Source organism: Myxocyprinus asiaticus, chromosome 14 (assembly GCF_019703515.2).
Source record: "Myxocyprinus asiaticus isolate MX2 ecotype Aquarium Trade chromosome 14, UBuf_Myxa_2, whole genome shotgun sequence".
NCBI lineage: Eukaryota > Metazoa > Chordata > Actinopteri > Cypriniformes > Catostomidae > Myxocyprinus > Myxocyprinus asiaticus.
Window position 1 is genome coordinate 3740504 of NC_059357.1, and position 144179 is coordinate 3884682.

General features: G+C 39.0%; 3 protein-coding genes and 1 long non-coding RNA gene across 6 annotated transcripts; all 4 read right to left on the reverse strand.

Annotated features, from left to right (window-relative positions):
- Positions 1-11960: 11960 nt before the first annotated feature.
- On the reverse strand, positions 11961-18476 carry LOC127451990 (cytochrome P450 2K1-like). 2 transcript variants are annotated; one of them, XM_051717097.1, is made up of 9 exons: positions 18218-18476; positions 17964-18126; positions 17679-17828; positions 17433-17593; positions 16078-16257; positions 15642-15783; positions 15350-15534; positions 15130-15271; positions 11961-14657 (listed from the first exon to the last, which is right to left on the reverse strand). In XM_051717097.1, exons 1-9 carry the CDS (start codon positions 18419-18421, stop codon positions 14470-14472), a joined length of 1515 nt encoding a protein of 504 aa, XP_051573057.1. In that variant the 5' UTR covers positions 18422-18476; the 3' UTR covers positions 11961-14469. The 2 variants fall into 2 exon arrangements, with proteins under 2 accessions (XP_051573057.1, XP_051573058.1); XM_051717098.1 differs by lacking the exon at positions 16078-16257.
- Positions 18477-25559: 7083 nt separating this feature from the next.
- Positions 25560-92596, reverse strand: LOC127451970 (phospholipid-transporting ATPase ABCA3-like). 2 transcript variants are annotated; one of them, XM_051717069.1, is made up of 31 exons: positions 92384-92596; positions 89954-90031; positions 86121-86382; positions 77658-77785; positions 75029-75194; positions 65435-65694; positions 62533-62649; positions 62331-62451; positions 58646-58819; positions 58375-58556; positions 51647-51793; positions 51359-51488; positions 48851-49005; positions 48501-48656; positions 46689-46899; positions 46243-46393; positions 44767-44865; positions 44151-44349; positions 40423-40732; positions 39996-40269; positions 36489-36693; positions 35562-35781; positions 35110-35268; positions 33952-34112; positions 33727-33861; positions 33201-33395; positions 32825-33012; positions 31231-31401; positions 30930-31126; positions 28528-28601; positions 25560-28095 (listed from the first exon to the last, which is right to left on the reverse strand). In XM_051717069.1, the coding sequence occupies exons 2-31, from the start codon at positions 90005-90007 to the stop codon at positions 27964-27966; spliced, it is 5133 nt and encodes a 1710-aa protein (XP_051573029.1). In that variant the 5' UTR covers positions 90008-90031; positions 92384-92596; the 3' UTR covers positions 25560-27963. The 2 variants fall into 2 exon arrangements, with proteins under 2 accessions (XP_051573029.1, XP_051573030.1); XM_051717070.1 differs by lacking the exons at positions 75029-75194; positions 77658-77785; positions 86121-86382; positions 89954-90031; positions 92384-92596 and adding an exon at positions 73132-73160.
- A 2994-nt stretch (positions 92597-95590) lies between these two features.
- LOC127451977 (cyclin-F-like) lies at positions 95591-115899 on the reverse strand. The gene is made up of 17 exons (XM_051717080.1): positions 115698-115899; positions 113295-113449; positions 112552-112658; positions 111038-111105; positions 110708-110904; positions 109535-109588; positions 108217-108321; positions 108034-108111; positions 107298-107446; positions 105366-105530; positions 105148-105271; positions 103342-103522; positions 103147-103234; positions 100002-100101; positions 99786-99919; positions 98805-98977; positions 95591-97450 (listed from the first exon to the last, which is right to left on the reverse strand). The coding sequence occupies exons 1-17, from the start codon at positions 115708-115710 to the stop codon at positions 96960-96962; spliced, it is 2382 nt and encodes a 793-aa protein (XP_051573040.1). The 5' UTR covers positions 115711-115899; the 3' UTR covers positions 95591-96959.
- Positions 115900-121621: 5722 nt separating this feature from the next.
- Positions 121622-128394, reverse strand: LOC127452027 (uncharacterized). Its single transcript, XR_007899188.1, has 3 exons — positions 125972-128394; positions 125358-125528; positions 121622-125181 (listed from the first exon to the last, which is right to left on the reverse strand). It is a non-coding gene; the product is annotated as an uncharacterized LOC127452027 (long non-coding RNA).
- Between the last annotated feature and the right edge of the window lie 15785 nt (positions 128395-144179).

The following is a 144179-nucleotide window of genomic DNA, read 5'->3' on the forward strand; positions in this document are numbered from 1 at the left end:
TGTTAATGTCGAGAGCACAACATGCATATCATGCGAGAGCACATCCATGTACCGGTTTTGCCAGCGAGAATATCTCCGCTTGGAAGTGGGCAACTCAAAACTGGGCGTTCGCTCTAAAATAAACTATGCTGCTCTACATTCGCAAATCTATTATAAAGCCACACAGCTCTGCCTCTGTTCATTCATATTCTGCTTCTGCAGACGTGTTACATCAAGGTAGAAACGATACCGGAGTTTGAGTAATCAACTCATCATTTGGCCGGTAACTATTTATTTTTTTAGAAAATGCAGCATAATATGGTTAAATTCGTATTGTAAGAATGATATTCTGATGCTCGCTGACGATGTATTGTAAGTGATGTGAGCAAATAAAACCATCAATTTAACATCTGTTGCCACTGACATCTTCTGTAACCTCAGTGGAAAACAGCTGCACGAGTTAATCTAGGGCGTAGAAAATCTGAAAATAAGCGGAACAAAATCACTTGTGTCCATTATTACGAGTTCTTTATATCGGGTCGATGTGTCTTCATGTGTTTGTGACAAGTGCAGTTTCACATAGAGACGGAGACTGGCTCATGTGCTGCGAGTTTATCACAGATATAGGCTAAAAACAGTTAGGCTTAGTAATCCCACTGTCATGAGGACAAACAGGTATTTTTCATATTATTGAAGCTGCACTAAATAACAAATTGCCATTATTGATTGAGTACATCAACAATCAGTGTTCAACACAATGTCCTGATTCACTACTGTAAGCCTATAAAAATGATTCGTATTTTGAGCTGTCGGGTTCAATTTAGCGTGAAAATCGCTGGTTTATGACGTTCATCCTTGCATCATTATGTCATGTTCGCACACACAGGAAAGAAGTGCCGGCTGTCTCATGTTCCAGCTGGAGAAACTAACTAGGCTGTTCAGCTGAGTTCAGTAACACTCACACAGTTCAGCACAGCATTGTTGCAGTCTAGATGGATGTTTATCTGTTATTAGTTTGGCAAAGTTGTTTACCTGCTATAATGCTTGGATATGTTGTCTGGTAGGGTTGTTGAAGCTTATATTGCTTGTCATGCTTTTATGAATCGAACATTACTTGTGTGTTAACCGATCGTGATGCATCTACGTTGTCCGGTTAAGTTACTGTGACATGTTTAATATGTATGACTTCTGAAATTGACTTCTTGTAATTGTTATATTGCATATTTAAGCATATTATTTTCATATTTAATAAAGTTAATTTTATCCCCATCATTTTTGAATCCTGGTTTTATGATTTTAGCTTAGAGTGTTATTGTAGTAACCGAGGCTGGACAATATAGTGTTGTGACGAGGAGGAGGGCGGGGCTGGGCCGTGAAGACACACGGCCAGCCCTGAATCGGGCTAATTAGCCGGGAGGGGAATAAAGATGAGCCGGAGGCGCCAGTTTGAGAGAGAGAGACGCACGTAGCACGGCCGCGCTGCACATTTGTTTCTGTTAGTTTTAAGTTTACCATTAAACTTTATGTTTACTGTTCACCCGGTTCCCGCCTCCTCCTTGCCCGTCCTTTATATTGTTACAGTGGTGCCGAAACCCAGGAAGGAGGATGGATGCGCTGTCGCGGAGTCCTCGCGCTTCCTTCTGCCAAAGGAGCAGCCGCGGCCGTCTGCCTGGAAACGGAGGGGTTGCTGCCGGCTGCCGAGAGCCGGGGGAGCCGCGGCCGTCCGCCAAAGAAAGGGAGGAGCAGTTCCGTCCACCAGGGGAGGAGCGAGCTGGCGTCCGCCAGAGGGTGGAGGAGCGGTTGAGGACCGGGCGACAGTGCGTCCGGGAGCCGGCGAGCAAGTTTTTCTCTCTCTCCTCTCTCTCACCTTTCCCTCCCCTCCTCTCTCCCAGGACTCCAGAAAGGCAGGGAAGACCTTCAGGCAGGCATGGGCGGGAAAGGCAACGCCCCCCCCCCCCAGGAAGGGAGGGGAGTGCGTCATGCCGGGGGTTTCCCCGACCTGAGTGGGGTGATGGAGGAGTGTGACGAGGATGAGGGTGGGGCCGGGACATGAAGACACACAGCCAGCCATGAATCGGGCTAATCAGCCGGGAGGGGAATAAAGACAAGCCGGAGGCGCCAGTTCGAGTGAGAGAGAGATGCATGTGGTCGCGCTGCACGTTTCTTTCTGTTGGTTTTAAGTTTACCATTAAACTTTATGTTAACTGTTCAGCCGGTTCCCGCCTCCTCCTTGCCCGTCCTTTATATTGTTACATGTATAAAAATAATAAAGTCTTCTACTGAACTTGTATCAGCCATTTCACAAGTTTAACCTCTTAAATTGAAACTGTAGTTCAATTCAAACATTAATAGTAGATAAAACACTTGAATAATCATATTAAGATCTACTGGTGGTGGCTGAGGAGAGTCCCCTGTTCTCTTTTTAAAAGTGCTTTGAGTGTCGTGTCAGAAAAGCGATTTAAGTGTAAAATTCATTCAATTATGTAAATAAGAGTGTTGTTTATCTTCATCAAAGCAAGTAATATTTGCATTTCAAATGTTTAATCCTATAACATAATATCAACATGAAAATAGCATATTATGACTCCGGCCCTAGTCATGATCACACACAGTCGATGTCCAGGTAAGCTCAAATTCGGAGATTCATCCACCAGAAGAGCAGTGCCAGAACATGACTGACGTAATGTATTCTTCCGCAAATTGCTTGCAATTTTTAGTTTCAACCACAGATGTCGCTAGAGAGCACAAACTTACGTAGTGCAGCTTTAATAGAAACATTTATAGCTGTTAATCACTCATCAGTGTATAATGCACTGGCTGAATGAGTCTAAATATTACACTAGGAAAATACCTGATAAAACTTCAAATAAGTGGCCAGAATGTACCTGCTGTCTTTTATTTAGATTTATTTTTTATTTACATTTAGAATAGGCTATCTTATTTATTACTTACTTTGCTATTGTAAAGGCCTATACAACATTATTGTTTGTAAATCTGAAAAATATAATCACCAAAAATTGGGGGGAGGGGAAGGGGGCATGGTTTGTACATTTTTTCCAGAGGGGGGGCTTACTTTCCAAGACTTTGAAAAACCCTGCTCTAAGGGATACTTTAAATTGGGTAGCACCAGTAAATTTGGCTTTTGTATGTAAGAATGAAGCTTTCAACCATCTAGAAACAGGCCGGACAGGCCCATGTTTTCTAGGACACTAAATACCACCAATAAGATTAGTAAAACCAGAACATCGCTTATGCCGATGACACACAGCTCTACTTGTCTTTCCAGCCCAACGACACCACGGTGACTGCTTGAATCTCGGCCTGGATGAAGGAACACCACCTGCAACTTAACCCAATGAAGACTGGGCTCCTCGTCTTTCCAGCCAACACTCCTGTTGAACAAAACATCACTGTTGAGCTGGGTTCAACTACAGTAACGCCTTCCAAACGGTCAGAAATCTAAGGGTAACCATCGATAACCAACTCAATTTCACAGACCACATCTCAAAGACAGCAAGATCATGTAGATTTACACTCTACAATATCAGGAAAATAAGACCCTTCCTCTCTGAACATGCCACACATCTCCTTGTTCAGTCAACTGTCATAACTATACTGGACTACTGTAATGCTCTCATTGCAGGCCTCCCTGCATGCACAATTAGGCTCCTGCAAATGATCCAGAATGCAGCAGCACGTCTGGTCTTTAATGAACCAAAGAAAGCGCATGTTACACCACTCCTTGTCTTTCTCCACTGGCTGCCGGTTGATGCACGTATCAAATTCAAGGCTCTGATGCTGGCATATAGAACAGTCACTGGGTCTGCTCCAGCATACCTAAAATCATTTCTGCAGAGCTACGTTCCCACCAGAAGCCTGCAATCAGCTACTGAGCGGCACCAACACAAAGAGGCATCAAAACACTTTTCCGGACTTTCGGTTTCACTGTACCACATTGGTGGAATGACCTTCCCAACCCCTTCCGTGAAGCAGACTCACTCTCTGCCTTCAAAACACTGCTAAAAACACATCTTTTCCATAAGCACTTCCTCTAATCTGTCTTGGATACATTTACGTTGGCCCATAAACCGGACTTCAAATTTCTCAATGCCGACCCGCTGTTTACAAACACGCAAGCGGAGCCCATTGTCTGGGCAGCATGGCCGCGGAAATGCAAAAGGAAAAGGGGAAACAGAGCCGGCGTTCTCATCAGAGTAAGACGCCGCGCAAATCGACCCCCGCTACCCAGTATTCTACTGGCAAATGTTCAGTCTCTGGATAACAAGCTCTGCGAGCTGAAAGCGCGGATCTCTTTCCAACGAGATACAAGGGACTGCTGCATTATCTGCCTTACGGAAACTTGGATGTCTGCGGAGATTCCAGACTCAGCCATTGAACCCGCGGGGTTCTCCGTGCATCGAGTGGACAGAGCGAAAGACCTCTCAGGTAAAAGCAGAGGAGGTGGTGTATGTTTTATGATCAACAAATCCTGGTGTGATCAGAGGAACGTACATTCTATCAAGTCTTTCTGCTCTCCTGATCTGGAATTTCTTATCCTTCTGTGTCGACCATTCTGGCTACCGAGGGAATTCACAGCGGTCATTATCACTGCTGTGTACTTCCCCCCCCAAGCCAACACAGACCGGGCACTCAAGGAACTGTATGGGAGTATAAGTGAGCAGGAAACCATGCACCCTGAGGCCGTGTTCATTGTGACCGGGGACTTTAATAAAGCCAGTTTAAAATCAGTCGCACCATAATACCACCAGCACATTAGTTTCAACACACGAGGGGACCGGGTTTTGGACCATTGCTACTCTCCCTTCCGGGATGGCTACAAATCCCTCCCCCAGCCCACCATTTGGCAAATCGGACCACTGTTCCATTCTGCTTCTGCCCGCTTAGAGGCAGAAACTGAAACAGGAAGCACCCACCCTCAGAACGATCCAGTGCTGGTCGGACCAATCAGATTCTACGCTACAAGACTGTTTTGATCACACGGACTGGGAGATGTTCCGGTCCGCCTCTGATGATGACATCGAGCTTTACGCTGATAGCGTAATGTGTTTCATCAGAACGTGCGTAGAGGACGTGGTTCTGACCAGAACAATACGGATCTATCCGAATCAGAAACCATGGATAAATAACGATGTTCGCGCGGCACTTAATGTGTGGACCTCCGCTTTTAATTCCGGGAACGCGGAGGAGCATGAACAAGCCAGTTATGCCCTCCGAAAAACTACCAGAACCGCAAAACGCCAGTACAGGAACAAGATTGAAGGACAGTTTGACACCACCAACTCTAGAAGCATGTGGCAGGGAATTAACATCATCACGGACTTTAAAGGGAATAAAAACTCCACCATGAACACCACTGCCTACTTTTTATGCTCGTTTCGAGGGAAATAACACCGACCTCACGGAGAGAGCTCTCGCAGCTGAAGCTACAGAGGTTAGTTCACTCTCCGTCTCTGTAGCGGATGTAACCTGATCCTTCCGACGGGTGAATATCCGCAAAGCCGCGGGCCCAGACGGCATTCCGGGCCACGTCATCAGAGCGTGCGTGAACCAGCTGGCTGGTGTTTTTACGGACATTTTCAACCTTTCCCTCTCTTTGTCTCTAGTCCCCACATGCTTTAAAACATCCACCATTGTGCCTGTTCCAAAACAATCAAAAATAACTTGCTTAAATGACTGGTGTCCTGTTGCTCTGACCCCCATCATCAGCAAATGCTTTGAGAGACTAATCAGAGATTCCATCTGCTCTGTGCTGCCTCTCTCTCTAGACCCACTGCAGTTTGCTTACCGCAACAACTGCTCCACTGATGATGCCATTGCATCTACAATACACACTGCTCTCTCCCACCTGGAAAAAAAGAACACTTACGTGAGAATGCTGTTTGTAGACTACAGCTCAGCATTCAACACCATAGTGCCCTCCAAGCTAGATGAGAAACTCCGGCTCTGTGCTAAAACAGCTCGCTGTGCAGCTGGATCCTGGACTTCCTGTCAAGCAGACGCCAGGTGGTTAGAATAGGCAGCAACATCTCCTCATCACTGACCATCAACACTGGTGCCCCGCAGGGCTGTGTTCTCAGCCCACTACTGTATTCCTTGTACACACATGACTGTGTGGCAACACATAGCTCCAATGCCATCATTAAGTTTGCTGATGACACGACGGTGGTAGGTCTGATCACTGACAATGATGAAACAGCCTACAGAGAGGAGGTGCACACCCTGACACACTGGTGTCAGGAGCACAACCTCTCCCTCAACGTCAGTAAGACAAAGGAGCTTGTGGTGGACTTCAGAAGAAAAGACAGAGAACACAGTCCCATCACCATCAATGGAGCACTGGTGGAGAGAGTCAGCAGCTTCAAGTTCCTGGGTGTCCACATCACTGAGGAACTCACATGGTCCATCCACACTGAAGTCATTGTGAAGAAGGCTCATCAGCGCCTCTTCTTCCTGAGACGGCTGAGGAAGTTTGGAATGAACCGCCACATCCTCACACGGTTCTACACCTGCACTGTAGAGAGCATCCTGACTGGCTGCATCTCCGCCTGGTACGGCAATAGCACCGCCCACAACCGCAAAGCACTGCAAAGGGTGGTGCGAACTGCCAGACACATCATCGGAGGTGAGCTTCCCTCCCTCCAGGAAATATATACAAGGCGGTGTGTGAAAAAAGCTCGGAGGATCATCAGAGACTCCAGCCACCCGAGCCATGGGCTGTTCTCACTGCTACCATCAGGTAGGCGGTATCGCAGCAGCAGGACCCGCACCAGCCGACTTCATGACAGCTTCTTCCCCCAAGCAATCAGACTTCTGAACTCTTGATCTCCCATGATCAAAATACATCAGCACTGCACTTTATTACCTTTACTCTTATATCTCACACCGGACTGTCATAAATTATATTATTATTATATTATATTCTCTCTTAACAACTGACTATCAACCGACAGCCTGAATGTCAATACAGCCTAGAATGTAAATTGGCAGTGGTGGCTCAGCGTTTAAGGCTCTGGGTTACTGATCAGAAGGTTGGGGGTTCAAGCCCCAGCACCGCCAAGATGCCATTGTTGGGCCCTTGAGCAAGGCCCTTGACCCTATCTGCTCCAGGGGTGCTGTATCATGGCTGACCCTGCACTCTGACCCCAGCTTAGCTGGGATATGTGAAAAAAGCAGAATTTCACTGTATACGTGCAAATGTATAATGTGTGATAAATAAATACAATTATAATTGAACTGTGTTTAACTGACATCTTACATGTAAGTAATGATTTAAGAACTTTAACTGTAATGTAATTACAAGAAAGAGTTTGGTTTATCATCAATTAAATTAGTGATAATATTCAAAAATAAATTGACAAATTAATTTATTATCAAAATATTTTTTACAGTGTGTTACATTCAATCATGAATAGTGTTATGGCGCTGACGTATTACCCTTGCATGGGTGTCACTTTTTTTTAAAAGTGGTGGGGACATTTTTTTTAGGTGGCTGTGCTGGTTGTGATGTCAGTAAGTGGCGTACCCAGTGCATATTAAAATATGGTCACATTTACCTTCCCACGGGTTTTATGATTGTGCCATTCTGTTATAACCTACAGTTGAATATGAATCCCATAAGAAACAAAAGAAATGTGTTTTGCCTGCTCACTCATGTTTTCTTTAAAAATGGTACATATATTACCAATTCTCCAAGGGTATGCAAACTTTTGAGCACAACTGTATGTTCATGTATGGAATTGATTCATACAGAATTGAAGTTCTGATATTAAATTTGTACAAATTGGCAAATAACAAAAACATGTGGCTGCATATAGTGCCAATACTTTATAGAGCTGCAATGACCATCTTTTATCAGTGCCTCACCCAAGTGGGTAGATGACATGAAGTGATTGCCCAAGGTTAGATTGATATCATTAACTACTTCGAGTTGTTATGACAGCCAACAACTGCTAAGGTTGAGCCTGAACTCATTTTTACTCTAACTAATATTAAAAATGTTTGTTGTTCTCCCTCTGGATTGCTTGTTTCTGTAACTTTTTACCATATTTTTTATAGAGACATTCCAGCGGCAATCAGACTCATCATGCCCAGTTGTTGATCGGGAAAACTGTGGGTAGGAGCTCAATGAGAACACAATGAACTCAAGGGAGGTGAGAGAGATGCTGGCTGCTTCCGAAAGCTGAAAAATTCTGCCTTCAGAGGCTGTATACCAGTCATACTTAAATGGCGGACCGCGGTCCATGTCCAGACTTGTGCTTAAATGGTGCTTGTTTAACAAACCAGAGCAGATAGTTTTCGTGGTTGTTGTTCTTACGTCATATATGCGGGTCACGAGACAATGCCCACATCCTCGGATGAAGTATGTCCGAAATCTATTCATACTACTCGCATGCATACCTAAAAGAATGTACTCTTTTGCCAACAGATAAGTATGTCCTTCATTAAATACAGTACATACTGTGACAGTACGCAGTTTCGGATGCAGGGAATGTCTCTAGCAGTGGTTAAGAAACACCAGCCCGGGGCCGCATCCTTTCCAATCTTGTGCATTTATGCAAATTAGTCTTGTGACGAGATCTGCATCCTATCCAATCACGTGCATGAATACAAATTAGTCTTGTGAAGAGATCAGCATCTCATCCAATTGCATAAATATATGCAAATATCTTCGACAGTGAAAGATGGTGTTGGGACTGGGAGCAAGCAGCAGGCAGTAGGGGTTTTCGATTTCGAGTTTTTTTGGAGTCGACTCCGATTTCCAGCTGTTGGAGTCGATGGAATCGACTCTTCGACTCCAATTATTTTAAATCAGGATAGTTTTTAAAATTCAGGGCCATCACCAGGGATGGCCAATAGTTGGCAGTGCCTTCCCAAGTGACATATTTTCACCCCCAAAATTACTTGTCAGGCATGAGCGGAAAATCAATGGAATTATAAAAATCATAGTTTAATTTTCACTCGTACATAGCTCACTCAATCCACTGCTTATTGCGTCCGATTGCCGCTCCATGACAAAGTTGAAGTTTTTCTGTAATTGCTGGTCAGTTCCTCCTACCCAAATCCAATCACTAACCTTAGTGGGATGGGAGAAGCTTACTTTAGTCTAGATGGCTTCCATGCCGATGGAAAAACAAATCGCGCATATTTTTTTGCTCGATTCACTTCAGTAACTATTAATAGGCATATTATGGATATGTAATGAAATAAAAAAAAATATTAATTTGGACCATTGTTTTTAAATGGAACGTACAATATAGTACGTGAAATCGCTTTTTTATGGAACGTATGGCGAAAATTTTTAAATGGCTGCTTTTTAAACTCAACAGTCTCGACCACAATGGATTAAATAGCAGTGGGTTTAATTAAGATATACTGGTGTGGTTATTGCTTTGATAAAATATCACTAGCTTACCTGTAAGTTAATAGTGTTTCCTATTCCATATGTTCTGGCAATGGCCCTGTGAAGACTGCAGTCTTTAATCACACACTAAATTTAGTTTTTTATTTTCTCTTATGAGTTTTTAAAATGTGTGACATGAAGACATAAACTCCTGCTATTATAATTAGACACACTGCATAACTTCACCTTAAAATGACTGTAACAATGTAATTCTCTAGTTGTTGCTCATATCCAATTTTAAGAGGGAAAATAACAAGAAACAGGCTGGGTCGGAAATAATTTCATTGTCATATAGAAACTAGACAAATTGGGAGAATCCACTTCTCCTACGACTGTCCCTTGCATTGATGTAATACTACAAAAACTTCTGAAAGTTTTAAAACCTGTCACACCCTCTCCTCAAACGCACATGATGAATGAGATGGTGTCCCACCAAACAACAGGTGTTTGTAGAGGATGTGATTAGTTCTTAAGAATGCCAATTCATTATTTTGAACCAATCACAACGTCCTGTTCATAAAGTTACAGAGTCAAACAAAAGAAGTGAAAAGTGCCAATGTGAAGTGCCACTACGACAAGAAACACAGCCATTTCAAGCAAACATATCCCCAAAAAACAGATCTGAGAACAAGAAAAAGAAATCAGCTCAAAGCCCAATTTGAGAGGTCCACCAAAGTTCTTGTTCATTCCCTGACAGCCCAAGAATGTGCAATGGATTGCTCACTGAGAATAGCTTGGGTTTTGGGAAAATGCAAAAAGCCATTTACTGATGCAGAGATGGTTAAAGAATGCATGAGTGAAGTTGCTGAGACCTTGCTTGATGGTAAACAAAAAGATGAGCTGAAGGAAAAGATAAAACAGATCCCATTGTCAGATGCCACAGTAATGAGAAGAACTGAAATATTAGCTGAAGATGTGATTTCACAACTTGATGAGGCCATTCAGAATGCACCATGCATTTCTTAGCTGTGGATGCATCAACAGATTCCGTCGATAATGCCCAGCTTCTGGTATTTGTGAGATTCTATGAGGACACTTCTGTGAGGACCAGTTGGGTTTAACAACCCTTGAAGCACATACAAGAGGAGAGGACATCCATGAGGCCATCAAAGGGATGCTGACAAAAAGGGGAATATATTGTTCAAGGTTGACTGGACCTTATTCACTGACCTGACCTTGTACAAATAAGTTAAATCATGCAAGGACGTACCTGCAATTTTGCTGCACACTTTAACGATGCCCTTCAATCTATTTTTATTTTTGAGATTGAGTGACCCGTTCCAGCTGATAAAAGAAAACGTAAGAACAGATTCAATAAAACAAGAATAAAACATTTTCATGAAGGTATTGTCAATATTAAAACTTCGAAGCTTACGATAAAAGTACATGCGCTGATGGGCTTTTCTGCCCGTTTGTGCCAGTCTGGGAGAAGTGTATGCTGAGGTCATGACAACAATGATGAAACTGGTAAACTTTTTGAGAGCATCATCATCCCTACAGCACCGTCTGCTAAGAGGCTTCCTGACAGAGGTCAGTGCCAGCTATGATGACTTACTACTGCACAACAATGTCAGATGGCTCAGCAACGGCAGGGTTTTTGAGCACTTTTGGGCCATTCGGGAGGAGATCAAATCTTTCCTATCAGAGCAAAAGAGTGAAAAGGCAACTCAGTTTACAGAGTTGTTGGAAAATGTGGAGAAAATGCAAACAGCTGCATTTTTGGCAGACATTACATCACATTTTAACGAGCTCAGTGTTAAGCTGCAGGGACAGAACAACGCAGTGTGTGATTTGATAACAGCTGTCCAGGCTTTCCAGAGAAAATTGGAGATTTTCAAGACTGATCTCCAGGGATAACTTGTCCACTTCCCCAAACTTTTGGAGCAAACCCAGGGAGAGAAAGATATGCCCCACCATGCTAATTTCATACAGAAGCTAATGGATAACTTCAAGGCTCGCTTTGATGACTTTGTTCTTGGAAGACAACTGCTGCTGATCATACAGAACCCCTTCTTGGTCACAAATGTCACAGAGTTTTCAGAGGAAGCAAAACAGACCTTCAGATGGGTAAATGTTGCATCACTAAAAATGGAGTTTTTTCTCTTTGTCTTTCTGGGGAAAGATGGTACCTGCAGCTGGTTTCCCTATTCTAAACAAACTGGCACTACACATCCTGACCATGTTTGGTTTCACATACTGCTGTGAGTCAGCCTTCTCCACAGTGAACATTATTGAAATCAGATACCGCACCAGGCTCAGCAATGAAAACCTGCACCATTGTCTTAATATTGCACTCCCACCATTTTTGCCAAAGTTCAAAGTCTTGGCAGGAGAACAAAAAGTGTCATTTATCTAATTTATCTCATTATGCAAGGTCCAGAGTGACTGGTGCATGCATGGAACACAGTCTGTGCACTCAGAATTTCTTCTCTATTGGACTCTCCTTTGTTCTCCATAAAATGTGCACTTTAGTTTTATTTATTCAGTTAAGAGAAATGCAAGGCCCATGTACAATGGCTCACAGTGACATTTTTGCATACAGATTACTATGCAACCACTTTTGTTCAGCAATGTTGTCACAAATGTGCAGTTTATTATAGTTTTGTAAAAAGAGAAACCATTCATTTTAAATACTTTTTGTTGAACTCAATTTTTACATTTCTTTGATGCAGCATGACAAATAGTAAAAGCCTACTTACTACTACAGTACAGCCTGTACAATGCACATTTTCACAGTCAAAATAAAAGAAGTTGTTTGTAATTCATTAAAATGTATCTGATTGGTCTCATTTAATGTATTTAATAATAGTCCTGAAAACATTTGATAAAAAAACCATGTATCCCAAATCATAATATGGACAATGGTAAGTTTGGTACTATGCAATACTAGAGCACTGATAAATGACAATATCTATCCGGATTTTTCCCACTTAGGAAATTTGTGAGACTGGACCTTCTCAAATTGTATCTGAATACGGTGGTAGAATGATAATAAGGTGCCTTTCAAACTGTTCTGACAGCAGTTTCCTAAATAGGTACATTCATACAAAACACTGTTGGTTAGATCATTAACTGACTAGGCAGCAAGTTAGATGCCTTAGCTTTTGATTGCAGCTGTTCCTTGCCTACTCATAGAAAGTACCACTGCTCCTACCAGACAAAATGTACTATAAGTAGTAAGTTCCTTAATGGCATAACATTTTGATATGGTGGAACAGGGGCCATGTGCATACAACTTCTTAGAAATGCTTATATGAAAATGGATAAATAATTAAGTCCTTTTTTACTATAAATTCTCCTCCATGCCCAGTAGGTGGCGATATGCACAACGAGTGCAAATCGCCAAAAACAAAAGAAGAAGAGTGTAAAAGTGAAAGTGGAGATTTATAGTAAAAAAAAAGGACTGGATACCATTCACTTGCATTGTGAGGACCAACAGAGCTGAAATATTCTTCTAAAAATATTTGTTTGTGTTCTGCATAACATATCTGGGATGGCATGAGGGTGTGAAAGAGAGAATTTAAATTTTTGGGGCGAACTATCCCTTTAAGAATAGTCCTAAGCTTTGACTTAAGTGTCAAAGAAAGGTGACACTGAAGTATTGTCTACAATAATATCTACCCAAGATGGCCGCCCTCAACCACTGAATCAGCTAATAGACCAATAATCTGGCAATGTCACCCCTACGTCACAGATGGAAGTGGTGGCAAAAAGACCGGCACAAACAGAATAGTATAGATAAGAATATTTCATGATGTCATGATGGCATTGTGTCATACGTTTGTTTAATTAATTATTATAACTAGCTGTGTTACTAGCAATAGCGTATCCAAATCTAGCTAGCTTTGAACCTAAAGGCTATTTTGATTCTAAATTATAATATAAATACAGTATTTGATGGAGCATGAAGCACGTCAACTGGGATCTTAAGCTTTCTGATTAACCTTTGGCTTTAGTTAAGTGTAACAGACTGTAAAGGCTAAAAGAAAGTACTGTTTAGGACAATGTAATATTGATTGACCCATCCAGATAGCACTAGTCATGACCCCTGATTAATGCTAATAATATTCTAGTCAAGTGTAATAGGAAACTATAGAACTAAACAAAACTACTGTTTGGGTAATGGTATGTTGGTCAGCCTTATTTAACTAGTATAAGTCATTTACCTCTGTCTAGAGATACTATAACATTAATTAAGTATATACAGATCTATAGAAACTAAGCAAAACTACTAATTAGAAATAGATAAGCTGTGGTAGTTATCATTTTTAATATTATTAGTCATTTACCTCTGACTAAAGATCAAACGGACAAGTTTGTGACCGTGGAACCCGTGCACGAGGCCCTAAGCAACAGAATTCCGAATGAAGGAGTGCAATTTAAAAGTATAGAATTAACTAGAATAATCAAGTATCCAAATCTAGATAAGATCTCAATTAATGATCAGTAATAATTGGAATCTTGACCTAAATTGAGGTCTAATACAATTGGAGTCAGATTCGGTCTTAACTAAATTAATAGTTATGATGCTACAGCCACACGCGCACAAACAGATGAACACGAGGATACCTTAGCCACTTCGCTGGATTCCATCGTTGGGCCAGCGAGGTGGCAGTTTTACAGGATTCAATATTTAGGCATGTTGCGATTATTACATTGTGTGATACAGAAATCGAATATATGGTGGTATGCCAACATATAAAATTATAGTTCATGTATTTGAGCATTTATGTACATATCCATAAGTATTTGGAAAAATATATGTTACATATATGAAAATGGCAATTTGTAATATTTTGAAATATATGTTGCAAAGAATGGCAGCTCTGCAGTTGGATTGAGTTGTATGTCGCAACTGCTTTAGCCTTTTCAAGCATTTGTTTTGCCGCTATCAAGCATGTAGGGAAGCAATGGGAATACCTCAGATTCGTGATTTATGCAAAAAATTTGTGGAAACCATATACAATTGCAAGCTACCACAAATAATGTGGAGATTGGTTGAATCGCAGATTCATTCCTTTTCTATTTTAAATGAGGTTAAATGTTTCAACCGATGTTTTTTTCTTGCATCAGGACCGTTTGATTGCACACAGCTTGTGTGGGGACGGATTCAATGTGATTCCAACTATTCCTTTGAGATCCAGTTCATCTCCAGACACTCCAGGTGGAGGAGTGAAGCGAAAGTGCTGAAGGAGGGAGGTGAAGAACAGGAAGAGCTCCATTCTGGCCAAACTCTCCCCAGCACACATTCTGCGCCCTAAAAAAGACACAGAATGCATTTTATTCAAATTCGAATGTGTGACATTAGCGCTGTTCCAAACCCTTACTAAGTAGCCTTGCTGTCTACATAGGCTGCTGCCTTCTAAGGCAGCATCCAAACTATCACTGGACCTCAAAAGTGACTGATCTGAAACCCTCTTCATGGGCAGCAAATCTGTATCTGTAACAGTTGATTCCAATAGTCTGACATCAACATGTTGCTAAGCTAACAATGCAATACCCTAATGAGCACAAAAAAAATACATTTGGGATTGCTTAATCCATGAAGGATAAATGTGAAGCTGCTTTATATTTCGGCCAAACTTATGTACCTTAGAAAGCAGCATAATTTTGCTGCTTACTGTTTGGAACAGCCTTCGGGAGTTTGCCTGTGATGACTTAAAATGCATACCAGGAAGGCAGCTCACTAGTTTTTGGAACAGGACTACTGAAAGCTTAAATCACTGTACCTGCAGAAAAGGGCATGAAAGCGTCTTTCTTAACAAACTGGCCCTTCTCATTAAGGAAGTGTTCTGGGTAAAAACTGTGGGGTTTCTCCCATTCACTTTCATCCATTAATACAGATGTCAGAAGAGGAAATACTGTGGTACCCTGGAAAATTGAGAAAAAAGATTCAAATGACATTTTCTCTTGGCCTTATGAATTTCTTTAATTATTTTTTTGACTGACCTTCTTGATGAAGTATCCATTGAAGTGAACATCACAGCTGGTCGTATGGGGTAGATTCATTGGTACTATGTTGGCCAGTCTCTGGGTTTCATGGATCACAGCGTCTGTATATGGTAATTTCTTCCTGTCGTCTACCATTGGTTGACGTCCACCGATCACTCTGTCAATCTCCTCCTGAACCCGATCTGCACACAAATACAGCACATCAGTACTCCAGTGAATTCAGCTGAAGAAAACACCCACAAAAACATTAAAGCATGGAGACAAACTCTAAACAGTACTGTGTTTTTACCCTGTATATGAGGGTATTTGGCCATAATCATCAGACCCCAGCGCAGAGTTGTTCCTGTGGTGTCAGTACCAGCAACAAAGAGATTTGCCACAGTTATTAGAAGATTCTCCTGATGGAAGTATGAGTCCGTCTTGCCAGATTGCTGAAAAATTCAAGCCAGCGAAATAAATATGTATTCTTTTCACCAACCTCATAAGCTTATTCCAATATATGACAAGTGATTAATTCAATATGCTCAACGAAACACAAAACAAACGTAGGCCTTTGCAGATAAAAAATTACAACAACAAGTGCAATTGTGTAATTTAAGCTCTTCATCTTGTACAAACTGTTGATTTTCTGCATCTTCCAGTATTTCCGATAATTACAATAAAAAGCATGATTGGTTCAAATGTTATGGTAATGTTGCAATAATGTGACGTTGTGATTTTCGTACCTCGTCACTTTGTTTGCGGATGAGAAAAGAATCAACAAACCCTCTGCGGTCGTGTGGATTCAGAGTCTCCAGTAACCCAGTGATCAACTGAGTTATTGCCGCCCTGTTTTTCAGAGCATTTCTTATGATAGTCCTTTTGCTGTTTAGCAACGGGCCCAACCACGGAAATGTGTTGTAAAGCTACAAGCACAAAGTCAGCGACAAGACAAAGAGATTCAATGAGAGCTTTTCTCCAGAGATGCCAGCTGCAAGTTAGTAGATTTTGGGAGCATTAAATGCCCCTCATTAACATGCAGAAATATGGACATTAAAGCCCAAAGTATACTTCAGTTTTTACGTATACGGTAGTGCATAGGTACAAGGTGAGTGATGTAAATTTTGTCATCAGCAGGGTACGCAAGCAGCCCGGTTTTTTCTAACCGCACACACGGTGGAATTGTTTGCACTAATAAGTGGGTCCACAAGGTGGCAACACTCACCCTTTTCACAAAGTAGTGCAAGAAGTCGTCGTAAACTCTGATGAGCAACAGGAGATGAAGGTCGAATGTCAAGAGTGCATGTGTGAAGAGGTCAAGAGATACCTGCATTTGTATAACTCCAGTCTGAAAGACTATAAAGATATTTTTATGGGTCTAAACTGCTAAAGAGCACTAGTCCAGTATCACATTGCAGTCCTAGCGCTTATGTGTCGACTGCCTGTGCACACGCACATGATCACTTGGAGTATACTTTGAAAAGGCTAATGCATTCGACGAATGCATACGCTAGCATACGCATATATCTGAAATATACTTTGGGCGTAACAATGGTAATTAATAGTTGATGCCCACATTAGTGGTATTATTATCTAAAAAAAAATAATTATAATAAATCCATGCACATTTTTCGAACCAATTTAAAGGGATAAAAATAATTTGTTTCTTAATGCGTCAACCCTGTTACACTCGTACATATCCTTTACTTAAATTATATACTTTTTCATAAATTAAAGAATCCTGTCAAAATTACATCATCCTTTTAGGGAAAAAAAATATCGTATTTTTTTTATCACTTTATCTTGGTTTTTGTAATATGTTAGTAGGGGACAAGCTTAAAGTGTCAACCCTGTTACCAAGATTTTTTCTGTAAACAATTGATTAATTAAATTGAAAATGGATATTTGTAAAAATCCCCTTATAGGCTGGTAATAAAAGTGTTTTTATGTCATAAGATAGCATTGTGTGTGATCGGCTCTAGTGTTCATTTCTGCAAGAAACTGCTGCAATATGGATGAGCCACGTAAAATAACTATGCAAAAATGTAGGTAAACTAATGCGATTCTATCAGACCAGGTTGGATAAATCATACTTGCATACCCGCATTGAAGCCGATCCACCAACCCGAACGTTCTCGTTTGCTCTGTCGACCATTTCTTTGAATCGAGAATCTGTGTATTCAAATCTGTTGCCATACACAATAGCTGAGATGATGTTTGATACAGCGTAGTTCACAGGCTGTGTTGTGTCAAAGGGTTTCCCTGTAAAGAGTAAAAGACAAATCAACTGTATCTCTCAAAGTGTGAGCATAATTGCAGATGTCCAGGTGTATGCTGCAGGTGGTACCTTCAAACTTCTCAAACTCTTCTTTCAGGTACTGAATTTCCTCTATGATTTTCTCTTCACTTCCTCTCTTGCCCATCCCAAAGTCTCGCAGGTTAGTGAGAGCGAAGCGTCTCATCTCTTTCCAGTTCTCACCATTGGAAAAGATGATCCCTGATCAAAACAGAACCATGTGAGTCAGGTTTCACACAGACAATAACCTTTTGACCTAACAGAATTATGAGCAGAACAGTGAGCTTCTAAATAAGTTCTAAAAATCAGTCTAAATTGTGAATTCAGGGTTCTTACCATGTTCGTCATTTAGTATTCTGAAACTAGGTCCAATATCTCGGTCCCCAAACTCATCTGCATAGTTCACAAGTGCTTCTTTAACTGTTTTGTACCCAGCTAAGACCACAACTTTTTTGGGACCAAAAAACACTTGGAACACATTTCCGTAGGTTTTAGACAGCTGGAGGAAAGAAAAGAGTAAAATATTTGCAAATGTTATATGATCAATAATTCTATATTATTGCTTAAATATGTCTATGTCAATTTCTCACCTCACAAAGTGTGTCAAAGGGTCTCTCAAGGTCAAGTGTCAGCAGGTTTCCCAGCAGTGGCAGTGGTTTGGGTCCTGGTGGGTCTTTACCTTCTTTCTGAGGTTTGGAGCCTGATGAAAGCAGATATACAAACAGAAGCAAAAGCAAAGTGCCCAGTAACGTTCCTGTGCTGGGAAACTGCAGAAGTGCCTCAAAAACAGCCATCTTACAACAAAGCTGAACGGCCAAATGCCGCACAACTCTGCTGTTGTTATATAAGGGTCCCTCCTTCCTCATGTGATTCTAGGGTTTTCTGTCAAAACAAAGCAACCATGAGAACAGAGGGCTAGTACAGTATGATTGCGTCAGACATCAAACCAAAGCAACCTCTTACTTGTACGTTTTTGGGCTTGGCAAATGTTTGAATGAGTATAACTGTTAAGAGCATAATACATAACTCTGATTCAGCACTGTGGACTTAGTTAAATCAAATCAAAGTTCACTTTTCTCTTAGACTTCATTATGAATATCATGATTCATGAATATCAACTTGTCAGTCAGTCAGTCAGCTTTGAATTGTGTCGCTTTGCACAAGGTAATAGAGAAGAAATTGTAACTGAATATTAACTTTACTCGCAGTTACTGTTTATGAAAATGTTAATTTGAACCTAAAGGGTTATAGTACATGGTTGTTGTAAAGCAAAAACTGAAAGAGAGTTTGAACTAACTCTCATTGCAAAAACTGTTGATAGTGGATAGCATTAAAGAGATAGTTCTCCCAAAAATGCCATCCCTATATATGTTTTACTTTCTTTCTTCTACTGAACACAAATGAAGATTTTCAGAAGAATATTAAAGCTCTGTAGGTCCTCATAATGCATGGGTCAGAAACAGATCAATATTCAAGTCCTTTTTTCCTATAAATCTCCACTTTCACATTCTTCTTCTTTTGTTTTTGCAGAATCGCATTCTTCGTGCATATCGCCACCTACTGGGCAGGGAGGAGAATTTACAGTAAAAAAGAACTTTAATATTGATCTGTTTCTCAACTGATCAATAAAAAAAGTAAAAACAATTTTTTAGAAAACTGCCTAAGATAAAAGTAGGTATAATGTTTTTAGCTATTGTTGCTTACAGCAGCAGTGATCGATGCATAAAAGAGACATTTGCATTTGATGTCTTAAAGAAATCATATTTCACTATGAGATACTTTTGAAAATCTTTTGAAATGTGGTATTAGGGCAACAAAATAAACTACACCGTCACATTCCTGAGAATGAGAGCTTTCATTTGATATATGATTTGTCTATTTAAGTGTTATTTGAAAGACTTTTGTATTCATATTCATATTTCTACCACATGACCTGGAGGTGGCGCTGTATTGCAACGCAGATGTTTTCAGGCCTTATTTTGTTATTTTATGTAACATAAATGCAGAAGTGATGGTTGTCTATAAAAAGTTCAGATTCTAAGCTTTCAAATGATACCCCATATGACTGACTTATGTGTTCGTAGACTTGAATATTTTAAATGTAAACATTTCTCGCAACATAGCGCCCCCTTTTAGAGTTAGTTAATGCTCATTCAGAAAGTTTGCTTTGACAAAGCTTTGATTCGATATTTTTTTATATTTTATACTTGACCTATGGTGAACTTTTACTCACTGTATGTTACCCAAATTGTTGTGAAACATATTTAAATGTGAGAACAGACTATAAAAGAAATATTCAGAGTGCTGAGCTATTACCAAATAAGCTTTAATACAGTACCACAAATGAGCTTTACAAAATGCAAAGTGCTAAACTTTGTTTGATACCATGGTACTGAATCTTTACCATAAGCATGTATTGAATTTTGTGTATCATGTCACACTACTAAATGTTATATCTCTTAAATATTTTAGAGTTAACTGCTTTTCTATTCAGTGAATCCCTTCTATGATTTGATCTTGACATGAAACAAGATTTGTTTTAATTATTATTATTAAATTAACCTTGCTTCCAACAGATATTACATTGGGCCACTTTTTGACATTAAAGGAATACTTCACTCAAAAATGAAAATTCTCTCATTATTCACTTCACTATCCCTGATGCCATCCCAGATGTGTATGACTGTCTTTCTTCAGCAGAACACAAATGAAGATTTTTAGAAGATAGTGCTCTGTCAGGTCCTTATAATGGAAGCACACATGTGCCAGCACTTCGACGGTCCAAAAGTCATATTTAGGCAGCATAAAAGTAATCCATGCAACTCCAGTCGATCAATGAATGTCTTCTGAAGTGAATCGATAGGTTTATGTAAGAAACAAGTGGATAACTGAAACGTTTTTAACTTTAAATCGGCGCTTCCATCCAAGGCTCTGATGTGGTTTGAAATGGCCGAACTCTCACGTGACGTTCGTTCTCCTGTTGTAAATAAGCGGCACTTCCGAATTCTCACGTGTACTCGCCGAAGCGCTTACATCACGCTTCGCGTCAGCTGCTGGAAGCACTTTTTAAAAGTTGATAACATTTTAATTATCGATTTATTTACTGCTTCAGAAGACATTAACTGATCGACTGGAGTCGTGTGGATTACTTTTATGCTGCCTAAATATGACTTTTGGACCATCAAAGTGCTGGCACCCCTGCGCTTCAATTATAAGGAACTGTCAGAGCTCTATATTCTAAAAATCTTCATTTGTGTTCTGCTGAAGAAAGACAGTCATACACATCAGGGATGGCATCAGGGTAAGCGAATGAGAGAATTTTCATTTTTGGGTGAACCATTCCTTTAAACTCAATGTCAAAATAGGGTCCCACTTTACCTGTGTGCAATGCTTGAAGTGGGCGGGTACTCAACGGTACGCAGGACCTTCACTTCTCTAATTTTGTCTACAGAGTACCGGCAGTTTTTCTTGCGTACAACCACTTCTCAGAGTCTCCCAGCACGATGTAATGTCTTTATTTAATGTAAGTCAGTGATTTGATGATGCCCGCCAATCACTTTTATCTGACCTTCCAATTGATTTTGATAAAATCGTGGTAAACATCCGAGTGCTCTCTACACAAAACTCAGCGGTGAGTTTAACAGCACTCAACACGTGCAACAGCATCGGTGGTCATCAAGTGATCCGTGGTCCAATTCCGGACAATCAGGAGTGCACGTGTTGAAGCTTGTCTGGGCATAGTTTAGTTACACTCTTCTCCAAAACATGAACCAGCAACTTTTAGGTAAGCGCATTTTATCGTGTCTTATTCAATCAAATGCATTTATGCAAATTGTTTAGCTGCTGGGTGCAATCAAAACTACAGACTTAAAAAGAATGTCAAAGCTGTTACAGAAGTGGTCAGCTTATATGCACTACCTCTTTTCACAAAAGGTAAATCGATGATGAAAATTGAACCTTCAATTAAATGTGAATCACGAAGGTGATCATCCCTATGCCCTACTCACTACGACAGACAGAGCTCTTGATGTGGGCACTCTGAAGGGAGCATGACATCACAGTTGAAATGTAGCCTTCACTAAAAGTCTTGTGAAAGGGCCCTTTGTGAAATAATTAACTTTCTTACTTTTGTTCGGAACAACCATTCGAGTGGCGTTCCCTTCCCGAAGTGCTCTTCAAAGGCGCATAAATGCAGTTTGGAAAACGCCCACAGTAAAATTGACTTTACATTCTCCATTCTTTTCTGTAGTGCTTGTAAAAAGATTATGTGAAGTGTCACTGAACCTGCCTATGTACATATCCTGACAGCGTTCAGTTCTACATTTAGATGTGTCAGCATTCACAATCTGGAACATCATCAAATCAGTTTGTTCTCCGTTTACTGATGATTATCTGCACAAGTATCTGTCTTCTGTGTGCAAATGCATCATATATGCAGGACATGGAAAGGCTAATTGTCCCATCATTGAATGGGAGGCTAATAAAATTTATAACAATTAAAAAACAGACATAATGCTGTTTTAGGCTACATTTAATTTGTGTAAAAAGACAGTTTTACATTAGATTGACATTGTTCTATTATGTGGGTTGATATTGTCAAAGATACAGACTTTAGCAGATCTAAATGTTCTTCTTCAGTTTTCATGAACAATAACTCAACAAAAACAGTATCATTTATTTACCCAAAAAAATCAAGTTTAATACTAACAAGGAGAGTACCTGCACTTTTTTCTTCCACTTCAAGCACTGTCTGTATGCGAGTCAAATTGGGACACAGAAAATCTCTGTGAACATAAAGTTCATGTCATGTCAAGTCATGAACTCCGTCCCAGTGTGTCTGTTACCTCTGTCACACATCAAACCACAGTGACTTCTCACCTGCTTGCCTGCGCTCTCTGACAGGATAATGCTGGCTAATCTTCTTTTGCTAGAGGCAAATCTATCTTTCAATAGACGGTTTAAGATGTAACGTGTAATATGCATTAACTGGTCCAGACAATCAAATACATTCTCATATGTTTTCAAAATATTATTCGAGGTGCCATATGGATATCGGTCTTTCTTGGACAGCCCCAGACTAGTCTTGTTTTCAAAAAAACAGTGAAAGACAGTCCCTAGGTCCATATGCTACAATAAAATATCTTCTTCAAGCTGCACCAGTGTGTGTGTATATACAGTATACACCGATCAGCCACAACATTAAAGCCACCTGCCTAATATTGTGTAGGTCCCCCTCGTGCCTCCAAAACAGCGCCAACCCGCATCTCAGAATAGCATTAGGAGATGATATTCTTCTCACCACAATTGTACAGAGTGGTTATCTGAGTTACGATAGACTTTGTCAGTTCAAACCAGTCTGACCATTCTCTGTTGACCTCTCTCATCAACAAGGTGTTTCCATCCACAGAACTGCCGCTCACTGGATGTTTTTTGTTTTTGGCACCATTCTGAGTAAATTTTAGAGACTGTTGTGTGTGAAAATCCCAGAAATACTCAAACCAGCCCATCTGGCACCAACAATCATCCATGCGATTATCTAATCAGCCAATCATGTGGCAGCAGTGCAGTGCATAAAATCATGCAGATATGGGTCAGGAGCTTCAGTTAATGTTCACATCAACCATCAGAATGGGGAAAGAAAATGTGATCTCAGTGATTTGGACCATGGCATGATTGTTGGTGCCAGATGGGCTGGTTTGAGTATTTCTGTAACTGCTGATTACAATTGTGGTGAGAAGAATATCATCTCTGAATGCTGTTCTGAGATGCGGGTTGGAGCTGTTTTGGTGGCACGAGGGAGACCTACACAATTTTAGGCAGGTGGTTTTAATGTTGTGACTGATCGGTGTATATACAGCTGTGGAAAAAATGAGACCACTGCAAAATGTTCAGTTTCTCTGGATTTACTATTTATAGGTATGTGTTTGAGTGAAATGAACATTTTTGTTTTATTCTATAAAGTACTGACAACATTTCTCCCAAATTCCTAATATAAATATGGTCATTTAGAGCACTTATTTGCAGAAAATGACAACTGGTCAAAATAACAAAAAAGATGCAGTGTTTTAAAAAATTTTTTTTAAATAGAATAAAAAATTATATATATATATATAGACGCTCAATTTTTTGTCAAGGTCTGTAAAATTATTCAAATACATCAAAAAGCAATTCAAACAAATAATTAGGCTACTTGAATAAACCTCTTGATGATGAACATGTTTTGAAGTCTTGAGTTCAAAGTCATTTTGATATTTTTCTGGGGCTTAAAATAAAAAACCGGAGACAGTAAAATAAATAAATAAATAAAATAAAATAAATCAAAGTCTCATTAAAAGCTGAAAATCTTGAAAAAATAAATGTTGGCATAAGTAGTGCAGAATAATCTTTTGTTATTGTTTTTAAATAAAATATAAGCCATTAAACCATTTTGTCATTTTGACATGGAGTAACCATAAAAATAAAAAAAATAAAATAAAAAAAATCTTAATATTATTTACTAAAAAATGCACAATATTTGTAAAATAATTTTTTTTTTTTTTTACCTTGAATAATATGTATGAAAACCTTTTTTGAAATTAAGGATTAAGTTGTATACACTGTATTCAAGGTACAAGTATTTAAAAAACTTTTACTTGCTAATCATTCAAATACATTTTTTTAGAAAATGCTATAAATGTTTTAAAAAAATGTATGAAACCAACATGTACACAGATTACACTACACAAGTAGTTTAAGGGATTTCTCAATTTTATCACCTCGGACAACCATATATAAATATATATACAGTATACTGACCTCCTTTAACATGGGTGGATGCTTTTATTACTCAATGTGTGAAGGGTTAATGGAAATTCTGAGGCAGTAAAATATGTTTTGGTGCTTCGTGTCGACAGATTTGAGGTCAATATCTGATGATACATCAAGGACAATAATGGCATTAAATAGCAGTTTAGAGTTTCAGAAACTTTACTGGAATTTAAACAGGGGTGTAAAATGTACAGAGAAATTGTACTTTAGTATGGGAACTGTGTCGATATTTTAAGTAGGTCTACCTAGCCAAAATCATACCTTTAGTCCTGAATGTGCTCTGTCCTGAGGCAAAATCAGTTGAGAAGCACTCAGCAATCATACCTACGTTGTACAAGTCATGACAAGTTTTTGCCACATACGCATTTAAAAAAAAAAAAAAAAAAAAAAAAAGATTCGTCCTCCGCCACCCGGATTGAGGCGAGTCACTATGCCACCACGAAGGACTTAGAGCGCATTGGGAATTGGGCATTCCAAATTGAGGGAAAAAATCCAAAATATAAAATAAAATGTATTTTGAGTGAAATGATTAACAGGAGTGGTAAATTCCCCGCTGCTGGCACAGGTCTGCGCTGAATCAAGTTTTGTTCAGTTAAAAAAAATGTAAACAAAACGTTGTGGCCTGGTTGCACTTTGGTCATAAATACATTTTAGAAGTATTTTAGCTTCATTTTTGAAACTTTATTAAAAATATACAGAGCACTTTTTAAAAAGTAAAATAGACATTTTGTGGATAATTAAAACCCTGGTGACCTGCAGAGGCCAATTCAATTTCACAGTAAAAATTGATTTAATTGGCTGTTTTAAATAAAATATACATAAAATTCGATTGATTGACTAGCTCAGTAAGATAAATAACATCCTACTGTATATACAGTATAGTACGCAAGTATGGTTTTGACCTTTCCAATGTAATTGAGAATAGTAGACTACACGTTCAGCTTCAATAGTACTTGAATTCCCCAAAATAATACTTACTGTAAGTATAGTACTTTAAACACCTGAAGTTATAAAGCTGGCCATTAAATGGACAGTTGGTTTATCTTTATCACCAAAATAGTCAACACAACATAATATTCACAAAAAAACTACTACATAAATTCCTTTGCATAAGGCAGATTTAATAAAAAAAAAAAAAAAAATGTTACTTACATTGTACACAAGGTTAATTTAGTGATACAGTACACAAGATTATAATTCCTTTTTGCATTATGGTACATTTTCCATTTAAATCAACATTGTCATGATGAACATTTTCAACTTTGCCTTCTCTGCCCTCAAAATGCAGTATTTCAGTTTCATAACAAGCAGTTCAGACACGACAGCCATTGCACTGTGCAAACGCATGAAAAACAGACTAATTAACGACAAAACCATAGAAAGAGACAATCTGTGGTCAAGTCACCTTAAAGCCCTATTTTATCAACAGTATGTCAGTTTGTACAGGGTTAAGGTGACAAATAAGCCCATGTTTTCCCCCTTGGCTAAGAAAGTACATTCAATTAACACGAATCTGGACGGAAAAATAGATCAAGGCAAGTTAAAGCGATGTCAGTACTGCCTGCGAAACATCCGCCCCACTTCCCATCAAAGACAGTTTTTTAGAAGGGTGCCACACGGATATAGTGATGTCGAAGACTCTTGACGTCTTACAATCTGACTCAATATTGACTCAGTGTGCTAAAGAGGAAACCTAGCATAACAATGTGCAATATATTTGAGAAATTAGCTTGGCGGCTCTTCTTTCTTAATAAAGGAATGGTGAAGTCACTTCACACGATGAACCACAGGGTGACGCTACTTTAGAAATGGCTTCTTCTTAAGGCAAGGCCTCAAAGCAGAAGATCAGCCTTAGGTATTGTCTTTGACCTCATTCACCAAACACAAGAACAAATGTCTGTGCAAATCATTTGTAAGACCATTCTTATATAAACTGGGCCTCATTCGTGAAACACAAGCAGAAAAAATGTTGGTTAAAATTTTTCCCAAAAAAAAAAAAAATCTACTTTTTGTAAATTGTTTCATTGAATTGAACGTGATTAGACGTTAATCATGAGGCCCTAGTTAGAAACTAATCTTAAAAGTAACCCTCTTGCTTTACGATACTTCACGCCTAATGGACTGCATGCTCGTTTTGATGGATCCTTCAAAAAGTGTGAATTGGTCCACATTTATAGTGCAAATGAACATCAGATTCAAACATAAACACAGCAGGATAAAGTTGGAATAGTGTGTTGGCGTCAACTAAAAAAAAAGCATCTGTTAACAAGACATCAGTAAATATTGTCGATTTTTCTCCATGACAGGTCCTGATCAAATTGGACATTTAGTGCATCTAAAGAGACGTTGAGTTTGACGTGGACATAAATGAAGGCACTGTATGCCCTCTAGTGTTCATCTACGAAAAGCCCATGTCACACTGGTTAGAATTAAATTTGTCCATTGCTTTTACAAGAATCCCGAAACAGAGGATAATCCATCCATCCGACCATTACACAATAATACAAAAAAAATCTGTCTCAATCTCAATTGGAAATGTTGAGAGAACAAACAAGTGTCTTTTTCAAACTATGTTTTGTTTGAAAAATGAATGGAACGTTTCTTTGGAGAATGAGTGATTTCGCATTTTTTAATAGAAAAAAAGTTGTATCTAAATGTTATGTTGCAATACAAATTTTAAGAGGAATCTATTTTCCACAATGATTTTCTGCATGAAAAATTGATACCTGACTGTGATGCAAAATTGAAGTGACTAGACAAGGTGGAACAAAGTTATCGTATAAATTCTTCAGTTAATGATATTCTAAAAAATTAATAACTTTTTTTCATTTATTTCATATCCTATAACACTGCAAATCCCAAAAGTGCAACATGTTCTTAGACTTATTTCGTATTCTTGTTCTGGACATCCCATATTTAGAAACATTTCCACCTTTTTTGCATATTTTATCAGTAAGGGGCGAATAACACGTACTGTACCTTCTGCGTTAAGACCACAGCTGAAAACAAGTGGACAAAAATCAATAAAAATAGACATTCATAAATAATAGAACGATCATACACAAGTGCACACAAACAACATTTTGCCTGTCACACTCACAAATAATGAAAAAACATCTTTTCATTGCAGGCCTAGTGGCGCACGTACCCACCAATTAAAATTCAAAGTCAGGACACAGTGACGCAAGATGCACCTTTGAGGACGGTATCAGTTGATGTGACGGACTTCCCATTCAAACTCAAACTGCTCGCAAACACACGAACACAGACTTTAATAAACACCCTATACGGTTAATCGACTGGCCAAGATTGTAGGTTAGTGGTCCTGCTTCCATTCGACACAGTAGTTGAGTCTGGGAGTGTTTTTATGTGTGTATGATCATGTTACAGATGTGCATCTGAAGATAGACACCTGAGCAGTCTTGTGGTGTGACTCCAGAGGGTCAGTTAGCCCAGGCTGTACCTCCCATTCAACAGATGGAGATGAATTCGAGGAGCGCCTGAGTGCCCCCTTCTGCACTGTAGCGTGTCATTTCCTGTGACTCTCGGAACAGTGCTGAAACTGAGCGAAGCTGAGGAACACCTGCTCCAGAGAGATCTGACTCACGCAGTAGTCCTCGATGCGGTACTTTTCTTTGGCTGTTTCCAAAACCCCAAACACCTGAACGAAGACGTGCATGTTAGAAATGAGACATTTTTGTTCGGAATAAAAGACTATCATAATGTGATTTTTTAAACAGCGACAACAAACGTTCAAACTGACCTCACAAAATGTAATTCTGCAAGTGCTGTCCAGCTATCATCTTAGAAATAACTATGGTTATTTTAAATATGTTTTGTTTTGTGTACTGTTTGCCAAGCTGATTAAATAATAAGTCAAGAATTAGATTAGATTTGTTGCAATGAAAATGGAAGGTCAAGTCAAAGCGCCTTGTTCTAGCGGTGTTCTCTTTTGTATACTGCACACTGGCATACTGTGCTCAGTATACATACCGCATACTGCAAAAATAAATGAATAGTATGATAGTATGCCATTCCTAACAAACCCATTGTGATTACCAGAATGATTAGAATATGTGTATAAGAGACTCACCTGTGCCCAGGTAAGGGATTTGTCAGTCAGGTGGTAGTGCACCATTCCCTGATGTTCATCCTTTAGTAAACTTCCTGTGAGAACCATAAAAGATAAGGTGTTACAGAATAGGGTTGTGTATTGATACAGATTTCCCAATTCGGTTCCGATTCACAAGATCTCAATTTGATTCTGATTTTGATTCGATTCCGCTTCATTTGGGAATATTTCAGTTATAATATCTATTAAAGAAATTCTCTCTCAGCTAATGCTGTTAATTATATAGGGGGACTATTATGAAATATTAATTTTATCATTAGTATTTCATCATATTGGTCACATTTTAGCTCTACATTTTTTTTTTTTTTTTTTTTTTTTACAAATGTATCCATGTATTCCATCAATAAATATGATGTCTGTTTTTTTTTTTCTCTCCTTTTCTCCCCAATTTGGAATGCCCAATTCCCAATGCGCTCTAAGTCCTTGTGGTGGCGTAGTGACTCGCCTCAATCCGGGTGGCGGAGGATGAATCTCAGTTGCCTCCATGTCTGAGACAGTCAATCCGTGCATCTTATCACGTGGCTTGTTGAGCATGTTACCGCGGAGACGTAGCGCACGTGGAGGCTTCAAGCTATTCTCCGCGGCATCCATGCATAACTCACCACGCGCCCCACCGAGAGCGAGAACCACATTAAAGTGACCACGACGAGGTTACCCCAATGTGACTTTACCCACCCTAGCAACCGGGCCAATTGGTTGCTAAGGAAGCCTGACTGGAGTCACTCAGCAGGCCCTGGATTCGAACTTGCGATTCCAGGTATGGTAGTCAGCGTCTTTATTTGCTGAGCTACCCAGGCCCCTTAATAAATATGATGTCTTGAAATTGCACACAGTATATTACATTTTGTGTGTGTGCATATATATATATATATATATATATATATAATTAGTTACGTTTATTGTTAACATGCCTAAGTTGTTTTAATTACAAGTATATGTAGAACAAGTGCTAAAACGGTACTGTCTCTTTAAGAATAGCGGCAGCTCAGCGAGTGTCTCACAGAAGTGTTTTGGTTGAGCCACACGGCTTACGTGCAATGTGTGATTACAATTATTTCTATATTTTAAGTTTTTTGATGATCAACCGACTGTAAAAAAACAAAAAAACAAAACAAAAAAAAAAAACAAAAAAAAAACAAAGAGTACTTAAAGAGTCATTATTCAATGACAAATGGATTGTGTGGATCTCATCTTTGGACACACATTACATGGAATGAGTGAAACCAAACTTTTACTCTCAACATGCAGTGAAAGGATCTCAGTGCTGAACTTCTTCACCAATATACTACTCAATCATGGTGAGTGAAATCTGAGTAAAGTTTAACAGCCAGTGGCTAATCAAAGAACTTTTTAGTCGCATAGGACAAAATTTGGTTGCATATGCAAATGATTTACTCGCATTGTAGAGTGTAGCGCATAAAGTGAAAGATCAATCTTGGGATTTTAAGAATTGATATCAGTGGGGGGCCTGGGTACCTCAGCAAGTAAAGACACCGACTACCACACCTGGAGTCGCAAGTTCGAATCCAGGGCGTGCTGAGTGACTTCAGTCAGGCTTCCTAAGCAACCAATTGGCCTGGTTGCTAGGGTGGGTAGAATCACGTTGGGTTAACCTCCTCGTGGTCACTATAATGTGGTTCTCGCTCTCGGTGGGGCGCATGGTGAGTTGTGCGTGGATGCTGCGGAGAATAGCATGAAGCCTCCACACGTGCTAGGTCTCTGTGGTAACGCGCTCAATGAGCCACGTGATAAGATGCGCAGATTGACGGTCTCAGGCGCGGAGGCAACTGAGATTCGACCTCTGCCACCCAGATTGAGGCGAGTCACTACGCCACCATGAGGACTTAGAGCACATTGGGAATTGGGCATTCCAAATTGGGAAGAAAGGACCACCCCCCCCCCAGAACTAGTTAAGAAATTCAAAATGTGGGGTCCTGGGTAGCTCAGTGGTAAAAGACGCTGGCTACCACCCCTGGAGTTCGCTAGTTCGAATCCCAGGGCATGCTGAGTGACTCCAGCCAGGTCTCCTAAGCAACCAAATTGGCCTGGTTGCTTGGGAGGGTAGAGTCACATGGGGTAACCTCCTCGTGTTCGCTATAATGTGGTTCGTACTCGGTGGGGGCGCGTGGTGAGTTGAACGCGGATGCCGCGGTGGATGCCGTGAAGTCTCCACACGTGCTATGTCTCCGTGGCAACGTGCTCAACAAGCCACGTGATAAGATGCATGGGTTGACGGTCTCAGACGCGGGGGCAACTGGGATTCATCCTCCGCCACCCGGATTGAGGCAAATCACTACGTGACCACGAGGACTTGGGAATTGGGCATTCCATATTGGGTGAAAAATGTGTTCTCCATACAGTACCTGGAAAGGTGCTTTCAATGAAGTCTTTAAAGAGCTGAAGGTCCATTTCCTCTAAATCTGTCTCAATGTGGACTTTAGCCAGCAGCGTGTAGCCACTCCCAAATTTGCTCTTCAGGTGCTGTGGGCTGCCCAGACATTTGAACTGACCGTTCACCATGACAGCCAGCCGTGTACACAATGCCTCACACTCCTCCATACTGCAGAGAGAGACACACAATGGACACATGGTTCGATCTGCATAATCACTCGCTTTGCATTTCATGAGTTCATATCTGCATGAGTCTGGTGGTGCATGACTGACCTGTGTGAGGTTATAATGATGGCTTTGCCAGACTCTCTGGTGCGTGTAATTGCATCCCACAGCAGGCGTCTGGCCACAGGGTCCATGCCAGTGGACGGCTCATCCAGGAAAATCACGGGCGGACCGCCGATCAAAGCCATGCCTGCACTCAACTTCCTCTTATTGCCACCACTGTGCAGAGGAGCGATAGAGAACTTAACCATCCATGCATCATATCCAGCTATTTATCCATTATATATTAACCATCCATCCATCATGTCTAACGATCGCATCAAACTATCCATCAAATCTAACCATCCATCCATCATATCTAAACATCCATCCATCATATCTAAACATCCATCCATCATATCTAACTATCCATCTAACCACTCAACATATCTAACTATTTATCCATCATATCTAATCATACATCCATCAATCCAATATATCTAAACATCCATCATATCTAAACATCCATCCATCATATCTAAACATCCATCCATCATATCTAAACATCCATCTAACCATCCAACATATCTAACTATTTATCCATCATATCTAATCATACATCCATCAATCCAATATATCTAAACATCCATCATATCTAACCATCTATCCATTAAATCTAACATCCATCATATTTAAACATGCATCCATCGTATCTAACCATTCATCATATCTAAATATCCATCCATCATATCTAAACATCCACCCATAGTATCTAACCATCCATCAAATCTAACCATCCATCTATCATATTCAACCATCCATCCATTCATTATATTTAACCATCCATCATATACAACTATCCTTCCATCTTATCTAACCATCCATTATCCATCATATCTTACCCTCCATCCATCTAACCATCCTCCCATCATATCTTACTATCCCATTCATCAAATATAACCATTCGTCCATCCATTATGTCTAACGTTCCGTTATATCTAACCATCCATCCATTATATCTATCCATCCATTTATCCATCTACTGTACCTAACCATCCATCCATCGTGTTTATCCATCCATCCACCATATCTAACCATGGATCTAACTTTCCATCCATCGTATCTTACCTTCCATCCATCGTATCTTACCTTCCATCCATCGTATCTAACCATCCATCCATCGTATCTAACCATCCATCGTATTTTACAATCCATCCATCCAACCAACCATCCATCTAACCATCCATCATATCTTACCTTCCATCCATCATATCTAACCTTCCATCCACCGTATTTAACCTTCCATCCACCGTATCTAACCTTCCATCCATCGTATCTAACCATCCATCCACCGTATCTAACCTTCCATCCACCGTATCTAACCTTCCATCCACCGTATCTAAAAATCCATCCATCGTCTCTAAAAATCCATCCATCCATCGTATCTAACCATCCATCCATCCATCGTATCTAACCTTCCATCCATCATATCTTACCATCCATCGTATTTCACAATCCATCCATCCAAACAACCAACCAACCAACCATCCATCCATCCATCCATCATATCTAACCATCCATCCATCCATCATTTTTAAAGATCCATCATCCATTCTTACCAACCAACCTTCCTCTCTCCATCTCTCTGGGATTATGTTCATACCTGTAGCTGCGGACAAGTTTGTCAGCGTAAGGTTCAAGCAACAGTGAGCGCAGGACATTTTCTACACAGGCTGAGACGTATTTTTCGGGGATTCCCCTCAGTCTGGCGTACATGCTCAGTGTTTCTCGCCCTGTCATGTGATCCAACACCGCATCAAATTGAGGACAGTAGCCGATTCTCTGCTGCACCTGTGGATGCCCAATTCATTCTTATTTATTGCTGTATTAAACGTTATACCATTCCTTGCAAAGTTTTTCAAAACTTTGCCACAAACATTTGCCAGAACACTACATTTTTGTCAGAGATTCACTTGTGCGGACTATGATTAAATATCCAAGTATTCATATGTCAATATCTAATGTTAAAGATAAAATACCTTTTTCACATCTCGGATGATGCTGTAGCCATCAATGAAGGCATCCCCTGAAGTTATGCTTTCATCTCCAGTCAGCATTTTGAATGTCGTGGTCTTTCCTGCCCCATTAAATCCAAGCAAACCAAAGCACTCACCCTTCCCGACAGCCAGGGACAAGCGATCCACTGCTAACAGCGACTGCCCTCCTGAGTACACCTAGTGTAACATAACCACAGATCTCAAGTAAAATAATGGATTTTATCATTAATTTCTATAAAGAAAAATGTGATGGTAAAACAAATGCATTGTGAATGCTGTTTCATGTTGACCTTGAAAGTCCCATCTGAATTTTTTGATAAATAGAACAATTTAATGGTCTTTCGACATCATTTATTGATAGATGGAATTGTGATGTTGTTAAAAATTCCCCAGAATATAATGAATCCATTTTAATGTCAAATTTGGGAAATGCATTATTACATTTAAAATGTGTTTTACAAGTGTACCAGAATTAAACATAATTAATCTTATTAGTTTGCGTGTATACCTTGCTGAGCTCATGCAGGATGAGTGGGCTGCCCACCATAGACTCAATCACTGGCTGACAATCCAAAACTCTTTTCCTCTCCTCTGCAACATCTCTGTCCTCAGGCTGCAGAGCTTCTTCTGCCAGCAGCAGAGTCTAACAAACAAACACACGTCCACCAATGTGACTATGGGCATTCAAACAATGGTGCCACTTTTAATACGACAGAAATATTTCCTCTCTCACCTTCCTGCGTCTCCTGCAGAGGTTTAGGAGGATGTGGATGAACTGGAGCTCAATGAGGAAGACCAGGGCGATGAAGACCACACCCTGCAGGAACATGGCCACCAGGAAGCGCCCCACACCAGGCTCCTCCAAAGAAAAGTAGTTCACTTGATACGTGATGTCTGCAGATAACAAGCAAAAACAAGCACTGCTAGCTCCTCAGAGACGTCACATGTTTGTGTCTGTCAGTTGATACAGTATATACAGTATTTAGTTACTGACAAGATTAAAAGGTTTACTAGACATTTATAACAAATAAATGATGATTTTTAGTATTGCGGCACCCTAATGAAATACACAATATAATATAATTAGCATGGACATACATAGCCTAACAAATAACAGTAAATAGTCAGGTCAGACTATTTAATACTGCGGGCTTCACAAATAAAAGTAAATCATAACATGCCAATACATTTCTAATGCCTAAATTTCTAATGTCCAATTTGTTTCAAAAAACACAAAACAAAGCAAAAAACAACTTAGCCGCTGGATAAAAAAAAACTATGATTTAAAAAATAATAATAAGAAGAAGAAATAAACAAAACATACTGTGACAACTTAGCCGCTGGATGAAAAATTATGATTTTTAATTTAGTTTTTTAATAAACAAAACGTATTGTAACAACTTAGCAAATGGATGAAAAATTGCTATTTAATTTATATATATATATATATATATATATATATATATATATATATAAAAATAAGCAAAAAAACACAAAAAAGAAAAAGCAAAACAAAAACATTTTAAGCCGCTGGATAAAAAAATAATGCATTTTTATTAAACATAAACAAAAAATACTGAAACTTAGCTGCTGAAGAAAAAAATATTTTTTTAAATAATTCTCAAATAAAAAATAAGCAAAACAAAAAATATATATATTTTTTAAATGAATAACAAATTAAACACAAAAATACAAAATAAATAAAAATAAAAATTGATCTTTGCAGTACAATATTATGTACAAAATAATAAGTATTACTTGTGTAAATGACATTATTAGAGATGCACTGTTTTGTACCTAAAATTTCACAAAAACCTATAGTTAATAGGGCTTAACTCCTAAAGTGTATGTGCAGGTTTTTTTCCCCCAGGGTTTTTACTCTGACACTCACTGTATAACTTGCATATGATCTCCGCTAAGGGGCTGGAGGTGCAGAAGGTGATGACCTCATAGTTCTGGTAGAACTGGCTGAAGGACATGCCCAGACAATAATTCGGGAACAGCAGGAAGACTTTGTCCAGCAGGTGGGAGAGATTTTGCAGATTCAGCTCTGAGATGGGGAAGAAGTCACACTATCATTTAGTCATAATTGTGTGTTCATGACCATTTTCCACTCTCTCTGACCCTTAAAATTAATCAAGCTGTTTTTTGTGGCTCATTATTACTTTTATGAATACGCCCCTTCACATGTGAAATGACAAAGAGCCTTTAGCTGCAGGTGTTCTGTAAGCTGTAATACTGTTTTTAATTGCCCCATCCTTCAATAACAGCATCTTGGCAAAATATGACATTTAAAAAGCCCTGTATATACTTAAAGAAGCTAAGTGTGGATGGATGTCTCACCTGGTATGGTCATGATGGTGACGGCAAGGAAGGTAGCGGTACCGCTGATGATGTTGAAGATGGTGAGTCGTGTGTAAGCGGTGGCGGCTGTGCTGAACAGGAAGCTTAGCAGGTACATGAGTGGAATCACAGCCCAGCCATACAGCAGCAACAATAACAACACATCCACCAAGTGGTTTTCTGCTACAAACGCTTTCACAGAAAACACCCGAAACACCACCTGAGGGAAAACAGCTAAGCATGAAAACGATGACAAATAACAAACAGCTAAGCAGAATGCATCTCAATCTAAAATTCATAGACCTAATTTGGAGTATATCTGTAGTTTGAATCAAAGGTTGGGTTTTGAGAATTGGTTCTCATTCAGAACCTGTTCTATTTTTACTGGAACCAAATGATTTAAGACTTTCGGTTCATGTTTACGGTCTTGAACATCTGCTTTCTACTGCCCAAGTGGACAGAACACTGTACTACAATACTACTGAATCACGTAGCTACTCGATCAGCAATGCATCCTCAAGAGGAATTAAGTCATGAGTGTACAGTCTGAATTGAATGTGATGAGAGAGAAAGACTGGGAGAAAGACTATAAATAGTCAAACATTTTTCTTTCTAATACCCAACAACACATGGAGTACGGCCAGTTTAGTCTGTTTCACGAATGAATGACACTTATAGGCTGGTATTTTTAATGAATCGATCAAAAAAACTCACAAATCAGCTTCCTGGAATTAGACGTGACCTTGGACTTCAAGTCAACACAACATATTGAGATGACTTTACTTCTACTCCTCATAGTCTTGTTTGCATTCACGTCAAATTAAATTTGGCATCAACTGATGACTAAGATCTATGAAGTACAAATTGGGACAATTCGTTCTACTTCGAAGTCAAAAGCTCAGAATGCACAAGAGGGTTCACACTGACCAGCATGAGCAGGCAGGGCAACAGGAAGTTGACAAGGTCCCACAGCAGAGCAGAGAACCAGAAGTTAGAGAGGTAGACCCCGCTGACCCGCTGCACATGTTTGGACTTCACCGAGCGCTCTGAGACCAGGAGCAGAGCAAAGGTGCTGGCCAATGATGCCATGCCATACATGAGGTTTATAGCGATGGCAAAGCCAGTCTGACCCCTGGAGAGAGAAACCAAGAAAAAATGTACAACGAGGTACTTAGAAGGATGAAAGGTGAGTAAGAATAGAATGTTTTAGCAACTAGATCTCTAAAAATCTTAATTTCACTGTCACTGGATGAATACAATCTAAACTGACCTAATTTTAGGATTTACTTTTGCCTAGGTAGCAGATTAACATACAGTTGAAGTCAGAAGTTTACATACACCTTAGCCAAATACATTTGAACTCAGTTTTACACAATTCCTGACATTTAATTGTAGAAAACATTCCCTGTCTTAGGTCAGTTAGGATCACTACTTTATTTTAAGAATGTGAAATGTCAGAATAATAGTAGAGAGAATTATTTATTTCAGCTTTTATTCCTTTCATCACATTCCCAGTGGGTCAGAAGTTTACATGCACTTTGTTAGTATTTGGCAGCATTGCCTTTAAATTGTTTAATTTGGGTCAAACATTTTGGGAAGCCTTTCACAAGCTTCTCACAATAAGTTGATGGAATTTTGTCCCATTCCTCCAGGCAGAACTGGTGTAACTGAGTCAGGATTGTAGGCCTCCTTGCTCACACATGCTTTTTCAGTTTTGCCCACAAATTTTCTATCAAATTGAGGTCAGGGCTTTGTGATGGCCACTCCAATACCTTGACTTTGTTGTCCTTAAGCCATTTTGCCACAACTTTGGAGGTATGCTTGGGGTTATTGTCCATTTGGAAGACCAATTTGCGACCAGGCTTTAACTTCTTGGCTGATGTCTTGAGATGTTGCTTCAATATATCCACATAATTTTCCTTCCTCATGATGCCATCTATTTTGTGAAGTGCACCAGTCCCTCCTGCAACAAAGCACCCCCACAACATGATGCTGCCACCCCCATGCTTCACGATTGGGATGGTGTTCTTCGGCTTGCAAGCCTCACCCTTTTTCTTCCAAACATAATGATGGTCATTATGGCTAAACAGTTCAATTTTTGTTTCATCAGACCAGAGGACATTTCTCCAAAAAGTATGATCTTTGTCCCCATGTGCACTTGCAAACTGTAGTCTGGCTTTTTTATGGCGGTTTTGGAGCAGTGGCTTCTTCCTTGCTGAGCAGCCTTTCAGGTTATGTCGATAAAGGACTTGTTTTACTGTGGATATAGATACTTGTCTACCTGTTTCCTCCAGCATCTTCAGAAGGTCCTTTGCTGTTGTTCTGGGATTGATCTGCACTTTTCGCACCAAACTACATTCATCTCTAGGAGACAGAATGCGTCTCCTTCCTGAGCGGTATGATGGCTGTGTGGTCACATGGTGTTTATACTTGCATACTCTTGTTTGTACAGATGAATGTGGTACCTTCAGGCGCTTGGAAATTGCTCCCAAGGATGAACCAGACTTGTGGAGTTCCACAATTTTCTTTGAGGTCTTGGCTGATTTATTTTTCACAGTGCGTCATTAGAGTGGATGGTCGCTGCAGAGCTCTTTTGGCGCACTTTGTTTGCCGCGATTGTTGGATCGTTTCTCTTCAGAATTCAGAAGTAGTGTAGTTCTTCAACAGGAATTTCACAATTAAACACGATTTATAAAAAATTAAGCTGAAATAACATGGACTGTTTGCTTCAATCGAAGCATATACCATCGATTAACTACCTCAGAGCTCATGGTAGGTCTGTCTTTAATTTTTAACGATAAGTTAACTTATAAACCTTTAATTCACCTATGGAAAAAATGTATGGGATGAGAGCACTAAAACAGTGATGTTTTAATTGTGTCTCTAATTTAAACTTCAGTAGCAAAAACAGCATTCGAGATGGGAAGTTAGATTCATTTCCATGAATCAGTTCTTTTGAGCTGTCTGTTTCAATCAGTTCTGTGCAAAACACAGACAACAATTAGTTTGAGTTAGCTAAAGTATATTAAGTTAATTATTTATTATTATACTATGCATTGTTATATTGGTGCATATAAATAAAAATAATTACTAAATATTCTTTCTTGGATTCGTTTTTCTTCTTGCTTTAAATATTTGTAATGAAGTTGGCAACAATGACTTTAAGGCAGCTTCAAAAGCACTTGCCATAGATGTGACTGTCTTGTTGGGCTCTTCTCACACACCTTACAGTCTAGCTGATCCCACAAAAGCTCAAACACTCTTTTCCAATTACCTGTTGTCCAATGTCTGTGTTTCTTTGCCCACTCTAACCTTTTCTTTTTGTTTTTCTGTTTCAAAAGTGGCTTTTTCTTTGCAATTCTTCCCATAAGGCCTGCACCCCTGAGTCTTCTCTTTACTGTTGTACATGAAACTGGTGTTGAGCGGGTAGAATTCAATGAAGCTGTCAGCTGAGGACATGTGAGGCGTCTATTTCTCAAACTAGAGACTCTGATGTACTTATCCTCTTGTTTAGTTGTACATCTGGTCTTCCACATCTCTTTCTGTCCTTGTTAGAGCCAGTTGTCCTTTGTCTTTGAAGACTGTAGTGTACACCTTTGTATGAAATCTTCAGTTTTTGGGCAATTTCAAGCATTGTATAGCCTTCATTCCTCAAAACAATGATTGACTGATGAGTTTCTAGAGAAAGCTGTTTCTTTTTTGTCATTCTTGACCTAATATTGACCTTAAGACATGCCAGTCTATTGCATACTGTGGCAACTCAAAAACAAACACAAAGACAATGTTAAGCTTCATTTAATGAACCAAATAGCTTTCAGCTGTGTTTGATATAATGGCAAGTGATTTTCTAGTACCAAATTAGTAATTTAGCATGATTACTCAAGGATGAGGTGTTGGAGTGATGGCTGCTGTCTAGATTTGATCAGAAATGACTTTTTTCAAATAGTGATGGTGCTGTTTTTTTACATCAGTAATGTCCTGACTATACTTTGTGATCAGTTGAATGCCACTTTGGTGAATTAAAGTACCAATTTCCTTGCAAAACAGCAAAATCTGTACATTATTCCAAACTTTTGGCCACCTGTGTATATCGACCAGCCCTTATTCTAAAAGCCAAAGTATTCTTCAGTTTTCTGTGTGCCGGTACGTCTCGTGCACAACGCCTGTCACAAATTTCATCATCAGCCCAGTATACACAGTTCTAGTCACACAGACAAACTGTGTCCTTACACGACGCTGGAGTCTAACAAAGTAGTGCACATGCATCAAAAGCATCCTTAGAGCTTGTGGTCAAAAGAGTATGCGGCATGAGAAGAAACAGCACATGGAAAAATGAAGTATACACTAGCCTTAATACTAAAAAAAATGGAACCATAACCTTGATTGAGAAGTGTATATACCGTTATAGGCAAATACATAAAATGCGATACTTACTCAGAAAGCTGGCTCTGGGCCATCTCGGACATGTTGCGGGGCATCGGATCATTTCCAGTCTGGATGGAGGCATTCGGTCCGGCCAGTAACTTGTAAAGAGCGTTGTCGACCAACATGAGGGCCGTAGCTGAGGTGTGATACCCCTGGTTGTTGAAGTAGCCAATGACCTCTGTCTCTGTCGCAGCTTTGATTTTGAAAGCCGCACCCACAACACAGTGCTCGTTAAATGCTCCACCCTCCCTCTCAGCACTGTACAGTACATACTCCGACAAATCTACAGATACAAACAACATAAAGATTACAATTCTGTTGAGGCAGCTGAATGGTGACTCAAACTCAAACTTTGTGTTTCACGGATAGGGACTGTACTAAGTTGGGGGGCACAAGGAAATAGTTGGGTGAACTATCCCTTTAAGTGCGCTATTACCTGTTATATTAGTGACAGCTATGGCATTCTGGGCAGGCAGTTGTGAAGTGTAGAGTTCAGCCAGAGCTGTAGCTAATGGCCCCGCATTGGCGGCGACAGTGACGGGTACACGTGTAGAGCCGTAATGTTTTAGTGCCAGTCGGAGTTGGGGTGAATTGTGGCTTCCAGGGACAGTGCGGGCCACCACAAGGGCCACGACGGTAAAAATTAGTGGCACAAGAAACTGAGCCACCATCACTTTCCAATTGCGCCAACTGTAGAGCGCCCTCTTGAGGAACATGGCATAGAACTGCTGCATGTACAGTCTGGCCTGAGGGTGCACAGATACAAAAAAATCCTTTCAGAACACATTATCTTTAAAGGGGTTATTTTAATATGTTCCTTAAGATTCACATATGATATAAATATTTTTGCACAAAAGACAGTCATATATTTGTAAAACATGAGCATTTTCCCACCCTCATTCTGACCCTCTGTCACTCAGTTTTGGTGCTGTTTCTCCTTTAAGACTTGACAGTACACGCCCACTGTTATGATTGGCTCTCTGCTCTTGACTGACCTGCACTCTTGCCATTTCACTGCTCTCCACTACTAGGCGGGGCTACGGAAGTGATTAAAGTTAAAGTAGGCATTGATGTGTTGTTGTGGAGGCGGTCAGATGCAAATCTACCATAGTGTGACATCACAATGTGGAGGAAGTAGAAAACGAGTCGTTTTGCAGCTTGGTTTCAACAAATGCTCTTTTTGCAATGAGGAGGAAGTTTTGAGTTCTGAAACGTACAGTATGTTTTAATAGTACAGTACAGTGATCTCTTATGTCAAAAGATAAAGGAAAATTGTATTCCTCGTGTCATGACCCCTTTAAGGTCTTGTAGTTTCTGAGAATAGGGTACAAATTGTTACGCCATTATTTTTTTACTTTTTTAAACAGGCATACATTCCATGTTATTTAACCCTCCTGTTATGTTCGGGTCATTTTTGACCCGTTTAAGAGTTAAAAACAGTGAAAAACTACTCTCTATCTTATGTTTAGTAAAAACGCCTTCTCCACAACAACTAAATGAATAAGCAAAAAAAAAAAGTTTCACAATTTTTCATGACACTTGTTTGCATTTATGCAATTTCAGGGTGTTTTGGGTGGTTACCATGGATACCGTGAAAGAATAGTACCACCACTGACATATAGGTGGCACTCTTTTCACATGAAATGCTACTATGTTACGCTTGTGTTCAGTGTGAAAAATAAGCCTATTTCAATGTTCATGTTTATAATCAAAAGGGAGGTGCTATATACCTACTGTCCTCTAAAGCAGGGGTTTTCAAACTGGGGTCTGGGGACCCCCAGGGGGCTGCGAGTAGGTGCTAGGGGGTCGTGGAAAATTTCAGAGAAAGAAGAAAGTCTTCATAAATGTAAAAAAGTGAAACACTGTTTACCGAAATGTTTCTCTTCAGGTTTATACATTTAACTTTCGTCAATTATTAGGTAGAAAAAAAAAAAGATACTTTAGGGATGCACTGAAATGAACATTTTTGGCCAATACGATACAGATTTGAACAAAAAACTATAGTCCAAAACCTATATTTTGCCGCTTAATCACCCTATTTTGTAATCAGATCACTGTTTTGCTTAGGAATTATGCTTTAAAAATGTACAAAGAGGCACAAAAGCTATTTTATTGTTCAAACAATAAATAATTTAGTATATAATGTCACAATGAAAGATTAAAAAGAGCAAAAAAAATAAATAACATGACGATTTATGTGGTGAAAAACGTTCTTTTGCACTTCTAAAACATTTTTGCACTTCTGTTTGTCGCAGTTCAAAACAAAACTAATCTGACATATTATGATAAAAAATATTACACATTTACATTATGAATTATTATATTCTCAATGCTTTACTTTTTTGAATTTTAGTTATTTTGGTTGGTATTTCTTTATACTACACAGAAAAATGATTAATAATGTAATACAACTACATACATTTACATAATTAATTATAAATAAAACATCAGTTTTTCATATCGACGTTTTCAAGCCTATACGATCATAAGCATGAAAGCGTCAATCTGAAAAACAGATGGTTCATACAAGCGGTTTCTATAAATGGTTTTAAATTGGTCAATAATTGGCCGATAAATACAGTGCATCCCTACAGATAATAAATACGGTGGCCGATACGCAGGTGCAGAACATGTTTTAATCATTTATTTTGGCTGTAGTACAATAACAATACAAAGCTAATAATTTAATTTGTCTTTCTAAAATCACACATAAAATCTGTCTAAATTTTTCTCTGGTCTTTATACACAAAAATATATAGCAAACTTTATATATTTTAAGAGGGGAGTCCCTCGCAAGGTGATTGTCATATTTGGGGGGCCCTTGGCATCAAAAAGTTCAAAAACCCTACCCTGAAGGGTCTATTTTGACCCCCCAAAAAAACTGTTTTTTGGAAATTTCTCAAAACTTTTTTGGGTTTAGGAAAGAACTATTCAATTTGTTGTAAAAAAAAATTGTTGTTTACGTATTTTAATGACCAAAAATGCATTATGTAGTCGCGTCCCACATTTGAATGCCAACCAGTTATCATATTATTTTGCCTAAAAGTGACATAATTTGGACCCGTTCTACAGCATGGTGATAAGACATTGCACAAATGTTTGCATTGACAGCACTCACCAAGCTCAACAATTCAACCCTGTTACTGAAGTTATTGTACAAAAAAGGATGAAACTAATGTGTTTCTGGGAACTATATGTTTATCAACAACTACAAACCAATATTTGGTCCCAAACTAGCTAACAAGCCATCTTATTTTAGACAATGTTAATTTGCAACCCTGTTACCCATTCTGGCATATTTTTCTTATTTTCTTTATTTTTTTTAAATTGATTCATTTTCATGTTTATGGCTATCAGTGTTTTAAAATGTAATATATTTAGCTTTTTAAAATGTATTTATTTACACCCCAATATATTACAACACTCCCCATCAAGCCACATGATTTGAGCAATTGTGATTATTGCCTAAGCAAGTTTCCAAAGATACAGAAACCTATAAAGGCCATAAAATAAGATTTAACCTGCTGAGACCCCACGTCCACATGCGTGGACATTATGTTTTGGCTTCGCTATAGGCTATGCATAATTTAATTTCATTTAAACCAACTATTCTCAGTTCAGGAGACTCTGTGCTGTCAGTAAAGGGTTAAACATTCGACGCACCAAGTCATGTGACATAACAACATGGTGCCGATCTCAGCTGAGTTTGTCTTTGGGAGAAACGGCAACAAAACTACATCTGGTAAGAAATGTCATTAAGTTTTAACATTAAAACCCATCTGAGTCAAAAGATTAGACTCTCTAGTTTCATCCGATATGTCATTTTAAATATGTTATCGATTTATCGCGAAACAGCACGCTGTTAAACACAATGTCCACGTATGTGGACTATAGGCTCATTTTCCTATATTCACTGTGCATTTTCACACTGAGAATCAATGGATGCATCCAAAAGCTGAAAAATGTTGCTTTCTTAGGGGCTACATGTTACAAATCAAAAAGTGGAATGGAAAATGCACACAGCAGTCACGCTCGGGACTCAGGAAGTTAATCACGAGTCAAAAAGACAATAACAATGATGCAAGTTACATTCAGTCCTCATTTAATGAACTTCAGATATAAAACCTCTGTATGTTTACAGTGTGAAGTGTTAAAGACACTGACCCCCGTGTTGAGTTTGATGTTGGAGCCATCCTCTGAAATAAGAGTGCCGCTGTCAGTGAAATCCGTGATGTCTGTCAAACCGCTGACACTGCTGGAGTCGTCCACCGTCCAGTCATGTGACCTGCGCTCATGCTGGTACTGTAGAGCTGGAAGTTGGATGGCCTGAATATCCAGACTGGAGTCCACAAGCTTTCCGACCCTGAGAGTATGAACACATTTCAACGCTTAATTTGGATTCGCAATCTTCACAGGACCCAAATATGTTTAAAGACATTTCAAAGCAAGACAACCAACTCAAAAATTTTGCAAACCATGTATGCATCATTTATGTGCATGTCCAAGGCAAACATATAATTGTATTTAGTTGGGATAGCAAAAAATATAGGCTCATCAACTTTTAAAACAGAGGATGTCAGAAACGTCCATCCAAACAAACATTACAGTATTTTGGCACAAATTCATTGAGCAAAAAAGGCTCCGAAAAGTGAAGTTAGTACTAAAAAAACTCCAGCAGCACTGGAACGCAGATGATACTTACTTTTATATTTTATCATCTAATTCCACTTTAAATCTTCTTAATGTTTAAGGGATTTTTATTTGTCTTTTGACTGAGTACCTGAGGAAAACTTCCTCCATGGTGGTGACAGATGCTCCATAGCTGGCGATGCCCAACTCCTCTCGATTCATCTCCAGCTCAGCAAACAACAGCTCAAACCTGCCGAGAAACACAGAGATCTGAAACCAGTGCAAACTAAAACCACAACAGATATGGTATAAAAATCCATATCTGCTGAAACTACCATAAGAAAAATCATATTTACATCTGAAAACTCATTTTTAAAGGGATAGTTCACCCAAAAATGAAAATTCTCTCATCATTTACTCACCCTCATGACTTTCTTTCTTCTGCTGAATACAAACGAAGATTTTTAGAAGAATATTTCAGCTCTGTAGGTCCATACAATGCAAGTGAATGGTGACCAGAACTTTGAAGGTCCAAAAAGCATATAAAGACTCCAGTGGTTTAATCCATGTCTTCAGAAGTGATATGATAGGTGTGGGTCAGAAACAGATCAATATTTAAGTCCTTTTTGACTATAAATCTACACTTTCACTTTTGTTTTTGGCAATTCGCATTCTTCACGCATATCGCCACCTACTGGACAGGGAGTAGAAATTTTTGTTAAAAAGGACTTAAATATTGATCTGTTTCTGTGCCACACCTATTATATCACTTCTGAAGACATGGATTAATCCACTGGAGTCTTTATGTGCTTTTTGGAGCTTCAAAGTTCTGGTCACCATTCACTTGCATTGTATGGACCTACAGAGCTGAAATATTCTCCTAAAATTCATCGTTTGTATTCAGCAGAAGAAAGAAAGTCATGAGGGTGAGTAAATGATGAGAGAATTTTCATTTTTGGGTGAACTATCCCTTTAAGGAAAAAATAATGAAAGTTGTCATTTATTGAAAATCGCGCTGAAAACATATTCTGCACAATCAAATACAACATTTACAAAATATGTGCTCTTATGGACTACTTTTATGGTACTTTGTTGTCCTTTTTGGAGCTTCACAGATTTCTTTATATGGAAAAGAGCAGCCTGGACATTCTGATAAACTCTACAAATCTAATTTTAAAGTTGGTTCAAGGAAAATTAAAAAAAAATTTTTTGTGGTGAACTGTATTTTTAAGGCGAAGGGCTATACACAAAAAAACATGATTATTCTGAAACTTATTGAAGGATGAGTGAATCTGATTTGCTTAGTGTCAGTTGAGTTACGCAAGTGTCAGTCGAGTTTGTGTAATCAAGGCTAATCATTAAAGGAAATAATGATGACAGCATTGTATTTTTGAGTCCATGATTAATCAGGCTAATTAGATGTTAGCATCCTTAACAGAAAGTCAAATGACACTAACTTATGACAAGTAGCTTTTAGAGACTGATTGCTCCATGAATTGGCCAACATTTATTGGTGAAACATCAAGAAAAGAGCCCTTGAGTGAGCTTTCTTTCTCTAAAATGGTTAACATCATGTCTGTGTGATGGAATAGGATTTCTGAGGTGGTTATCTATGCAGGTGTCTTACCGGTTGGTGCTTTCTTTAGGCAGTATGTAGGAGAGTTCAGCGCCTGCACTGCTTTCTAAAGTGGCGTTGGGCACATACATGTGGACTAGTCGAGTGATCTCTGACACGTTACAAAAAGAGTCTTTTACGATCACCATGTGATAACCAGCACCTGAAAAGTATAGGAGGAAATATGATAAACACCTATTCTTTGATAATACCCTTGAAGTGTGTAATTCTTTCCATTTAAAGATTTATTTATTTAATTTAGTTTCTCATATCCCAGCTTAATATGTAGAGTCAACCATAAGTTAACCATTCGTAGGTAGATTTCTCAGAATAACACTGTGGCGCTATCAAAACATTGCTCTGTTTGTTTGAGCAGTCAAGAGCTAGCTCATCTTTCTTTTCTTGACATCACTCTTTTTAAACGTATTCCTTCTGTAAAGAACTTCTTTGTCTCTCACCGTATTTGTTTTTGAGGAAGAGTGGTGAGCCACAGCACTGCAGTTCTCCGCTGGCCATGATAGCGATACGGTCGCCTAGCAGGTCGGCTTCGTCCATGAAGTGTGTGGTTAACAGGATGGTACGGCCGTGTTTCTCGCCCTGCAGTAGGTCCCAGGTGGCCCGACGAGCTGATGGGTCCATACCTGAAGTGGGCTCGTCCAACATCACGACCTACAGGGAAATGTGTAGTATTAGCTTTTGATTCGCTAACACTAACGGGAACCCTTAAATACTTATGAAAAATTATTTATTTAATAAATAAACAGCATTGCTGTTAGTTTAGCTGGTGAACAGCTTGGCTATGCTGGACAACCGGCTAGATTACACACAACCAGCAATAGCCAGTGTAAACCAGTCGGGGTGAGCATAGAAATTCTTGAGAAATGTCTGCTAAGAACATTTATGTATCAAAGTAGTCTGCTAACAACTCAAATGTACCGTAACAAAAACATCTGCTAAGAACTTATATGTAACGTAACAAAAACATCTGCTAAGAACCCATATGTAACGTAACAAAAACATCTGTTAAGAATGCAAATGTAACATAACAAAAACGTTTGCTAAGAACTCAAATGTAACGTAACAAAAACATCTGTTAAGAATGCACATGTAACATAACAAAAACTTCTATTAAGAACTCAAATGTAACGTAACAAAAACATCTGTTAAGAACGCACATGTAACATAACAAAAACGTATGCTAAGAAGTCTGAAGGAATGTGACAAAAATGTTTGCTAAGAACACAAACGAAACGTAACAGAAAACATCTGCTAAGAACTCAAATGTAACAGAACAACATCTACAAAAAATATCACGCAACAAAAACATCTGAGAAAAAACATATTTAAAGGAATAGTTCACCCAAAAATGAAAATTTGCTGATAATGTACTCACCCTCAGGCCATCCAAGATGTATCTGAGTTTCTTTCTTCATCAAAACAGGATTTAAGACTTTTTGGATTTCATTTCAGGCCTCCTCCTTTAAACAATGCAAGTGAATGTCCTCCATTTTTTGACGGTCCAAAATTCATATTTAGGGTGCCTCAAAATAATCCACACGACTCCAGTCGACAAATAAAGTTCTTCTGAACGCAAACAATTGATTCTTTTTAGAAACAAAACAATACTTATATAATTTTAACTACAAATGTTCGCTTATGAGAGGAATGATGTAAGCTCGTTGGTAAAGTCAGGCATCACGTGGAGGAGTCAGGAAGTGCGTCATTGTTTACAAGAGAAACTTGTGCCGTTCACAAACCAAAACAGTCCAAATAATTTCCAAATAGTAATAATTAAAAAAAACCAATGTAAACACAATGATGCGCTTCTTGACTCCTCCTCCACATGATGGGTCGTGTGGATTATTTTGATGCACCCTAAATATGCATTTTGGACCGTCAAAAAATGGAGGACATTCACTTGCATTGTTTAAAGGAGGAGGCCTGAGATTAAATCCTAAAAGTCTTAAATTCTGTTTTGATGAAGAAAGAAACTCAGATACATCTTGGATGGCCTGAAGGTGAGTAAATTATCTGCAAATTTTCATTTTTGGGTGAACTATTCCTTTAACATAACAAACATTTACAAACAACTTAAATGTAACCCAACAAAAACATCTACAAAGAACTTGAATGTAGCGTTCTGCTAAGAACGCATATGTAACGTAACAAAAATGTCTGCTAAGCATGCAAAACATCACATATTAAAAACAACAGCACCGTAATGATAAACAAATGGTGGTCTAGTTTAAACAAAGTTTGTGTGGACTGACCTTAGAGTCTCCAATGAGGGCGATGCCGATAGAAAGCTTCCTCTTCATCCCGCCAGAGAGGGTCTTGGATCGAGCGTTCCGCTTATCTTCCAGGTTAAGTATCCCAATGATGCGGTCCACCTCACCCGGGATCTTTTCAAGAGGGTAACCCTTCAGCTGAAGAGAGGATAGATGAAAGAAAGAGGGAATTAGCCAGGGAGAACATTAAAACAGGCTAATCTGTCCAAACAAGGCCTTGAAAAACTTAAGATTTCACATAGACTTGGTCTTGACAGACTTGGACTCCATATCAGAGACTTGTGAACATTTTTAATAGATGTAAATGTAAACAGAATGTGATCTGTGTTCACCTGTGTATAGAAAAGCAAGTGCTCTCGAACAGTGAGATTATCAAACAGCACATCGTGCTGTGGACACAGTCCAAGACTGCGTCGGATCAGAGCCATGTCCTGACAAATGTCATAACCATTAATGTATGCACGGCCACTGCTGGGCGGGAAAAGGCCTGAGAGGGATAAAAATACAAAAAGGAACCATTATTGGAAAGACATTGAATTGTGTGATCACCTCTGACTGATCTTTGTTATCATTGTTTACCATTAGCAGGAGAATCAATAATAAAGCTGCTGGCTATAGAAGATAACATTTACCTGGACGCAGCAATGAGACAATGAGTGTATATGTGTTATCTAAAGGGAGATAGTATTTATCCGAGTTCAATCAGTTGGGACCAGTTATAAGTCATTGAGGGTGTGCGTTGTCCAGTGTTGGTGAAGCTACTTAAAAACTGTAACGTAACAAAAACGTTTGCTAAGAACTCAAATGTAATGTAACAAAAGCATCTGCTAAGAACTCAAATGTAACGTAACAAAAACATCTGTTAAGAACGCACATGTAACATAACAAAAACTTCTATTAAGAACTCAAATGTAACGTAACAGAAACATCTGCTAAGAACTCAAATGGTACAAATGAAAAACATCTAAGAACCAAAATGTAACACAAATGTCAGCTAAGAACTGAAATGGTACATAAGAAAACAATTGCAAAGAACTCAAATATAACGCAACAAAAACGTCTGCTAAGACCTCAAATGTAACGCAACAAAAACGTCTGCTAAGACCTCAAATGTAACGCAACAAAAACATCTAAGAGCTCAAATGTAACACAACAAAAACATCAGCTAAGACCTCAAATGTAACACAACTAAAACATCTGCTAAGACCTCAAATGTAACAACTAAAACATCTGCTAAGACCTCAAATGTAACACAACTAAAACATCTGCTAAGACCTCAAATGTAACGCATCAAAAACATCTGCTAAGACCTCAAATATAACGCATCAAAAACATCTGCTAAGACCTCGAATGTAACGCATCAAAAACATCTGCTAAGACCTCAAATATAACGCATCAAAAACATCTGCTAAGACCTCGAATGTAACGCATCAAAAACATCTGCTAAGACCTCAAATGTAACGCAACAAAAACATCTGCTAAGAGCTCAAATTTAACGCAACAAAAACGTCTGCTAAGAGCTCAAACGTAACGCAACAGAAACGTCTGCTAAGAGCTCAAATGTAGCACAACAAAAACGTCTGCTAAGAGCTCAAACGTAACGCAACAAAAACGTCTGCTAAGAGCTCAAACGTAACGCAACAAAAACATCTGCTAAGAGCTCAAATGTAGCGCAACAAAAACGTCTGCTAAGAGCTCAAATGTAACGCAACAAAAACGTCTGCTAAGAGCTCAAATGTAACGCAACAAAAACGTCTGCTAAGAGCTCAAATGTAACGCAACAAAAACGTCTGCTAAGAGCTCAAACGTAACGCAACAAAAACGTCTGCTAAGAGCTCAAACGTAACGCAACAAAAACGTCTGCTAAGAGCTCAAACGTAACGCAACAAAAACGTCTGCTAAGAGCTCAAACGTAACGCAACAAAAGCGTCTGCTAAGAGCTCAAATATAACGCAACAAAAACGTCTGCTAAGAGCTCAAATGTAACGCAACAAAAACGTCTGCTAAGAGCTCAAACGTAACGCAACAAAAACGTCTGCTAAGAGCTCAAACGTAACGCAACAAAAACGTCTGCTAAGAGCTCAAACGTAACGCAACAAAAACGTCTGCTAAGAGCTCAAACGTAGCGCAACAAAAACGTCTGCTAAGAGCTCAAAGTAACACAACAAAAACGTCTGCTAAGAGCTCAAATGTTATGTAACAAAAAGTCTGCAAGGAACTCAAATGTACCGCAACAAAAACGTCTGCTAAGAGCTCAAATGTAACGCAACAAAAACGTCTGCTAAGAAATTAAATGTTACATAACAAAACATCTGCCAAGAACTCAAATGCAATGTAACAAAAACGTCTTTTAAAAACGCAAATGTCACATAATACATCTCCTAAGAACTCAGATGTAACATAACAAAAAAGTTTGCAAACAATTCAAATGTAACGTGACAGAAAACACAGATGTAAAAGAAAACTTTGCTGGGGACTACTGAGCAAACACTTACTTGAATATTTTGCGTTAAATGGTTAACTGAAATGAACTGTTCGAACAAACTGATTCACAAAAATGAATCAGACTTCCCAGCACTTCTTGAGACATCGGAATATCAAAAAAAGTGAATTTGATTATCACCTAAGCTCGCTCATGCAAAATACAATGGGAAAAAATAAACATATTGTGCTGCAGTGCCACGCTACTTTTTGGAAAACATAGTTTTTTATTGGTAAGCTACACTACTCTGAAAACAGCTGAGTTATGTTTGATGCAACTGAAAAATGTACTTAATTTTATAGTGTCACTACTTTTTGTTTGATACTCCCCAACACTGGTGTGCTCCAATGTCTCTTACCTGTTAGCATAGACAGTGTGGTGGTCTTGCCTGCACCGTTGTGACCCAGTAAGACGGTAATCTGGCTTTCAAACATGTTGAGTGTTAAATTCTTCACCGCCTCCTTGGTTTTATTGCCCACTTTGAACACCTGTGAAAGAATGATCCATATGTTTACCTTCTCAACAGATTCTAGAGATAGTCCATGTCTCTTATTCTAACGGTCCACAATATTTGTGACTTGAACCTCCTGTCCACTATAAATCTAATAATATTACATCTTGATCACACTCGCGGTTCCTGCTGTACCTTTCCCAGGTGTTTGATCTTCACCCCTGAAACCAGTCCAGCTGGCTCCTCTTCAATGAACTCGCCCTTTAATGCCTTCTCAGCGTCCTCCTCTTCCTCCTTTTCTTTCAGCAGGACCACACGAGGACTGCTGCACCAGTATGAAGGCTGAGGGCAGATGGAAAGGGCATTTTTTCAATTTCGAGTTTAATAGTAATTTGGATATATTTCTGGGAGTGTAACTGTCAGTGGCGCAATCATCCGTAGACACATACACAAAAAAAGCACTCGGTAAAAGCTGAAATTCTTGAAAATTGAAATCTTAAAAACTAAAAAAAGCAGTGAGACAAATTTCATTTTAAAACTGATTCATATTTGAAAAACCTTTGTCCACCAAATAAAAGTCAGATGGTGCAACCAACATGTAACTAAAATGGACACAAAGATTGCACTTCTATGAAAGATAAATGTCTTCTAAACAAGATATGGCTCGGATACCTCCTTCAAATGTAGGTCTATAGGAATTCTTGCCCATTTTTTCATCCACTAGGAGCAAGTTTGACTGCTTAAGAAGTAATAGCACACCTCTCCTTAACAAGTTGCAGAATTTGTTTGTTGGTGTTAAACTTTGGTGCACAGAAGACAACAATTTTCGCCTGCTGGAAGATAACTGAGTGAAAAAAAAAAACCCCAAAGTTTAACATTGAAGGCGTTTGAGCAAGTGGTGCAGACGGTAGCGCACTCGTCCAGGACACGCATGCAAGCTGTTGGCCTAGGTTATGTCTCCTTCCCCTATCTCTATCCCCTGCTTTCCTGTCTCTCTACACAGCCCTATTACAAAAACAATAAAAAATTGCAGAAAAATAAGAGAACATTGAAGGCGGGACCTAAACCATAAATAGAGACCAAAATATCACATTTCGGGGAAACCAGTAAGTTAACTAACCAAAACGCCCTAGCAAACATTTTTATATATACATTACAGCACTTGTGATTTGAGTTTAATGTGAAACAGCAAAAATTGTAGTCATGTCTCATGATTTTACCACTACATCAGTTTCAGAATGCATGACAAAATATACAGCTTCCAGTGAGAGCTTAAAGAGACAGTTCACCAAAAAAATTAACACTCTGTGACCATTCACTTTTCAATGTATGACAAAAAGAAACAGGTTTGCAATGACATGAGGGTGAGTAAATGATGACAGAATTTTAATTTCTGACTGAATTATAAATGATGCACTTCAGTCCGCTCTGAACGCATTGTGGGTAAAGGTGCCAGACATCACTGTGCGACAACACTTCACTCAAGCGGGATTTCTATCATCGCCCCACTGATAAGCTAGTCTGTGAATAAACCACTGTTGCAATGGGTGTCCTACACATACAATAGCTTTGCGCAAATCTTGTCAGTATTCTTTATGCCTTTCTTCACCACACCCGACAGTAAATCTTTTAAGTCTGGAGACAAGGTTACGTATAGACTTCCTGTGCTTGTAAATGCTGACTTGATGACATAAGCAAGGTTTTCCTGCTAAGACTGAATGCTTCCTGTCATTCAAGGGTCCATTTGGCAGGAGAGTACTAGCTGAGAGACACTCTCTAGATGCACTTGTGTTGGTTCTCACTCTCTCACACTTTTCAAACTTCTCTTTGGTGAGCTGCTGACCTCTGTTACAAGTTCACAAGGAGCTTATTGTGACCTTAGTTTCGCAAGCACAAACCCATGTGATGTGCAGGAGGAAGTGTAATCAACAAAATAAGCTTGATTAAGGAAATAATCAATACATATGTGTTGCTTAAAGATAAAATGAGAAGTAAATAACACAACACTCTCATGGTCAGAAACATGAAGTGGTTGTGACAACTTTGCTGTTCTGAAGGAATCTCACATCGCTACACTTTTGACTGACGGTATAAAGAACCACTCAACAGATTGCTTTACTCTTGTTCTGGAAGTAAAAATCAACATTTTTAATAACTTAGAAAGCTTTAAAGACAAACCTATCCTGAGCTCCGAGTTTGTTAATTGATGGTATATGCTGAAGGAAGCCATCAGTCCATGTTACTTCATCTTCATTTTTAAAACATTGTGTTTAATCGCGGTGTTTCTGGTGAAGAACTACACTACCCATAATCCTGAAGGGAAACAAACTACCAATCAGAAAATCGCAGCAAACAAAGCACACTAAAAGAGCTCTCAGGGATGCTGCACAGATTTTAAAAAGAATTTTTAAGACCTTTTCTAAGATTTGAACAAATACAATTCGTATGGTGTCCATACCAGATCATATTAAAATTGTTTTATGTACCAATATATCAACACATATGAATTACAGGTCAACCGATATTGGATTAGCATTTTTTACTCTGATGGCCAGACACAGATGCAAATCAAATTTCCAATAATAACCAGAAAAAATAAAATAAAATAAGATTTGGTGCATAACGCAAGGCTTATAATTTTAAACGAACCGAAAATACACCGGGGACTCTTATTTTGAAATGTCTGTACTCCCAGCTGCTCACACCAACAGATAAGGGAAATAAAATATGCATTCTTACAATCGTCTACAACTTATTACTATATACACGCTGTAAAATAAACATGGTCATAAACAAGAATAAGCAGTTTTATTTTAAACCACTCTGAAACCGCTGGAAACACTGTATCATGAGCTACCTGCGTGCTTGGACAATGTGCAATAGTTTCGCATTTTCACTTTGAAGCGTGGAGCGCATACACACTATAGATTTATTTAATCAAATCACAGCCTTCTGCAGTTTAATAATTATATTTTGCCATATCGCAATTCCTGTTTTTCGGTCCCTAAATTTAAGACCTCTTTACATGATAATTAGGACTTTTGTTATACCATTTATGATATTTATGAATTTTTATGGCTTTACATTTTGAAAACTGAATTTAAGACATTTTAAGACTTTAAGGACACGCATGAACCCTGGCTCTGCAGCAAGCTCGCCCTTCCAAACTTGATCTCACATGTCACTCTTTTCCGAAATATGTCTGAACGCATTTCATAATGCAAGAAGGCGTTGAATTTTCAACGTTGCCACAAGGGCTGCTATGGAGGGCATTAGTGTAAACTATATTCAGTCCCACTTTGTTTTAGGTGTCTTTAAATACTACTTACTAACATTAAAATACATACAATACAATGTATTTATATGTTGTTACTACATGTTGTTCTGCAAAACTCAAAAAATTAACATTTGTTGCTTCTGATGTTGAGGTACAGGTAGGTTAAGGAGTAGTGTTTGGGTTAAGGGTTAGGGTAAAGGTAAACAGTGTAACTGCAGATGTAATTAAATGCAGGTACAATGCAATAACATGTACAGTTGAAGTCAGAAGTTTACATACACCTTAGCCAAATACATTTAATCTTAGTTTTTCATAATTCCTGACATTTAATTGTAGAAAACATTCCCTGTCTTAGGTCAGTTAGGATCATTACTTTATTTTAAGAATGTGAAATGTCAGAATAATAGTAGAGAGAATGATTTATTTCAGCTTGTATTTCTCTCATCACATTCACAGTGGGTCAGAAGTTTACATACAATTTGTTAGTATTTGGTAGCATTGCCTTTAAATTGTTTAACTTGGGTCAAACATTTTGGGGTAGCCTTCCACAAGCTTCTCACAATAAGTTGATGGAATTTTGGCCCATTCCTCCAGACAGAACTGCTGTAACTGAGTCAGGTTTGTAGGCCTCCTTGCTCGCACATGCTTTTTCAGTTCTGCCCACAAATTTTCTATCGGACTGAGGTCAGGTCTTTGTGATGGCCACTCTAATACCTTGACTTTGTTGTCCTTAAGCCATTTTACCACAACTTTGGAGGTATGCTTGGGGTCATTGTCCATTTGGAAGACCCATTTGTGACAGAGCTTCAACTTCATGGCTGACGTCTTGAGATGTTGCTTCAATATATCTACATAATTTTCCTTCCTCATGATGCCATCTATTTTGTGAAGTGTACCAGTCCCTCCTGCAGCAAAGCACCCCCACAACATGATGCTGCCACCCCCATGTTTCACGGTTGGGATGGTGTTCTTCGGCTTGCAAGCCTCACCCTTTTTCCCCCAAACATAATGATGGTCATTATGGCCAAAAAGTTCAATTTGTGTTTCATCAGACCAGAGGACATTTCTCCAAAAAGTAAGATCTTTGTCCCCATGTGCACTTGCAAACTGTAGTCTGGCTTTTTTATGGCAGTTTTGGAGCAGTGGCTTCTTCCTTGCTGAGCAGCCTTTCAGGTTATGTCGATATAGGACTTGTTTTACTGTGGATATAGATACTTGTCTACCGGTTTCCTCCAGCATCTTCACAAGGTCCTTTGCTGTTGTTCTGGGATTGATCTGGACTTTTCGCACCAAACTACATTCATCTCTAGGAGACATAATGCGTCTCCTTCCTGTGCGGAATTATGGCTGCGTGGTCCCATGGTGTTTATACTTGCGTACTATTGTTTGTACAGATGAACGTGGTACCTTCAGGCGTTTGTAAATTGCTCCCAAGGATGAACCAGACTTGTGGAGGAGTTCCACAATTTTTTTTTTCAGAGGTCTTGGCTGATTTCTTTTGATTTTCCCATGATGTCAAGCAAAGACGCACTGAGTTTGAAGGTAGGCCTTAAAATACATCCACAGGTACACCTCCAATTTAGTACACCTCCTATCAGAAGCTAATTGGCTAATTGTCTAAAGGCTTGACATCATTTTCTGGAATTTTCCAAGCTGCTTAAAGGTACAGTTAACTTAGTGTATGTAAACTTCTGACCCACTGGAATTGTGATATGTAAACTTCTGACTTCAACTGCATGCACATTGTACCAAATGATTAAGTACATAGTAGTTAATAGCCACTTTTCCACTATCGGGCCAGTGCGAGGCAGGGCTTTCAACTGGCCAGCCGGAGCCAATAGCCTCGGACGTCGAGCCGTGAGACCAAAATCAATCTGCGTTCCCACCATTGAGCCCCGCAGCGCTGCAAGAAAACCCGCCTTTAACATGCCGCCCTGGTGCCAATGTCACACAACCTGCCCATTTCACAAGCAAGAGGGAAACTCATGCTGAGGTATCGTGTTATCTAGAATATCGCGTTTCTATCATTTGTAAACATTAGCTAGCTAGCAAGATAAGTTAGCATTGACAACTCACTGACTGTAACTGCAACGGTGTCCCGAGTGGTCTCTCCACTAACAGTGGGATGATGTCCCAGCACACCGTCCATGACCTCAAACCATGGAAAGTCCTGTCTTTGGGCACCGCTTTGTCCATTGTGCATTTTAATGGATTTGTACTGTACCCACAATTTTTTTAATTTTTCCCAAACCTCTACTGGCAAGTTCGGCAAAACTCCGCCTTTGACACTGACCCCGCCTCACTCCCCAGTTGGCCTTGTTTGGCCCAAGGATAATCGGCGGGCCAGAGATCAGTGGCCATTGGCCCCGAGAAAGCCCTGAGGTGGCACGATGAAGCCCAGGAAGTGACAGTGGGATAGCAACTAGCTCTAGCACGCACTAGCATTCCCTCATTTAGCCCAATAGTGGAAACGAGGCAAATGACACCTAATATATATTGGGTCCCTATATTCTATAGTTGTTTTTTTTTTCAGGGGACCAAGCAGTTAAGCAAGTAAGTTGTCAAGCAAGATAACTTGTTTATAGGTAGCTACCTGAATAATAACACATCCAGTTTAATGACAAACTTTTAAAGGTAACTCTTTCGCCCCTTTGAGTACTGAGGTTTGAACCGCAAAAGTACTGCAAGAACACATGCCAAGTACATACAACGGGACATTAGCAATGCATTAGCCAAGCATTCACGCTGTTTTTGTCTACTTGCATAGAGTTTGCTTATGTTTCCGGCCTTAAAGGGCCATCTTGCTGCCACTTTTGTCCTGATGTTAAGGTGCGGGTATAACCTGAAATAAAGCGGAATATACAGTTGTGCCCAACAATATCTTGTTTGCTTGCCACTAAGTGTCTCAAATAAAACTTCAATACCATGAATCTGCCATACTATGGCAAATGCAGCTCAGAAGCAGTCATTAGCCGTGTTTCTACTATTGGGCCAAATGTGGGCGAGCTGGTGTGTGCCCGGGCCGGTCACTTCCGGGGCTTCATCATGCCTCCTTAGGGCTTCCTCTGGGCCAACAGCAAGGCACCTTTGGGCCACTGATTCTTGGGCCAAAGAAGGCCAATTGGGGTTTGAGGCTGGGTCAATGTCAAAGGCGGAATTTTGTTGAATCAGGTCTCGCTTTCCACCAAGCAAAGACCAAAATAAGCAAACAAACGGCAGCTTGAGCCTCCACATTGTTCATTTCAAGGGCTAACTAGTCTCTGCAGCCTGATACCTCAACTTGAGCTTCCCTCTTGATTGTGAAACGGGCGGGTGTGTGACATTGGCACCAGGGTGGCGTATTAAGGGCAGGTTTTGGTGCAACGCTGTGGGCTACTGGCTCGATGGTAGGAATGCAGATCGAAGGCTATTGGCCCAAGCTGACCAGTTGATAGCCCTGGCCCGATGGTGAAAAAGCGGCTATTGTATTAAGCCCTCTGAGTCCTTGAAATTGCATTAAATCAACCAGTCCGATTGGAACTGCCCATTTGATCCATTTCTCGCAATTTTTGTGAACAGTGTGCATCAGGCAGTCTGTACTGACGCTATACTGTTCTGAGACTAGGTCTCTAATGCAACAGACAATGTATACGTAGGTGACACGTACCAGAATGAAGAAGTACCATGGAAGAGGGACTCCATATTCTCCAGGAAACACAGCCTCCACATACCAGGCGACAAGACCATACAGTAAGGCATCCAACAGCAGGAGACCGAGCACTTGAGCTAGGGAGAAGTCATCGTCAACAGACACCGACTCAAACAGATTATGCCACTGGATCCCAGTACCTGAGGACAATATGGGACATGACTGTCAACCTCCTTTTTCCACAACAGTGTGGCTTAAAACAAGTGTCAAGTTTTGTTTGATCCCTGACCTTTGCCCTCAAACATGCCGATAAGCTGTGCTCCCAATGCCATGGCCACGTTGGATATGAGGCAGGCAGACACTTTCTGTGCGTGTGACAGCAGGTCATAGCGAGGCCACAGGAAGAGATATGGCAGGTAACTCATAAAGTAGATGAATCCACCTGCTGCTGCGGCCACATTCGCTACAGGAGGGAATGAAAGGAATAATTGTTTACATTTTACATGAATTGTATGCAAATGACTCAAACATGGGCATCCGCACCAAGAACTTTACAGGTGAGTCTCTCGAAATCTGTCAAGAAGACCTGTCAGGAAAGGGTTATATTTCACCCCAAAATCAAAAGAAAAAAATTTGAAATTCGATCTTAAGAAGAAAATGAAGATTTTTATAAGATTTTCTATAAAATGCTTCACGTAAGAGCAGTACGGGTCTTCTCCACACAGTCACAAAACACACAGCCTTGAATCTCCTTCCCCGCAAACATAAAAAAAAAGAGAGATGAGACCAAGGTGACGGGAGCATAGTGTGGCACTGCTGTTCAACAAATGGACGAAAATGACACATTGTGCTATTTTTACATTCACATCTCAAAAGGGACAAAGAGATGCAGAGAAGCTCTTCAGACTCGACAGTATGTAATTTGCCGGACTGGCAGAGCAGGACGTGCTGATTAAGGCCTATTTTCAGCCTCTATAAACCTGGCAGAGGACAAATCTCTATGGGTTTAGGAATAAAGAAGGCTGTTGAACCGGAGACATGTGGCCTTGCTGTGCAGTAATATGATTGTTCTGAGTCATATAAAGTGGCCCCCCCAAAATAAATACAGTGCTGTGAAAAAGCATTTTCCCCCTTCCTGATTTCTTCTATTTTCATGTATTTTTCATACAAAATTGTTTTAGATCTCCAAACGAGATATAACATAAAACAAAGGCAACCTGAGTAAACACAAAATACAGTTTTCAAATATATATATTTTTATTGAAGCAAAAAAGTTATTCAACACCTATATCACCCATGTGAAAAACTAACTGCCCCCTTAAACTTAATCGCTGGTTGTGCCACATTTAGCAGCAACAACTGCAACCAAACGCTTCTGATAACTGGAGATCAGTCTTTCACAACGCTGTGGTGGATATCTGGCCCATTCTTCTTCGGAGAACTGCTTTAGTTCAGCCACATTGGAGGATTTTCGAGCATCAACTATCCGTATAAGGTCCTGCCATGCATCTCAATCAGGTTCAAGTCAGGACTTTGACTAGACCACTCCAAAACTTTAATTTACCTTCTTTTGAGCCGTTCAGAGGTGGACTTACTCCTAAGATTTGGATCACTGTCTTGCTGCATAATCCAGTTGCGCTTGAGCTTCAACTCACGGGCTGATGACTGGATGTTCTCCTTTAGGATTTTCTGTTAGAGAGCAGAATTCATGTTTCCCTCAATTATTGCAAGTCGTCCTGAAGCAGCAAAGCATTCCCACACCATCACACTACCACCACCATGCTTGACTGTAGGTATGATGTTCTTTTTGTGGAATTCTGTGCTTGATTTATGCCAGATGTAACGGGACCCCTGTCTTCCAAACAGTTCCTCTTTCGACTCATCAGTCCACAGAACATTCTCCCAAAAGGTTTGAGGATCATCAAGGTGTGTTTTGGCAAAATTCAGACGAGTCTTAATGTTCCTCTGGGTTAGCAGTGGTTTTCGCCTCACCACTCTTCCATGGATGCCATTTTTGGCCGGTGTCTTTCTGATAGTGGAGTCATGAACAGTGACCTTTATTGATGCGAGAGAGGCCTGCAGTTCCTTGGATGTTGTCCTTGGCTTTTTTGTGACTTCCTGAATGAGTCGTCGCTGTGCTCTTGGAGGAATTTTGGAAGGTTGGCCACTTCTGGGAAGGTTCACTACTGTGCCAAGTTTTCTCCATTTGGAGATAATGGCTCTCACTGTGGTTCTTCAGAGTCCCAGAGCCTTTGAAACAGCTTTGTAACCCTTCCCAGACTGGTGTATTTCAATCACCTTTTTCCACATCATTTCTGGAATTTCTTTTAACCTTGGCATAGTGTGCTACTGGATGAGACCTTTTAGCCAACTTCATGCTGCTGAAAAAGTTCTATTTAGGTGTTGATTTGATTGAACAGGGCTGGCAGTAATCATGCATGGGTGTGTCTAGCCTAGCTGAACCCCATTATGAATTTAATTTCATAGATTTGGGGATTTAGTAACTAGATTTAGAAAAAAACTTTTTCACACAGGCCACGTTGGTACTGGATAACTTTTTGTGCTTCAATAAACAACATTATCATTTAAAAACAGTATTTTGTGTTTACTCATATTGGCTTTGATTTATGTTAGATTTTGTTGAAACAATTTAGTATGAGATGTCCACAAAAACTGAAGAAATCAGGATGGGGGCAAATACTTTTTCACAGCACTGTATCTGGACTCTTAAGCTACACTTAAAATGTATGAATGTCTTTATGTCCTCTTCCAAACTATGGATTTCAGAATATGGCAAGTCATCACAACAAAAAAGGCCTCAAATTTGATAGCTGGCCTACTATGATCATCATCATAAAAAAAGGAAATTGAGTGTGTGTCTTTCAACATGAACAAGCATTAAGGTACATTTATGTATTCAGGATTTACAACTATATATTCAGGATTTATATTAATATATTCAGATTTATATATTCAGGATTAACAATTTTATTTTCAATATGTACAGCTATTTAGATTTACAATTATATATATATTTGGATTTGTAACTATACTGTATCTTACAGGAGTGGAATTTACATTTATGCATTTGGCAGATGCTTTTATCCAAAGCGACTTACAGTGTATTTATTACAGGGACAATACACCCGGAGCAACCTGGAGTTAAGTGCCTTGCTCAAGGGCACAATGGTGATGGCTGTGGGGATCGAACCAGCAACCTACCAGTTATGTGCTTTAGCCCACTACGCCACCACCACTCCTAACATGTTTCTCAAGACAAAAGGTCTCTGGGTTAACATGGGTGGAAAAAAGTGACCAACTTTGCAAGTAAAATGACCCATTCTCAGATCAGTGTAGTTATCATAATGAGTCACTTACGAACACAATACCACCCTAAAACTGAATGGTACACTGGCGCATGTTTGATTTGCTATTTTTACCCCCCATCAAGAGCGAACAGTTGAAGCTCAATGAATCTCAATGGATCCCCTTAGAAGCAGCCAAGCCACTCCATAACAGGTATGTGGAGGTCCGGCGTGCACACAAGCACTAATCAAATGCAACTCAAAAAAAGCCTTTCAAACATCCCAAAGGGTCACTATTCTTGTGAGGTAATTGGAACAACCTGGAGGTTTTCTCCTGCTTTTACGAATGGGCATTTGTGGTAATCTAAGGTTTTTATCTGGATGAGAAAAAAAGTAGTAGAGCAGGTTAGAGATAACGCAGAACTGATTTTCAAAAGCTCTGTGTGGTTGGCGTTGTAAAGGAACATATGAAGGTAACAATCACGAAGGAGAATAACTTACTTTGTCTTTGTTGCTCACAGAAAAAAAAGACCTGATTAAGCAGCTGTATGAGTGTGTACAGATCAGGTCGGCTTCTTCCATTATATAAATTAAACTTCACGCTGTTAAGACACTCGCTCCATAATAAAAGGAGAAATGACACGCTGATGGAGACGATCTGGAACACACCTCTGGAAAAGAGCACACTGATCATGAAGCTGAAGTTGATGGTGGACACGGCAAACACCAGCAGGAAGACAAACACCAGTGTTGGGTCACTGTACGTCAAAACCGCTCCGTTGGGACTCACCTGTTAACACAAAAAACACATATGGTTTTATTCACATTCAGGGCCCAAATAGTATTCTGAAAAACAAACTGTTTAATTTACCTTGACACAGATGAGGACAGTGATGAGGAAGATGGAGATGGAAAGGAAGAGGAAAAACATGAGGAACCAGGCGCTCCAGTGTAGCCAGTTACTGAGACCCATCATCCGCATGTACTCCTGAAAAATGCACATGACATGGTCATTTTTTATTAAACCAAGTAAAGCAGTATGACAATGGCAATAAAGTGGACATATTTTAATCTATATTTATTGTGTCAAATTGCTGCATCATTAACGGCCCTTTACGGAAAGTAAGAAGTTCACTTCTCATAAGCATTCGTCCATCATCAGTGCTCTCTTCAGTTCGGCAGATCTCGGCACATGCGTACATGACAAATTTCTCAGAAACGGCCCAACGGGACATGATTTTTATTAACGTAAATTTTACTGAAAGTGAAAATTATATTATACTGCATAAACATGATACAATAAACTAATATTAGACAAACTGTATGGATAAAGTAAGAGTCACTATGCTAAGAAATATATGAATCAACTGAAATGAATCAAAATAATTACATGTGTAATAGAGTCGGAAACAGGGACCTTGCTAAGCCGGTGCTGGTCTATGGCTTATGGAATTATGGAATTATGGAATATTCACCATCATTGTAGTTGAAATAACTCAACATACATGTTGTTAAACTCATTCTTCCTTTTACTGGATGGAGCAACAGCTCCGTGTCTCACTGTGCGATGAATATTGTCCAATGTCATCCGCAGAAACTCTTGTAAATAACGCGTGTGCAAAGTAATTTCACCCCCGAGTCGTCACATCATCGTAGAAAGAAAATGTTTCCGATGCTGCGCAGGAAGCAAGTGAGCCCCATGAGGCAAAACGCGGAAGTGACCATGCATAGAGTCCATTAAACAGGCTAAATTAGTCCCTGTACCTTTAAGGGGCTGTTCGGACAAAACACTTGTTGTGCAAAAAAGAAGAAAAGATGCAGCGCAACTGAACACAGTTGTCTCGAGAAACGTTTTTTTAAAAAGTTCTTTACTTGATACGGTAAAAGTGCGATGCTCCTTGCGTGAAATAGCAAGACACGACACAACAGTCAAAGACTAGGGCTAAGTATTGATACAGATTTCACAATTCGATTTGATTCTGATTCAATTGGGTATAATTTCAATTATAAATGCCCATTTTGCTTACATACGAAAAAAATCTCTCTCAGATAATGCTGTTAATTACACAGGGGACCCTCTAACTTACCTAACTTATTCGTACATTACGAATATATTAATTTAAAAAATATATTTTCTCATTAGTTTTTCATCATTATTTTGGTAAAAAAAATTACAAATTGAATTAAAAAAAAAATGTTGGGTAGCTCAATGGTAAAAGACACTGGCTACCACCCCTGGAGTTCGCTAGTTCGCGAGTTCGAATCCCAGGGCGTGCTGAGTGACTCCAGCCAGGTCTCCTATGCAACCAAATTGGCCCGGTTGCTAGGGAGGGTAGAGTCACATGGGGTAACCTCCTCGTGGTCGCTATAATGTGGCTCGTACTCAGTGGGGCGCATGGTGAGTTGAGCGTAGTTGCCGAGATGGATGGCGTGAAGCCTCCACACATGCTATGTCTCGGTGGCAACGCGCTCAACAAGTCATGTGATAAGATGCACGGGTTGACGTTCTCAGACGCGGAGGCAACTGAGATTCATCCTCCGCCACCCGGATTGAGGCGAATCACTACATGACCACGAGGACTTACAGCACATTGGGAATTGGGCGTTCCAAATTGGGAGAAAAAATAAATAAATACTTTTTTAATGTAAAATGTATCTATAAAAATAACAAAAAATTTACTAATTCCATCAATAAACATAATGTCTTGAAACAGCATATATTTTACTGCATATTGTAAATTGACAGTAAAAATGTGATGCTACTTGCGCGAGGCAAAAAAAAAACAACAACAGCAAGACAGCACAATAGTCAAAGACTAGGGCAAGGAATTGATACAGATTTTACAATTCGATTTGAACTCTAACTTACATTACGTACATTTAAAAAATATAAATTTTACTAATTTTATTTTATCAAAAGTTTTTCATCATTTTGATTAAAAAAAAAAGTTACTTTTTTTTAAGTTTAAATTGAAAACAAATTACATTTAATATTTATCAATGAAAATATATATTTATTTTGTATTACATCAATAAATATGTCTTGAAATTGCATATATTAAATTGCACACTGTAAAAATGCGATGCTCCTTATGCAAGAGACAAAAAAAACTTTTTTATATTAATTTGACACATTTTATCATTAGTTTTACATTGCTTTGGTTAAAAAAATTTAAATATTACATTTATTTAAAAAAATTAAAAAAAAATGTACAAATTCCATGTTTTCCATCAATAAATATGATGTCTTGAAATTGCATATATTATATTGCACATATTATTATGACAGTATATTGTAACATGTTTATTGTTGACATGCATAATTTGTACAATTTTCAAGTAATTATATTTCTATGTAAAACAAGTTCTAAAATGATACTGTCTCTTTAAGAATAGCGCCAGTTCAGCGAGCATCTCAAAAGTGTTTTGGTTGAGCGCATATTAACGAGTTGAGTCGCACGGTTCTTATGTTTGATAAGAATTAAAATGCTTCTCTTTTTGTTGTTTTTGATCAACAACTGACTGTAAAGAACAGAAAGGGTATTAAAAGAGACATTACTGAATTACAAAAGGATTGTGTGGATCTCATCTTTGGACACTTATTACACCAAACTTGTACTCTCAACACGCAGTGAAAGGATCTTGGTGCTAAACTTAAATTTGGTCACACCACGGAATAAAAAGAAAGTCACGATATGAGAATGGATAAATGACAGAAGTTTCATTTTTGGGTGAACGACCCCTTTAATGTTGTTCTCAAGACACATACACACCTTGAGTTTTCTCTCCTTTTCCTGTACCACAGCGCGAATGATGTTCAGAGACGTGTAGGTGAAGCTGAGCACGAGCAGCAGGGGAAGCTGGTTTTGGATTGCCAGGATGAAGACGTCGTAGATGAACGCTGGGTATGGAAAACGGGACAGAAGCACTTGGGTATGTTTGAAGAGGGCTGACGCTGCCGTGCTGTTGTAGGCCTTCATGATGCCTCTGTCCACCGCGTGCTGCACCTGCAGGAAACCCTCACGGAAATATCCTGTCCAGAGACATGAAAGAAATCACAGTGATTTATAACAAAATGACCATGTAGAGCATTTCAAATCAGTTACTTATGAGGTTCCATTTCGGTTAGGATGCTGCCTCATGAGCTAGACGCAGCGCAGCGAATAGAATTCTCGAGACAAATTTTAAAAGTTAAAGTTCTTTTTTTTCAAGTTTTTTTTTTTAAACACTGGAAAAACGACGAGATGAGGCGCAATGGCGCAAAAATAATTGAGAAACACCAAAGACGGACGCAAAAGTGAGTTCGGTGTGAACAGCCCCTTAAGAAGGTAGACGTTTCCACAGAACGTGTTTTTGCGTCCGTCTGCGCTGTTTCTCAATGACTTTTCAGTGTAAACGTTTGCTAGACGGACATCTTTGAACACTGCGCTGCGTCTCGTCATTTTCTCAGCCTCTTGTGCATCTTTTTAGACACCTTATAACGTTAAGTAGAACTTCAACTTTTAAAAAACATGTCTTGAGAAACCTGTGTTCTATTGTATTCGTGGTGCTACGTCTAGCTTTTTAAGCGCAAGGGTGTGAACGGCCCTTCACTGATGTTTGAAACACAGCTAGTGTCAACATATTACAAACAGGCATCAACACACAGCATTTTAATTAAATCGAACAAACAGGAGAGCATTTTCTAATGAGCTTTTGGAAATAAAACTTCCTGCAGCTTAAAATACACACTGAGAATTCCTCACTTCTCCAGATGGCTTTTCAACCATAATGACCTTTGGAGACCAAAATATTTCAGTATAAAGCCACTAAAATGCAATTAATTGAAGATCAAAGTAGTCATGGAAGCAGAGATCATGCTATAATTTGTTGCAGCTTGCCAAAAATAGAGTTTGACCATCATCAAACAAAGATCAAACATGAGTTTAACGTTAACGCAGGGTTGATGATTAATAACAGAACCACTGCAGGCGTTTTGAAGGGGTCGTCGGACAGAGGGAATGACAACAAATCCAAATCACTTCCTAATCAATAGCTAGTACTGTCATGGGAACCCTCAAGTACAGGAAGAGATTGTTAAGGAAGCAGAGAAGAGTGAACAGGCCGGTTTTATCTTGCTTGTTTTATGATGCTAACCAAAGGCGTGGGAAGATCAGGTTGTTCAGGGAAGAAAACAAAGGCCAATGAAGACATTCCTAGTTCTTATCAGATGATAGTATGTCTTAATGTACTAGTACAATTGTGTGAGCTTAAAGACACCATGAAAACAAAAACTGACTATACAAAAAATGAGTTTTGCAGCACATGTACTCCTTTAAGTTGACAAGAAAGGGCACATTTCACTCTTTTGGTGCGCACTAGAGTCCGTCGACAGAGTTTGTTTTGTTATGGTTGTTTTTTCCGAACTTAGGTGCACCTGATCGGTTTTACCAATGTTTTTAACTGCTATTTACACTTTTCTGCTTTATCGGTCCACCTGTCTTTTAATATCGAGTTTATCTAAAAATAGCACCAAAGACATTACACTAATGTGCGTTCAACAAGAAATGGTGGTGTTTACAGGTAAAGTAACTTAATTAAGCAATAAGGCATGAGAGGCCATGCTATATTGTGAATATAGTCACGGCTGAAGGCGTTGTTAGGTACGATGTGAAGTGGAGTGCCGGCAACCACTTCAGCAGTGACTATATTCACAATATGGCACAGCCTCGTGTGCCTTAATGCTTTCATAAAAAGGTCACCACATACTAAAAAACACTAAGAACACAAATGTTCATGAAAAAGTGTGATATTTTGTCAGTAAAATCATTCAATGCCATTCTTCCATCAGAAAATATAGTCCCTGCCAGCAAACAGGGGACGTCCCCCGGACGTTCGCCAACGTCCGCTTAGGTCGGCATTTGGTCATATTTTTAACGTTTGCTGCAGGACGTTCCCAGGACATTTTGGACATTCGCAACAGGTCCCATTTTCGTCCGGGCAAAACGATCTGAAAATGACGTTCAGGGGACGTCAGCGAACGTCCCCGTTTCGTCCCTAAAATAACATTCGTCTTTGGTCCCACAATGGACGTTTATCTTACAAGAATGCTTTTAATTGTAAGGATGCAATGTACAGATAGGTTACTTACCTCCAAACGTGTGCAAAATGCACCCATCCGTATCCATGTGCTGCCTTCTCTTATCAGACCTGCCTTTTTTTATTTTTCAGCAACTTTACAGATTACAGAAACAAAACTTTGTTTTAGGTTCAAATTAAGCCTACGGGAGGAATCAGCGGTAAACGAGGAGCTCAAATCAGCTGGCAACCGAACACATAGGGCGTTTTCCAAACTGCATGTTTGTGCCCTAGAAGAGCACTGCGGAAAGGTGACAACACTCTTAGGGTCGTTCCCAACTAAAGTAAGACAATAATTTTTTCATGAATTCAGGGCCATTCCGCAAGACAGTTAGCGAAGGGTACAATCACATGCTCCCTTCAAAGTGCCCACATCAAGAGCTCTGTCCTTTGGAGTGAGTATAGGGAATAGGGATGATCACTTTCGATTGGAATTCGCCCACAAACACAAACGCTGCCAGACAGACATGCCTACACACCTGCGCATGCACAACTTTTGAATCTCTAAGGCCAGCTGTCAGTCGACGCATCTCTGGTAAAACGTAAGCGTAAATATATTTGTATTCATCATTTTACACAGGGGTTTGTACATATATCATTGAGTTTCACTTTAGAGTTGAAATGCTTTACCCTTCAGTGTCTTAAAAACGTTCCTGCTTCGTCATTTTGTAATTTTAAATGGCCTGTTTGTGCACAGCCAATCTTCCGTGAGGCAGCAGGTAATTTTGATAATTCACCGTGTTAGACTAATTTCAGTTATTGGAGATGGGCAGCTTCAACATGACTAGTTTCACACTTATCATTAACTTTATTTTAGTTCGTTCATTTACAGTTTAAGTCAGAAGTTTACATGCATCTTAGACAAATACATTTAAACTCAGTTTTTATTAAATTTAATCGTAGATATCATTCCCTGTCTTAGGTCAGTTAGGATCGCTACTTTATTTTAAGAATGTGAAATGTCAGAATAATAGTAGAGAGAATGATTTATTTCTGATTTTATTTCTTTCATCACATTCCCAGTGGGTCAGAAGTTTACATACACTATGTTAGTATTTGGTAGCATTGCCTTGAAATTGTTTAACTTGGGTCAAACATTTTGGGTAGTCTTCCACAAGCTTCTCACAATAAGTTGCTGGAATTTTGTCCCATTCCTCCAGACAGAACTGGTGTAACTGAGTCAGGTTTGTAGACCTCCTTGCTCGCACATGCTTTTTCAGTTCTGCCAACAAATTTTCTATCAGATTGAGGTCAGGGCTATGTGGTGGCCACTCCAATACCTTGACTTTGTTGTCCTTAAGCCATTTTGCCACAACTTTGGAGGTATGCTTGGGGTCATTGTCCATTTGGAAGACCCATTTGCGACCAAGCTTTAACTTCCTAGTTGATGTCTTGAGATGTTGCTTCAATATATCCACACAATTTCCTTCCTCATGATTCCATCTATTTTGTGAAGTGCATCAGTCCCTCCTGCAGCAAATCACCCCCACAACATGATATTACCACCCCCATGCTTGCAAGCCTCACCCTTTTTCCTCCAAACATAGCGATGGTCATCATAGCCAAAAAGTTCAATTTTTGTTTCATCAGACCAGAGGACATTTCTCCAAAAAGTAAGCTCTTTCTCCCCATGTGCACTTGCAAACTGTAGTCTGGCTTTTTTATGGCGGTTTTGGAGCAGTGGCTTCTTCCTTGCTGAGCAGCCTTTCAGTTTATGTCGATATAGGGCTCGTTTTACTGTGGATATAGATACTTGTCTACCTGTTTCCTCCAGCATCTTCACAAGGTCCTTTGCTGTTGTTCTGGGATTGATCTGCACTTTTCGCACCAAACTACGTTCATCTCTAGGAGACAGAATGTGTCTCCTTCCTGAGCGGTATGATGGCTGCGTGGTCCCATGGTGTTTATACTTGTGTACTATTGTTTGTACAGATGAACGTGGTACCTTCAGGCATTTGGAAATTGCTCCCAAGGATGAACCAGACTTGTGGAGGTCCACAATGTTTTTTTCTGAGGTCTTGGCTGATTTCTTTTGATTTTCCCATGATGTCAAGCAAAGAGGCACTGAGTTTGAAGGTAGGCCTTACAATACATCCACAGGTACACCTCCAATTGACTCCAATTAGCCAATTAGCCTATCAGAAGCTAACTGGCTAATTGCCTAAAGGCCTGACATCATTTTCTGTAATTTTCCAAGCTGCTTAAAAGGTACAGTTAACAATCTGTCTGTAAACAATTGTTGGAAAAATTACTCATGTCATGCACAGAGTAGATTTCCTAAACAACTTGCCAAAACTAGTATGCTAATATTAAATCTGTGGAGTGGTTCAAAAATTCGTTTTAATGACTTTAACCTTTCTGACTTCAACTGTATCTGACTTCTGCTCACAAATGCCCTATGACGCATGTGCCATAGTGAGCCAATAACACACAAGGTGAATAGATGTTAAAACTGTCATTACTTTCTCAAAAAGACTGTGTTTTAATTTGTAGGGACAAACCCTTTGGCATTTTCTGCACTAATGTTCACAGAGGTCCAAATGAGCATGGCAAACGTATAAGTCTCAAGTTATCATTATTATATTACAAATGCATGTCTTATAACAATATAACATACATTTAAATACATTGTCATCTGCTGTACCTACAAATTGTGCTGGGAAACAGTTAGTGTCTTTTGTGTTTTATCTAAATGCTTAAATATTATCTTGATGATGATTAGTAGTAGTTTTTTTAATAACACTGTTTAATAATGTCACTTGTATGTTTTTCTTCATTTCAGAGAGTCATGCAGTGCCTCACTCCTGTTTCATTTGCTTCATGCTTCAGAAGGTAATAGTTTTTAGACAATAAATATATTTTGCATTGTTATAATTTTTCGGCAGCGTTTTTGTTTGGGATTGTCTTTGTGGTAAATCCACCCCTAATAGGCTCAAACACACAACACAGTGGTATTCTTTTGATTATTGTCTTTTCTTTTTAGGTAGGAACTCCTCAACAAGGCCACATCATCACTGAATCGTAAAGGCATTGATTACAATTTTCCAACTTTGCAAGCTTTTGTATCTAACCAGAGAAGATTTGTAAATGCATGAATGAAGCATACATGTTGCAGAATAAAACAACAGATGTCAATGGAAATAAATGATGACTGTACACTTACAATCATACAAATAACTTGCACATAAATTACTTGTAGAAAAAATACTAATAAAATATTTTGTTAGCCTGCCGATCATTAACCCTTAAAAGGACAAGAACATAAAATACCTCAAATTAAATTATAAAAACATACTTTTTTTTTTCCTTCAAAATACTGATTTTATTGCCAATTTTACAGCATGTATCTTTCATGAAAACAACATGTAAAAGGTAGGAGCATTCACAACAAGGTCAGTGGACTTCTAAAGCCCAAAATATACTTCGATTTTGACGTGAACACTCAGCGTCTGCATACAGTCGACCGTGAGCCTTTCAAAGTATGCTCCATTTGATGGTGCACGCACTCACAGGTGGTTGGCACATGCGCGCTATGACTGTTGTTGTTTTTCCCTTTAATTCTTGTTATTTACTGGCGATTACATCTTCTAGCCTTTCTTCATGACAGCAACAGCTAAAATGTGAGTATTGCCACCTTGTGGATCCACTAATTCGTGCAAATAATGGGTGGGACCCCCATAAGTCATTAGGGACCCCCCATAAGACGTCAAAATCAGACTGTGGGGTCCCCAAATATTCGTATTTTAGTAAAGATAATAATGACAAATACCATTTAATTTACGCAGTTAGAATTAGGTAAATTTTGTGAATGATTTACAATAATTAGGGTTCTACAGTGTGAGCGTTTTACTCACATTACTGCTTGCGAATGCAGAAATTATTTGGGCGCACCGGCGCGAGTGATAGCTGATCTAATGCCCAAAGTTATGAACTTCTTATATGCAGCCAACCATCAGAATAAAAACTCCCTAATGCATCTTCCCTCATATACCAAATACTTTTAAATGAGGTGCGTTAGTTATTTTTGCATTAAAAGCGTAGTTTTTTCACTGTCACATGGCTGCGAGTGCTGACCTCTCCCTCCCTCTCTTTCTTTCACGTGCACGCAGAGACCAAGGGAGAGATATACCATGTGAAGATGGTTAAAGTGGAGTTTCTTTCTTGTTTTTTATGTTTCAAAATGACGGACAACATTTTGTGATCTCACGGTCACATGCAAGATTCTGAGAAAAATAGGCAGTCAAATAAAAATGTGCGAATCCATAAAATGCGCGATAACAGTAAACAGCATCTTAGCGTCCTCGTCTAACTCAACGTGATAAGCAAAATCTCAAACATAATAATAATAATAATAATTTAAAAAAAGCATGAAATGTCACTCTACCAATAACAGCCTCTTTGCACAACTGCGTGAGGATGACACGTACCAAACTTATTCTGCTTCTAACGCACACCAAACTTATTCCGCTGGCTGTCACGTGGACAAGTGCTTGTGGGTTTCTTTTTCTTTGATCGTCAATGGTCATGAAAATTCAATAACACCATAACCACGCACTGCAAGATTGTAAAAACCTCTTAAAACGGCATACCTTGTTGATGCTTTATAACGAGACCACCAAGTTGCTGCATGGCTCTGCGTCTATATGTAATAGACCAGTAGAAATGTCAACCGCTACAATTGTATCAAGTATCATGTCTATCGCGGTTATGCAAAAATCCATGGCAATACACGTTCCAAAAAAAGCACTGTATTATAATCATCATTTTTAATTTCTCACGACCATCACTGATGGTGCTCTCTCACGCGTGCACACACATGAGCAAACACATACACCGATCAACCACAACATTAAAACCACCTGCCTAATATTGTGTAGGTACCCCTCGTGCCGCCAAAACAGCGCCAACCCGCATCGCAGAATAGCATTCTTCTCACCACAATTGTACAGAATGGGGAAAAAATGTGATCTCAGTGATTTGGAGCGTGGAATGATTGTTGGTGCCAGATGGGCTGGTTTGAGTATTTCTGGGATTTTCACACACAACAGTCTCTAGAATTTACTCAGAATGGTGCCAAAAACAAAAAACATCCAGTGAGCGGCAGTTCTGTGGATGGAAACACCTTGTTGATGAGAGAGGTCAACAGAGAATGGCCAGACTGGTTCGAACTGACAAAGTCTACGGTAACTCAGATAACCGCTCTGTACAATTGCGGGTTGGTGCTGTTTTGGCGGCACGAGGGGTACCTACACAATATTAGGCAGGTGGTTTTAATGTTGTGGCTGATCAGTGTAGAGCGTGAAGAGAGAGAGCGTGCATCCATGGCAGTGATGTACTGTATGTGTAGACTTACATTTATATAAGTAGAGGGGGCTTCAGGGTAAGAAGTTTGGGAACCACTGATCTGGCGCATATCTTCATAGAAACAATAAAAAAATTAAAAAAACAGCATATACAGACGCAGAATTGCTTCTTTGTGGTAGTTTGTCATATAAAATATATTAACATTTTATGACTTTCATGAATAACCCATTAAGCATTATTGCAATATACAATGCTTAATAGATAGTTAAAACTGAAAATACATTAATGTAGTTATGAATCTCATGAAAGTTTGATTTGATAGATTTAAATGTTGATGAACTAGCCACTAATCTGTTAAGAATTAGGCCTACCTTCAGTATATGTTTGTTAATGGCAAATGGAAATATAAAGTGTCATCAATATATTATTAGATTATTAGTGACTTAAGGAGATTTTTGTGCTTCCTGTAATGCCAAGTTTACACTACACGATTTTAGGCCCGATTTTCACTCGCCAACAAAAGCCCGAAATCATAGGCAAATCAGAGCTCGCTCACGTGAGCGACGAACGCAATGTATGAATTATCAAAGATGCGATCTACATTTACATTTACGCATTTGGCAGACGCTTTTATCCAAAGCGATTTACAGTGCACTTATTACAGGGACAATCCCCCTGGAGTTAAGTGCCTTGCTCAAGGACACAATGGTGATGGCTGTGGGGATTGAACCAGCAACCTTCTGATTACCAGTTATGTGCTTTAGCCCACCACACCACACCACAGAGAGAGAAGCGCCGATGTGTCGCCGATGTCAGCGAGATATCTAGAATGTTAAACATCTGGACCTGTTTGCGATTCCAAATCGCGCAATGTGAAATGTGTTTTGACTGAATACAACTGCAGCGTTGACCTACAGCCAATGAGAGAGCAAGAAACAGGGCACAGGAAGTTTCAGTGGGAGGAGTCCTGATGTACCTGCAACAGAACATCAACTAGCATGTCTACGGTATCAAGAAAGTCTCACTGGACCGAAGAAATGGAGGAAACATTAGTGGAACATTGGCAGGATTTGATGTTTCCTCTGAACTGTACCACAACTGGGTGAAGAGTTGGAGAGAAATTGCCAATTCTCTTGGACAGTCAGGTAAGCAAATAGGTAGATGTTTCAGTAGGAGGTAATTTTTCATATTGTAACCAATAAAATATATGATGCCTTTTCACATTATGTAAAGGCGATTAAAAACATACACATCATATTCTGAAATGCATAACATATGATCATGCATTTGTTTTGGTACCACAATCCGACGTCTTTGAAAGTCGTGTAGTGTGTAGGAGGCATAAAGTTAATCTAAAAAAGTCATAATTTTAAAAAGGTTTATCAGGTGTCCTTTTTCTGTAGTAATTTTGAATGCATGCATGCTCTATAAATCGCAATTCATCCAAAATCCTGGAAATGAACCGCAATTGTTGGCCTATAATTTGCGTCTTTGCATGCATCCGGTCGCAATTGTTATAAATGATTATAAATGTATTATTATAAAATGATTATAAAATAATAATTCTCATAACTGTTTGTCTATGAAAAAATTGCCTTCAGAGAGCAGCATGCATTCTTTGCATCAAACTCAGTTGACAACAGCTCAAACTTTTAACAGATATACGCATATAAAATTGACACTCTTTATCTTCTGAAAAAAACATGACCAAAATATTAGTCATCTTAAAAGCGTTGTCTTATAAAATGCTCTGTAGAAAGACAAATGAAATGCAATTTAAAAAATTGTCCCACCCATTCCTGTTTCAATAGAAAATACGTCAAACCAAGGAAGGAAAATTGCATTCATCGAACCATTACTTGAAATTGATGGGCTGTGGCTTATACTGGTTTTATTTCTAGACGCATGTATCAAATATTTCCCACAATGCATTAGTGTGGACTCACCTGGCGTGCCGCCATGTGACTCATGTTGTTCTCGTGGTCCGGGAAGCTGGAAGAGGGGAAACAGGCTGAGGGTGTGCCAGTCCAGATCATTGTTTGGGTTGAGCTCGGATTTCTCGCGATCTGGAGCGTTTCGGGGGCTGTACGTGAAGCGCAGATGATAGCCAACCTGACAACCAATGAGAAGAAGAGTTATTTAGCACATTATTTTATCCAAAGTCACGTGGAACACATTTATTATCCTGATTTTAAACATCTTGATCAATGGCACAATGGGAATAGTTTGCATCGTTCCTGGTTCGGACAACATTACATTTACCCTACTGTTAATGTTAATTCTAAATATTGTTCAATATCGACTTAGGTCAGAGTATGCAATATTTAATCAGATATCGATACATATTTTGCAATTACTCAAAGCTTTTCCAATTGCCCCAAGCTAGTCTCGAACCGGCAAACTTTCAATCTCCAAAGAACACAGGTATGGTGCACCTTACCACTGGACCACATTGCCACAGGTGCTGAAAAAACATACCACGCTGAGAGTCAGCATGTTTTGAATTTAAAAAAAAAAGTACTCAAAATGATGGATAGCCAATATGGTTAATATCAAACACAGCAGAAAGAAAGAACAGACCGGTCATAATGTATTTTGCAAATACTCAAAATTTTGCAAGTTGCACCAAGCTGGTCTCGAACCGGCAATCTTTTGATCTCCAGAGCATAAAGGCATGGTGCACTGACCGCTGTGCCACATTGCATGTTTTCTCCAAACTTCTCAATCCTTTCAAAAGATTTCAGAAGAACAACACTAAGACAAAGAAGAACAGGTATACCTTCAAACAGAAATGATCTGTGATAAGCCCTACAACTATTCAGTAAACAATACAAAGATCTCCAGTACAATATAACATCAACTCAAACACTGGCCCACCTGGGAATCAAACCCACACTCTTTTGAACTACATATCAGTGCTTTGACACACACTGAGCCACTCAGTTGACGTGCTCATTGAATGGCAAAGAGACTTCCTGAGGTTAGAGTCACTTCTCCAGGTCTATGCTCTAGTGTTGTCAAAAGTACTTCTTTTGGTACTTCGGTACCAAGTCGATACTAAAATAAAAAAAGATGTAACAATACCAGTGTTTCTGCCGTACTGGCAGTACCGAGCACCGACTCTATCTGGTACCAGCGCCTGACATGACAGCTTTAAAATGCTCACAGGCTTATTTTGAATGCGTGCTCTGTTACTCCTTGCCCTAGACATTAACAAAATTATCGTATGGTAAAAGTATGGTCTATTAAATATATGGCACTGTTGTGTTTGACATACTGAATGAAAATGTGTATTTTTGTCCACTGAAAATTGGTGGAAAGTACAACCATTCTTACATTAACTGTCCTAAAAAATGATATTTACTAACGGTTTGACAGACATTCATTCTACTTGTGTTTCATAAATGGCACCAATTGAACAGACGTACTTCTAGCACTCACAGCCTTGTTTTAGTTCACATCAAATTAAATTCGGCATATACTCTAAAGTCAACTGTTAACACCAAGATATATCACCTCAATGTGGGATATTTAATACAGAAAGGTGCACCAAAGCTGATGTTTCTGGGAACAGTTCATAGGAAATGGTAGCAATTAGCTATATCTTCTCTTCATCCACACCCCGCCAATGACGTTTAGGCAGGACCTGCACTGAAGTCGAGGTAAACTCATTAAACCTTGTAAAGAACTCATGGCCCATGACTGAGATACAAGAACTTTCATCAAGAGAGATGAATAAAAACCAGAGCAGGACTCGACTCTCCATTAGGCTTGAAAGTACATTGCTAAAATAGCTTCAACTACGAGAATGAGTTGATAAACACATGAGCCGGCGCTGGATACATTAATATTGTTTGTGGCAGGAGTGCTAATGGCCTGCTACTTTCAGCTATATTAGATTACACTTTCTATTCCTGTGGAAAACAGTTTTATTTCTCGACATATGTCGCCACGTACTAAAGCAGAATCAGAATGAGCTTTTTTGCCAAGTATGCTTACACATACCAGGAATTAGTCTTGGTGATGAATACTGAAGCCATTCCACGAGCATTGCTGAGAATGGCGGAGTACGGTTAGATAACCGTTCCAAGAATTCTGTGCCAAGAACGGTTTATAATCATTCCGTGCTGAACCGTGCTCAAGTGGAAATGCAACTGTAACCATTCCGTGCCGTGCTCAGAACCGTTCGGCCTGATATTGTTTTTATAAACCAGTTTAAAAATATATGTTACTTAACCAGTTTTTCTCTTGTTTACCAATATATACGATATCTAAACATACTTGGGGCCTGGGTAGCTCAGCGAGTATTGACGCTGACTACCACCCCTGAAGTCGCAAGTTCGAATCCAGGGCGTGCTGAGTGACTCCAGCCAGGTCTCCTAAGCAACCAAATTGGGTAGAGATTTTAGGTTTAGATTAACCCATCTTGTGTACACACTGCAGTCGTACAGGCTGATCTGGGTGAACAAGTAAACAGGTAAAAGTTGTTTACTGGATGCCAGTTTAAAGGAATTGTCATCCGTTAAAACACAGGTCTGTCTGGTCTGAAAGTTTACTGACAGGGTGACGACTCACCTGCAGAGGAAGTGGATCATCTTCATGTGTGAAAGAGTGTTCGAAGACAACAGCTGCCAAGATCTTTGCTGATGCAGGGTCTGTTTTCACAAACTCTTCAAACTGTTCTTCCGTTTCAAAGCCACGGACTGAAAGAAAAGACAAAGAGACACATCTTTAGTGCGATATCAGGTTCATTCATACTGTCTTTAATGGGGTTTGCATCACTATTACTATGCATTACTATTGCACATGCTTAGGGTTAGTGTTCTGAACAAACCCTAAGTATTCAACTTTGGCACATGAAGCGACGTTAATTATCCCGCAAATCATGCTGCTTGTTAAAGAGAGGTGTGCTATAACTTTTCCATGGAATTGGCCTTATGGATTTTTGACTGGCGATCAATAAAATCACTTCGACTTAAAATTAAGGTGGAATCTGAGCCAGATATAAAGACCAGAATTTCATAGAGAATTGAAGGTGGGCTTTTATGAATTGGGACATACAAAACACCCGAGTACCCACATAGCAACATGCTAAAAACCACTAATAACACCCTAGCATCGTGGTGGCGAGTGTTGCACAGACAAACACCGTTCATATTTTTACAAAATCTAGTTAATTGTAAGATTAAACCGATAAAATTAGATTAAATCAACTTGAAATGTAACCATTTTCGCAATCATACTAAGCCATGCAACCTTTATAAGAGCTGTGTGGACGTTGACTCGCCATTCGACCTTTAAAATAATTGATTTTACCAGTCTGTAAACATTGCAAGTAAATGTTATCATGAGAGTTTGGTATTTTTTTCCCAAGATAAAAATTAAGATTTAAGACCTAAATCCAATTAAACAAGAGTACCATCTTCTCAACTCTTTCTCTCTGAAAATTATGTTATCAATTACTCACCCTCATGTCGTTCCAAATCCATATGCTGTTATTTCTTTTTTTGTAAAACATTTTTACAAAGCTGTTCCCATACAACTACAGTTCATAGTGACCACACATGCCATGTGCGCAATTTCAAGTGCACCTTTAAATAAAATATGCACCAATAATAGGGCTGGGTATTGATACAGATTTCCCAATTCCGATTCACAAGCTCTAGATTCGATATCGATTCATATGGGTACAATTCTGTTACAATTTCCATTTTGCTATTCTCTCTCAGCTAATGCACTAAATTATAAAGGAACCTTCTAGGTACAATTCGAAAACATAAATTTTACAAATCATATTTTATCATTAGTTTTTCATCAGATTGGTCATATTTTAGCTTTTGAAAAATGGAAAATCGGAAAAAATGGAAAATCATGAAAAGTGTCAATTGTAGCATTCCATTTAGGTTAACTCCAATTGCGTCAAAATTTTCTATTTACAGCGCTTTTTTTGTAACTATTGAGTATTGTAACCAATCACAGACATGTTAGTCACTTTCTGTTTATAATTTATTCAATATACAGTATTAAGAATAACAGATTTGTTTTACATGCTGCTAAGAGGGTCAATGTACATTTCGACATTTGGGCACCGTTTTGTCTTGATTTACTAATGTATAGGTTGTGTAACCTGCATAAAGCATATGGCATGCATATGGCTCACACAAAATAAGTATTTTAATTAGTGCTATCAGTCGATTTTTTTATTTAAAGATTTTTAATCACGATTAATCACGTTTTTTTTTTTTAGTTAATCGCGGTTAAACAGATTTTTTAAATGCTGAAATTTGACATATATATATACAGGTGCATCTCAATAAATTAGAATGTCGTGGAAAAGTTCATTTATTTCAGTAATTCAACTCAAATTGTGAAACTCGTTTATTAAATAAATTCAGTGCACACAGACTGAAGTAGTTTAAGTCTTTGGTTCTTTTAATTGTGATGATTTTGGCTCACATTTAACAAAAACCCACCAATTCACTATCTCAACAAATTAGAATATGGTGACATGCCAATCAGCTAATCAACTCAAAACACCTGCAAAGGTTTCCTGAGCCTTCAAAATGGTCTCTCAGTTTGGTTCACTAGGCTACACAATCATGGGGAAGACTGCTGATCTGACAGTTGTCCAGAAGACAATCATTGACACCCTTCACAAGGAGGGTAAGCCACAAACATTCATTGCCAAAGAAGCTGGCTGTTCACAGAGTGCTGTATCCAAGCATGTTAACAGAAAGTTGAGTGGAAGGAAAAAGTGTGGAAGAAAAAGATGCACAACCAACCGAGAGAACCGCAGCCTTATGAGGATTGTCAAGCAAAATCGATTCAAGAATTTGGGTGAACTTCACAAGGAATGGACTGAGGCTGGGGTCAAGGCATCAAGAGCCACCACACACAGACATGTCAAGGAATTTGGCTACAGTTGTTGTATTCCTCTTGTTAAGCCACTCCTGAACCACAGACAACGTCAGAGGCGTCTTACCTGGGCTAAGGAGAAGAAGAACTGGACTGTTGCCCAGTGGTCCAAAGTCCTCTTTTCAGATGAGAGCAAGTTTTGTATTTCATTTGGAAACCAAGGTCCTAGAGTCTGGAGGAAGGGTGGAGAAGCTCATAGCCCAAGTTGCTTGAAGTCCAGTGTTAAGTTTCCACAGTCTGTGATGATTTGGGGTGCAATGTCATCTGCTGGTGTTGGTCCATTGTGTTTTTTGAAAACCAAAGTCACTGCACCCGTTTACCAAGAAATTTTAGAGCACTTAATGCTTCCTTCTGCTGACCAGCTTTTTAAAGATGCTGATTTCATTTTCCAGCAGGATTTGGCACCTGCCCACACTGCCAAAAGCACCAAAAGTTGGTTAAATGACCATGGTGTTGGTGTGCTTGACTGGCCAGCAAACTCACCAGACCTGAACCCCATAGAGAATCTTGTCAAGAGGAAAATGAGAAACAAGAGACCAAAAAAGGCAGATGAGCTGAAGGCCACTGTCAAAGAAACCTGGGCTTCCATACCACCTCAGCAGTGCCACAAACTGATCACCTCCATGCCACGCCAAATTGAGGCAGTAATTAAAGCAAAAGGAGCCCCTACCAAGTATTGAGTACATATACAGTAAATGAACATACTTTCCAGAAGGCCAACAATTCACTAAAAATGTTTTTTTTATTGGTCTTATGATGTATTCTAATTTTTTGAGATAGTGAATTGGTGGGTTTTTGTTAAATGTGAGCCAAAATCATCACAATTAAAAGAACCAAAGACTTAAAATACTTCAGTCTGTGTGCATTGGATTTATTTAATACACGAGTTTCACAATTTGAGTTGAATTACTGAAATAAATGAACTTTTCCACGACATTCTAATTTATTGAGATGCACCTGTATATCAGTACTGTACAAAAGTCATAGGCACATAAGATTTTTCACAAAAACATTTGTCTTAAGATGGTTATTTATATCTTCAGCGTTAGTGTGTCAATAGGAAATATAAATGTTAGACTCCCAAACATTACTTTTGCAAATAGAAAAGACTGGAATAGAAGAACAGGGAGCCCTGCAACAGATGTCATGTTCCCCACAGAGCCCCCCACTGAACATGGTGTCTGTCTGAGATTACATAATGAGACAGAAGCAATTGAGACAGACTAAATAGATAGAAGAACTGTGGTGAATTCTCCAAAAAGCTTTGAACATCCTGTCTGCCAACAACCAAGAAAAACTGTGTCCAGGTGTATCTAGGAGAATTGGGGCTGTTATGAAGGCAAAGGTGGTCACACCGAATATTGATTTAGCTTTTTTATGTTTACTGGACTTTGTATGATGTTAACTGATAAATGAAAACTATTTATGTCAACTATTTTAGTGCCTAAAACTTTTGCACAGTACTGATAGATATATAGATATATATATACACACACACACACACACACTTCTTTTCCTGTCAAAATTCATTTATTTCCATTTTAGGAAAGAAAACAAAACAATATGTAACAATATAATGCTTTATTAACATTTTCCAAACAAAGCCTTCCACAGTATAAAGATAGAAATGCACTAAAATAGCACCAATTCACGTAACATTAAATGTTCCCCAAAGTCTAAGTGGGAGTTTGACTAATTGAAAGAACTAGTCCCCATATAAGTTGCATATTCATTGCAATGGGCATTAAATCCCTTAAATTCAAATCCAAATCTTCCAGTAGACTGCGACTACCCGCTTTCCTACAGCAATTGTGAAACCGCATTCATGTTTCGTGTCAGAGTGCCAACGCCAGCTTCGAGCGCAGCTTTGAAATCCACATGAAAAGCGCTTGCAGACAAAAATGTCTCATTCTGCGTTTTGGTGATAGTTAAGACTTGCCGTGCTTCTGTGGTAATTAAAATGTGCCTTACTTACGCTAGAAAATACTTGATTTCTAGCAAAAGTCCCATCTAGGCTTGTTTTGTACATCAAAAAGCATTGAGGTCGTTTTTCCATCTTTTTATCACTGACAGGGAAGTGCTGTTGTGTGTATCACATTACAAATGTTCCGCACTTCCAACAAGTTTTTATGTCGGTTAATTTTGTATTAACGGTAAATGCATTAATCCCCCCCCAAAAAAAATGTATTACTATTTTATTAATCGCATGCATTAACGTGATAATTCTGAAAGCTCTCATTTTAATGTAAATTATATTCATCAAAATGAATCGCAATTACAATATTAATTAAAATAATTGACAATTACTATTTTGTTGAAATCATGCAGCGCAAATAACCATTTAAATTTCGCTCTGTTCCTCACTCAAAGTTATTATATGACTTCAGAAAATTTTTAATATTCAGCACGAGAGCGCCTTTAAATATCAGAATGCAAAAATTCAATTAAACATTACAAAAATTCAATTTGAAATGCATAAATATTAAAAATAGGCTAAAATATGTTTGTGTATTTTTTTATCAGGGTATTCGTACTTTTACTTGAGTACTTCATCCAGCACTGGTAAATAGTGATAATTGTACAGTGATAATCATTCCTTAAACATGTAAGCAAATGTCCTCACATGACTTGACTGTTTATTGTAAAATAAAGCATCTGCCTCTCAGTTCACTTGTAGCTTTAACTGAAGAAATAGAAACAGGATGAGCTGGTTAAACAGGACAGAGAAACAACACAGTCTCCTGTAAGGTTTGGATTGCTCTCTGCTGAGGAGCGGCCTGTCCTGACCTCCATGAAATTTGAGGATCAACATACAAATCCACTGTCATCTAGAGTTTATTTATAACCAGGAAGCATCTATTTTAATCTTACTAAAAATTTTCTCATGAAAAAAAAAAAGGCCTCAGTGTTTTGGACCCCATTGTACAATGCTATTTTTTGTGCGGATTCATCTTGTTGTGGCCATTAAACAGCCCCAATCTTGTGATAATATTTATTAGCAGAAAAGACCCTTTTTAATCTGTTCCCCTTTTAAACCATCCTTCCTCATCAAGACGTTAAACACCACTAACTCACACTGATTCTGCCTTCACGTCCTCCTAAAACATTCCTACTTTCAACCTCAGAAGTTGCAATTATAATGTGATGTGCGTTCAAATAATTTTGGTCTGGAAAGTATGAACATGTTGAGCAATTTGGTATTTCTTTCCGACTCTCAGAAAAACACAGCTTTTTGGGTCATTCCATGTCAACTCAACCAGAGGTACCTGGCTCAAAATGTTTAAAAAAATAATAATAATCATTTTCTGGTAAAAGAAATACATAGACTAAATGATGTTGAAAGCCAAAATATTAAATGACATGAATCAATATTCACAGAGTAATCCATTATTTTGCAGAGGGGGGTCAAAATGACAATTTTCACCTTTGATTTTGGAGCAAAACTACAGGTAAAAAAATAACCTTAGAAAGCTGGAAGCGTCATTATTTCATTTTTACACAGAGATTGGTAGGTATATTATTAAAATAAGTTGATTTCAGCTCCGCTTGTTGCATTATATGCCAATGGTGCGAGTCCAAAAACTGAAATAAATACTTATGCGTGTTCTTCATCCCAAGTTTGAGTGCCTATAATTCCAGAAGTGTTTAATATATCCTAATATCCTTTTAGATTCTGGTTCAGAACAAACTTTCCTTTTTGTATCTTCATTTTTAAGGCCCTATATGCTTAAATCCTAGAGATATGGGGCTCTCAATTTGGCTCCATGCGTAAATTGTTCAATTTTACCCATTTACAATAGTTGAAAACCAAACTGAAGTTAGTTTTCATAACTTTTCATAGGCAAGTTAAGAAATTTGGCACACTGACAGAGGACATTCTCAAATGTAACTGTTCCAAATTTGGGGTCTCTAACTCAAACCCTCTAGCGCCACCAACAGTTAAAAGTTTCACTTATGTTCCGGCCTATAATTTTTGAACCAACCTAGAAACAAAATTATTCCCTCTGATTCCTTGGGCCATGCCCCACATGAAAATATCATATAGTTTTTCAGCTCTGCCCTCCAGATTTTCCGCTATTTCGAATTTTCAGAAAAACCTACTTTTCCACTTGCAGACAAAAATGTCTAACTCCTCCTAGGCCGTATGTCAGGTTTGCACAAAATTGTTTGAAGTATCATCTAGAGTGACTCATTTTGAATTTTGTTGTAAATTACTGTATATTACAAACGCATTCGCATATCATTACGAAATTTGGTATGTGTCCTTGGGGTCATGTCCTGAAGGTACTCAAAAGGTTTGGGGACAGCACCACATAGTGGTCAAAAGATACAAAGAAATGCTTATACCTTTTGATTAATTTGGACTCAATTCGTTAGCTTCCTTGGCTCATGCAGAGTACGTTGATACAAAATTTGCCATACTTCCTGTCCGCCGTTTTGAATTTCATTAAAAACCTACTTTTTCGTCGGGGCCTGGGTAGCTCAGTGGTAAAAGTACGCTGGCTACCACCCCTGGAGTTCGCTAGTTTGAATCCCAGGGCGTGCTGAGTGACTCCAGCCAGGTCTCCTAAGCAACCAAATTGGCCCGGTTACTAGGGAGGGTAGAGTCACATAGGGTAACCTCCTCGTGGTCGCTATAATGTGGTTCGTTTTCAGTGGGGCACGTGGTGAGTTGAGCGTGGATGCCGCGGTGGATGGCGTGAAGCCTCCACACGCGCTATGTCTCCGTGGCAACGCACTCAACAAGCCACGTGATAAGATGCACGGGTTGATGGTCTCAGACGTGGAGGCAACTAGGATTCGTCCTCCGCCACCCGGACTGAGGCGAATCACTACGCCACCACGAGGACTTTAAAAAAGCACATTGGGAATTGGGCATTCCAAATTGGGAGAAAAAGGGGAAAAATCCCAAAAAAAATAAAAGAAACTACTTTTTCTAACTCCTCCTACAGCGTAAGTATCATTTGCACGAAATTTTGCATGCATCATCTAAAGACACTCTCTACCAAAGCTTTTTGGTAGGCCAAACCATTCTTTTGTAAAGCATCAACTAATTTAATGGCAAGAGGCCAATAAGGATCTTCAACGCTTTGGTGTATTATAATTAAACCTCATAAGTGGCATTGTGTCCAAGTCCTTACAATACCATATCAATCTGGTGACAGCGCCACCTATTGGTACAAAGTTATACGCATTTGTATAACACTATAAGTTATAAAACAAATGTATTTTTCCACCACTCTGCTTAAAATCATCACCTGAATTATTTATTCACTCTACATGTTTGCCATTGGTGTGCTTGACCCTGTAATTGCTGCTTGCAGCTATATTTTATGTTTATCTTTCTTCAGAAAAAGTATTTACAAAATCTACATTTTCAACCAGATCGCCATCGTAAAATAAAGTGTGTTAAAATTTAACAAATTTCCTGACATGCAGTTATTTCAGAGAAATTCTGCTCCTCTTCCCAGTTATCCCACAAGTCTGAATAAAATATTACAAATCACTGACTTCTCATTATTTCAGAGATCAAAAACAACAAAAAAATCCGCTGCAGGCACTTTTAAACTAGCATGTTGAATCATTATGTTGATTATAGATCTCATCCATTCAGATCCATAAGGAGGCGGCAAACAGGGCCGGGCATGAGTCACATTATCACAACAGAGCAGAGAAACATTTACTGACTCATTTATCTGACTCACCATTGGCATATGCCCCTTATCCACAGGGCCTTTATAGCAGCTCATAAAAACATAACAAACAAGAGAATTTAAGGGTCAGGCTGAAGATATTTATGTCTGGAAAACTCGACAAGATGTTTTTGGAAAGGTCACGACTCACAAATCTATTCATTCATGAAACACCTGGGGAAACCTGAACAGATGTTTACAATTGCTTGTAATGCATTAGATTGCACTCGACAGCATCGTCATCCTAAGGCCAGAAACATACTTTACACAAGTCAGAGTATTTTATAACATTCAGAGTTTACAACTTAATTACGAGTTTTACGACGACAAGTCAGAATCTTGTAATTACAGTTATTCCAACAGGACATGAAAGCGCCAATTAAATGAGTATTATAGAGCAGTAAAATGCACAGAAATCTGACTCTCTTACCAGAAGTGAGGCATGACCCCAGGCTCCGCTGAACATCCTCAGCGATTTTCCGCACCACACTAGCATTGCCGGGCACGTAGGCCAGCTGCAGGTCCCGGGCAGAGAAGCAGAGAGTGAACGGCAGCACGTTCACAGAGAAACTGTGGTAGTGCGTTACATTCGGGTAGATTGTGAACGGCACCTTCTGTCGCAGAACGATCAGGGTGGCTGAGAAGAGCAGAGGCAGAGCGATCTCCACCAGAGTTACCAAGATCTGACGCTTCTGTTAAAAAGGAGACATAGTCAATGAGACATGTAGAAGGGCGACTGGATGGTTAGTTGCTTAGTTAGTTTGATCCGGATGGATGGTAGATTTATGATTATATACTGTAGTATATTCATTGACCATAACCCAAGTTAACAATTTACACTCATTTAAAAATAACTATTAAAATGATCCAATATGATAACCTTATGGGAGGCCCTACATCAAAGGCTAGGGTATACTTTGTATTTCCACACTGGCACACCAAATGCGTCATTATTTTATGTCATGTTGCTAGAAAGAAAGAACAAATAAGTCTTATTAGAGCAGCAGCTGTAATTACATTAGAGCAGCAGCAGCGATGTTTCTTCTTGCAGAGTAAATGTCTTTAAATTCATCATTTCAAAATGATCTTCTGTGCTGTGTAAATGTATTACCAGCTTATACATGCAAGCTTATTAGTATTAACTACCACTGTCAACAAGTGAACATCACATTCCATTACACACAAGCCATCTGTCAAATAAATTACTGTAAACAAGTAGGAGCACCACACAGTATGTGAAGACTCAAGATCCATGAAGAACTTTACACCTCCAAACTCAGGCTGATTTTTTAGGTCAGAAAGGCAGTGCTGTCTGCTGTAGTGAGGCCATGAAGGGCCCTGTGTTTACCGTCACCACTGGCTTTGAGTTTCTTAGCAACAGCCGTGGGCCAAATCACGAGCAATCAGCCCTCTATCAGGAGGGAATTGGGCTACTTCCCATGTCATGTCGAAGCACATTGCTCGAGCTCAACTGATTGTTTTGAAAGCTCATTTGAGATAGCTTTTACTTGTACATGATCTTACACAACTCAAAACCTCCACAAGTGTACAGAGCAAATGTACAGCATAATGAGAGCGAGAAAAAACCCAAAGTGCTGCCAAGTTACATCACTGAAGCAAATAAGGTGAATATGGGTAATGATTACATTTGACTCCAAGACTTTGTAGTGAAGTGTATATTTATGGTCCACAAACCAGCTAAATATTTCCTTGTTTCTTTAAGGTGGGTAAAAGGGCTTTGCTTCTACGTCCAATTGTTTAAGGCCGACTGGCATTTCGATTGGTAACTTGTTAGCTGGGTTTTTGAATTATCTTCACATATATCTTTAAATATACCTGCTTATTACAATCAGCTGTTTTTATAAATTAATTCTGCCAATTATGAGACCAAACAGTTTTCACTATAATGGGCTGTTCACATTTGCAATGGTTAAATCGGGGTCAATTTTAACCTTGGGTTAAATGTAATCCTGAGTTATATTGTTCCAGGTTTCACACTGTTCATACGTCATCATGGATTAATATTATTAAAAGGAATGCTTCAGGTTCAATACAAGTTCATCTTAATCAACAGCATTTGTGGCATAATGTTGATTTACGCCAACAATTATTTAGACTCATCGCTTGTTTATTTTTTAAAAAACAATATTTTTTTTTTTTTTCTGCTAAAAAGGTTTAGCATAAATCGCATTTACAATATGGTACTTACAATGAAAGTGAATGAGGCTAATCCATAAACGCTAAAATACACAGTTTCAAAAGTACAGCCACAAGACGTAAACATTATGTGTGTTAACATGATTTAACCTCTTCAACTCTGCGGACCCGCCGGCGGGTCCAAAAGGGGGTGCTATATCATGAAAAAAGTTTGCGCTTAAGTTTACGAATACATAAGTCAGGTAGGTATATGGGGTATCGTTTGAAAGCTTAGAATCTGAACATTTTATAGACAACCATAATTTCTGCATTTATGTTACATAAAATAACAAAATCAGGCCTGAAAACATTCACGTCACAAATCAGCACCACCTAGAGGTCATGTGGTAGAAATATTAATATGAAAAGTCATTAAAATAGCACGTAAATAGACAAATCATATATCAAATGAAAGCTCTCATTCTCAGGAATGCGACTGTACAGTTTACTTTGTCCCCAATACCACAGTTTGAAAGATTTTCAAAAGAATCTCAAAGTGAAACCTTTGGCAGTTTAAAAAAAAAAAACAATTATTATTTTAGTTGTCTGTGAGCTTGCATCTGTGAATAATTCAATGTTATATCTTAGATATCCAGAACAAAATATGCAGTCCAGCAGGAAAAGCATGCTAAACAAATCATTGGAAATATATGTTACTGACTATTGATAATAAAATGTTTTACATAAATCGCAAAGTGGAGTATATAATGATTTATAATGACACCTCGATTGAGCTTACAGTCCACACAGAGCCCAGGACATTTGAAGAAACAACGGGTGTTGGTTGAGACCAATTTTTGGCATTTAGTCCACAGTTTGTGTAAATGGTGAGCTTTTAAATTTAAGTGTGAAAAACTGCAGGTGGCAGTCCAAAAATCCTCCAGAGTTGAAGAGGTTAACACTAGTCCAAGTGGGGGCCTGGGTAGCTCAGTAAGTAAAGACGCTGACTACCACACCTGGAGTCGCAAGTTCGAATCCAGGGCGTGCTGAGTGACTCCAGTCTGGCTTCCTAAGCAACCAATTGGCCCGGTTGCTAGGATGGGTAGAGTCACGTTGGGTTAACTTCCTCGTGGTCGCTATAATGTGGTTCTCGCTCTCGGTGGGGCGCATGGTGAGTTGTGCATGGATGCCGCGGAGAATAGCGTGAAGCCTCCACACGTGCTATGTCTCCACGGTAGCACGCTCAACAAGCCACGTGATAAGATGCGCGGATTGACGGTCTCAGACGTGGAGGCAACTGATTGAGGTGAGTCACTACGCCACCACGTGGACTTAGAGCGCATTGGGAATTGGGCATTCCAAATAATTATTTTTTTTTAATAATTATATTTATTTATCACACATTATACATTTGCACATATACAGTGAAATTCTTTTTTTGGGGTCAGAGTGCAGGGTCCGCCATGATACGGCGCCCTGGAGCAGATAGGGTCAAGGGCCTTGCTCAAGGGCCCAACAGTGGCATCTTGGCAGTGCTGGGGCTTGAACCCCCGACCTTCTGATCAGTAACCCAGAGCCTTAACCGCTGAGGGGCAGTGGTGGCTCAGGGAGAAATTGGGGAGAAAAGGGAAGAAAAAAAAAAAAAAAAAACACTAGTCCAAGTGGAAAGGTCGCCACGTAAATTGGTTGTCTTAAGTTTCCTTAAACATACAACAAAAACAAATGCTACTTTGGACATTTGATGCTCAAACTAAACGCAGTGTGTGACAGTTTATGCGACTCTACAAACCACATGAATATTTAATGAGGTAAGCATTTTGATTATAATTGGTTGTCTGTTGCTAAACAACAACTCATTGTAACATTCTAGCATTGTTTTATAATGTACACATTTGGCACCATAATTCAGTAGGCTTCAATAACAAAATTACAAGTGAGGAGCGTTGCTTCACCCAGGATTAAGCATAGTGTGAGACTTAATATAGTCTATTATTGCCTAACAAGCCTTGTGACAGAATCTTAGTCTATAATTAAATGTAACCATGAATAAGTGTGTCATCCAGATATGAAACAAAAGAAAAATAGCATGACATACATTGTAACAATTAGATAAAGAAAGAAACGTACTTGCTGAATATAGTTTTTCCAGAGCAGCAATCCAAACTGTTGCCAAACGGCCATAATCAACGTTCAAAACTTCACAACCTGGAAGCAAAGGAAGGTAACATAAGATCATTGCAAAAGTCTTTAAAATACTAAAAAAATGGATAACAGAGCTTTTCCTGGAATTTTGCAGCGATTTTAAGTTTGTAAACAAACAGTGTTTCACAACTAGCCTACATACTCAGAGAAGTATAAAATAATTGCCATTTTAGTTCTTATTGATGTTTTTTTTAGAAATCTGAGCAGTTTTCTTATCTGTGTGCTAGACTGACAAGATCAAACATGCATATGAAATCAGTGAGAGTAACCCAGTTAAAAACTAGAGGTAGACCAATATATCGGTAAAATAGGTATCATTTGAAAGCTTAGAAGCTCTACTTTACAATGTATGTAGGCATTATGAACTAAACTGAACAGGTGCTTTGAAATTTGCAAAAAATGTACACTGTACATATAATTCAAAAAGCTCTCAAAGAGTTAAATACAATTAAATTACTCACAGACAAAACAATTGTGAGTAATAGCTAAGTATATTTCTTTGAAATTTATGTTGGTGTTGCTTATATGCCGTGTTTTCACTTATAACTTCACGAAAAATAAGCAGAACACAAAATACCATTACTTAGAGGAGGCAATTATCTTTCAAACGAGCCCACATACAGGGTAATCAGATGCAAAGATCATTAGATAATCCACACGAAGTACAAATTTACATATGGCCACCAGGAGATGGCGCCAAATACATGACACAAACTCAGTGATGACTCAAATGGCACAGAATGAAACTCATTCTGTGAAATCTCATTACTAAAATCATGTCTGCATGCTATGCAAACCTTTAGTCATTGCTGTAATTAGTTTTTTGTACAATTCTGTTTTATGCGTTTGGAGATGTTTTTGTACACTAGGATAAATTATTTTTGAAATGCTATAACTATCAACACAAACTTTTTCTCAGATACAGTTGACACGATTGGGAACAAACCAAAAGCTGTTTTTCAAAGGCACCTTATTTACACCCTGAGATATATCATGTAAAATAAGAAAAATCAGAATAAAAGTAAATATTTGGCTCAAGTTTTTTAGTGATTTTTCGAGAAGGGTATAACTGCAGGCATAGCTCCAAAAAGGGGCGTGAGCTCCAAATCGCCATTAAAGATATAGGGAGCCCCTAACCTAAACCTTTGCCTAACCTTAACCGTGAGTGGAAGTGACGCCCCCTTTTGGAGTTGGCGCAACCCCCTTTGGGAGAAATCCCGCCCTCTTTTGTCGATGGGTGGTCGATTTATAAGCCTTTAATTTTGGGTATGCCACTGAAACAGGAAATCGATAAAAACTCCCACAGAGCTTAAAGGGTTAATCGGTGCCGATGGTTGCTTTTTGGAACTATCGGTTGTCGGCAAAAATCTATGCCGATAGTTGCCGATATTTATTTATTTTATTTTATTCCAACAGTATAACAGCAGCCTCTAGATGGGAAATAAAAACAATCACAGACACCTCGTGGGGATTTGTTGGATCTAAATCTTTCATCATTGACAATATTAATCAATATATTTATCCTGACTTCAGTGGATATTACGTTACTTTCATTACATAAATCAAGTGTTCGTAATAGAAGCGAGAGCATGCAAAGAAAAACGTGACTATATAGAAAGTTGATCCACAGACATTTAGCCGACACTTACCCAAAATAACACAAATAAGACATACAGTTCAAGTAATTAATTGTTAATCATAAAACTGCATGCACAATAATTGTATAAAACGTAAAAGTATTTCATGTTAACTACCATTATTCACCCTGAATTAAATCAGGAGTAATTTTTATGCAAATACACTTGATTAAAAGTGTCATGTAGTTCCAATTTAATTAAATAAAGCCAATTATTATGATATTTTTGTTATCCCTGATGATAATTATTCTCTTGATACCCATTCTGGTAAAGGCATAATTAAAGGTCATTATTAACATACAGTCGGATTAATATCACATACAAAGCTTTGGTGCTGTCTGAACTGATTTAATTAGTTTTATTTGCTCTTTTCACTGGAATTAAGGCACTGTTATGATATCAATCATGCACTGCAATGTTAATTTCTAAATCTGACAGTACAAGTCTTAATATAAGCTCTATGCATTGATTGTAACTCTTGTTTTAAATAAAGGTCTTTAAATGATATGAACAATTTGCATGGTAGTGCATTGTTTTGACTCTATTATGCATCTGTTTTCTCATCCTGTCTGATCAATGCATAGGCCTTGGGATTGGACCAACAGCTTGTGTATTGACCCAAACCGACAGCAAAACACAATATAGAACAAATGCACTCAAATGCACATTACAATACACAGACACTCTAGTATCAGGTATGAAAATAAAGGTGTCTCACCTTACACTCCGTCTGTCTCTCCTGCACAGGCCACTAATATCGTCTCTTTCAGTCCGCAAGCATTGAGTAAATATTCGGGCTCCCGCTCGGCTCGGATTCGAATGAGTTCGGTCAATAAATGTGAGTCATAAGTGCGATAATATTGATGAAAATGAAGATGATGACATTGCAGCTCAGCGGCCGAGCGGTGCGGACACAACAAATGCGGTCACGTGGCACTCCGCCAGCTGGGTGGCTGCTTGAGGTCACGTGACTGACGCGTTTGTTGTGCCGTTCAAAGGTGCCTCGAGTTGTACCTTCTAGGCAGCGGATGCCCAAACCCCGCCCTCGTCCCTAGCCTGCCAGGAACGACTCGAGGCTCCTTTCTCCCATCGAGGTTTGTCACTTTCAACAGCGGGTGCAGTACAGGTGAATTGGGTTAACCTTTTTTTAGTCTTTTTCTTTTTTTTTTACAAAACAGAATTCAACAACATTTAAAACATACAAAACATATTTTTTGTTTGTTTTTTTAATCATAAAAAAATTAATAAATGCAAATAACACCGAAAGCGTTTTTTCCTCCTCAGTGCTGTTTTTCAGTTGTTTTCTTATGTAAACATGCACTATGGTCGCGCGTTTTTTAGACGTCTCAATTTAAAGGAATATTCCGAGTTCAACACAAGTTAAGCTCAATCGACAGCATTTTTTGGCATTATGTTGACAACAACAAAAATAACCAATTGATCCCGTCTTTTCTTAAAAATAAAAATCAAGGTTACAATGAGGCACTTACAATGGAAGTCAATTGGGCCAATTTTTTTACGGTTTAAAGGCAGAAATGTGAAGCTTTTAATTTTATAAAAGCACATACATTAATGATTCTGTTAAAACACGTGTAGTATTTGAGCTGTAAAGTGGTTTAAATGTAAAGTTTTTGCGGTCGTTTTATGGTTTACAAGGTATGTCGTCATGGCAACAAAGTTGTATAACTATACATGGTGAAGGAAAGCAATTTTATCACACTTAAATCATGTCAACAGGCATATCTTATTGCTATATTAAACAATATTTTAATGTTTACTGATTGGCCCCATTGACTTCAATTGTAAGTGCCTCACTGTAACCCAGATTTGTACTTTTAAAAAAACTAAAAAGGGGGAAAAGCCAAAATTATTTTTTGTGGTAATCAACATTATGCCACAAATGCTGTCGATTGAGCTTAACTTGTATTAGCGGATAAAGCGTACATTTTTTTTTAAATATGAGCAAAAAATGAAGGTAACCAAGGAAAGCATTATTTTGTTTGCAATTCTGATTATTTTGCTTTCATTTTTCATTTTTTTGCAATATATTTTTAAATGTGTTTTTAATTTGATTATTCATGCTTATTACTTTTTGATCTGCAACCACAATACATTTGACACCGTTTTGATGCCACAGTATTAAGCCCGAAATATATCTTTGAATGAACTTGTTAAAAACACGTCTCGAGACAGCTGCGTTCGTGGCGCTTCATCTAGCAATTTTTTTACCGCAAGGATGCGTTCGGTGTGAATGGCCCCTAACTATGCAAATGATGTGCTCTACCATTAAATACACAAGTACTGGAGTATTATAATCAGTGCTGGGCAAGTTACTCTAAAAAGTAATTAATTACTAACTACTAATTACATCTTCTATAGTGTAATTAAAATACCGTACTAATTACTGTCTTAAAAGTAATTGCATTACTTTCTAAAACCCTTTCCAACCTCGACCAGATGTACAATACAAGGATAGAACATGAAACTGTTCTTTTAATTCTTTCAAATAAATCATATAAAATCAAATAAATTATTCATGAACTGGCCAAAGAATTTAAGGGGGCTGCATTAAATTAAAAACATAAATTTTGGGGGCCTGGGTAGCTCAGTGAGTAAAGACGCTGACTACCACCCCTGGAGTCGGGAGTTTGAATCCAGGGTGTGCTGAATGACTCCAGTCAGGTCTCCTAAGCAACCAAATTGGCCCGGTTGCTAGGGAGGGTAGAGTCACATGGAGTAACCTCCTCGTGGTCGCTATAATGTGGTTCTCGCTCTCAATGGGGCGTGTGGTGAGTTGTGCATAGATGACGCGCTCAACAAGCCACATGATAAGATGCGCGGATTGACGGTCTCAGACGCGGAGGCAACTGAGATTCGTCCTCCGCCACCCGGATTGAGGAGAATCACTACGCCACCACGAGGACTTGGAGCGCATTGGGAATTGGGCATTCCAAATAGGGGAGAAAAAGGCCACAAATAAAAAAAAAAAAAAAACATTTTAACATAAGTTAAATTTCGATTTTAAATTCACTATTTTTTTTTTATATAGAATTGTTCTAGAGTATATACAGTATTTAATGCAATTACATCAGAAGTAACTAATTAAATTACTTAGAGTAATCCCTTACTTTACAATTTTCAAGGAAAAAGTAATTTAAGTACAGTAATTAATTAGTAACGCATTACACCCAACACTGATTATAACATAGGTCTATTTGCATATGAGAATGCTTTTATTTAATTATTTAAAGTATGAAAATCAGGCATCATCTTTTAACCAATTTAGTGAAACAATATATTGTTTTGCATTGTGACTTTACTAGTTACAAATTGTAACAAGGCACATTATGCGCATATTACAAGCATGCATACATTTGCATATTACAACATATTTGCATTTAACATAGTTTTTCATTACTTTTTACAATATGTAGATAGGCATCATCTTACTCAAATCAACTTAATAAAGCAAAATGTTTGTATTGTGACTTTTCTGGTTTAATTAATATTATACAAATAAAAGACAAGTCACCTTATCAACTGTTTTTATGTGCTAATGTTCCCTGCTATGAATTGCTCTATAGGAATGCATTTTTTCAGCTCATAATCTTGATCACACAAGACATTCAAGCTTGGTGAGAAAAAGCCTTTTTACTCTTGAAGTTGGCAAATTTAACAGTTGTTTGACCAGCAACAGTCATGAGGTCAAGCCACAGACTGTTAGTGTTGACGTTTATCACAGCTGTGATAAAGTGTAATATTTAGAGATAGTAAATCAAAAGGGTGTTAAATACGTAGTTTAAACACTGATACAATCTCTCTATGTGCAAGACATGAAAGTAAGCTGTTGCAAAGGGTTTGAGAACGCTCACATGAATCACAAGTTCCCATATCTGTATGAAAAAGAAAAGCCGTGGAGATAATAAACTGCTCCATTGTTTTATTGTGGTTTTAGGTATATAACACACAAACACATGTCTGTTTTCAAGTTCACATTGCCTTTCACAGCTTTACACATTAATTTACAGTTACAAACAAGGAATAATAAGTATTTACAGTCGTAATCCTTAGTGATGTTCAACATACAGTACCAACAAGACCTGCAAAACAACAATAACTTAATGCTTTTAGTGTCATAACCTCAAACACAGATATGGTAATAATACCAGATGAACACTGTATAACACAAATATACGTATGTTTGATTGTTCAAGCATATTAAAGTTCGCCATAAAACATCGAGACAAAGCAACATTTCGCTTTCCAGCATTTGGTGATTAAAAAGTGCTTGGTATCTCTCGAGGTCATTACGAAAAGCATGTCAAACGATCACATTCATCGTCTGTTGCATTGGATCCGTCGTAAAAAATAGTTACGGAAAATTCATACAGATTTACTGTACATTTATCGGTTTCACAGGTCAAAACATCAGTGGTATCACAGTCAGGACGTTTGCGGAAACGGCACGCTTTCACTCCCGAATCCATTATTTTACCAATTTCGTCGACGTTTTCGACGAAACCGCTAATACAATAATGGATTCGGGACTGTTGTGGTAGATGCTAGCTATGCTAGTCAAAACAATTTAAACAACTTTGGCATAAGCACGACAAAAGACGTAAGTAACAGCGCAATACAAAAATACCGGAGTACTTTAATCCAGTTTGAGATAAATAATCAAGATGTGTGACAAAAAAAAAAAAAACGTATCCATGTCCTGAAATGACGTGTAAACAAACCAGTTTTATTCGGACAGAGCATGTAACGACATGAAACTTCATAGACTGAAATGGAGTTAGTTTAGCTGCATGTAACTTCGTAAAAAATATTCTAGGTGAATATTTTAACGAATGAAAAAAATATATACCAACGTTTAAAATAGACATCGGTCTGTAAGATTGTTGTAAACAGTCTGGATTTTCAATACTTCCGAAGTATTTAAAAAATATTAAATATTTAGCACATTAACAAGACTTCAAAACAGAGACAGTTCCAGTGATTTGAACACATTATAGGCCTTAATCATGTTGCTTGTCAACAGCAACGTTCGGAGGACAGTGAAATGCATTACGGGATGAAAAACACAGCCGTTGTTTTTCCCATCACACCATGTTATTTAAAGCTCAGGAACGGACATTTGACAGTCAGAGTGCAAACACTCGCTGGTGTCCCTCTGAGATAAAGAGTATCAGCACCCGTGAATGAAAGTGCTCCTGGATGGGAGGCCAGGAAGTGATGCGTAAAGGGACAGCAGCTTTCTTATCAGCCGTCATTCGAAGTCTGTTCCCCTCCTCTCACAAGCTGAGGAACGCCACGTTGGCAGCATCATCTTCATTCTCCAGGCCACCTTCTGCTTCTCCCCCGCTGTGCGCCGCTGTGTTTTTCCTTTTCACTTGACGGCGGGTTCTCTGCACGGGCGGCAGCAGGAGTCGGAAACCAGAGGCGGAATTCAGTGGAAAACCAGAAGCGGAATTCTGGGTTAGGCCGGGAGGAGAGAAGATGGAAGGAACTACCGACGTAGAAACGGATGGACTGGGTACGCTTTGAATGGAGGAATAACCAGAGCTGTGGCGGTCCGTGCAGAACAGGCATGAGGAACAGGAGGAAGAGGAAAGGTGGCATTGCCAGGGTCTGCTGCGGCTACTGCTGCTCCCACACACTGAGTCTTCATTATTATTGTTTATTTCCTCAGAAAGACTGTCATCGTCACTTGAGATCGCACAACAATGCATCTGCAGATCACCAGACTCAATGGGCAGCTCCACCTGCACCTCCATGACCGATACTGTGGAGGAAACGGAGAATGAAACTTAACAGATAGCCTCATCAAGTTGGACTGTGAATCTAAGAAATGGTCCACCCAAAAATGAAAATTATTCACACTCAAATCAATAATAAAGCACTGAAATCAAACATGTCAGTAACTAGCGACTAGGTTAGTAACATCAAACCTCATAGTTTCTCATCGCATCTCATGACCAAACGTTATGACATTGTGTCGCAAGAACCAACAAGGTTTGATGTAATTGACCTAGTCTCCATATTTGATTTCGGGAGTTAATCAAAGATTTTATTTGAGATCGAATGATGAATTACTATTGTTCTGATCACACAAAGTCATTGAACGCATCAAAATACTTAGAATATTGTACATGAGTTGTAATGATTGCTTTTACTATGGGTTAATGTTTGTGTTGTTTTGCCCTTATTGGAGCATAACAGACCAGAGTCACTATTCAGTTTTATTATTTATCCTGGCGAAGACTTTTAAAAATTCACCTTTTGTGTTCCATGAAATAGTCATACGGGTTTGGAGACAAATTCGGGAGTGAACAATACCTTTAAATGAACAAGCGTGAATTAAAAGAGAGAGCTGTGGTGCTGGAGGAAATTATTTGTGAATGACTAATTAAATTTCAGTCTGTTGCCCACACAAAACATTCAAATGGCTTCAGAAAATTTGGAATATAGTGCATGAGTCATATTAGTTACTTTCACAGTTCTTTTATGGTGCATTTTTTTTTGTTTTGTGAGCGTGGCAGTGTAAATTTGCATCCACTTTCCTTGCATAGAAAACAACGGCTTGAACAGTCTAGTAGGTATAGCTGCAGATCTCCAAACAGTGGTGGAAAGTTCAAAAGTGGGTGGGGTTACTCCATACCTACAGTTAGTGTATGTCTTTGCTAGCAGTTTGGACCTCATGCCTCTTTTTGGAGCTCGGCCTGCAGCTATATCCTTCTCTGAACATTCGGCCTAACATCTTTTTATGTTCCACAGCAAACAAAATCAGTCATAAGAGTTTTTATTTCCGGTTGAACTACTCCATAAACATGGAGCGGTGGTGGAGTAGCTAAAGCACAAAACTGGAAAGCAGAAGGTTGCCGGTTCGATCCACCACCATTGTGTCCTTAAGCAAGGCACTTAACTCCAGGTTGCTCAGGGGGGATTGTCCTTGTAAGTAAAGCATCTGCCAAATGCATAAATGTAACTGTAAACACTTAAATCGGGTTGGATTGAAGAGGTGGTTGGTCATTAATGCTTCATGAATCTTCAGTTGATGAACTCAAGATGAAGGCCAACACTTAAAGTTTTAAATATTTGAGTAAGAAAGTGACACATTTGATATACGAGCCACTCACCTTCTCCGTCCTTCTCTCCTTCGCTCTCCTGGTCACCCTCGTATCCTGAACAGGAAGTGTCCAGGCTCCAGTCCAGGATGTCTCCCAGCAGCGTCTCCTCTTGAGTGGACAGCTCAGCAGTGGGTGTGGCCAGGAAGCTGCCTCTGTGCACCTGCATGCTGTCCTCTCGCCTTCTGTTAATCCACACAAAGAGAATAAATTTGCTAGAATGGCAATAGGCATATATACAAATATATACTTTATACATACACACACATACATGAACATATATAAATACAGTGTATACACATACATCTTTGGTAACTCAGATAACTGCTCTGTACAATTGTGGTGAGAAGAATATCATCTCCTAATGCTATTCTGAGATGCGGGTTGGTGCTGTTTTGGCGGCACAAGGGGGACCTACACTATATTAGGCAGGTGGTTTTAATGTTGTGGCTGATCGGTGTATATATACACATACACACAATAGAAAGTATGTCTCCTGTTAATTAAATGGAGGACTTGGTGTAGGACTCAGCTTTCAAGCGCCAAGTGTGTTCTAAAAGGAAATGGCCATTAGGCAAGTACCCCTATTGCTAATTAATGCACATACTGAGGGTTTGGGATTTGAACAAGTCCATCTAGCAATGCCCTAGGATGATATTCACAAAACCTGTCAAGAAAACCTGGTCCTATTACTCCAAATTCAAAAGAAACAAAAAAAACAAAAAACATTTTCATTTAGAAAATGAAGCTTATTTTACAATCTTTCGATCTATGCATTTTTTATACCTAAAATCTCAATCTCGAATCAGTTTTGCACAGGCAAGTAACACTTACATTTCCTTCAGAAAATGTATTTACTGCCATTAAAAAAAAAAGTGTTGCTATCAAGTGTGGTTCCTCCATCCGCACTTGACAAAACACCATCTCCAGAGTACAGACTAATCAGAAACATAACAGGAAATACATCCCGCTCGTTGTATGTTTAATTCACACCTCTTGCTGTTGCTGGCGGGTGATGAGAGGAACGTGTGAATTTCTGTCAGCTGCCCGCTAGCGCTGGGCGCCTCCATCTGCGGCTCCACCTCTGGGACCTCCAACACCTGACAGAGCTCCTTAAAACACATCACCTGAGACAAAAACATAGAGTTCAGCTGCTGTCCCTCATCCGACAGATTCATCTAGAACAGAAAAACCTGAGACAATACTCACAGTTTCTTTACTAATTTGCTGGTATGCATCATCTTCAAACCTCTGGTTGACTCCAGTTAAAGACACGTGTCTGTAGTCTTTAGGCACATCTTGACCAAAACTGTAAATGCAGTAAAAAAGAGGAGTTAATTAGACAAAAGACAAGACTTCAATGAAAAAAAAAAAAAAAAAAAAAAAAAAAAAAGAGGCTTAAAATTATGACTTCACAAGTGCACTTATTAACTTTTCATGTACATTGTCTTGGACTTAAACTGACACCTAGTGGCTTGGATGCAGAATCATTCGAAATCAATAGTTTTTAGTTACTGATGCCATTGTAGAAATTCACTATTCACAGTCAGCCATTATTAATTTAATCCAAGAGTGAAAGTGTCCAATATCAAGACGGTTACTGAGATTAAGCGAGTAGTATTCGCCTGGTCATGTGATTCTAACAAGGCAGCCCCAATGAGGTGACCCTCTCCATGTGGAATAAAACAGTTTTATAAGGGTACTGATTTGACAAGAGTGCACCTTTAAGAGGAACCAACATTTACCAATCTAGCAACTAGCCATTGTAGTTAATTATGGTAAATTCAAACAGTTTGCATGCAAAAAAAAAAAAAGAAAAAAATCTAAAATCAAAATAGTTCAGAAAGGCATCGGTATCGGGACATCCCTAGTAACCCGGAATACTCCTTTAAGCCCAAAGTAACACTAAAGTATCCTTCAGCCAGACGCAAATGCTTGTTCAGTGCTCAAGCCCAATTTTCTAAATCACGCGTAGTCTGAACGCACAGTGTGCGCATGCGCCTGGAATTACTTGCACTAATTGGTGGTTCACAAGGTGGCAACACTCACAGTTGAACTGTTGCGGTCACAAAGCAGCACTAGAAGATGTAATCAGCGCTAAACAACAGGAAACGAATATGGAAACAATAACTGTGGGTGTGCACATCAAAAGCACGTGTGTGAGGATGTCAGGAGATGCATTCGAATAACACGAGTCTGAAAGAATATAGACATCTTTATGTGTCTAAACTCCTGAGGATAAATAGTCCAGTATTGCACTGCAGTCATACGTGCACAGTCAAATGAAGTACTCTTTGGGCTTTAGCAGTAAAACAGATCACTGCAGACTGATAGAAGTCAACTCGCTTGACTGATCACTGTGCATTTCCACTGAGGAAGCCCACGGTGAGTCCAGAGACACTCAACATCCTCAGCCAAACTATATTAACTCAGGACTCTACTGCGCACACTACATTCGTGTGACTTTTGGTTATTATCCCAGTATCTTGAACTTGCAAAGATCAATCAGAGCAAGAGGGAATAAAATGGTTGTCAGCATGTACGCGCAGATACCTGGGCAGAGAAAACGCAACTCATCCTGTGTGATCTGGCAGAACAGCAGAACTATAAAAATCATCACCTGAAGTGTACGCAAGAGTTTTTCAAAGCTTCAGTCTTTTCTTGGAGAAAAAGTAAAAGGTCTAAACGGATGGGAGATAATGGCTCCGTTCCAAACTCTAGTGTGCTGCCTACCTAGGCAGCATTTTTAGGCATCATAGGTGCATTCTTTCAGACTCACTAGGGTATGGAGAGAGCCAATAGCTACAGTATGTTCGGAATAGTATATTCCTATAGAACTCTATTTCTGCCGTTTATAGATTTGTCAGAAATAGTAAGAGTAGGTTGCTAGTATAGCAAATGTGTGCATCTTCAAGTATGGCGTGAGATACTGATTGATTCAAGTTGTGTAATGTGCCGAGAGCGTTAAAGAGCACCAGCTAATTAAACCCAGGTGAATGGGTAAGGAGACGTTGATTGTGCACCTCAAAAGGGCACAAGGGATAAGCACAGATAACTTTTTAACATCTTGGTAATACAACGTTAGTCAGGCTGCACTTCACTGCCACCCTGGCAACATTAAAGAGGAAACAGACCAGTTGTGATAGACTTTACAAGAGCAACACTAAGGAAATGCCACTATTACCTTTCAAAAAGTCAGAATAATCATGAAGCTCCATTTGTACACATTTTGTTCAATAATAATAAACAATATATTGCCTTCTAAAGTACATTTTTTGTATTGCCTTTTCAAAGCTTTACTCGTCTGCCACAATAATGAAATGCATTTTATTTTTTTAGATTTTTCCCCTTTTTCTCCCAATTTGGAATGCCCAATTCCCAATGTGCTTTTAAGTCCTCGTGGTTGCTTAGTGATTCGCCTCAATCCGGGTGGCGGAGGACGAATCTCAGTTGCCTCCGCATCCGAGACTGTCAACCCACGCATCTTATCACGTGGCTTGTTGAGCGCGTTGCCACGGAGACATAGCGCATGTGGAGGCTTCACGCCATCCACCGCGGCATCGATGCTCAACTCACCACGCGCCCTACCGAGAACGAACCACATTATAGCGACCACGAGGAGGTTACCCCATGTGACTCTACCCTCCCTAGCAACCGGGCCAATTTGGTTGCTTAGGAGACCTGGCTGGAGTCACTCAGCACGCCCTGGGATTCGAACTAGCGAACTCCAGGGGTTGTAGCCAGCGTGTTTTACCACTGAGCTACCCAGGCCCCAATGCATTTTATTTAACTGAATTATTATATTTATAATATACATTATATTTAGAAATTATAATAGAAACATAATTATTAAACCATATATATTAAATTGTTATTTGAGGACCTTTCTCAGCCAATATTTATATATGCGGTTCATTGCAATTAATTCTATTAATGAATCGAGACATCATGCAATTAAAAATACGTATCGATGAAAAGCCTGACATATTTCCTAAACAATGACAAAATGCTCGTATGAAAAATTCACGCCCTGTAGGTTGACTAATGAACATTGTGGCAAATCAAAACTTTGAGTGTGAGCATTTTGAATCTTTGCTTACTGAGGGTCAATTAAGAGATTTCTTACTCTAGTTTGTGAGCTGTATTGAAGTTACTGGTTCATGCTTTTTCCTTAAAGAAGCTGCACAACTGTTTGATTTTGATATTGTGATATCACAAATCATGGCGTAGGGGGAATTCTGATAAAATAGGCTACTATTTGTCATTTTGAAATGGCAAAAAGTGGCCCGTCTTGCATTATGAGGTAGCTGACCAAACCCTGTCCTATATACCACTGTTAAAAACAGACACTTACCATTTAATGTAGAGTGATAACGCACAGGACACCAGATCCTGCTTGGAGAAACCAGTGTTTTCTTCCAACTGTGTCGGCCAAACAGGAACTGTTGAGATACACGTGTTAAAAAAAAAAAAAGACCAAGAAAACTTTGCCTGAGGTACAGTTAAAGGGTTTGGACAAGTTCCAGAAGAATAAATGGGATTGTCGTACCGTAATTGTGCAGTGCTCTGGTTAGCAGCAGGATGGCACTGGCGAGTCGGGCCGGGCCGGGTACAGTCAGTGGTGAGCAAAGGAGAGAGAGTTCACAGATGTAGCTGAAGAGGTGAGTGCTGCGCCGCTCCATGGGCAAGAGAGACAACAGCACTTCACCATAATCCAACACTGTTGGAGTCTGAAAGAAGACACCGATACGTTAGTTTAGCGATGCACAAAACAATATATTTTCAAAATCCACTAGTTGTTGAGTTGCGAGAACCTGACCCCGATTGGATGCATAAGATGCATCTGAATGAAACAGAACAGAACGTATGGGGGTCTCGAGATGCGATTTTACAAAAGTGGGACAAATTTGAAATTGAAACACCATCTTAAAAACACTCAAAGCAGGACGCTTAAAAAAAAAAGATCAAACTGAATGTCTACGGGGCCATCCGCGATAGGTTTAACCGATTAATCGTAACGATAGTTGCTTTTTGGAACTATCGGTTATCTGCAAAAAAATGGACCCCGATAGTTGCCGAAAGTTTCATTTTTTTTTTTAACTCCACATCAAATCTCTGGTAAAAAATAAATAAATAAATAGGCTACTATCGGTGTCCATTTTTGCCGATAACCGATAGTTAAAAACAAAAAAGAATTTAAAAAAATGTTTTTTTTTTACTAAAATACTCAAACCTGCCCATCTGGCACCAGCAATCATCCCACGGTTGAAATCACTGAGATCAGATTTTTTTTCTCCATTATGATGGTTGATGTGAACATTAACTGAAGTTCCTGACCCGTATCTGCATGATTTTATGCACTGCACTGCTGCCACATGATTGGCTGATTAGATAATCACATGGATGATTGTTGGTGCCAGATGGGCTGGTTTGAGTATTTCTGTAACTGCTGATCTCCTGGGATTTTCACACACACAACTGCTCCTATGGCTGTAGCGTCTGCGCTTTAAAGGGGAGGAATTTTAAAACGCAACTTTCCCAAAAGGGTTTTAAAATGCAAACCGTGTATCAGCTAATTATAGTGCAGTGCTGGGTAGTAACGGATTACATGTAATATGAATAATGTAAACAGATTACAAAACTGAGTATTTCTAATTGAATTTCATTAAATTTTAAGAGTGCAATCACATTACAGACATTTTATAGATAACAATGACAACGTTCCCAAACAGCTAAAGGCAAATTTTAAAAGAGCATCTGAAATATGTGTGAAAAGTAATCAGATTAGATTACCTAAAAATGTAATCTAAAATATTACGTTACTGATTACAATTTAAGTGTTATTTGTAATGAGTATATTTCAGTAGTAATATACTCAACACTGTTAATGCGCCATCACTAAAAATATCAAAACTAAACCAAAGCAAAACTACAAATCTAGATAAACTTATCGAAGGCGTAAACAAGGCCTTGGACACAATCTCTGATGTTACCAGTCTACATTGGTCCTTTTATTACATTTAAAACTGAAAATTTTATTTCACAATTCGTTTTGAGCAGCAACAATCATGATCAAATTAGGATATCGTCCTATACCGAATCATGATGTGGGATGAATTCAGGTAAATTGGGCCACTTTTCGTTACCAAGATGGCAAAAAGTGGCCCAATTTACCTTAATTTCATACAGTATGTCTTCATTTCAGAAACCAAATGGGATCTGATGCAGAGAGCTACAGTTCTCAAAGCAGATATAAAGCTATATTAATCAGAGTTGGCAGCCTAAAATGAGTTTTTGTGCGTGTAAGATGAGAAAGAAAACAAGAGAATGGGGATTCATATCCTCAGTAACTGACCCGTATCTTTCCATCTAGCACGGAGATGACCTCCCCCATCATTCGCACCAGGTCTTCATACTGATAGGTGTTGTCTGTGAGCCACACGGCCTCACGGATTGTCAGAATCTCTTTACTGATGTATCTAAGGGGACAGAGGGTTTAAAAAGAGTTTAATCAGGCACAAAAACACATTTAATTGTGTCTCTTTCATGCGGTCAGTGTATGTCGTAGCTCACCGTGTGCTGATGACCATGCAGGCTATGCCTAGGAGCTGCAGTTGAGCTTTGGGTACCGATCGTATCCCTAAATAACGGTCCACACATCCAATGGTTACATGCAGAGCTTGGCTGGAGAAGTCTTTCATGGTGGTCACCTCTACTAACCAGTCCACTAGAATGTACCTACAAGAGGGGAGAAGGGTGGGAAATGAAATAGAAATGGATACATGACATTCTGAATGATAATAAAATTATACATTTAATAATAAAACATAACTTGTTCATTGTGAACAGGCCCTTAGGATACTCGAGAAGGTCAAAAGTGATGGAAGAGAGGGAACGTGATCAGTGCATGACACAATCCGGATTCAAACCTGCGTTTATAATAATAATTCCTTACATTTATATAGCGTTTTCTAGGCACTCAAAGCACTTTACATAGTATAGGGGGAATCTCCTCAACCACCACCAGTGTGCAGCATCCACCTGGATGATGCGACGGCAGCCATAATGCACCAGTATGCTCACCACACACCAGCTATTGGTGGAGAGGAGAGTAGAGTGATGTAGCCAATCAATGGATGGGGATTATTAGGAGGCCATGATAGATAAGGGCCAATGGTGGGAATTTTGTCCAGGACACCAGGGTTATGCCCCTACTCTTTACGGGAAGTACTCTGGGATTTTTAATGACCACAGAGAGACAAGACCTCGGTTTAACGTCTCATCCGAAAGACGGTGCTTTTTTACAGTATAGTGTCCCCGTCACTATAATGGGGCATTATTACCCACACAGACCACAGGGTGAGCACCCCCTGCTGACCTCCCTAATACGTTCTAATCTGTGCAATTACGTGAATGCTCGAGATGCACGAAGTTACGCAAGCTCGATTTCTTACGTTGTTACATTCCGAAATGTGCCGGAACGTAGTTGCAATGCTTAATGAATTTCGCTTTAGCATGAACTGTGTAAAAAACACGTCTTCTATGGTCAGTTTTCCTGTTGACGAGCAACAGCTTGAAGAGAGAATTGAGTTTATTTTACTTACCCTTTTTGGCTAATTGTTTTTACTTGTTTTAAGCAGAAATCTCTTTATATTTCATTAGATTAATGCTTAAAACTTTTTTTCCCAATATACAGTCTCTGTAAACAAGTCTTAATACCTTATGCAGAGTAAATCTATCTTGTTTTAAGGATGTTTTGATACGACAAACGTGTGCTACTGCTGTGCCACAGCTCTGAAGACAACTGTATTTTAGCCAAACAAATAATGTTGTGTTTTTGATAAGAGGTCAACCGATAGTGGATTAACTATTGCCAACTAATGTTGTGTTTTTGATAAGAGGTCGACTGATAGTGGATTAACTATCGGCAAGTATCGGCAAGTTTTGCCGATAACCGATAGTTCCAAAAAGCAACTATCTGCACTGATTAATCGGTCAAACCGATATATCGGTCGCACTCTAGTTATAAAACTAATTTAGAGCCGTTATTTACATTGCAATCAAATTCTGAGAAATGTGAAGTTTAACAAAAACCTCTTTACATTTGGTTAGATTACTGCTTAAACAAGATATATTCTCTTAATATTTTATGCAAATGCATCTTTTTTTAAGGATGTTTGATATTTTTACTGGAAAACAAGACAAAAATACAGATTTGCAATGAACATGCACTGCTGCTGTGCCACAGCTCTGAAAAGAACAGTATTTTAGCTCAACCGAGTGAACAAATAATGTTGTTTTTGGCAGAGGTCGGCCGATAGTGGATTAACTATCGGCATTGATTTTTGCCGATAACCGATATATCGGTTGCCCTCTAGTTTATTATCTAATTTAGAGCCAGTATTTACATGGTTAGTCACGACTCTGAGTGGATCAAATTCTGAGAAATGTGAGATTTTTAGGAAATTTTAGGAAAGAAGAGCATCTAAACTATTGACGCTGTACCTCTTAGTGGTGATGTCCTGCCCCTGCAAATGTTGCGGCCGTCGCATTGGTTTCGGGCCGGAGAGGAAGAACTGCGCCACGAGTTCAGCGCAGGCCCGCGGCTCCAGACCCAGAGGATTTGACGTGCCACAGGATTTCGCAAATGACAGCTGGAAAATCAGAGCATACATTAGTGAGGTCAGACAAAAGTAAAGCTTAAAACGCGTGTTTGAGTGTGTGTAATATGCCGTCCTAAATTCACATGCTTTAGCACAGGAATAGTTCACGCGAAAAATTTAAATTCTATCATTTTACGCACCCTCATATTGTTTCAAACCCATACAACTTTTCTGTGGAACACAATGAGGGCGAGTCAATAACTAAATGTTAATTTTTTTGTGAGCTATTTCTTCAGTAATAGCTTCAGTTTGAGCTGCTTCTGGGCGTATTTACACACGTCAGATTGGCATTCAGCCTGGCATAGCTGGAGATTATTCCAAATAATGTCAATGATGGCACACACAACTTCCAGAGGAGATGACAGGAGTTATGACACAGCATTCCCAGATCACAAACACACACATTATAAGCATGTTCAGAGCAGAAACAGTGTGTGAAAAGAGGTATAATAGACACAGATGTCATCACAGACGTCACTTTCAAAGACAATGACGTGAGGACAAAGAACGAAAGTAAATGGTTGAATCTTCTTTTAGACAAAAATCTCTCATTTGCTTGGACACACATTTCCACTCACCTGAGCTTCCCAGCATCCTTTAGCTGCGTAATCTCGGAGTGTACGCACACACTGAAGATACCTGCCAGGATCAGCCATCTGAGAACAGAAAAATCAAAGCACAATTAGCAAGGACGCGCAGTTACCGCCAATCACTAGAGATACAGTAGTACCGTTGATCACAAGTGCTGAAGAAACTCTTACCGCCGTGCCACGGTTCAGCTCCCACAGCAGATACGAACTCTGAACGTTCCCACAGTCAGCGGACTCCTTCAGCAGGGCCACAGCTTCAACTCTCTTCTCTTCATCCTGATAAACAGTCATGAATCATGTTTTTAACACCTGACGCTCTCAGAAGAGCTCATTTGATTTCTCAGCTCTCAAAGTCAATACAATCTCAAGAGGGGCATTCCTAATTAACACAAGAGTTTCCAAGATGATCTTGTGTCTTTCTTAAGAAAAGACAAACAATGCCATGAAAAGCAAACTTGATATGTTTTGGCCAATTTATAAATTGTATCATTTCATGTAAATCCTGAATGTTCACTCTATTGCAGGCTTAATGAAGAAAGTCATTTTCGACTTGAATATGGCGTATATACAGTGGGTCATCCAGAGTCAGATTTCTGCCGCCTCGCTCACCGCGTTAGAGTCATTAGCAGCTTTAAACCACTAAGGGGCGCTATAACCAGAGCTGAACGCCTCAAAGTTGTTTCTCGCAATGTCACACCATTAGTTTGAGGCAGTAATACTTGTTTAGCCAACCGACATAAAATAGAAGAAACAAGAACGAAAAAAAAAAACTGATTTGCTGGAGGGACGCAGCAACGAAGACCACGATAAACACTTTCCTGCAACATTTAGCGTTCACGAGGACGCCCACGCATCGGGACTTATTTGTTTTCATTTAGTCGTTCACATTTCATTAGAGAGAATTATCATTTGTGAGTATTTTATACTAAAATTTTTAAAATAAAATTTATTTTACATATACATGGATGTTATGAGCAAGCATCATTAGGCAGCATATTCAAACAATAGTAACTTCCGAAAACGGTCAAGACGATGAGCCTGTGCCTATATTTTCTATCTGTATATCTTGTATCGTATGTTATATTCTCCTGGCAATAAAAACGTATGCAGTTCAAAACTGTAAGACCATGACAAGAATTTACAGTTTTGAACTGCGTGGCTTTTTACATATATTCAACTCAAACACATATTGAGACAAATATGCAAATGAAGTGATCGCGATACTTTGACGGTGGACAAAAAGACATAAACCACTCAGCAGTGTGTTAATGAACATCTTGTGGAAGTCGCTAATGTGGACTGCCATTTTATACTCTTGTGCTGCAATATAATTAAAGATGCTGTTGCAAAAAAAACTCAAAGTCAAACTTGGATAACTATTCAAAGGTGCATTTTACACATCGGGTACTAAAAAAAAGCCACAATTATTCTTGGACACTTGGAAGTCATTTAATTACTATTGTGTGTCTTATTAACAAACAATACTCACATCAAACAGTTGAAGGACTCTAGCCAGACAATGCAGTAATGTCCCTTTCCGCCCCTAAAAAGAAAACAAAAATGAGGACGAAACATCAGGATTTATAACCAGTTATAACTAGATGGTAATAAAAATCTTTGCAATGTATACGGTTGTTAAAATTGCACTGTAACAAAATGAATGATGATGTGTATAATTCCAGCTCTGTGAACGCCACCAAACGAAATTGCAAAATAATGGCAGGTTTCAAAAGCAAATTAAGAGTTGTAACTTCAGCTTAAATAAAATCAGTATATTACACATAAAGGTCGACCGATTGTGTATTTTGCCGATACCGATAACTAGATAGTAGAAAATGCCATTAACTTATTATTCAGTCGACAGTTTTTTTTTTAATACTGAATTAATTTTTTTTTTAGTCTTTCCTTACTGTGACGGGAACAGACAGAGGCTGCAAAATGAGTAAAATCCCAAATGTGTGTTTGTTGTACAACCAAAAACTCTAATAATAACCAAACAAATTGAAGATTTGGTGCATAACGCGGGACTTTTAATTACAAACAAGCCCGAAATCCACCGGGGACCTTTATTTTGAAATGCCTACGCTTCCAGCTCACACAAACACACAAGGGAAACAAAACATGCACTCTTACAATCATCTACAATGTATTCCAATACAATCACTATAAAGTAAATAGTCAAATTACATAAGCATTAATTCTTAACAGTGGATCACCATTCATCAATAGTACATCGTCAGCGATCGCTTGTTATACGTGTCCTTTTTATAACATTTCGCATTAATAATCGTAAATGAATCCATAAACTGTGATGGCCACAGAGTATTGGATCCGTTAAAATGCTTTATATGTAAATATTCACCAAATTCAGCTTTTTGAGCCTATACATTCACCAGATGAAAGGTTTTGACCACTGAGGAACACGGAGGAATAAAAAACGAATGGCAACTATCGGCGTCAATTTTTGCCAATAACCGCTAGTTACAAAAAGCAACTATCGGCAGCGATTAATCATTAAAACCGATATATATCAGTCAACCTCCATTTACACACATTATACACAACTGAAATAAAAAAAAAAAAAGGTGCACTGAGTTTGGGGGACATGAAATAAAGTAGCAGGGAATGCTGGGATTCTCACAATTGGTTAAGAATCACTAACCAGGTTGGTGTCACATTCTGCTTTGAGGCGGTCATACACCACGGCCTTACAGCAGCCGCCAGACATGGACCACGGCGGCCGGATGAACAGCCAGATGAAGGGGTCGGCCAGCGGTGACCTGAGACTCTCAGCCAGACTGAAGTATCGAGACGCCATCCGACCGCACAGGTCAGCTCGCCCCTCCTCACTGAGCGAAGCTGCAGGAGAGATCATTCACACGTCATGATGACATCACAGTTAATCTACTTTCATCACCACGGTCAATTAATCAATCAAATCAGTCGTTAATCAACCTGAAATGACACAGGAGTGTTGGGAGAAGAAACTTACGTCCTTCATTGTACAAATACGCAATTCCTAGTTTCACAGCAGCTTCGAAGTTCCCTTTTTCCGCAGCTCTAAAGATAGCAGGAGAAAAGCAAAATTAGGAACCCCATGCTTTTTGGCCAAAGAATTTCCTTGATTATTTTATTTAGTCATTTATGACTACAAGATAAGGATTTTTTTTTTTTTTTTTTTTTAAGTCATTGTGTTTAAAATTGATTCATGAAGTATTTAGACCCGTTTTTGAACCATTTATTGGGAAAAAAACCACTCATAAGAGCACATTATAGATAGTCACTATAGAAATTCCTATGACTTTTTAAATATTATTTAAGGAATATTCCAGGTTCAATACAAGTTAAGCTCAATCGAAGCATTTGTGGCATAATGCTGATTACCAAAAAAACTAAGAATTTTGACTCGTCGTTCCTTATTTTCTTATATATATATATATAAAAAATGGAGGTTACAGTGAGGCACTTCCAATGGCAGTAAATGGGGCCAATTTTTGGAAGGTTTAAGCAGAAATGTGGAGCTTATAATTTTATAAAAGCACATATTAATTCTTCTGTTAAAACCAGTGTTTTATATAAGCCGTAAAGTTGCTTAAATTGTTGATTTTACAGTCGTTTTTGGTTGTCATGTCAACAAAGTTCTAAAATTAGATATAACTTTGCACAGAAAAGGTTAGTAAGCGATTTTAATGCACTAAAATCACGTTAACAGGCAAACTGTTTACATTGTCTATACTTTTGAAACAGTGCGCATTTTAACACGTACGCATTGGCCACATTCACTTCGGTTGTTAGTGCCTCACTGTAACCTCGATTTTTCGAAGATCGAAATGAATTTTTGTGGTTATCAAATATTATGCCACAAATGCAGCTGATAGAGCTTAACTTATTTAACCCAGGATATTCCTTTAAAATGCACATAGTAGTTGGTGTAAAACCCAAATTGGCCAAATGATTTCACAAAAAGACATGAACCACTCAGCAACGTGTCTATGAACATCTTGTGGATGTCGCTAATATGGCCTACCATTTTATACTGTGCTTTTCCATATTTCCATCCTTCTTTCTTTTCTTTTTTTTCTCCCCCTTTCCTCCCCAATTTGGAATGCCCAAGTCCTCATGGTGGCATAGTGCCTCACCTCAGTCCGGGTGGCGGAAGACGAATCTCAGTTGCCTCCGCATCTGAGACCATCAATCCGCGCATCTTATCACGTGGCATGTCGAGCACGTTACCGTTTCACGCTATTCTCCACGACACAACTCACAATGCGCCCCACCGAGAGCGAGAACCACATTTATAGCGACCACGAGGAGGTTACCCCATGTGACTGGTTGCTTAGGAGACCTAGCTGGCGTCACTCAGCACGCCCTGGATTCGAACTTGTGACTCCAGGTGTGGTAGTCAGCGTCTTTACTTGCTGAGCTACCACGGCACCTATTTCCATCCTTTATAAATATTTTCATACTATAGAGTTTTAAAATGTACCAAAACAAGCAACATCTTACCTTTCGAACAGCCAAACAGTATCAGTGGCCGGCCAGCGGTCCTTGAAGCTAACTCGAGTCCAGACACTCGAATTACTATCGATAATATCACGAAGATGAGAATGCACCTGCGCAATCATATAACATTCAACATTATAAACCACTTCGGTTACTTTATAGATCATGAAACAGCTTTTAAAATGTTTCTGCAAGGCATAAAAGACAATAGCTGCGTCCCAAAAGACGCACTACACACTATACACTTACAATGTACACTATGCACTCAGTCATGTAGCACTTGACCCAAATGGAACACTTAACAGTTTCTTACTACACGGAAGCATTCGCCGTTTAACGGCTGATGGAAGTGACGTTTCAAATGCAGCCTTAGCATGTTAGCCAACCTCAGTTCAATACTTGTATCTCAAACAACGTACATATTCAATTCACATATTTATGCTGCTGTCCACTAAAGTTTTGCTAGCTGCTACATTCTCCATTATTTACAATTCTTTTTTCAGACCAGCAAGACCACACTCCATTTTGACTGTTAAAGAAGTGCATCATCAGGGTCCTCGTAGTACACTTCTTTTTGTTGCATTTTTAATGTTAGCATACTACTCACACTACTTACACTTCAAAATGGCGTAGAATAGTGCAGAAGTGTGCGGTCTGGGATGCAACTAATGCATTTGGTACCATTTTGTCAGTGAAGAAATAATGGGATTGCATATGATGTTAAATGTGTGTGTGACTTCACGAACCGCTCTGATGGCGAGAAGATCCTCAGCGGAGAGGCATTGGAGAACATACAGCAGCAGTTCTTCGGGAAGAGACAGCAGCGTCAAGGCAGATGGACGCTTTCGAACCCGCTTCCGTACTGGCAGAGAGAAACATTTGGCACATCGACAGTGGAGCACTAGAACGGAAGACAAAAAATGAGAAAATTCACAGTCAATTAAGCAATATTGAATCAATTAGAGGTAGACTGATATATCGGTTTCACCGATTAATCGGTGCCGATAATTGCTTTTTTGAACTATCGGTTATCTGCAAAAACCTGTCTATAGTTTAGTCATTTTGAAATAAGAGTCCCAGGTGTGTTTCAGGCTTGTTTATATTTAAAAGTCCAGCATTATGTACAAAATCCTAATTTTTTTCTAGTTATTTTTTTTCTCCCCTTTTTCTTCCCAATTTGGAATGCCCAATTCCCAATGCACTCTAAGTCCTCGTGGTGGCGTTGTGACTTGCCTCAATCCGGGTGGCAGAGGACGAATCTCAGTTGCCTCCGCGTCTGAGACCGTCAATCCGCACATCTTATCACGTCGCTTATTGTGTGGAGGCTTCACGCTATTCTCTGTGGCATCCACGCACAACTCACCACACGCCCCACCAAGAGCAAACCACATTATAGCAACCATGAGGAGGTTATCCCGTGTGACTCTACCCTCCCTAGCAACCGGGTCAATTTGGTTGCTTAGGAGACCTGGTTGGAGTCACTCAGCATGCCCTGGATTCGAGCTCGTGAACTCCAGGGGTGGTAGTCAGCGTCTTTACTCGCTAAGCTACCCAGGCTCTCCTTTTCTAGTTATTATTGAGATTTTGGTTGAAAAAAAACTGCATCTGGGATTTTATTCATTTAGGACTCTTTGTCTTTGCTCGCCATAATAAAAAAATAGGATTGTTTTTTTTTTTTTTACATTCAATAAATCTTTTTGAAAAACTATCGGTCGATTAATCTGTAATCCCACCACCTTAGTTATCGTTATCGCCAAAAACCACTATCAGTCAACCTCTAGAATCAATGTTTCATCGTTACATTTACGATACAAAATTAGAAAGTTACATTCTTAGATTAATCGCCATCGGCCGATAACTAGATACGTTGAATCTAGTGTTACTTCTACAAAATCTACTATATATTTACAGCCCAATATATAGTGCACAAATTTAGCTTTTTATATATCAATATTATTTTGAGTAAATATTGTGTGAAATAATGTTAAAAAAAACATATCGGGGGGCCTGGGTAGCTCAGCGAGTATTGACGCTGACTACCACCCCTGGAGTCGCGAGTTCGAATCCAGGGCGTGCTGAGTGACTCCTAAGCAACAAATTGGCCCGGTTGCTAGGGAGGGTAGAGTCACATGGGTAACCTCCTCGTGGTCACAATTAGTGGTTCTTGCTCTCAATGGGGCCTGTGGTGAGTTGCGCATGGATCGCGGAGAGTAGCATGAGCCTCCACATGCTGTGAGTCTCCGCGGTGTCATGCAAAACGAGCCGCGTGATAAGATGCACAGATTGACGGTCTCAAATGAGATTCGTCCTCCGCCACCCAGATCGAGGCGAGTAACTGCATCACCATGAGGACCTACTAAGTAGTGGGAATTGGGTATTCCAAATTGGGAGAAAAAATCTGGGGGATAAAAAAAAATAAATAAATAAAAAACATATCGGGCGACCACTACAAAAAAGTACTGTAGTGTTACCATGGTACGGAATGATTAGCCTAGTAAATTAATGTTAAATTAAATTTACATTATATATAAAACATGGTAGAGACACACATATATATATACAATATATATATATATATATATATATATATTAGTACCCTGGTATTACCATAGTACCATATTAACAAATCATGCAAAATAAAGGTCAGTATGAGACTATCTGCATAGCTTTTAAAATAAAAGAGGTTTCAAGATATATTCTTACAAATAAAAAAAAAACACAAACTTTATAAATAAGTAGAAGTTTTAAAAAATAAATAAAATTAAAAGTATGATGGCAGTTTTGACATGCTCAGAAACAGCACTCAAGTTTTCCCTCCTTATTGATCATGTCTTGTAGAAATCATTACTGGCCTCAAATAAAGAGATATAACCGTGTAATTTAAATTCAAAGCCGCTTTAATAAGTCTACTTGTACACATATGATTAATAGAATATTTATACTTAAGCGATTAAAGCTTATTACAATGATAAACTGCTTAACGGGTCAGTAACAGCTCTAAGTCTAACGTTTAAGATCATTTTAGAATATTTAGCGCAGATTATAATCAAATCGAAATCGAAAAATACTGATTAAATATTCACATACGCGATTAAAAAGGATAAATAACTTAAAATGAAACATTAAATGAGATTACAGTAGTTACTCACCGCCCGCTTTCATTTCAAGAAAGATCCGAGAAGTCAGTTTAAAGCAATAATGCTTTACAGAGAACCAAATCGACAATTTAACAGGTTATTATTGGATCCGACGCTTATTTTAATCAGTCTTCCTGATTAACCTACTAAGTTCCTGTTAACTAGTAGTGTTGAACTGTTTAAAACACAACTCTCCTCGGGTTCATCCATGCAACTTCTCTTAAGCCCCTCCCATAAGCGCTTAGCTCCGCCTGCGCGGACAGTTTAAACATCAACTCTGGCAGTTCATTGGCGCAAAGATGGATACGCCCCTCAAAGTCACTGGTGCACTCTGATTGGTCATCACGTAAAGCTCGATACGCAATTGGTCCATTTTTTTAAACAGACACAAGGCGTCGTTTCATTGGCTGGAATAATGCTATTTCGAATTACGCGCTTACATTGTTGTGCGAGACGATTGGTTAATAACTTTCGCACTGTGAACTCTGGGAGATGTAGTATCTTATTAAATATGCGGCGTAACAGATACTACCATACTAGGAATTTTTTTTTTGTAATGTTTGAAAGTGTAATCATTTTATCAAGACTTACAAACAAAGCACTTAAAACATAAAACGTAAACTCAACGAATGCTCTGAAAATGGCTTGAACTGAAAAAAGATAAAGTATTATCTGTTGTTACAATTATGCATTGCTCAAGACTATAAGTACTTATTACTATTTTGAGTTATTCGATTGAAAAACAGTTATTAGTAACATAAATTTACACGTTTAACGATTATAAAGATGATTAGAAAAACATTATATAAGTAAAATTTTAATAAACTGGTTGCTATGCTTTTATGAAAAACTTAACATAGTTATCACATAGGAGAACCTGGACACATATTCTTTCATTTAATAAACACTGTAAAAAAAATAAATACAAAATAAATGGTATTTTATCCTGCATATGTGGTTTTGAGTCACAGATACTACGAAATGTGAATTACTTTCATCTACATAAAAACACGTGTTAGACCAACAATATTCCCCCAAATGTTGTCCCAGCTAGCCAGCTAACAGATTTGTCTGAATGAACAATTTCATGTTAAACAATTTTTCTAATATGTGTGTTCCCATCATGCATTGCAACATGAATAAATTATGTGGTTATTTATTTATTTATTTATTTATTTATTTATTTGGCTGTTTATTGTCTTTATTTATGCTGTTATTGATGTTTTTGTTGCCACTGTTAGTCCATTGTTGTGTGGTAATGTTAGGAGCTCACCTATTAACTTAATGAGGTTTGTTGATTGTCACCTTTATTTAGGTTTGTGTGTTTAGCGTTGAGGTCTACCGATGAGCCAAAACATTATGATCACGGCCTAATATGCTATTGGTCCTCTGCGTGCTGCCAAAACAGCTCTGACCCGCCAAGGCATGGACTCTACAAGACCCCCGAAGGTGTGCTGTGATATCTGGCACCAAGACATTAGCAGCAGATCCTTCAAGTCATGTAAGTTGTGAGATGGAGTCGCCATGAATCGGACTTGTTGGTCTAGCACATCCCACAGATGCTCAATCATTTTGAGATCTGGGGAATTGGAAGGCCAGGGCAACACCTTGATCTCTTCATCATGTTCCTCAAACCACTCCTGAACAATGTGTGCAGTGTGGCAGGGTGCATTATCCTGCTGAAAGAGGCCACTGCCATCAGGGAATACCATCGCCATGAAGGGGTGTACCTGGTCTGCAACAATGTTTATGTAGGTGGCACATGACAAATTGACATCCACACGAATTGCCGGACAGAATATTGCCCAGAGCATCACACTCCCTCCACCGGCTTGTCGTCTTCCCACAGTGCATCCTGGTGCCATCACTTCCCCAGGTAAATGGCGCACACGTACAAGGTCGTCCATGTGATGTGAAAGAATATGGGCCTCATCGGACCAGGTGACCTTCTTCCACTACTCCAAGGTCTAGTTCAGATGCTCGTGTGTCCATTGTAGGCACTTTTAACGGTGGACAGGGGTGACTACGCAGCCCCATACACAGCAGGGTGCGATGCACTGTGTGTTGTGACACCTCCCGTAACCATCATTAACATTTTCTGTGACTTGTGCCACAGTAGACCTTCTGTCGGTTCGGACCAGACGGGATAGCCTTCGTTGCCCTCGCACGTCAGTGAGCCTTGGGCGCCCAACACCCTGCCGCCGGTTTGTGGCTTGTCCCTCATCGGACCACTGTTGGTAGGTACTCACCATTGCTGGCCGGGAGCACCCCACAAGCCTTGACATATCAGAGATGCTCTGACCCAGTCGTCTGGCCAAAATAATGTGGCCCTTGTCAAAGTCTCTCAGGTCTTTACTCCTGCCCATTTCTCCTGCATTCAACACGTCGAATACGAGACCTGATTGCTTGCTTACCATCTAATCTACCCAGACCTTGACATGTGCCCTGGTTAAGATATGATCAATGTTATTCACTTCACTTGTGAGTGGTCATAATGTTTTGGCTTACCGGTGTACATCAAACAATTATACAACTGCCTTGCAAGAAATACCTCCCTTCAGAGGCAAAGACTGCAGTTAAAAATACGAAAGTTCTCATATCGTGAATTGATAGTTGGCTGAACTATCTCAAAAATTATTTTTGGATTTAGTCAAGAAACAAATTTACAATGAATAAACAAAGCAATGCGACTGAGAACAATTATAAAGACAGTTTATAATTCAGTTCATTGCCTTAATTTTTTTAAGTTTTCTCAACAGTTCTTTTTTTAATGTCTTTATTAGTTTGACATCAGGGTTTGGGTGGCACAGTGTCTCTAAATATCACACCTTCACTCAGCCCTCTTTAAACAACCATTATCTGCTCTGAATGCAGAATTCAACCATGGTTAAAAGTAAGACATTGTCATAAATTAGTGTGTTTTATTCAGGCTAAGCTTCACAAAGTGCTGATGGTTTGCTTTCATCAAGCCTGTCACACTTGACAGAGTAAATACAAATTGGCTTTCACGAAGAACAAGAGAAGGGAAAGACGTCACACATAATGGAATGATTATTCATTTGAGTCACGATTCATGCCAGTTTTGTTTGGTTATATGATGTGTTCCTTACTACGAATATTCATCATTTGGCTAGTGCATACATATTGCATTATATTAAAATGCATATACGTATGTACATTTAAATTGTTATAAGCTTTAAAACTACCCTTTTTTGATCAAGTATCTACCTCTTCACTGTATAATACAGTTCACTGCCATTTGCTCTTCTCTATTTTCAAGACATTCATTTCATCATCTGACTTGTCTTGATTCTGAATGAAAGGTCTGCAGCCTTTTGAATGGCCTCAGACGCGTAATGACGCTTATTCAAACCAGCGTAATAAGTGAGCAAAATCCATTTCATTCAAAAGCATGTCAATATCCCCTTTAAATGACCAGTATTAAATGGAAGTGTGTGTGCCTGTCGAAGAATGAAAACGTCCAGATGAGGATCTGAATAGACCCTGTATGAGTCTCCATGGCAACCCGAAATAATATTATATTTTGAATAGTACAGGTGTAATGCATTTTATTCCACTGCCCAAATAGAGGATGCTTTTAGTGGAGTGGAAAATAGATTTTTAGGTGTTTTTCAATGTTTATCGGCTCCCAAGCTATCTGTAAAGCTCAATTGAACCAACGTTCAAGTAAACATATATATATATATATATATATATATATATATATATATATATATATATATATATATATATATATATACATACACACACACACACACACACACACACACACACACACACACACACACACACATTGATGAGCCAAAACATTATGACCACTCACAGGTGAGGCAAATAACATTGATCATCTCCTAACAAGGCCACATGTCAGGGTCTGGGTAGATTAGATGGTAAGCAAACAATCAGTTCTCATAGTCAACGTGTTGAACGCAGGAGAAATGGGCAGGAGTAAAGACCTGACTGACAAGGGACAAATTGTTATGGCCAGACGAATGGTTCAGAGCATCTCTGAAATGGCAAGGCTTGTGGGGTGTTCCCAGTCAGCAGTGGTGAGTACCTACTGACAGTGGTATGAGGAGGGACAAACCACAAACCGGCAACAGGGTGTAGCCGCAGACCGGTCAGAGTGCCCATGATGACCTACAATTGTATGGCTACAATGGGCACGTGGGCGTCGGAACTGGACCTTGGAGCAGTGGAAGCAGGTCGCCTGGTCAAATGAGTCCCGTTTTCTTTTACATCACGTGGACGGCCATGTACGTATGCGCCGTTTACCTGGGGAAGTGATGACAGCAGGATGCACTGTGGGAAGACAACAAGCCGGTGGAGGGAGTGTGATGCTCTGGGCAATGTTCTGTCCAGCCATTCATGTGGATGTCATTTTGACATGTGCCACCAACCTAAACATCGTTGCAGACCAGGTACACCCCTTCATGGCATTGATATTCCCTGATGGCAGTGGCCTCTTTCATCAGGATAATGCATCCTGCCACACTGCACACATTGTTCGGGAATGGTTTGAGGAACATGATGAAGAGTTCAAGGTCTTGCCCTGGCCTCCAAATTCCCCAGATCTCAATCCGATTGAGGGGATCTATGGGATGTGCTAGACCAACAAGTCTGATCCATGGTGGCACCACCTCGCAACTTACAGGACTTGAAGGATCTGCTGCTAATGTCTTGGTGCCAGATACCACAGGACACCTTCAGGAGTCTTGTAGAGTCCATGCCTTGGCGGGTCGGTGCTGTTTTGGCTGAGGACCAACAGCATATTAGGCAGGTGGTCATAATATTTTGGCTCATCTGTGTGTGTGTGTGTGTGTGTGTGTGTGTGTGTGTGTGTGTGCATGTGTGTGCATAATCTTCATATCATGGACTATTTCTGTTATGCACTTATGCAGAGCTTTTTGAAGTATGTAACTTAAAAAGAAGGTCAGTACACTGATGTTGTAATTTAAGGAAGTATTTCTATAATATGTTCAGGCACTGAAACTTCATTTATTTAAAACTTTAAGAGCAAAAGAGTTAAGGTTAGCCATTGTTCAGTGAGGGATTGACAGTTAGCTTACATTATAATATATTTTTTTTAACCTTCATTTGAAATTTTGTTATTATAATTTTGATTTCTGTAATTTCATCAAACAGGAGGTAATGTTTTAGACTGAGGCAAAGCAACTACCACTAAACATCACAGAATTCATCAAATCCACTGGGGTCAGAGTGCAGGGTCAGGCATGATACAGCACCCCTGGAGCAGATAGGGTCAAGGGCCTTGCTCAAGGGCCCAACAGTGGCATCTTGGCAGTGCTGAGGCTTGAACCCCCAACCTTCTGATCAGTAACCCAGAGCCTTAACTGCTGAGCCAACCATTCTCATGAAACCTGTCAAGAAAATAAGCAAAAGTTCCACTCTTTCCCACAGTAACAGAATCAGTTCTATATCCCAAAATATCTGAACATTAAACACTATCAAGTCTCCCCCTTTTCTCATCTTGCTCAAAAATACACTTAATTTCAACGTTTTTACTCTTCGCATTCCTTGCTGGGAATTATAAATCCCCTGCCAAGTTTTAGTTATGTCAACAAAAAAATATTTATGTAGTCCCAACACAAATGGATTAAATAAACTTCCATTAAAAAAAATTAAAAAAAATAAAAAAGTTAAGTAAATTGAATGCAATAAAATTAAGTTTATGACAAAATATTCCAGAAATGTGTTGCATTTGCTCATTTTAATTATGTAAATTGAGCAAGCAGCAAAAATAATTTCTGCACTTTTATTGAACGTACTTGATTGGTTTCGCATTCACATAATTTAGTCTAGTAGAGTGCACATTTTACAGATGAAAGCAAAGAAAGTTTAGAACAGAAACACGATAATATGATTTAGTAAATCAGACAACCTGTGTTTTCCCGTTTTATTTTTATTTTATTTTTTTCAGTGCAAAATTAAAATAAACAAATAAGAAATTATATTTTGCATGTAGAAAATGAAGCATGTTTTTAGGGACATTATGATTTTTTTCATTGTGACATTATTTTCATGACTGTGTTACACATATTTTACCCCCCAATTCTCATTACCGTTACACACACACACACACACACACACACACACACACAAAGATTGTGATTGTGATACTGAAATGTGAACAAAATGATATATAATTTAAATGGTAAAGTATTTATACATCTCAGCACTTCCTTGGTACTGCCTTTCATTTTTCCTGATTTCAAAAAAAAAAATAAATAAATAATATATATATATACAACAGCATCTTTTTACAGCAATTCAGTTAAAAAAAAAAAAAAATAAAATAAAAAAAAAAATAAACTGTTACGGGAAAGAGAAAAACCTTTGAAAACATCCGGACACAAAATCTTAATGGTTCTCAATGTAGGCTCTATTTTGTTCATGCAAAATATAATTACATTTTGTTTTATGATTTGGTTAAATATGACCATCATATTTTCTAGGGAATCAATCATCCTAATGCATGTTAAAATATGTTTTTCCACTAATATGGACATTTAGTTAAATACAGTAACAACAAAATATGGTTATAACCAGAAATCAGTTTATGTTATAACAATTTAATTACACTGGTTATTTTAAAAGCCCACTGATCCATTTAAGTCAAAATATTTATTTCATGAAACAGGAAATGGATCATCCTTATTTGTTTTGACATTCCTGTCATGCAATTCTCTTTGTGTGACCTGAATGTGAGGATAATTGACAAACCCCAAGCAGGCAGTTTTCCAGGAAACTCTTGAAGCGTAATTGGTGGATAAATGCTTTGGAACATCTGGTAAAGTTCACCCTGCCATCTGATGCAACAGTCCATTTAGCGCCTGCGTTTACACTAGCTCAAGATCTAATTCAGCCTTCCTCGTCCCCCTCGCAGAAAAGGCCTGTATGATGGAACAAAATGAGACACATAAAAGCCAGGAACAGATTTCTATGACGCTGTAATTTAATTTGCTTTGAAAGATTATATCAAAAACTCAGTTTGTGTCCCTGAACTGTCACTGTTCATTGTTTGACTGAAGTTAAATGTTCAGGTAATAAATCCAGAGGGTCATAACTGTCAAACAGGCCAGGTGTCATAACAGAAAGCTGTTCTCTAATTAATGTAATTATCACAGTTCACAGAAGGGTTAAGTCCTTTTTGACTATAAATCTCCACCCTCTTGTTCTTTTGTTTTTAGCGATTCATATTCTTCGTGCATATCGCCACCTACTGGCAGGGAGGAGAATTTGTAGTAAAAAAAAAAGACTTAAATATCCTATCCTATCACTTCTGAAGACATGGATTAAACCACTAGAGTCGTATAGATTACTTTTATGCTGCCTTTATGTGCTTTTTGAGCTTGTAAATGAACTAGTTGATATAAATGATTTACTGATTCACAGCTTTAAAGTGACTTTGCGGTCTATTTCAAGCGAAATATTTAGTGTATTGCTAGTGTTTTATAACCATATTTCTTTTCAGTTATATAAAATAAGGTGTTTTCTAGTTTATTAGTGAATATTAAGTATACATTTATGTTCAATTTAATGTTGTCATTTAATGTTATAGTAAAAAAGGACCTAAATATTGATCTGTTTCTCACTCACACCTCTCATATCACTTCTGAAGACATGGATTAAACCACTGGAGTCGTATGGATTACTTTTATTCTGCTTTGATGTGCTTTTTTGAGCTTCAAAGTTCTGGACCTGGTTGACTTGCATTGTATGGACTTACAGAGATGAGATATTCTTCTAAATATCTTCATTTGTGTTCTGCAGAAGAAAGAAAGTCATACACATCAGGGATCACATGAGGGTGAGTAAATGATGAGAGAATTTTCACTTTTGGGTGAACCGTCCCTCTAACAATCCTGAACAATTTCTTTCCATGTGCTCTCTTTCCATTTCCCAAATGGGCTCGTACACTTACCAAACCACAGGTAATTGCTCTCAAACCGAGCGTGCTCTCCACCAGAAACTCTAAAGATGAGCTAGCGTGTGAATGTTTGAGCAGGAAACAGGTTGATTTAGGGAAAAGGTGAAAGGCCACGACGGGAGGCGACTCTGCCGTGTGATGGTCAGTGAAGATTACAGGAATTCTGGCAGTGAAGGTTTTTCCTCCCGGTCCACCCAGTAGAGCCGGCTGGCGCTGACCTTTCCCTCTCAACTGCAGTTCTGCTGAACTGTCCGTTCAATTACACAAGCTCTCTTTTCCTGCCCCTCTCACATCCACATGGATTCAGCACAACTTCTGCACGCCTGCTTCCTCTCTGAGCGCTGAGAAACATGGGCGGCTTTATAAATAGGTCACAAGTCGTTGAACTTTAAGTTGTTAGTTGAATAGTGATAAAAGGCAGAGAGTTTTCTTTCCATTTCCATTTTATGTTGAATTGGTGTTGAGAATAATCCTTAAAGCTGATGTGTGAAAATTTGTCAATATTAAAATACTTTCTAGTATCCCAGTTTAGAGACAACTGTAAGAAAGACATTTGTAGGTTGATTTAACCTAAAGTGTAATTGTGTGGCTCTGTTTGTATAAGCAGCCTGACACGGCACCATTGTTGAACTGATAGCAGTTCAGAAAACCTGTTTGAAAACAGTTATAGACAGTGACACTAGAAGCGCCACATTTCACCTTTACAACTCATTGTTAACTCTTTAAAGTGAGGGTAAAATACAATGGCGAATTTTTTTTTATTTAATTTTATTTAGGACAAATTTATGTGAAGAAAAACATCTGAGGATTTTTTAAGAAATGCTTCAAAATAATGCTGGATTCATTAACATCAGTCAACTACATGTACAGGCGCTGTGGGATGCGGCTAAATTTTTGTTTCTATTTATAAATGTTGAAAAGGTGATACTGCTGTTTAATTACCAGAGCCAAAATGTAATTTTAATTCCAATGAAAGTTTTATCTTTCAAGTGGCACGGCTTCATTTCACCGTGCCACTTGAAAGTCAAGCAGCGATGAAGGGGGAGAGCACGGATAAAACTCTTGTGGGTCTTTGCTCATTTATTCAGACATGTCAGTTATCTGTGCACTTGTCAATTATATTTATAATATCATCGATTTGGATACAATTAAACTGGAAATGCACATAGACATAACACCCAGACTGTATAAAGGTATGTGATAATTGTAACGCATTGTAATGAATGAAAAAGCACTATAATGTGAATATATAGTATATATTTAATGTGATGTACCGGTAGGCGTGTACTCGCCGGTCACAACAGACTCGCCCGTGTACGGAGGTAAATCATGGATGAAATATATTTAAATGTCTACGAAAGTCAAATTTGCCAATATTTGTGCTGACCTCAGACCTGTATACACCTTTCCTGGGACTTGGCATGGATCAAAAGCGATTTTTGAGGGTTTTCTTGATATCGTTTTACGGGTGTTTTTCCATTCATCGCCATTGTTTCCTCCCGCTGATGGTCACAAATATGGCGGCTGTTGGGAAAAAGTGACGTCACTGAAACAGGTCAATAGCGCCATCTAGTGCTCTGCGCATGCGTCAAGCACTAGGAAGTGTAATCGAGCTTGAATGTGTAATCATGATCATGACTGGAGACTGCAATTGCAAGATGTACGATGACATTTTTTTTATATTTTGGTCTGTTTCTCACCCAAAATCGACTGTATCGCTTCAGAAGATTGATTAAACCACTGGAGTCTTATGGATTATGTTTATGCTGACTTTATCTCCTTTTTGGAGCTTCAAAGGCCTGATCACCATTCACTTGCATTGTATGGACCTGCAGAGCTGAGATATTCTTCTAAAAATCTTCATTTGGCTTCTGTAGAAGAAAGAAAGTCACATCTTAGATAACATGAGGGTATGATGAGAGAATTTTCATTTTTGGGTGAACTATCCCTTTAATGTTAATTTCAAAATATACTAATACACACCTAAAATTATAAGTTGTGTATTTTAACATTAGTTAATGCCTTATGAAGTAACTGAGCAATTGTATCTTTATAAATTAACATTAACCAGGATTAATATATTCTGTACAAACTATATTGTTCATTGTTAGTTCATGATAACTTATGCATTTACTTATGTTAACAAATATAACCTTATTTTAAATGGTTACCAATTTTTTTATAGGTCAAACAATATAAATAACTAGAATTTCACATTTTCTGAAGAAATTTGAGCGATTCTTGCCCTACTGAAAAACAAAAACATCTTAAAAATGCACTCAGTAATTTATTGAATTTGTCCTCTTGGACTTACACTAATGTAATAGGAGCCAGCTGGTAGGTAGCTGTGCAGTGTGTAAACCTCACTCCTCTGGCGTCAAGAGGCGAACTAGCGAGTGATGCTAGAGGCTGCAACCTTTAGCCTCCTTGTTAGCTCGCCTGCCTCCCATGCAAGAGACCCCAGTTCGAATCTTGTTCAGAGCAGGTCAAGCAGCATTGGTGGTACAGTGGTGCCATGACCCGGATGGGAGTAAGGTTTAGGGGGTTGAGTGTTATGGTAGGTAGCTGTGCAGTGTGTAAACCTCACTCCTCTGGCCTCAAGAGGCGCACTAGCGAGTGACGTTAGAGGCTGCAACCTTTAGCCTCCTTGTTAGCTTGCCCGCCTCCCATGCAGGAGACCCTGGTTCGAATCTCGTTCAGAGCGGATCAAGCAGCATTGGTGGTACAGTGGTGCCGTGACCTGGATTGGAGTGAGGTTCAAGGGGTTGAGTGTTACGGGAGCCAGCTGGTAGGTAGCTGTGCAGTGTTTAAACCTCACTCCTCTGGCCTCAAGAGGCGCACTAGTGTCTGACGCTAGAGGCTGCAACCTTTAGCCTCCTTGTTAGCTCGCAAGCCTCCCATGCAGGAGACCCCAGTTCGAATCTCGCTCAGAGTGGGTTGAGCAGCATTGGTGGTACAGTGGTGCCATCACCCAGATGGGAGTGAGGTTTAGGGGGTTGAGTGTAACGGGAGCCAGCTGGTAGGTAGCTGTGCAGTGTGTAAACCTCACTCCCCTGGCCTCAAGAGGTGCACTAGCAACTGATGTTAGAGGTTGTAGCCTTTAGCCTACTTGTTATCGCGCCCACCTTCCATGCAAGAGACCTCAGTTCGAATCCAGTTCGGAGCGGGTCGAGCAGGACTGGTTACACTGACACCTAGTGTTGTGGATGCATCCTTCAAAATCAATAGTTTTTAGGTTCAGATGCCAATGTAGAAATTCACTTTTCACTGTCAGCCATGATTAATTTAATCCATGCGTGAAAGTGTCCAATAACAGGCTGGTTACTGAGATTAAAGGCCCCGATATACTTCATACGAAATCGAAAAACGAATGGGTATGACGTCATTTAGAACAAAATCTGTCTGTGTTTTTGCGTTCGTTTCAGTGGTTTGTAACAGCTTGCCTGGGCGAACTTTTAGGAAAACTTTTAACCGGCTACTAAACACCCTCTTGATACCAGTGATCCATGTCATCGGTAGGTGTGACCTGAAGCTCCACCTACTACTTTGTTTACATTGTCCAGTCAGTATTCAACATGAAAACACCGGCGTGCGGAGTTATTAGCATGCAAATTTACCTACATCAGTATGAGCGTTTGCATAGTGACATTTTCCAAGAACATGTCATGCTATTTTTTGTTTTGTTTAATTAGTCTACAAAAGGAATCAAATCTACTCAAATACTCTCAATTGCCCATTTACTCTGTGCCATCTGCAGCGAAAGCCATTCACACATCTGCCCAAAGTAAGATACGCCTCTATCATCATTCTTTTGTCTGTATTCTGAATATTAACACTCTTTTATACATGGTCTTTGCTGTAGTATCAGTGTTATCATAAATTACAATAGCACAGTGAAACTGGTGCATATTACGGCTGTGTATAGCATGTTAGCGCATTAGTGTCATGAATTCACAATGTAAACAAGACAATTTAAACATTTTGTATTGCATATATATTACTTTAAATCATCATCGAGTGGTTAAAACAGCTTCTTTTACTGACCTCATATGAATTCTCACATTGAATGAGGCATAAAGTCATTGATACCTCATTTTATTGTCATATCAGTGAAGGTTTTACATGTAGCATCCTCATATTTAAATGCTCCTCTATACACCTCTCACAGCGGTGTGGCCTGTGTCTGAATGTTCATAAACAGTATACCGTTGCTCGGCTGTTTAAAACATCTTTTTACCCCTGAACGAAGAAGAACTTCTCCGGAAGTATATCGAGGCCTTAAGCGAGTAGTATTCGGCAAATCATGTGATCCAAACATGGCCGCCCCCATGAGAGGACCCTCTCCATGTAGAATAAAGAAGCTTTTATATGGTTACAGATCTGACTGGAGTCTTTATCTAATGTTAGTGCTCATTATTTTAACATGTGCTTCAAAATTAATTTGTTTAGAAGTAAAACTTTTTAAATGAGTGCACCTTTAAACCAGCCTTAGCTAAGGTTGTTAGTGGCTCTTGTAGCCTGGTAAAGCTGGTTAGACTGGTCTGTTGAGATGGTTTTAGAGAGGTTTGGGGCATTTGTCAGCTGGGGAGGTTGGGAGACCATCAAAAACAGCTTAAATCAGTTAAGACCAGCAAACTACCTTGGGATTTATCTTGGTTTAATCTGCTTTTTCACCCCCAGGAGGGATATATTAATGGTTACGAGTGCATACAAGTATATCAACAAGCAGTATTTTAGTTTTTTATTTTGGTTAATTACCAAACAATCCTGATTGTTGGCTGGTCTTCTAGCCTGGTCGGGCCAGACTCCTGGGTCATTTAAAGGGGATTTCAGGCACTTTTCAGCTTCTCAGGCAGGGAGACCAGTTTAATCTAGCTAAGGACCATCTTAAACCAGCTAAGACCAGCAAACCAGCTTAAACTGGTTTAAGATTTTTTCAGCAGGGAAAATGCCCAAAGCAGCTTCTTTCCTCCAATGGATTCATTTAGGGGTCCGACCGGTTTCGAACCAACAACACCATTACTTCTGCATTAGCAAAGGACTGAGAAGTTGCTAAGAAGTGAGTAAAAGAAATGAATGAAAGCATATGTCATTTGTTTGGTAAAATCTAATAATCTATTTCCAGAGACATGCAGTAAATTAATCTTATTACGTGACCAGTATAGATGGTGCCTGTGACTGAAGGCCCTCAGTTGACTCCAGGGATTAATCGTTATGTGCTTTCGGATTTACAAATCGAGATTGTTTTTCCATTGGCCGTGGCTGTGACGTCCAAGACTGTTATCTCAGATTTACCCTTCCAGATCTACTATCTTGAGAGGCCTGTAGCATTTGCGCTGTCTATAGACTCAACACCAATGCATTTAAAAGATCAATGCAAAAAATGTCACCAACAATCATGTAACCTCATTTAAAACACTTAACATGATTGTGGCTAAGGCGTCAGTAATACTTCTCAATGAAAAGCGAGCTTGGGAACAGTTAGTTACAAAGCTTTCCATATACAGTGGGGTCCAAAAGTCCACATTGAAAATCTGGATTTTATTTTAAACTTGGACATGAAAAGAAAGCATACAATTTTGGATGTGAACTTTTGGACTACTGTATATCATAAGCTTACTGTACCATATTTAAAATGCTAATATTTCATTCAAAATGTCACTAATACATAGTTATTTTCTTGCATACCCATAGAGAGAAAACAGACAGCCTTCAAAGAGACTATTCCTCTGACTCACTCACTGTCTCTCTCTCTCTGAAGATATTTATAGGTTCACCCACTGGGGCCAGAGTTCCATATAGATCTATGAGAATCACAAGCCGGGGACTGAAGCTATAAAATGTTTCCACACAAGCCTCCCTCAGGGTTGAACATTCAAGAGCATTGCTCCCATATTTCTAGGCATTTCATTGTTGTGTTAGGAAGCTACAAGCAACTCATAATTTATTACACTACAGTTAAGCAACTATTTTGAAAAAGTAGTTAGCTACACTACAAGATGCTAACAAAAAGTAGCTTATTAAACATTTAGGGGGCAATATCTTTTTAAATACATAACTCAGGATGTTTACATGCGCAGTTATCAAGCTACAGCAGGTTTTTGCATAGACAAGCAACAGTTTTCATTTATCTATCCAAGTGTATACAATGCATAGTTGAATATCTTAAAGGGATAGTTCACCCACAAATGAAGGACATAAAGGCAGCATAAAAGCAATCCATAAGACTCCAGTGGTTTAATCCATGTCTTCAGAAGCGATATGATAGGTGTGGGTGAGAAACAGATCAATAAATAGATCATAAATCTTGACCTTTGACCAGCCACAACCAGTAGGGGGCGATATGCATGAAAAATGCGAATAGCCAAAAATCAAAAGAAGAAGAATGTGAAAGTGAAAGTGGACATTTATAGTAAAAAAAAGGACTTAAATATTTGTCTGTTTCTCACCTACACCTATCATATCACTTCAGAAGACATGGATTAAACCACTGGAGTCGTATGGATTACTTTTGTGTTGTCTTTATGTACTTTTTTGAGTTTCAAAGTTTTGGACCCTGTTGACTTGCATTTTGAGAACCTACAGAGCTGAGATATTCTTCTAAAAACCTTAGTTTGAAGAAAAAAGTCAAACGCATCTGAGATGGCATGATGGTGAGTAAATGATGAGAGAATTTTGATTTTTAGGTGCACTATCCCTTTGAGAAAGGTTGACAAACGTTTAACATTTGTAAATAAATGGCAAAGCTAAGAGGCCAGTTGTGGTCCGATTAACGTGGGTACATGCTGGATAAAGCTGAGCTACAATCGGATTATATAAGACCGACTTTGCAAAAATTGGAGTGGTGTGAATTTAGTCGGACTATGCGTTTGCATGACATTTTAAACAGATGAATTATTGCATAATCTAATATTTGAAAGAATGCTCCTTAAGACAAAGATGACGAGCAATGTATATTTAAAAAAAATTAAATTCGTTAAATAGCGTATTTGTCATTCTTGCTTCAAATATTTGTTTAAAATATAATGTAAACGCTTTAGTCAGTTAATTCAGATGAATTGTTTCAGTCTGACTGAAGCTGATAAACATACTGAATGTAGGATTGTATAATATTTAATTTAATTATAGTAGTATTTATCAAGCACAAAAACTATGATGGTTACAAGAATTCAATTAAAATAGCAATTTTATATTTGAACGGATACATTTACAATTAATATAAGTAACTAATAAAACTGGTAAACACTCAAATGTATAACTTTTTTTTTACTTAATACTTTCTTTATAATGGGTGCTAAAAACCCAGTGATGAACAGCAGAATTTAACTAAATATTTTGCAACAAAAAGCAGACTCGAATCGGTGAATAATTTATTTTTAATTGGCGAAATTCATCCGAATGAGCCGATTCACTAAAATCAATCAGACTTTGCGTGCATTTGATTTCTGCATCAACACATTTGTTATAAAGCTGCATGCAGAATACAAATCAATAAAAAAAAGCAGTGTGCCATTTTTCCACAGTGCACCGCTATTCGTTGGAAAAAGTATCTCAATTTTGGAAAAGCTGCACTTTTTTAAAAACAACTGAACTATTGTCACGTTACTGAAAAATGTTGACAGCCTCAGTCACCACTGACTTTCATTGTATGAAAGAAAAATGCAATGAAAGTGAATGGTGACTGAGGCTAACATTCTTCCTAACATCTTCTAATGAGGGTGGGTAGAGACATGAGGGTGAGTAAATGATGATAGGGCTTTCAGTTTTGGGTAAACTATCCCTTTAAGTTAACAACCTCGCTACATTTAGTTACTTCACTGGTAAAAAAAGTAAAGTAAAATGACGCTGTGACAGATTATTTCACATAACAGTTCTTTAATACAACTTTTCCAAAGTCATTTTTTATATGAATATAAATGTAAAAATATAAATAACTAATATTTACATCACAGAGTTTGACACAGAATACAGATTTTGGCATTAATGTGCCTCCAGCTTAAGAGAGAGAAAGCATTCTGGAGAATGCTAGGACAGCTAACATACACTCTCCCTACTAGAGAGGTAGATTAGCTCTTCTTTTGTTTTTCAATACAAATTTGTAACAGCAGATGAGTATTTCATTTACAACACTTTCAGCACAGTTAAAAGAACAAAATGGCATGGGCGGGGGGTACAGATGTGAATTTATGTACAGCACAAGACTGCAAGGTGATAAACAAAGCAAAGTACATATATGGTTCTAATATGTTCAGGATTGTTACTAGTCTCTAGTAAATTCTAGAGACTGTTGTGTGTGAAAATCCCAGGAGATCAGCAGTTACAGAAATACTCAAACCTGCCCATCTGGCACCAACAATCATGCCATGCTCCAAATCACTGAGATCAAATTTTTTCCCCATTCTGATGGTTGATGTGAACATTAACTGAAGCTCCTGACCCGTATCTGCATGATTGTATGCACTGCACTGCTGCCACACGATTGGCTGATTAGATAATCACATGGATGATTGTTGGTGCCAGATGGGCTGGTTTGAGTATTTCTGGGATTTTCACACACAACAGTCTCTAGAATTTACTCAGAATGGTGCCAAAAACAAAAAACATCCAGTGAGCAGCAGTTCTGTGGATGGAAACACCTTGTTGATGAGAGAGATCAACAGAGAATGGCCAGACTGGTTCGAAATGACAAAGTCTGCGGTAACTCAGATAACCACTCTGTACAATTGTGGTGAGAAGAATGTCATCTCAGCGGGTTGGCGCTGTTTTAGTGGCACGAGGGGGACCTACACAATATTAGACAGGTGCTTTTATGTTGCGGCTGATCGGTGTATATTACAATCGGAGCATTCTGCCATTGGTTGCCAAATAGATAGTTCCGCCCCTAAACTCATGCTATTGGTTGAGCCATTGTTGAAAGAGTCAGTGTTTACACTTTGCGGCAAAATCGACGTACAAATGGCTCACTTACTGTTACTTAGGCCACGTCCACACTTATACATTTTCGTTTGAAAACACATCTTTAGATCTCCGTTTTGGCCTTTCGTCCACACTGTGACTGCGTTTTTGACAGTGAAAACTGAGATTTTCGTAAACGCTCTCCCAAGTGGATAAATTAGCGGCGTTGTTGTGCCTGCTATTCACTTTGGTAGCGTTGTTAAAGATAAACGTTACTTTGTACAACCTTCACATTGCACTCCTTTAAAGGCGACGGGAAGTTTACCTGGAATTGCTGTCCGGCGACGGAACGAGAACAATTGCGTTTCAGACCGTACATGGAACGGCGATTTTTCGCATGCGCAGTAAGAGGATTTTCAAAAGAGTCTTCATACGTTTGAGTGTAGACTAGCAACTTTTGGAAAACGCTTGAAAAACGGCAGTGCGGACGGAGAGCGTTTCGAAAACGAAAATGCTGTTTTCAAATGTATCCGGATTAATGTGGACGTAGCCTTAAAGTATTTTAACATCTAAAAAAATCTGACACACTTCAGCTTTCAATGTATTTTTCTTACACACTGGCAAATTGATTTTCTCTTGTTTTGAGTATAAACCCCACTTCATTTAGTTAATTTTATGCTGAAAACAATTAGCCAAAGGGGAAAGAAAAATAAACTTAATTTAAGATATATTCCCTGAATAGTAGTCTTATTATCATATGCAATTTTGTTCTTAATTAAATGCATCTTTAAGAAAAAAGACTGGGAAACAAGACAAACTACTGATGTGTATGAAATGCTTACTAATGTATCATTACTTTGAGCATATTTTTTTTTTATTTTTTATTTTGTTTGTTTTCAGAGCAGCACCATGTTCCTATTTCACTATTCTCGACGGCTGATGTTGACAGTGCCATGTAAACCACTCTTTGATTACTGGCTTTCCATGATACAGTCAGACGCTCCGTTAGAGTCAGTCTCTGATATCCCGACACATCCCATTTGGTCTCCATATCCCTTTTCCACATAAAGTCATATTTCACCCAAAAATTCTGTTATCATACGCATCCTAATTTGTTTCAAGACATTAGCACAATGTTAGTCTCAGTCACCATTCAGTTTCATTGCATCTATTTTCCAAACATTGAAAGTGAAAGATTGAGGCTAATATTCTGCTTAACATCTCCTTTTGTGTTTCACAGAAGAAAGAAAGTCACATGGGCTTTGAAAAACATGAGAGCTAGTAAATGATGAAAGAATTTTAATTTTTGGGTGAACTATCCCTTTAATTACCAACTTCATCCCTGATTTAATGCTATTTGTTTATTCTAGTTGCACTCCCACAAACAAAAAAACAAAAAAATACACAATGTCCCTCCACTGCTTTTAGTAGCATGTTGTGGGGGGAAAAAAGCATTCTATTTTTGTAAAGGGATGCAAACCACATTCTGGTGTGCAGTAATTAAAAATGCTAAACGAGGCACAGGCAGCTTTAAGTACATTTTACAGCACGCACATCAGTCAAAAAAAGGCACTGCGTTTATCCACAGCCAGGTGGTCAGACGTCAGTGTTATAAATCAGTTCAACCTGGATGTGCCCCAAGCGTGGGACTCATTGTGGCGCATGGCATGCGTGTTCACACATGCTAATGTGCTCTGAAAACTTGCTTTCCTTTCTTATGAACGGTTTGTAGTTGTGATTATCAAACATGTTTGTTGGTATCCTTTTAATCAGCATTTCAACTCATAATGGTATCATCTCCTAGACAGTAATGAGATTAAATAAGTCTAATGCTTCTCAGATGATTCTCCGGAGCAAAATACCCCAGTAATATTAAAGAAGTGTCTGCTAGAGGATCAGAAAAGATATAGTCTCAAACTGTGTTCAGATTTGCCTGCAATCATAAGATTTCAATATGAACTCAAACATTTCTCATCAAAGTCTTCCAGCCATCCTATCCACATTGTTTAGCTCTATATCTGCGTACACTGTATAAACTGCATGTCAACAACTGTCTCATTGAAGTCTATTTTTATGTTTGCTAAGGAGTTGATACTTAAACAAAACCTAACTTAGAACTCCATTTACCCTCTAGAGAGCAATAAAAGAGCAACCACTTAGCAATATAGTTTCCTCTGAGCTCGAACACATGTCCAGTAAGATGAGTTTAGCGCACATGCTAACAGCTACAGTAAATGCTTAAATAACAGCCTTTTTCCAAGCACTCAAGGTTGTTTTCTCTGTATTCTCGTTCCATTCTGCAGCCCCACTTTATGTCTCTTTCTCTGTCTCTTTTCCCAGACTTATGCACAAGGATTCACAAATCCATTCCTCGACATTGTCAAAACACCTCGATCGATAAGCTTTCCACAAAAGCTGGAGCATTAACCTCTGAATTGGTATGGATTTTATTCTACTCACAGAGTTTTCTTTGGAAGGCAAAGCGCTTACAGTAATGAATTATGCATATTTAAAATCAAGATTCACTTGTAAACGGTTTACGAGACCCACAAAACTGAAACAAGGTGAATTTGGAGGGTGAACAGCAAGGGTGGCATACATTAATTCATTATGTGTTACCCACCCACTGTATCCATAACAAAACAGATGCCAAACACTTTCCAAACCAAGACACTGTACTGTTAATGAGCGGTATTCCCACTGAGAGGGATGTGACAGGGTCAAAGTGACGATGTATTCATTGTGTGTTTTCGGGCGAAGAGAGGAGGTTTCTCTGAGAACATGGTGTAAAATAGCTGACTTTGAGTTTTAAAGCTGGCATCAGATGAGAAAAAGACAGAAAGAGAGGGGTAAAACAGAGCTACAGTACTGTACCTTGCTAAGTTCTATTTGCTCAAGGCACTGGAACGAGAGAAAAGTCTACAGGTGCTTTTGACATCTCATGTGCCCTTGTGGTGTCTTTTTTTCCCCTCATCTATCAGACAGGGAAATCATTTTCTCGTTCAGACTCTCTTTTAGAACAAAACTGACCTTTGGCCTGCTTGTCTTTCTCTGAAGCACGTCGTTATAAAATGTGTTTTTCCAGATACCAACTACTTGAGGTACTTTAAGAGTCCCGGATTGCAAGCTAAACACACATACACACACATAACCCCAATAAAACTCCTTCAGCAGACCGTTCACTGCATACAATCGCAATAAATCAAGCACAGATCTTTGCGTCCTTAATATCAGGCACTGTGCCCTGGCCTAAATCATTAGTACTTGCGATTGACGGAGGGTCTGACAGTCAAAGAGGGTGAGCAGGTGTCCTGTCCATATTTCAGCACACATATTCCACGTCTCTACACACACACAAACACACACATGCAGAGGGACGCATTCTCGACCTCTCCATTCCGTGCCCTACTCATATCCTGATCCGCAGCTGCCGGTTCGAGCTTGCAGACACAGGTTCAAGTTCCATTCTCCCATTGCGTAAAAAAGCTCACACATTGCTACGGTGTCACAGGACGGGCCAATGACGTGCAACGGTGACGAAGGTGAACTCCACTTTTGACGCGGTGTCCGGTTGCCCACCCTGGCCCACTTCTCGACTTGGCCGGGCATCACATGGTGCGACAGCAGGAATTTGGCCGTCTGACGACGGTGTTGATGGCAGCACTGGCTCCAGGAGCAGCTCGGAGTTACGGCTCAGGGAGTGTTAAGTGTCCTGTGGATGTGTGCGTCCTCTCCGAGCTTGTTTTGATACCTGACACCTGCTGCGCGACGGTAAACTGCATACGAGACTCCAGTGAACCTTCATGCCTGCTGTGCGGTATTCCGGACAGACTCTGCGGGGCTCTTGGGGGGCTACTGTCTGTTTGTGCTCCCGACCAGCGTCCACTGCTACCTGAGCAAACAAGTGGACTGAGATCCTCGTAAAAATAAAAATAAAACAAGGCTGCATAATATACTAGCAGCCAACCACTACACTTTGTATCCAAAGTGTCTCTTTGTGCCTACGTTTTGTCGGCGCTCACAGGGGGCATTGCTCGGAGCTAAAGGAACCTCCTTCTTTCTTTTTCCTGCGCTTCTTCTTATGGGCCATCCAGCAAGCGGTAGCCATCAGAACCAGGACCAGCCCAACAATCAGCAGAACTACGGACACCACCTTGGTCTGCGGAAGATCGTTATATGTGTATGTAACCCCAGTTCCGGCAACTCCAATCACCAGCGAGATGATTCCAAAGGGAAAGATGCAGCGGTACCAGGACTTCTCCATCCCTCCAGTAGCTTGCGACAGCCTTTCTAGGGACGACAGCACCTCGGGGACTTTGGGTCCTCCTTCTTGCAACTTGCCCTCAAGGGTTGGGGCTGCGGTTGTCTGTGGTTGGCAGGTGAAGTGTCCCGTGGTACAGCCCATCTTTAAGCCAGTGAGGCAAGAAAAAAGCAGTAATGTTTGTTCTTGGAGGTACCAGCAATTGGGCTTATCCGCAACAAAGATGATCTCTGGAAAAACTGCAAGAAAATGCAAGAAATGTGAGTTGGGTTTGGTACATAGATGTTGAGATCCACTCACAATCTCTCTTGGCTTTGTCAGTGGCACAATGTTCTGCTTCCTTAGCCCGCAGCAGCACGTTAAACACAAGCATAGACAGAATGAGCGCTGCTATATATGTTGCCAGAACTAGGGGCGAGGACAAGCAGCAGAGGGGGGTAGCCTGGAATCTCTGATTGGCTACAGCTGCAGTCTGACGTCAAATGGCATAGTATTAGACTGGGCAAGTAGGAAAAGGAAAGAGGTGGGAGGGGGACAGGGGGTGGGTTTAACTGTTCAAGATCCGTTCACTAATTTCTGCCCACTTCTGCTCAGCTCTGTGGATCTATCTTCATAACTGAAGGATTATAACATCCCAGGAAGAATGCTGCTATCATTTGATGAGAATGAGGTTAAGTGATGAATATACAAGGTAATTGTGAATTCCCTGACCACATTATAATTTTTTCTAGCAAACCGAGCCACAGGAGGAACCTAATTGAGAGCATATGGCACAACATTTATTCATTCAAAGCAAAGCTAGCAGCATGGAAAAACGCATGCCGGCAAATATCTGATTAATCCAGAGACTACACACAAACACACCCACGCGTGCCTGCTGCGCACCCACACACATTTGTCTTTCCACGCTGCCACGCACACACAAAAACCTGCCAAACACTTGAAAGAGCGCTCTGAGCAGATGTCCATTTTTAATTCTATACTGAGTCTTTTTTCTGTCACGAGCTGCACACTGGTGTAAAATCAATGTGAAGAAACAAATCTTAGAGAGAGAGAGAGTGTGCGTAATGTATCACTTGATCATGTCTCTCAGGTGAAATCATTTCACACATTTACATGGAGGAAAATACTGATGGATAATAAGGTGACACTTCTGTGAGGATTTGAGACTTTTTCAGTCACTGTTAACTGGGAAAATCAAAGGACTTCAAAAGTGATTCGAGCAAATTTGTTAATTAAAATATAAAAAAAAGTTCACCCAAGAAAGTACATTGATTTACTCACCCTCAAACCCTTATGATTTTCTTTCTTTCAAGGAACACAAAAGGAGATGTTTTGCTGACTGTAAATTCTGCTCTTTTCCATAAAATGGGGACGGGTGCTGAAATCTCCAGTGTCTCCTGCAGAGTTTCAGAAGAGATCCCAACAATGTCTTAAACTGTGTTCAGATTTGCTAAGATAACAAAGAGTGCATTCAAATGTCTCAATATGAACTTGAACATTTCTCTAAACCACCCTTAATGGCTGTGACATCACTAAAGCCTAAGGGCTAATTTAAAAAATGGACAAGCCTTACAATAGAGTATGTCCTACTCAAACTTCCTGTCAAACACTGGACAGAAAACCGTTCATCAAGCGATTTAATAGGTCCTTTAAGAAAATAAATAGGGTCAATTGTATCTTGACTTTAATCAAGAAGAATGTTTAATATCTAAGCCCTTATCAAATACACTAATGATGGGTCGACTGCATAGCACTGAATCCAAGCACCCTTGTGTTTTCATATACTTTATCATGGCCATCTCCTCCTTATTCAGCTATTGTTAGTGTGATCTTACGGGAAATATACAGAAATCTGACCTGCCTCTATGACAGCACTGCACTAAAAACAAGTCAAGGGAGTGGCCCATATTTTTGTATCAGAATGCTCACATTTTACATCTTGGGGTTTGCTAACATGTCTTTGGAGGGTGGAGTTTTGGAGAAAGGACGTGTGGTTGAAGGGATGGGGGTGTGGCACTGCCTAAATTTAGCTAAGTGGAATTCTGCAAAGCGACTGAAATCGTTTACAAAACCTATCTATCTATCTGTCTATCTATCTATCTATCTATCTATCTATCTATCTATCTATCTATCTATCTATCTATCTATCATTTGTCTGTCTGTCTGCCCACCCACCCGTCCACCCGTCCATTGTTACATCCATCCATCCATCTATCCATCCATCATCCATCCATCCATCTCTATCTATCATTCCATCCATCTATCCTTCCATCCATCCATCCATCCATCATCTGTCTGTCTGCCTGTCTGTCCATCCGACTGTCGTTCCATCCATCCATCCATCCATCTCTATCTATCTATCTATCTATCTATCTATCTATCTATCTATCTATCCATTCATTCATCCATCCATCCATCCTTCTCTATCTGTCTATCTGTCTATCTGTCTGTCCGTCCATCCATCCATCTCTATCTATCTATCTATCTATCTATCTATCTATCTATCTATCTATCTATCTATCTATCCATCCATCCATCCATCCATCCATCCTTCTCTATCTGTCTATCTATCTGTCTGTCCATCCGTCTCTATCTGTCTAATCTATCATCTATCTATCTATCTATCTATCCATCCATCCATCCATCCATCCATCCATCCATCCATCCTTCTCTATCTGTCTATCTATCTGTCTGTCCATCCGTCTCTATCTGTCTAATCTATCATCTATCTATCTATCTATCTATCTATCTATCTATCTATCTATCTATCTATCTATCTATCCATCCATCATCTGTCTGTCTGCCTGTCTGTCCATCCGTCCGTTGTTCCATCCATCCATCTCTATCCATCCATCCATCCATCCATCCATCTATCTATCGTTCCATGTATCTATCAGTCTATCCATTCATTTATCCATCCATCTCTATCTGTCTGTCTATCTGTCTGTCTGTCTCTCTGTCCATCCGTCCGTCCATCTCTATCTAACTATCTATCTATCTATCTATCCATCCAATCATCCATCCATCCATCTATCTTTATGTTGTACTTTTGCTTTAGAAAAAAAAAACACAAGTTTAATATTTCTGCTTTTAAACGTCCACTGTACATTTCCCATTTGTTTTTACAAAATAAGGGACCATTCACAATTATTGTCTTTGGTAATTTACATCAGTCACAGTCGCAATCCACAGACATTAAAGAGGATAGTTAACCCAAAAATAAAAATTCAGCCATCATTTACTCACCCTCATGTTGTTTCCAAACCTGTATGACTTTCTTTCTTCCATAAAACATAAAAGGAGATGTTAGGCAGAATGTTAATCTCAGTCACCATTCACTTTTATTATAAAAAGATGCTATGAAAGTTAACGGTGACTGATACTAAAGTACTGCCTAACATCTCGTTTTGTGTTCCACAGAAGTAAGTCATACGGGTTGTACCTGCAATCCAACTACACAACATGACGCTCACTATGGCAGGCGCTTTTATCATTTAATATTTAGATTTGACTATCCAGTCAAATCTGAATACTGGCAACACTACTCCAGTTTTGACGTTTTTAATTTAAAGTTAACATGTTGCTAAGTGAACAACATTGAACAAAGACTGAACATGTTGTAAGTATATTTACAATCAACATTCCTCTCACTTGGAGCTGTGCGCAATGTGTTCTGGCCTGGGATTGCCTTCCCTGAGACAGATACATGCGATGATGCTTTGGAATTTGGACAATTTGGAATTTTTGTATTCCGGGTTCAATACAGCTTAAGCTCTTTTGACAACATAATGTTGATTACCACAAAAAATATTTTCAACTCGTTCCTTGTTTATTATAAAAAGCAAAAATTGCAGTTACAGTGAGGAACCTACAGTGTAAATTAATTGGTCCAGTAAACAAACATTAAAATAGACATTGTTTCAAAAGTATAGATATAAAAAGACATCTTACTGTGACCACGATTTTTATATAAATGAGGGTCAAAAATATTTTCTGTGGTAATTAACATTATGCTACAAATGCTGTCGATTGAGTTTAACTTGTATAGAACTCAAAATATTCCTTTAAATGCTGTTTAGGTAGGCAGCTCACTAGGAACAGAATTTGTCCTTCCCCTAGTTAAACTCAAACGAGACCACCCGGTGCACTCAACTGTTGTTTTTCTACTTACTTTCTTTTCTTTTTCTCCTGTGATGGGAGTAGCAGTCCCTTGAACGTGTTTCCGGGAGAATCGGTGACATCATTGGAGTGGGCGGGGACTGGAGGAGGTGCCCACCCACGGCCCACTGTGAACCAGGCACCACCTGTCTCCCAGTCTGGAACAGCTTGTGCCTCCTGTCTTAAGGCTCCCGGCCCCTGACGGGCCTCATGGAGCTTTCCAGCACCAAAGCCCACACCGCACACTCTCAATCTATCATTTTCACACACTCAGCATGAAACCGACATAAATAAAAGTTTTTAGCACTCTACAATTTTGCTGCACAAGAGGGATTGGAAGAGGTTTAAGACTGTCGCAGTCTTTATTTTTCAACTCTGTTTGGTGACGCCAATGGCTCGGTCACATTTTACCTGGGCGGCGAAATTCCGTAGGTGTGGGCGGATGTTGAGCAAGTGTGACACCCAAAAAATAACTTGTCAAGCAGCCTCTTTTTATGCTGCACTTTATACACTGGGAGAGTGACATTATAAAGAAACTCGCCGCTTAAATTATATCCTTTGTGATTATTCAGTGTAGCTGTGTACAATACGAAGAAATGCCCACACAGAGGTCACTGCCAAACCAAGCAACTTCCTGTTGGTCAATGCTGCAAATTTGCTGTCAAAGTTCACCAAAGTTTGCGGAATTTGCATAGGGACATTCTTCGTCATCGCTAGTCCATCAGGCTAAATTCCTGATTATGCGGATTCTCATTGAGATGACTGTATTTCACTTGCAAAATTTTGCTGTGCAAGTGTAAATGTGACCGAACCTTAAAGGGATAGTTCACTCACCTCTGTGTTGTTATAACCCCATATGACTTTCTTTCTTTTTCTTAACACAAAGGGAGAAATTGTGAAAAAATGTTGTGTTCAGTGATGTCATACAATGGCAGTTTATGGTGACCATCTCTTCAAGCTTCAAAAGGACACAAAAGTATAACTCAGAAGTCTAATAAATTATTTAAGGTAAACCTTGTACATGATTTGCATTTGCTGCATTCATTCACATTTTAATCTTGCGAGACGTTTTGTAGAACAAGGGTTACCATCTAGAAACCATCATTTAGCACACTTCTTTATGGGATACAGTACCCAGCGCAGTATGCTGTACAGTACATTTGGGCAAATGTAGTAGGTTATCCAGGAATTCCATGCATACAGAAAATTTGCATTCTTGCATGCACGTCGCATAATTTCGCTGTTGGATGCACCAGCGGAGCAACTGCCATTAAGATGAATTGTAATGCTAATGGATTGATCTCTTCAGGTATGTTAGAACTCCTTGCTTGGATCAATTTCAACTGGAATACATTCAGGACGGAGTATAGAATACACCCCCTGTGTTGGCAAAAACCAAGTACCACAGACTTTAAAAGAACCATATTTGTATTCATAGTCAAGTGATGGCTGTGGTTTGGTGCGTTAAGGCTCAAATCAATTCAATTTAAACAGGAACTTAGCAGAGAGCCAAGCAAACTTCTGCAGCTCAGAGATAAATGATAATGTATGCAGGATGAACACACAATTATGAACTGAAAGGAAATCCTGACTCATGCTTTGAGTGACATCATCTTTCTTTAACGCAGCTGCACTCTCTCATGTCTACTGACGGGTCACATGACTGATAAGAGGCGCTTCATTAAACATCCAAGCCAAAGACATTCCAGAATACAGCTGCTCTCAGAATGTGAGTTCCGGAATCGGCCTTCAGTTCAGTTCATTGAAATGATTTTCCCTGTTATCGAAAGTACCAAAATGACCCCAAAGCAAAGTTTCGTTTTTACTCAGAGTCCAAAACCAGTGATAGGAACTGAACTTCTCCTTCGGCCTGGGTAACATACATGCTTTATATTAAAACATAAATTACACACATTCGAACCTCAAACGTTAATTTGAAAGCTTTTGTGTTTTTTAAAAATGCATTTTGTTATCACAGTGCTAATTAAGGACTACAACTACCATGAGCCTGAGAGGTACGTGCTTTACAAAATGGACGACTGTTGTAGTCCTTATTTAGCGACAGCTTAGCAACAGGCATTTTTAACCCTGTAAAGCCTGACATATGAAAGAATTGACTTTAAACTGTTTTTAGTACCATTAGACAAACTATAAAAAGAAATCATAAAAAAAAATGTCTTTAAATGTCATCATCCTCCTGAGGCCCAACAATTCATTTTTGTGTAGGACATTTGTTATTTAAGTTTTTCTTAGCCCATACATGCTACAGTGGTAAATCTTGGGGTATTATCAGAGGACTCATTGGGCTTTTCAGAGATACCAAATGTTTGAGAGTTTGGCCATGACAACTACCTCTCCTTGGTCTATAAATATGGATTGAAATACATCACAGTTCAATTCAGCACATCAAGTATGAATAAAATATTCTTTTTGTAAATAAACAATATGTTGTTATATGTATTTTATGCATCAAACACTATACTGACATTGAAAAAGGGGAAATTGTAAAACTTTTTTCGCTGGGTCTCAGGAACTTATGGTAATATGACATCATAATAGCTTTTAATGTAAAATTATGAGACCTTTATAATGACAGAGCAGGCTGCATATACGAAAATACATATACAAATACAATAAATATATCTTATGAAAAGTATATGTCAGAATTTTCAAAGTTCTGTGATTTTTTTGTGGTGGGCATGAATGTAATGTAATGGTGATTGAGAGACATACAGCACCTCAGAAACCTGTTGTATCATGTTTGATACATGGATTTCAAAGGGGGGATTACAATAAAATAATATACAAAATTTTAACCAAGCACAAGTTGGCTAAATTCAGCAAATACTCATTTTAAAATATCGGTAACAATATAATCATTAGTCACTTTTACTTTATTAAAATAAGCTGACATTTATCCCAACATAAGAGTCACTTTTCACGCGGGTCCGCCGGCATTTTAAATAGATCAATATAAACACTGAAACTTTTTTCACTAACCACTAGATGGTGCCATAAACATGTGAAACTTACATACCATAGATTGTTTGGCTCATCAGCTTGAACAGAGAGTGAAACAGGAGGTGTCAAACATTGTGTATCATTTTTGATACACACAGCTTCATAGGGTTAAAAGACTTCAAAATCCACAATTGAGGTATGACTGTGTGTAATTTATGTTCTAGAACAAAACATAAAAGTCTCT

Excerpts from the sequence above, each read along its gene's own strand:
- LOC127451977 (XM_051717080.1), bottom strand. Across the intron at positions 108,112-108,216 it reads AGCTGAACCGTGGCACGGCG|ATGGCTGATCCTGGCAGGTA; the intron begins GTAAGAGTTTCT and ends TTCTGTTCTCAG. Across the intron at positions 100,102-103,146 it reads TTATCACTCTACATTAAATG|TTTTGGTCAAGATGTGCCTA; the intron begins GTAAGTGTCTGT and ends CTGCATTTACAG.
- LOC127451970 (XM_051717069.1), bottom strand. The coding sequence starts at position 90,007 with ATGGCCGTTTGGCAACAGTTTGGATTGCTGCTCTGGAAAAACTATATT. Across the intron at positions 86,383-89,953 it reads GGAAAAACTATATTCAGCAA|AAGCGTCAGATCTTGGTAAC; the intron begins GTACGTTTCTTT and ends CCTTTTTAACAG. Across the intron at positions 58,820-62,330 it reads CAGTGTGCTCTTTTCCAGAG|CGAATGTGGCCGCAGCAGCA; the intron begins GTGTGTTCCAGA and ends TCCCTCCTGTAG.
- LOC127451990 (XM_051717097.1), bottom strand. The coding sequence starts at position 18,421 with ATGGCTGTTTTTGAGGCACTTCTGCAGTTTCCCAGCACAGGAACGTTA. Across the intron at positions 17,829-17,963 it reads AATACTAAATGACGAACATG|GGATCATCTTTTCCAATGGT; the intron begins GTAAGAACCCTG and ends TGTTTTGATCAG. Across the intron at positions 15,272-15,349 it reads ATGGATACTTCATCAAGAAG|GGTACCACAGTATTTCCTCT; the intron begins GTCAGTCAAAAA and ends TCAATTTTCCAG.